The sequence below is a fragment of the Budorcas taxicolor genome, chromosome 3 (assembly GCF_023091745.1).
Source record: "Budorcas taxicolor isolate Tak-1 chromosome 3, Takin1.1, whole genome shotgun sequence".
Taxonomy (NCBI): Eukaryota; Metazoa; Chordata; class Mammalia; order Artiodactyla; family Bovidae; genus Budorcas; species Budorcas taxicolor.
In genome coordinates, this window is record NC_068912.1 from 3,098,826 (window position 1) to 3,243,004 (window position 144,179).

General features: G+C 46.0%; 1 protein-coding gene across 1 annotated transcript; it reads left to right on the forward strand.

The window, feature by feature from the left end:
• The first annotated feature begins 18,014 nt into the window (after positions 1 to 18,014).
• On the forward strand, positions 18,015 to 109,933 carry FAM78B (family with sequence similarity 78 member B). The gene is made up of 2 exons (XM_052637828.1): positions 18,015 to 18,277; positions 109,325 to 109,933. Exons 1-2 carry the CDS (start codon positions 18,015 to 18,017, stop codon positions 109,845 to 109,847), a joined length of 786 nt encoding a protein of 261 aa, XP_052493788.1. The 3' UTR covers positions 109,848 to 109,933.
• Positions 109,934 to 144,179: the final 34,246 nt, after the last annotated feature.

Consider the following 144,179-nt stretch of genomic DNA (forward strand, 5'->3'; position numbering starts at 1 on the left):
CTGACAAAGTGATAAACTTTCACATAGATACGCTATCCACCTGATGGCCCCCCCCTCAACCTTTAACAACCATATAAGGTAAGCAGGGCAGGGCAGTTTCCAGCAATAATTTAAAAAATTACTTATTCCAGTGGTATGTGCTCACAAAGGTTTCTGCTTTTTTGTTTTTGCCATTTTGAATGTGACCTGGTGTATCTGGGCCTGCCTTCTCCTTCAGAAAGAAGGATTCGCTTGGCTCAAATTCTTCTTACCTATGCCCTCAGAAAATTTGTTCACTTTTTCCAAGGTTTCTGTCAACTCCAGGAAGTTTATGTCTTCATAGCCTCTTTTGACTCTAACTTCATGTCATTTCTCAACTCTTGTTCTTATTCTAACTCATACAGTTGTTTGCCCTTTAATTGACCAAGACATGGGTGGAACTCAGCCCTATTCTTTAATTTACAAACACACACATATACCCAATGCCTTTGTAAATAAGGAAGGTTGTATTAAGGGTTTGGAAACAAAGAGGAGTGGGTTTTTTACACGAAAAAATAATACAGAACTTCTATACTGAACATTAGATCTCCCTGTTCTAATCTTCCCACCCAGAGAGCAGGCCACCTGCTTTCACCTCTTTCCTCTCTCTTCTCTGTGCTACATTCTCTTCCCATCCTCCAAGTTCTATGGGAGAATCAACTACCATGTTTTTACCAGGTCTCAAGTTCCTGTTGTCAAATTCTCATCTTTTGCCCCAAACAAAGCTTTTTCCAAAAACAAAAACAAGAGAAAATCTGGAGATAACCATGAAGATCATCTTTTTGAATTACAAATATAAACAAGAGGCTCAAAATCTTTCTGTGACTTCCTGGGACTAGAGAGTTGATATCAGTTTCAATCCTCTGTCAATGGAAAGACAAAAAGCCTCAGAGACATAACTTTCCAATAAAGCTCCCAGTGCCAGGCTTTGGGTCTATTTTAAGATGTAATCAATTGTGCTTCAAACATTTTGGGGAGAGAGCATGGCATTCTCCACCCAGCTCCATGAGGTGTTTATGAAATAAAATTGTGATGTGTGACCTACTTGATACTTGTCTCATGTTGGTACAGAATTGTGGGTGTTGCCTCAGGAAGTGTAAATACTAATGTTATTTTGCTTCCACTGTGTGTGATACTTACTGAGCAATACCAATATAATTAGTTTCTGTTTCAGTAAAAACCCAATTTAAAGATCTTCTCTGTTTTTCTCCTTCCCTTTTGTATTGTCTTCATATACTACTCATTCCTTTTATTATAATGTGATTTGGTCTTGTTTTCCATCAATCACTATTTCCCAACAGTAATAAAAATAAATAAATAAATACTTTTTTCAAGTGGTAAACCCTCACCAAGAGTTCTACCCCAGATTGTATTTCTTTAGCCTGGACCGAGCCCCAGGTTGAATTTTCTGAGTAAATACAATACACATTAAAGCACTCCACACAATCAGTACCTGGGGATCCACACACCATCTCATCACAACCCCTTGTGCTATCTCCAGATACATGTCCCCAACACAATCTGGATGAGGAAGTCCAGGAGGGGTAGGACTTGAAACTAAGGAGGAGATCCCAAAGCTGGCACTGAGAGAAATGTATCTAGTCCTGAAACCATGTAACTCAGATTGGGACTCGAACCCATGGTCTTTTAACTGAGATCACACCTGGTCCCAAGACTTAATGAAGCTTAGGCTCTTGACATCTCATCGCAGAAAGAATTCAGTGAGAGAAAAATTGACAGGTAAGTGGATTTATTTAAAAAGAAACACACTTCATGGATAGAGTGCGGATTATCTCAGAAGGCGAGAGAGGCACCAGGGTAGGGAGTTGTCAGTTTTTATTGTTGTTGCTGCTCAGTTCCTAAGTTTTGTCTAACTCTTTGTGACCCCATGGACTGCAGCACACAAGGCTTCCCTGTCCTACACTATATCCCAGAATTTGCTCAAATTCATGTCCATGGAGTCAGTGATGCTATCTAACCATCTCATCCTCTGCCGCCTTCTCCTTTTGCCTTCAATCTTTCCCAGCATGAGTCCTTTCCAGTGAGTTGGCTCTTAGCATCAGGTAATCAAACTATTGGAGCTTCGGCTTCAGCGTGAGTCCTTCCAAGGGATATTCAGGGTTGATTTCCTTTAGGATTGATTGGTTTGATCTCCTTGCAGTCCAAGGGACTCTCAAGATCTTCTCCAGCACCAAAATATGAAAGCATCAGTTCTTTAGTGCTCAGCCTTATTTATGGCCCAGTTCTCACACCCATACATGACTACTGGAAAAACCATAGCTTTGACTAGACAGACCTTTGTTGGCAAAGTGATATCTCTGCTTTTTAGTATGCTGTCTAGGTTTTTCATAGCTTTTCTTCCAAGGAGCAAGTGTCTCTTAAATTCATGGCTGCAGTAACCATCAGCACTTATTTTGGATCCCAAGTAAATAAAATCAGTCACCACTTCCACTTTTCCCCCTTCCTATTTGCCATGAAGTGATGAAACTGGATGCCATTTTCTTGGTTTTTTGAATCCTGAGTTTTAAACCAGCTTTTTCACTCTTCTCTTTCACCTTCATCAAGAGGTTCTTTAGTTTATCCTCACTTTCTGCCAAAAGGGTGGTGTCATCTGCATATATGAGGTTGTTGATATTTCTCCCAGAAATCTTGATTCCAGCTTGTGATTCATTCAGCCCACAATTTCGCATGAGGTACTCTGCATATAAGTTAAATAAGTAGATTGACAATGTACAGCCTTGTCATACTGCTTTCCCAATTTTGAAGCAGTCAATTGTTCCAAATAGGTTCTAACTTACTTGGACCACAGCCACTTGGACTCACACGGACCACAGCCTTGTCTAACTCAATGAAACCAAGCCATACCATGTGGGGCAACCCAAGATGGATGGGTCAGGGTGGAGAGGTCTGACAGAATGTGGTTCACTGGAGAAGGGAATGGCAAACCACTTCAGTATTCTTCCCTTGAGAACCACAGGAACAGTATGAAAAGGCAAAAAGATAGGATACTGAAAGGGGAACTCCCCAGGTCGGTAAGTGCCCAATATGCTACTGGAGATCAGTGGAGATATAACTCCAGAAAGAATGAAGGGATGGAGCCAAAGTAAAAACAATACCCAGCTGTGGATGTGACTGGTGATAGAAGCAAGGTCCAATGCTGTAAAGACCAATATTACATAGGAACCTAGAATGTTACGTCCATGAATCAAGGCAAATTGGAAGTGGTCAAACAAGAGATGGCAAGAGTGAACGTTGACATTCTAGGAATCAGCGAACTAAAATGGACTGGAATGGGTGAATTTAACTCAGATGACCATTATATCTACTACTGTGGGCAGGAATCCCTTAGAAGAAACAGAGTAGCCATCATGGTCAACAAAAGAGTCTGAAATGCAGTACTTGGATGCAATCTCAAAATTGACAGAATGATCTTTGTTTGTTTCCAAGGCAAATCATTCAATATCACGGTAATCCAAGTCTATGCCCTAACCAGTAATGCTGAAGAAGCTGAAGTTGAATGGTTCTATGAAGACCTACAAGACCTTTTTGAACTTAAATCCAAAAAAGATGTCCTTTTCATTATAGGGGACTGGAATGCAAAAGTAGGAGTCAAGAAACACCTGGAGTAACAGGCAAATTTGCCCTTGGAGTATGGAATGAAGCAGGGCAAAGGCTAACAGAGTTCTGCCAAGAGAATGCACTGGTCATAGCAAACACCCTCTTCCAACAACACCAGAGAAGACTCTACACATGGACATCACCAGATGGTCAACACCGAAACCAGACTGATTATATTCTTTGCAGCCAAAGATGAAGAAGCTCTATACAGTCAGCAAAACCAAGACCAGGAGCTGACTGTGGCTCAGATCATGAACTCCTTATTGCCAAATTCAGACTTAAATTGAAGAAAGTAGGGGAAACTACTAGACCATTCAGGTATGACCTAAATCAAATCCCTTATGATTATACAGTGGAAGTGAGAAATAGATTTAAGGGACTAGATCTGATAGACAGAGTACCTGATGAACTATGGACGGGGGTTCGTGACATTCTACAGGAGACAGGATTCAAGACCATCCCCAAGAAAAAGAAATGCAAAAAAGCAAAATGGCTGTCTGAGGATGGCTTACAAATAGCTGTGAAAAGAAGAGAAGTGAAAAGCAAAGGAGAAAAAAAAAGTTATACCCATTTGAATGCAGAGTTCCAAAGAATAGAAAGGAGAGATAAGAAAGCCTTCTTTAGCGATCAATGCAAAGAAATAGAGCAAAACAACAGAAGGGGAGAAACTAGACATTGCTTCAAGAAAATTAGAGATACTAAGGGAACATTTCATGCAAAGAAGTTTCAATAAAGGACAGAAATGATATGGACCTAACAGAAGCAGAAGATATTAAGAAGAGGTGTCAAGAATACACAGAAGAACTATACAAAAAAGATCTTCACGACCCAGATAATAACGATGGTGTGATCACTCATCTAGAGGCAGACATCTTGGAATATGAAGTCAAGTGGGCCTTAGAAAGCATCACTACAAAGCTAGTGGAGGTGATGGAATTCCAGTAGAGCTGTTTCAAATCCTGAAAGATGATGCTGTGAAAGTGCTGCACTCAATATGCCAGCAAATTTGGAAAAGTCAGCAGTGGCCACAGGACTGGAAAAGGTCCGTTTTCATTCCAATCCCAAAGAAAGGCAATGCCAAAGAATGCTCAAACTACCGCACAATTGCACTCATCTCACACGCTAGTAACGTAATGCTCAAAATTCTCCAAGCCAGGCTTCAGCAATACGTGAACCATGAACTTCCAGATGTTCAAGCTGCTTTTAGAAAAGGCAGAGGAACCAGAGATCAAATTGCCAACATCCGCTGGATCATGGAAAAAGCAAGAGAGTTCCAGAAAAACATCCATTTCTGCTTTATTGACTATGCCGTAGCCTTTGACTGTGTGGATCACAAGAAACTGTGGAAAATTCTGAAAGAGATGGGAATACCAGACCACCTGCCGTGCCTCTTGAGAAACCTGTATGCAGGTCAGGAAGCAACAGCTCGAACTGGACATGGAACAACAGACTGGTTCCAAATAGGAAAAGGAGTATGTCAAGGCTGTATATTGTCACCCTGCTTATTTAACTTATATGCAGAGTACATCATGAGAAACGCTGGGCTGGAAGAAGCACAAGCTGGAATCAAGATTGCCAGGAGAAATAGCAATAATCTCAGATATGCAGATGATACCACCCTTATGGCAGAAAGTGAAGAGGAACTAAAAAGCCTCTTGATGAAAGTGAAAAAGGAGAGTGTGAAATTTGGCTTAAAGCTCAGCATTCAGAAAACAAAGATCATGGCATCTGGTCCCATCACTTCATGAGAAATAGATGGGGAAACAGTGGAAACAATGTCAGACTTTATTTTTGTGGGCTCCAATATCACTGCAGATGGTGACTACAGCCATGAAATTAAAAGATGCTTACTCCTTGGAAGGAATGTTATGGCCAATCTAGACAGCATATTCAAAAGCAGAGACATCACTTTGCCAACAAAGGTCAGTCTAGTCAAGGCTATGATATTTCCAGTACTCATGTATGATTTGAGAGTTGGACTATAAGGAAAGCTGAGCGCCAAAGAATTGATGCTTTTAAACCGTGGTGTTGGAGAAGACTCTTGAGAGTCCCTTGGACTGCAAGGAGATCCAACCAGTCCATCCTAAAGGAGATCAGTCTTAGGTGTTCATTGGAAGGACTGATGTTGAAGCTGAAACTCCAATACTTTGGCCACCTCATGCGAGAGTTGACTCATTGGAAAAGACCCTGATGCTGGGAGGGATTCGGGGCAGGAGCAGAAGGGGACGACAGAGGATGAGATGCCTGGATGGCATCACCGACTCGATGGAAATTAGTTTGGGTAAAGTTCAGGAGTTGGTGATGGACAGGGAGGCCTGGCGTGCTGCAATTCATGGGGTCACAAAGAGTTGAACACAACTGAGCAACTGAACTGAACCGAACTGAAGGTTCTAACTGTTGCTTCTTGACCCACATACAGGTTTCTCAGGAGACAGGTAAGGTTGTCTTGTATTCCATTTTTTTTAAGAATTTTCCACAGTTTGTTGTGATCCATACAGTAAAATACTTTATTGTAATCAATGAATCAGAAGTAGATATTTTTATAGGCATGGGTAATTTCCTAGGCTAATGAGTGGCTGAAGTATTCCAGCTATTTGAGGGAAGTGATGGGGATTTCTAAGAATTGGGCCACTGACCACTTTTTTACCTTTATGGTCAAACTTTGAACTGTCATGGCATTGGTGGGTTTGTCATTTAGCCTGCTGACGTGTCAAAATGAGTGTATGCTGAGGCTCAGGGTCTAGTGGAAGTCAACTCATCAGCCATCTTGGACCTATTTTGTTCTAATCAGTTTGAGTCACGTCCTTGGCCTAGGTCACTCTTTTAAAGGTTGTGCCCTGTCCCTTTCCCTCCCATCAGAAGGACTGGGAAACTGAGCAGGTTACTAAGATAAAGTCAGCACCCTCATTTGACATTTTGTGAACAACCACTATGTATTGGGCGTTGTTTTGAAGGCCTGAGAAAACAGCAATGACAAAATTAAACATAGTCGCTACCCTTACGGAGTTTATAATCCAGCGATGAAGACAGGTCATAATTAAGTAATCCCAGAAATGATTATTAATAATATGATACATGCTGTGAGGAAGGTACAGAGGGATTTAAGGATGCACGATAGTGAGCCCTCACTGAGTCTGGGAAGTCAAAAGCGTTGCTGAAGGAGTGGCATTTAGGCTGAGATCTGAAGGATGACTTGGCTATGTGAAAGATATGCGACAGAGAGAAAAGATCTTAATGAGGAAGGGAATCAACACACACTAAGTAGTCCTGCAGTCAGTAAGTGTTTATTAAGCACCCACTATATACTGGCATTTGGAATACAAAGATCCCTGCCCTTATGGCGTTTACATTTTTGCAGAATGTAAAATGTAAAGCGGAGAGCACACAGGTGAAAATTAGGCAATGCTAATCACCTCGGTGTGACTAAATGTAAACAGGAGAGTTTGGAAATTAGGTTGCAGATTACAAAATCTTTCATCACATGGTGGAGCAGGAGATCACAAGGAGCCTACTTTCCTGGATCCTGTAAAGGCAGGGGTGGCATCTCAATCATCTTTGTAAGTCCAGAATATAATAGTGCCTGACTGGTGGCAGCTGCGTGGCAGCATATGAATGAATAAATGACTTTAGACAGGCCAGTGAACAATGAGAAATACATTTTAGAAAGAGAATCTTTGGTATAAGGCAGATAAATTAGGAGCTTAGTGTTAACGTATATATACTACCATAGTATACCCAATATAGATAAACATATACACACAACATAGACAAACAACAAGGACCTAATATATAGCACAGGGAACTATATGCAATGTTTTGTAATAACCTATAAAGGAAAAAAATTGAAAAGAATATATATATTCTTTTTCAGATCACTTTGCTGTACACTTGAAGCTAACCCACATTGCAAATTAACTAATTTCAACTTTTTCAAAGAGATTGGAAACAAAAGATAATCCTCAGTGTAATATACAAGATGGGATTGAGCCCAGACCAGACTAGAAGGAATTGCAACTAGACAATTGCAAAGATAAAAGATCAGCAGTTGCCATGTGGGTTTGCCTGTTTATTTATAAATTGTATCCATCAGTACCACAACACTGATACTGTATAGTCGTTAATAAAACACAAATAAAATAGGAATTTTATTATTTTCTTCCTCTCCTCCAGTGGAGACTGTTCTGGAGACTAGTGCTCTGGCTGATGAGGACTGAACACAAACAGAGACAAAGGAGCTGGAGAAGGGTGTGTTTGAGGACAAGTAGGGGTCTGCTTCCCACACAGCACAAGGGCTGGACAGCAACTAATGAGAAAGATCACGTGTGGATAGACAATGACACCGAACTGTTGCTCCAACAAATTCTACTATCTGACCCACATGAAAGAATTTGGTCAGACATATCTCTTCCAAGATTAGCTGGTGTTTGGCAGGATAACCTGAGTGAAGTAAGAAGACCAAAGGGAAGTTGTCTAAAAGAAATGTGGTTGACAGCAAAGCAAATCCAGGTGCCTGCCTTCTGCTGTGGGTGTTTACTGACCTGATCTACTGTGAGTGAAATCTCACCTGGGGCCTCATGCCATGAAATCAGTTTACAGTTTATCCCTTTGAGTCATGAACCCAAAATAGAGAAGCCTCTAAAGAAGCGAAGTCTCTCAGTCGTATCCGACTCATTGCGACCCCATGGACTGTAGCCTACCAAGCTCCTCCGTCCATGGGATTTTCCAGGCAAGAGTACTGGAGTGGGTTGCCATTTCCTTCTCCAGGGGATCTTCCTGACCCAGGGATTGAACCCCGGTCTCCCTCATTGTAGGCATACGCGTTTACCATCTGAGCCACCAGGGAAGTATGATCAAAATAGAGATGGGAGAGGCAATAGCCAGAAGGCTTATCACATTGATGATTCATCCACTCTAGAAATCCCTATAGGCAGAAATGATATTTTCTCTGTCTGCCCAGACTCACACTGTCCATCACCTACCCTGGTAATGATGATCACTACCATTTATTGAGCGCCCACCATGGGCCAGGCATTGATCTAGAAAATTTACATTGAGTTAATGCTCACAGCAGCCTTGTGAAGAAGACATTTTGCTTTCCCTGTTCTCATGTGTATACAAGGAAAGTGAGAATTAGGAGCAATGACATTGTACCACCAGTACTTGTCCAAACTGAGATTAGAACTCAAGTATGTCTGACTGTGATTCAGCTCATAAAGAATCTGCCTGCAATGTCGGAGACCTGGGTTCAGTCTCTGGGTTGGAAAGATTCCCTGGGGGAGGCCATGGCAACCACTCCAGTCCTCTTGCCTGGAGAATCCCCATGGACAAAGGAGCCTGGTGGGCTCCAGTCCATGGGGTTACAAAGAGTCAGACATGACTGGGCAACGAAGTACAGCATCCCTGACTCCAACAAAGTACAGCACGGCATGCCTGACTCCAACTGCATTAGCCTTCCACTATACCTGGGAGCCATGGGCTCTGGTCCTAACCTCCTTTCTGGGCTCGTCAATCCCCATGCCTGCCCTTTCAGGGGCTATTCTCTGCCACACTAAATTTCCTGCTTCTTCCTTACACACCATCCTCTCCATCACGCTTCTCAACTTGTATACCAATGCTATGAGTCCACAAACCACATTTTGAATAACAAGGACCTAGAAACTGACTACAAAGGCAGAATCTCATTTCTGGGCCCCCCATGCCCCCACCCCAGACCTATTGAATCAATCTTTTAAGAAGATCTCCAGGGGATTTATACATGCATTATAATTTAAGAAGCACTGATCTCAACCCAAAATATCCTTTCTTTTGTTCTGCACCATACGACTCTTTACTCAATATCATTTGAGCATTTACTACGTGCCAGGCACTGTGTTTAGAACTAAAGACACAAAATCAAATTAAATATGAGGCACAAACTTAAGATGATAATGTATTCATGAGAAAGATATATAATAAATAGTATTTTTTAAAGGGTGAGCACTATGAACAAGGTAAGAACAGGATGTAGTATCTTACATATACAACTGTAAGCACCATCCTAATATCAGATACTAAGAAAAGTCTCAATGACATTTCTGAAGGAAAATAAAGAAGGGAAGGCAAAAGACAAAAAAGGAAGGAAGGAAATATGATAGAAGGAACTGCACTAAGCTGGAATTTCCGGGGAGTTCTCTGGCAGTCCAGCGGTTAGGACTTTGCTCTTCCACTGCAGGGGGCACAGGTTCAATCTCTGGTCAGGGAACTAAGATCCCACAAGCTGCGCTGTGTGCTCTGAAATGCATAAATAAAATAAACCACAATTTCTAAAATGACAACTCAGACGAGACATACTCATCAATGACTTCCCCATGGGGTAGCTTCATTTGGATGCGCGGATATATCCCGATATCAAGATCACTGCAACCCCCAACCCACCAAACTCTCCTTCTCTCAAATTAGCCTAGAAATTTGGATTTATCCTTAATGCTTTCTTCTCCTTTAATCTTATAAAGCTATTAAAATTGCTATTATTCTATTCATTCATGTATGAGTTATTCAGTGTTCAGTGTATGCTCTGAGCAGGAGTTCAGGGGTTGAAAAGATCATAGCTAGCTGAAGTGCTTGCAGAAGTTCTCATGAGTCAGGGGGTCAGAGTGTGTGGTCAGACCCAGATCTGAATCTTGGCACAACCACTTGCTAGTTTTGATCCTGGGGCAGATTCCTACTCTCTTGGCACTACTGTCTGTAAAAGAGGATAATGATATTACCTCACAGACCTAGAGGAGGAATCAGTGAGACATATACCATTCTATTATTATGATTGTGTGGAGCAGGGTGGGATATGAACTTTCAGTCAACAACATAACTTACAAAGAGAGAAGAGGAAAGAATGGAGACCTCTTGAGGGACAGGTGAGCCATCTGCTTGGCCTGAAATCCAGGGTATAGTAGAAGCAGAGAAAAAAAGGCTAGAAGCACTACTTGGGGTTCCATCAATGGAGCACTTCAATACCAATTCAAAAGATCTGCAGTGAATTCAAATAATAACAAAAACTACCCGAAGTTTCTAGAATAGGTGGGATTAGGATCAAAATTTGCTCTGCCTTGATGTGTGGGAGGAGAATGGCAAAGATGGAGAGGGAAGAAGCTTCACCTAGAAACAAGGTCATCAAGAGGAGACCCTGGTTTGCAGGAAGAGAAGTGTCAACTCACTGAGATGAAGAAGTTGGCAGTATATCCACATGGAAACATCTAGAGGCAGATGGACAAGCTGGTGTTGAGCTCAGGAAATATTTGGGCTGGAGGGAAGAACTTGGAAGACATCACTGAATAATAAATAATTTTGAAAATAACAACCTAGATGTCCATCAGCAGATGAATGGATAAGAAAGCTGTGGTACATACACACAATGGAGTATTACTCAGCCATTAAAAAGAATACACTTGAATCAGTCCTAAGGAGGTGGATGAAATGGGAACCTATTATACAGAGTGAAGTAAGCCAGAAAAAAAAAAATACCAATACAGTATACTAACACATATATATGGAATTTAGAAAGATGGTAATGATAACCCTCTATGCGAGACAGCAAAAGAGACACAGATGTATAGAACAGTCTTTTGGACTCTGTGGGAGAGGGAGAGGGTGGGATGATTTGGGTGAATGGCATTGAAACATGTATAATATCATATAAGAAATGAATCACCAGTCTAAGTTTGATGCAGGACACAGCATGCTTGGGGCTGGTGCACTGGGATGACCCAGAGAGATGGTATGGGGAGGGAAGTGGGAGGGGGGGATTTAGGATTGGGAACACGTGTACACCCGTGGTGGATTCATGTTGATGTATGGCAAAACCAATACAGCATTGAAAGGAAAATAAAGTTAAAAAAAAATTTTTTTTCAAGAAAATAATAGTTAAAACCAGCAACATGGGTAAATGACTTGAGGGAGTTCAGGCTGGGGAGGAGGGCTCCTTAGGAAATATACCCTGGGGGAAGGCAGGAAGCAAAAGGAGTCAGAGAAGCCAAGAGAACTGGGATTTGCAGAATCCTGGAATTAAAAGAAAGGCTTCAAGGGATATCCTAAGTTGTCCAGTGGCTAAGACTCTGTATTCCCAATGCAGGGGGTCCAGGTTCAATCCCTTGTCAGGAAAGTAGATCCTACATGCTGCATCTAAGATCCAGCGCAGCCAAGTAAACAAATATTTTTTTTAAAAAAGCACATGCTGTATGTATTTTAAAAAGAAGAGCATCAAGCCCTGCATGTAAGGACTGAGAAAAGGATTTTGTGGCAAAGACAGGCACAAATGACATTCAACAAGATAGCTCACCAACTAAAGCATCCTTGGTAGTGTCTGCAGCCTATTGTAATGCAAGGCTGCTAGAAAAACTTGATGAATACTGGCCACTTGAAGAAGCTGCTGCACCTTGAGCTGAACGCATTCAGCAAAGCAGCCTGAGTCCATTGCCAGGGTCCACTTCCTGTAAGGCTTCTTAGCCGAGCTTGGAAAAGAAACTGGTTACTCTGACTTGAAGTGGTGGTAGGAGGGCTTTACCCCCGAAAGAGTCATTTCTTTAATCATATTCTCTAAGATCTTGAGAATTCAGTTAACCCCTTGCTTGCCTTCAGACCATCTAAGTCAAATAGAAATTATCTCCCTTTTAAGAAGTTCCAGGGGTAATTCCTCAACAATTTTTGGTGGTCTGTTACAGTCTCTGAAAACTCTTACCAAGATCAACTAGAAAATAGGACTTTGTGACCCAGAGTTTCCAAAAAGCTCACTTGACAAATTGAGTAATGAGTCAACTGACAGGAAAAAGAAAGTCAGAGACTGACCAGCTTCTGGAAACATGGAGTGTGGGGTCACTGGAGGCTGAGGGAGAGGGTTGTAAAGGGGATACAGAGGCCAACATCCTGGAGAGTGCACTCAAGGGCTCTCACTCGGAGAACTGAGAGGCTCTGTCATGCACAAGAACATCAGAAGCATGAAGTACAAAGGAAGAATTGTGTGTGTGCCCTGAGAATAAACTCGAACGAAGTTATTCACAAGGAATGATTGTCTCTGAGGTCCTGTCATTAAAGCTTTTCCATTTCTTGGTGTTTAGGACTGATAACCTTCGAGAGTAGATAATAGTGCTCAAGACAAAGGGCATTGATTTGACACCAAGCTCAACATTCAGAAAACGAAGATCATGGCATCTGGTCCCATCACTTCATGGGAAATAGATGGGGAAACAGTGGAAACAGTGTCAGACTTTATTTTGGGGGGCTCCAGAATCACTGCAGATGATGACTGCAGCCATGAAATTAAAAGACACTTACTCCTTGGAAGAAAAGTTATGACCAACCTAGAAAGCATATTGAAAAGCAGAGACATTACTTTGCCAACTAAGGTCCATCTAGTCAAGGCTATGGTTTTTCTTGTGGTCATGTATGGATGTGAGAGTTGGACTGTGAAGAAAGCTGAGTGCCGAAGAATTGATGCTTTTCAACTGTGGTGCTGGAGAAGACTCTTGAGAGTCCCTTGGACTGCAAGGAGATCCAACCAGTCCATTCTAAAGGAAATCAACCCTGGGATTTCTTTGGAAGGAACGATGCTAAAGCTGAGACTCCAGTACTTTGGCCACCTCATGCAAAGAGTTGACTCATTGGAAAAGACTCTGATGCTGGGAGGGATTGGGGGCAGGAAGAGAAGGGAACGACAGAGGATGAGATGGCTGGATGGCATCACTCACTCGACGGATGTGAGTCTGAGTAAACTCTGGCAGATGGTGATGGACAGGGAGGCCTGGCGTGCTGCAATTCATGGGGTCGCAAAGAGTCAGACACGACTGAGCGACTGAACTGAACTAAACTGAGGGATGCTAGAGAGAGAGACAAAGCGAGTGGAGGACAAAGAGGTGTCATGCAGAAAGAAGTAGATTAAAAAATATATGTTCATTGGGCTTCCCTGGTGGCTCAGTGGTAAAGAATCTGCGTGCCAATGCAGAAGGTACAGGTTCAATCCCTGGTCCGGGAAGATCCCACATGCCATGGAGCAACAAAGCTCATACACCAAAACTACCGAGCCTGCATGCACTGGAACCGTGCTCCACAAAAGAAGCCACCACAGTGAGAAGCCCACACACCACAACTAGTGAAAAGCCCTCATGCAGCAACGAAGATCTAGCATAGCCAAAGATAAATAAATAAAATTAATTAAAAATACATAAAAATATATGCTTAAAGTAAGTAAAGAGACAGTGCTCATAGTTAAGTTATGGGAAATAGTATTTTATCAGATTAAAAAAATAAATTTAGTCATTCAGACATTTACTGAGCAGCTCCTAGGTCCCAGCCACCAGGCTGGGCAACAGGGCAGATGACACATCCCCTTGAGAGGTGTACAGCCTGCTGAGGGAGACAAGAGCGAGCAAACAACCACGAAAGAGCAGGAAAGATGCTAATAGCGGCAGGTACATGATGCTCACAGAGGCAGGGGAGACTTTACCAAGAGAGGAAGAGAAACTTACAAGAGCAGCACAGAGGCATCGTCGCACTTCTGAGGACTCTGGTTTGAGCTACATGCAGCAGCCCATTGCTCTTTGCAGACTGAATGTTCATGAATGAAAATAGTCTTTATTGAGTGATCTGAAACATTCCTGTAGTTACTTTGCTGAGACACAAATCTGAATGGTCTGCTAGGAGGCCAGAGTGTACTTGCCACCCATTTACTAGTGAATGGATCACACCTCACACCTGGCATTTGTGCCCCAGCACAGCTTACCTCTTTTCTCATTGGCATCTATGTAGTAATTCTCACACTGTGATTAACTTTTTTTCCTTTGCAGAGTCAGAGAAATATGGAGTTAATAAGGTACATATGTAATGACGTAAAGAGTTTATTTTAATGGCAAAATTTATTTAAGAAGCTTTAGAAATTACCTTGGCCCCATATCTATAGAACCATTAAGAGTCTAAAAAAGATCCCTTGCATTTTTCAGTTACACTTTACTGCTTTTTATAGGGGAAATTATATGTCATAGTGATATTCATGATTCTGGAGACTCATGAAGGTCATGGATGAACACTTTGAGAATGTCAGGGGTCCACGTCTGTGAATAATGAATTATATTTTATTGGCACTCGACTGGATATAACATGTTCTCATTTTTAAGTTGGAAAAACAAGATATAATCTCTTTTATATGATTTTCTTATAATTTGGAGAAGAGTACTATTGCCCTTCCCTGTTTATGAAGGCTCAGTATGTATTACCAGAAGACAAAGAATAATATTTATCCACAAAATTGCAGCCTGACAAATCAACATAGACAACTAAATTCCCCCAACTGAATGCTTTTCCCTTAGTCTATTTCCTGTAACTTAATAACCACTGAGACTTCAATCTGGCCCCCTTCCCAAAATACCTCACACTTCACATGACAATACACGACCTCAATCTGCTTCCACTTGTCACCTTGTTTTGGCTATTAGGATCACACGTATTTAATTGCTGAAGCTGGAAAGCTTAGAACTGGCCAGACTCTTCTCTCAATATCTAATCAGTTACCAAGTAAATCGACGTTAACTCTTCAATGACTCTCAAAAGCAGTTGGGCCTCTCCAGTCCCCTGCCACTGCCCTAGCTGAGACCCAAATCATCTGGCATCACAGTATTCTGACACAGTGCCTCTAACCTGTCCTTCCTCTATCCCCCAAGTTGATAGAGGGTAATTTTTCTCAAAATGCAAATCTTGCATTCATTAGTTTCCACTGAAGATAAAAATATGGTTCCATCAATAACTGGCCAGTGAGTCTGATGCCCATGGGTCTACACATAACACTTTGAGAATTGCATTAGCTGTGAGCTGCTTATTTTCCTAATTATGCTGTGTTCTTTCATACCTCTATGCATTTTTGTATCGATCCAATTCTTGTGCTGCACGGCCTTTTCACTCCTGTACTCTTACCGAATTTCTACTAGACTTTCTAGATTCAATTCGAATGCCACTGCTTCAGGAGAGCCACGTGTGAACCTCTCAGTGGCTCCTCTATCTGGGCTCCTGTGGCCCTGAAAACATGCTATTAAAGCACATGTCACAGTTTACAGCAAGAACGTGGTAACGAAGCTATCTTCTTCCATGATCCACAAGCTCTTGTCTTTGAATCCTAGTATTTAGCGCGATGCTTGGCTCCTGTCACGCAGTGTTTGCTGAATGGAAGGACCAGCGACCTAGATTGGTGGTTACATGGTAAAATGAGAGAAGCATGTTATCAAAGGGCAAAAACTACATTTTTTTGTTAACTCTAACCTGAATCAAGATGCCAGGAAAGTTAAAATAAGGATAGGGTACTTTTAGATCTCAACTGACTTTTAAATTACTCATCACATCTGTCCTTAGCTAAAGACCAACTCTAACCAGCGTCCTGTGCAGCCTAAGTCAGAACATTTCACACCTGGACACTGGATCCAACAAATGCTCAATGACCATGGAAGAAATACTTTAAAAGAAGGTATTGGCTTTAAAAATACAAATGGGGGAAAATGCCTAGTAAAACCTTTTTTTCTTCCCTGTTTGGCATTTCAGAGGGCAATGTCAGACACAGGGCACCACACTGTACACAATGTTCAGCATCTGTGGTGGCAGTCTCCACAGAACAGTTACTGTGATGCCGTTTTTTGTTCACTCATTCATTCACTCACAGAAACTGCTGTGCAGCTACTGCGGGCCAGTCACATGGCACAAGCAAAGGAAAGAACAGGTCCCTGAGATCCAGGATTTTTACAGGACAGATGGATTAGTACAAATGGCCCTGGACTTGTACCATTAAGCAGTTACTATTTAAATCCAGCCTGGTTCCAAAAATGTTCTCAAGTTCTCCTTGTACTTAACAGGTCACAGGTTACCTTGGGCAACCTCAAGAAGGCTGCTAAGCATTCTAATGCAGCCAGTCTGTATCGCAAGCCTAACCCGTCTGGGGACACAGCTACATTCAAAATGCAGCGTTTAGGGTACGTTCACTACTGCTCTAATCTCCCAATGGGTAGGGGTTTGCTGAAAGACGGTTTTCTAAGAAGGAAAAGATTTGGATGAAGGCAGATGATGAGTGAAGCTGAGTTCGAGCTTCAACCAAAACTCTTGGCGTGTTAGGGCACGGAAGAATTCTCTGGATACCCTCACCGTGTAGAGTGGTGCAAAGAAAAGCTTCCAGGGCAAACCCAGTCAGGGAAAGACGTAAATTCACTGCATTTAGCACCATACTGGAGCCCAGACTTCGGCCTTCTTCAGGGTAAAATACTAGGGGAGCTCAAGCCTAATTCTTAACAAACTACATTATAAATGACGGGCCAATCTCAGATATAGCTGCTCCCTTAACCCTTAGGCTGCCCCAAAGGTTCACTGCCGCGTTCCCACCCAGACTCTGGACAGCGCCCCGCCCTTCTCGGTCCCACCCACCCAACCCAGGAGGGGTCCCCACAACCCCCAAGCCCACCCCTGGAGAGCCACCCACTGCAGCCCCGCCCCTCCCAAGACCCACGTGCCGGGCCCCACCCCGGCGCTGGCGGCCCTTTAAACACCCCCACCCTTACGCAGCACCCCCCCAGCCCGACCCGAACGGCAGCCGGAGAGGGACAAAACTCATGGCGTTCAGCCAGCTTCCTCCGCGGATCTCGTCCCGGACTGCCCTGCCCTTGGGGCCTTCCACCCTGGCTCACAGCCCCTGGCGGCCCTGAGCCCGCGGCGGCCCGGCAGAGGAGTGTCGCTACGGCCCAGCTGCGGGGCGGGGCCGGCGGGAGCGCAGGTCTCCGCCGCTGCCACGGCTGCCTCCGCCTGCCTCCGCCTGCTGCTCCGGCCGCCCGCTCGCCCGCCGCTGGGTGCGCTGCACGCGGGGGGCCGCCGCGGTGCAGAGGTTCATGCAGCGGCGGCGGCCGCGGCGGCGGCGGCGGCGGCGGCAGACAGACCCGGCGCTGCCGCCGCCGCCGCCGCCCTCCCCCGGCTCCATGCCGCCACCGCTGCCGCCTCCTCCTCTCCGGCGAGGGGCGGGGGGCTCCGGCCCGGGGTGGGCATCGCTCCTCGCAGCGCCGCTCCCCTCCCTGCCCTCCGCTCGGGCCCTGGAGCTGGCGGGGGCGCCCGCTGCCTTCTAGGAGCGCACGCTCTCCGCGCGCCCTGCGGGAGAGAGGGGGCGGGCGTGGGCGGGGGCGGGCGGGCGTCGGGGCAGCCGGGACCCCGCGAGGCGGCGAGAGGAGGGGGCTGCCTCGGAGGATGCCCGGCGGCGGCTCCCCGCTCTTAGGCGCGAGCTGAGCCGGACCCAGAGCGGGCGGCGCGTCGCCATGCCGGTGTGACGGGCGCCCCCGGCTGCCCGCGCGGTCCCCGGCGCTGCCCCACGCCGCGCCGCGCCGGCGCCGGGCGGCAGGATGGGCTGTATCCAAAGCATTACCTGCAAGGCACGGATCCGGCGCGAGAACATCGTCGTGTACGATGTGTGCGCCACCATCGACCAATGCCCCACGCGCATCGAGGAGACCTCGCCCATCGTCCTGCGCTACAAGACCCCCTACTTCAAAGCTTCGGCCCGCGTGGTCATGCCCCCCATCCCCCGCCACGAGACCTGGGTGGTGGGCTGGATCCAGGCGTGCAACCAGATGGAGTTCTTCAACACCTACAGCGACCTGGGCATGTAAGCGACCGGCCGCGCGGAGTAGGAGCGGGCTTCGTGGCGGGGTCTCTCCTCACCCCGACCCTCCTCCCCAGCTCCTTCTTACTGCTCTCCCCATCCCTTTTATAAACCTTCCTCCCGCCTCCTTTTCCATCTCCCTCCTCCCTACGCTTTTGTTTCAGTGACAGGGCTGATGTGTGTAGGGAGGCTCCTCGCGAAGGCATTTTCTCGCGGTTTGCTTCTGCTTCCCTACGAATGCTAGGAGCACGGTGCGGGGCGGGAAGAACGCTCTGAGGAGGGTTCAAGAGACAGAGGTGGGGGTGGCTGGCTAGTGCCCTGGGAGTTTCGGGGCGCCGTCTGTGGTTTGCAGGGCTTCTGGGGAAGAGTTTGGGGGAACCTGTAGAGAGTAGTGTAGTGCCTGGGGCGCGTGGGCTGTACCGCGCGTGCTTTGGAGAAACCCGAGCCGGTTTGGAGAGGAAGGTCCCAGGCGTCCAGCCTGGACTTGGTCTGCCCTTGTTCCTTCGACTGTTGACTTCGAGCTCTTGTCCCCCGAACCGGAAAGCCTGGAGGCGTTTCCATCCGGAACTGCACCGCCGACAGCCACCTCTCTGGCTCAGCGCCCTCCGGAAGAGTACTGGAGGTGGTGGGAGTGGGAAGGCTCCGGGCGCGTCCCAGCGGAGCGAGGCTGATGGCCTTGTGCGAGCAGCCTCTGATTGGCGTGGTGCGATACGTGTCTGTGCTCAGTGAAAGTATGGGTCTCATGTCGGTCTAGGGTCTTTACTTACTTCAAAACTTTATTCTCCGGCTCTGGGAGGGATTCCCCAGCGCCCACCGCCGAATTCTGTCGGAGAGCTGGGAGCTCTCCAACTTCTTTCAGCAGCGCCGCTCGGCGCGCGCCGGGCTCCGCAGCTGCGGTGGAGACCGGGGATCGCGGCGACTCCTCTGCCGCCAGGGGCCGACAGCCTGACCCGGAACCGCAGGCTGCTGACAGTCGCGTCCAGGACTTTTTTATTAACTAAATTTTCATAACTCCCTGCCAGACTCCTTTCAGAAGTACACTCTGGACAGTTGGCAACTACAATGGCTAAAAGGTTTGGGGCCTGCATTTTGCCTGCTGTTACAATGTAGGTCTAGAACACCCTAATTAGCTTGCAGCCCGTAGGGAAACCCTCTTCTGAAAAGTCAGCCTCATTTCATTAGTAATCTAAAACTCCAGAGTTCCCTAGGTTCATCTTTTGAATATGGATATAAGGTGGGAGAGTTTCCATTTTAAAAGGTCAAACTATCTTTTTAACAGCAGTTTGCAGGCTTTTTATTGCACTTTGGGAGCATGTAAGTTAACACTAGTCATAGGTGCTTAAAGGAATTCTGACAGGTTGCTTTGTCTCTCCTGGCTCCCACTCCCACCCTTTTCCCTACCCCAGAGAGTCTGAACTTTCCTCTCTAATCATAAAAATACAATGCTGGAGAAAGCTCCTTCCAAAGGAAGAAGTGTGACAGCCCGGTTTGCTCTGTCTCTGCACCCAGAGTGTTCTTGCCTTTCCGGAAGGCAGCTGGATGTGAGAAATAGAGGAAATCTTATTTGGGGTGAATTCTGATGGCTCAGACAGTAAAGAATCTGCTTGCAGTTCAAGAGACCCCAGTTCAGTCCCTGGGTTCGGAAGATCCCCTGGAGAAGGAAATGGCTACCCACTCCAGTATTCTTGCCTAAAGAATCACACGGACAGAGGAGCCTGGTGGGCTACAGTCTCAAAGAGTCGGACACGACTGAGCAACTAACACACGTGCCATTTAGAAACATACACCCCCTCAAAAGAATTATTATATCTGAACATGTGTGTCTCTTAAAGATTTTTTTTTTAAAGAAACTTATTATTTCCAGCTAAATCAGAGAAAGCCCCAGACAGGGCAAGGGCATCCTCATGTTTGTTCTCTTGGCCTGGCCCTGACGGCAGTGTGCAGCATTGGCTGAGGGCAGTAATTGCAGCCTGGGGCCACTCTGAGAGACACTAGGAGGGACTGAGCCGAAAGTCTTGCTTTTCCCAAGACTGCACAGCCAAGAGTCTCTGCTGCCTCACATCTCCTGTAAATTAGTAATCTGAAAGTAAATAAATCATTCTTTCATAAAAGAGAATATATTCTACCTCAGGAGAAGTATAAACAGACATGGTAGTTGAACTTTCTTGACTCTATGAGAAGATGTGTCTACATGGGAACCCACTTTAGGGTGTTACTTGGTGTCTGCTGAGAGGGACACAGTCTCCCTGACCCTTCCTTGCTGAGTTCTTGCCTTTGGGATTTAGAGGGGAAAAAAAAAAAAAAAAAAGTTCTGCCTTTAAACTACCACTTTCAGTATTTTAAGATTCTTGCTTTTCATGTTGTTGTTGGCGGGGGACAAAAATAGTCCCCAAGAAATCATAAAGCATATTATTTTAGATTTGTGTCCAGGGGCCTCCTGTCTTTGTGGCTACAATAATGGCTGTGTGTGTTTAAGGCCACTTTGGAGCCTGGATTTGATTGAACCAATTTCCACGAAATGTTTTGGCCCTGAAAACTTGGCCAATGTAAACTTTCTGATAGAAACCCATACTGTATGAAAGTCACTGCAGCCTAATAGTTATTATGTCCATTTTAGCCAGTACCTTGAGTGGAGAAAACACCGCAGGCTGAATTTTCACCCCTGTGTAATGGTCTTGTTACATGAAGCATGGTATGATGAGAGACTATAGGTTATAAAACTGCCTTTTTCAACATTTAAAAGGGCCTATGCCAGAGGAAACCTGCAACTTAAAATGCCAAGAAAACTTTATCTATAGGTTTAAAGAAAACATGAGCTTTCATGGTTTAAATTTCTCCACATTTCCAAGAAAGGGAAGTCTTCTACAGGAGCATTTGAAATAGCTGATGGTCAGGATGGCGAGAGCTTAATTTGAACTTGAACTCAAGTGACTTGAAACTCCCCCTACTGATTCTGTAGGAAGCAGGCTATTAATGCTTGTGGCCCCCATTTCTTTCTCATTTGGCCCTGATGAGCCTGCTCCTGCAGCCCTGCCAAGACTGCTGCAAGGCTTCATCCTTCAGGGGGGAAGAACCACGGGATTTTCTCAATCAACTCATCAATAAACAAGTGTTTATTTTACCAACAGTTGTACCAGTGCCAGCAAAGAAAACAAAGGAATAAGCAGGCAGCTTCAGTGTTCCTCAGTGCAGGAGGAAAGGAGGGGCACAGGCAGAAAAGGCCAGTGCTCCCAAGTAGTATAGGAGAAATGCCAGTGAAAGGGACCAGGCCAAGTGTTCTAGATCTGTAAAGACTCAAGCTGGATGCAAGGGATGGGTGAGATTCAGCCAGGCAAGGAGGAGGGACTAGTTCTAAAGGGCAAAAATAGCAACTACATGGAGGTAGGAAAATAGAAAGGGGCACAGAAAGGCAGGAGAGGAACTTTCAAGGTGAAGAACAGTGGGGGGTAAAGTCAGAAAGGGTCTGTTGGGAAGGCCTAGAAGAGTGGATCTGGAAAAGGGAAGGTTGAGATCAGATCTTCTAACCAAAAGAGTATGAGAAAGCGCTTCATACCCTTTCAGTGACTCTTGGGCATACAGGAGCTTTGCAGTAGAGACTTAAGACCCTTATGATGGAACAGGGCTTTCGTTTTGTTTTGTTTTTTCTAATTTATTGATATAGGTGACTTACAGTGTTGTGCCAATTCCTGCTGTACAGTGGAGTGATTAGCCTATATATATATTTGAGAGGGGCTCAGCCCATAAGGAATCCACAGCAATGTGGGAGACTGGGTTCTATCTCTGGGTTGGGAAGATCCCCTGGAGCTGGGCGTGGCAACTCACCCCCATATTCTTGTCTAGAGAATCCCATGGACAGAGGAGACTGGCAGGCTACAGTCCATGGGGTCACAAAGAGTCAGACATGACTTGGGTGACTAAGCACAAGCATATATGTGTGTACACACACAGACACAGATACACACACGCACACATTCTTTTCTGTTGCGGTTTATCACAGGATAGAGCACAGTTCCTGTAACAGCGCAGTAGGCCCTTGTTGTTTATCTGTTGTATGTGTGATAGTTTGCATCTGCTAATCTCAGGCTCCCAATCCATCCCTCCCTCCACCCCATGATGGAAGTTCTGAGTGCTAGAGTACAATGCCCAAGAATAAGGAGTGGGGTTCATGTGCCAAAGATGCAGGCAGAGCTGAGGGGGAGAGTCGGCAGTGGCTGAAGGCCCTTCCCGCTCCCTCCGCGCCTAGGCGTGCTGTCTTCTAGAGCTGTCAGGGTCAGCTGTGGTCAGCTTAGGGCTGATGGTGGAGGGCTTGGAGAGCCTTGGCCTGGGTGCAGCTTGAGGAAGTGGGGGCTCACACCTCACCTTCAGGAGACAGCTCCTGCCTGTCTCTCTCCTCCCGCAGAGCCAACATTACTGAGGGTTTGACTGTACCCACCCACCTCTGTTACCGTTTCAGTTTATTCCAAGCTGGTTTCTCTCAGTTCCAAATTTGCGCTTGCTCAGTTCGTCTGGGCTTTCCATATTTCCAGATCCAGCAGACACTTACCTTTTCATCAACATTCCGCATGGTTGACAGTTTCCTGTGTCTTGAATCACTTCCATCATTTAGCTCTCCTGCTGTTTTTCTGGCTGTTCCTCTATCTGACCTCAAAATGCAGTTCATTGGGACACTTCTCATTCTGTACTGGAGGGATAGTTATTTCACCCATCCCAAGGGCACCAGATGGCCTTTGGGATACAGAGTCACCTGCAGTACAGGCGTATGTGTCTACACAGTTTCCACTTGGCTGGCTGGAAGAAATCTCAAGCTCAATGTATCCAAACCTGCACTCTTGATCTCTGCTATAGCTCCCACCCGAAAGCTGCACCTCTGCCATTCTTTCCCATTTTAGTAATACCTTCAGTCCCTGGGTTGCCTTAGCTGAAAATCTGTTTATCACTGTAGATACTTCCCCATACATTCATTCCATTATCAAATCCTGCTGATCCCATCCCGCAGATAACTAATCCAGCCACCACTTTCTATGCCCACCTCTTCCAGTGTAGGACATGTCATCATCGCCTATCACTTGCTCCAACAGAGGATTTCTGACCAAACTTGCCTCCTCTGTTCTTGCCCTCCATCCAGCCTATCCCCCATATGATAGTCAAGTGACATTTTAAAAGTGTAAATGCTGTTGCTTTCTTGCTTAAACCCTTTAATGGCTTCCCATTACAATCCCAGGATAAAATTTGCAAATCTCTTCCCACTCTGAATTTCTGCTCTTAAGCCCCTTCAACCTTTTTTCATTTCTTCAGAGGAACTAGCTTTATCCTGATTCAGAACTTTTCTACGTGCTGCTCTCTGTCTGAAATGCTCTACACACCTACCCTTTTCTAGCAAATTCCTACTCCTCATTCAGGTCTCAGCCCTGAGTTCATAGTTTGTATTAGGGTTCTCCTGTTCTCTTGAGTAACACACTACTCTTTTCGTTGTTACTGTTAGTAAGCAAGTATTTATATGTTTATGTAACTCCTGATTTATCTACAAGACTGTAAGCCCCATTAAAGCAGGTATTATATACATTTTATTTCCCTGTGAATAGTGCTTGGCCCATGACAGGTGTTAAACATTTGATCAAAATAAAGTGAAGTCGCTCAGTTGTGTCCGGCTTTTTGCGACCCCGTGGACTGTGGCCCACCAGGCTCCTCCGTCCATGGGATTCTCCAGGCAAGAATACTGGAGTGGGTTGCCAGATCAAAATAAAGGAGTCCTTTTTCTAACCTCAAATAGTCTGTGTCCCTTTCAAAAAATCATGTCTTTCTGGAAAATTAGCCTTTCGTGTAAAACCTAGTGCTAATGCTACAAATCTCTCCAACTCCCGACTCTCCAGCAGTCGCTTAACACACGAGCGAGTGAACGCCGCCGTGCTTTTGTGTCATTTTGAGCTGCATTGTCCCACGAGATTCCCTGCTCCTCAAGCCAGGGGGCGTGTCTGTCACTTCCTCTGTTTCCCTGCGGTGTTCTGCACACCAGGAGTGCGGTTCAGTAAACACTGAGGCCCGACTGTCATGTCACCTGCTGCAGAGTGGCATTCAGCATCTGCCCAAGGAGCTGGGACATGGGAACCGTGTCGTAGCACAGTTCCACCTGCATCAGTAACTCATGGCCTGAACTCCAGGACTTCTGGAGGTGATGGTCCTAGCCAGCACTTAAGCACCTGGCCTAGTAGGGTGATTGCCCCTGAAGCAAACACTGCCCCTGTTCAGGGCAGCATGTGCAGCATAGCTTTGAGCGTGGCCCTCACTGGTCATCGAGATGCCTCCTTCACGCACTTTGCTCTTGCGGACCAGCTCGGCTCATGCGTCCCAGGAGCCGGATGAGTGTGCAGGTGCGTGTCCCACCAGGCCCAGTGTTCCTCAGCAGCTGGTGGCCCCGTCCTCAGTCTCCCTGTGGAGACCAGAACCAAAACCCCTCCCCGATAACCATGACACCCCCAGTCAGGGCCCCCATTATCTGGAAGTAGTGAAGGCTAGTCCTCACCAGAAACGATGGGGACCCTGTCCCAGAGCATCAGATGGGAAAGCAGGATCCAATTCCCTTATTAAAGTCCTGAGTGCCCTTGAAAGGGAGGCAGCCTAACCCTTTGCCTCTAATCTTCTCCATCTCGGCGAAAGAGGAGCAGCAGCAGATTAGCTGGTCTTATCAGGAAGCATTAATCTCACTGGAGATAAAGCACAACTCTGGAGTTGGAGGGGGTTGGAGGAACAGGCAAGGAAACATGATTCAGAAAAAGAAGGGGAGCAGTACGTGGGAGTTAAAATGTGGCTTGTGTAGCATGGGCTGCTGAAACACAGCTGCGCTGGGTGGAGAAAGCAGGACAGGCGAGCTGGGAGGTGTGGGCCTGCAGGGTGTCAGCGACCTTCCATGTGAGAGCAGCGGCGGGTACTGTTTGCGGCGTGAGATCTGCAGATGCTTCATGTTCCAGGTTCAAGAAGGCTGCAGGTTGAGTCAGGAAATGCAGAATCTAGTGTGAGACGCAAGATCCCCTTCCCTCCAATTTGTGGAGTGCTCTGATCTTGTCTCACCCTCCCTATTATGACCCTGGGAGCTAGATGCTCTGATTATATCTGTTGAGAAAACTAAGGCTCAGGGGGTCAGAGGACTTGCCTGAGATCATGCATCTAGTTGGTGGCTGAGCTGAATCTTTGTGAGAGGGTGGGGCCAGGAGGGTGGAGTACCAGGTCCATCCATCCCTGAGCTCATTCCCTGGGAGCAGGGGGACACCTCCTCACCTCTCAGGGACCCAAGCTGGCCAGGACTGCAGGTTTTAGTCCTGTGCTCTCTCCTCCAGGATCTTCCCTGAGGCTCACATGTCAGCCCGGATGGGCAGCCCTGGACCCCACAGAGTCACACAGACTCCTCAGTTATTGTACTTGTGAGCCCATTCATCCCTCAAACTCTCCACACAATTGCTGTTTGGACAGGTGATTAGGAGGAAAAAGAGGACCCTCTTCTGGTAGTGGGAAGGACCCCTGGCTCTACCCTCACTTCGCAGAAATTCCGCTGGCTCCTAGGAATTCTTATACTGTTATTGCAAGGTTCACCCAGGCCACTGGGTTAGCTGTGTGGACCCCACTCCCTCAGCAGCTCTGACACAAGCCAGTTGGAACTGTTCACTGTGCCGGTTGAGGGTATACCAGCTATCTTTCCAGCACAGGGATGTGAATCAGAAGACCTTGGATTCGATTCCGAGCCATCTGACCTTCGGCAGATCCTTTAACAATCTAGTGTCTAGTTTGCATTCATGTAAATAGACAGCAAAAAGTCCCATCCTGTCTGCTTGGCTGGGGGTCAGGAATCAAGTGAGATGAAAACTGAAAGTGCTCTCCAAACTAGTGTATTGTGCACATGTGTTTTTTTGTTTTGTTTTTTTTTATAGAGCATGACTGTTATTGAGCTTCCCAGGTGGCTCAGCAGTAAAAAATCCGCCTGCCAATGCAGGAGATGTGGGGTCAATCCCTGGGTTGGAAAGATCCTCTGGAGAAGGAAAGGGCAACCCACTCCAGTGTTCTTGCCTGGAGAATCCCATGGATGGAGGAGCCTGGTGGGCTACAGTCCATGGGGTCGCTAAGAGTCAGACATGACAGAGCGACTAAACAGCAACACGGCTGTTGTTACTAGAGGGTGACTCTGGATCAGCCTCAAGGAATAGGGACGTTGTGGCTTCCCGGGCAGAGAGAAGCATTCACACTCTGGGGAAGGGTCCCTTGTGCATGAGCCACCCTCCCCCAAGTCCCACTCAGAGTCAGAGGGGAGGAGAAAGGCTCACTGTATATTCAGAGCCAGGGCTCTTTTTCATTCATACTCAGAGGAAGTGGGTAGCTGCTACCTTTTGTCCCACCCAGAGGTTGCCCTTCCAGATCTGCTCTGAGCTGTGGACTCTGGGCAGCAGCCAGGACCCTGCCGCTCCCAGTCCTTGGCGCTATGCCTGCATCTCAGCCAGGTCCTCATGGGGACTGCCTGCCCTGCCCCAGACCCCCTGATGTCAGTATCAGTTAGGCCCCAGATGAGAAGTCGAGGACTTGGGGCTGGAGTGATACTGTGCTGTCCCTTTTCAGGAAGGTCTGGAGTTTCCAGCCTGGGTGGACAGTGAGACCCACACCTGAAATAATTTGTGTCCAGAACTATTTTTAATACATTCTTCCTGATACATCTTTAGTAGATCTTTAACTTATACGTTCATGAATGTGTCTCTGTAGAAGGGAACCTCACATAATCCTGAAATCATGAGACCTGTGTAGGACAGCCATTTTTCCTATTTTAGATAAGCAAGCTGATTAAATAACTCATGTATGTGCTCAAGGCCACTGTGGTGGGCACTGGTAGAATCAGGGCTGCCTCATGCCCTCCTGTGCCAAGTGCATGGTCTGTGCCAGCCCTGTACAGGAGGTGGGGATGAGAGAGGCCATCCCCAGGGTTGTGTACATGGAGCACCAGGGTCAGTCGGTGCACAGGCATTTTGGAGGGCACCATTTATGGTCTCTGAAGATAAGAGTGGGCAGATAGGAACATCCAAATGTGTTCCAAAAAAGCAAACAGAAATTTTCAGGCTGTCCAATTAAGCAAAATAAATAAGGCTGTGTGTCACCTGACGGCACCTCAGTGGGGTTACTGTGACAAGCCTGTCTCAAAAAGCCTCTGGCTGACTGACTCTCTTGAGACCTGACCTTTCCAAGCTGGTGTGTGGGCTGTGTCAGGCCAGGGTGCTTAAAGGCTGTCAGAAGTCTGGCTAATGGGAAGCAGTAAATGGGCATCCTCAGTCAGCAAGCTCAGCAGCATCCTGAAGGGACAGGCAGGCCAGGGAGGTCACGGTTTGTGGGCATAAGTGGTGACAGGGACAGCCTTTGGCAAGGCTGGAAACTGCCAGAAACAGGCAAAGGAAATGTTCCTTTGCCCTGGGCATTGAGTAAGGGGAGTGAGTCAGGATCTGGCATGTGTCAGGAGGGAAGGATGAAGGAGAATGAGAGGTGGCTTTCTCCCCCGCCCCCCTCCTCCCAAGAGCCACCAGCTGAGCCTCCATTCCAAAATGGCACATGACCGCCTTCACACCAAAGCCTGGGCAACTCGCTTCAAGACCAGGTTTTAACTGGCTCAATATCTGAGACTCTTTCAAATTTCCATAAATAAACTTCACTTTTTTTTTTTTTTTTTTGAGGAAGGATAAGAGATTTGTGCTAAAGAACTAAACCCATATTCCTGTTGAAGATGTCTTCTTGGCCCTTGGAGCCAGGGAGCTTGTCTTCCTGGGACACATGTACACTTTAAGAAATGGGCAGGCGTTAGGCTAGTGTCTGTCTCCCCACGAGGCTGTAAACAATGTATTCAACCTAATGATGATCACAGCCACCATTTGTTGAAGACTTCGCCAGTGCTAGATGCTTTGTATGCACTGAGAGATGGGTACCATACTATCCCCACACTAGAGATGACAAAACCAAGGCCCAGAGACAGTGGGTAACTTCCCCAGCATTACCCAACTCACAAGCAACAGAGCTAGGATCAGAACCCAGAATTGCCGTGACTCCTTACGATATTTCACCGCCGCATTAAGGCCAACTGGTCGAGTGAATGGATGAACCCATGGATGAGCAGAGAGCGTTCAGGATCATGCCTTGAGTGCTTGCTTTTGTCCTTGCTGTGGAGACTTAGGGAACAGAGGGTTTAAATCACTTCGGAAGCAGCCAGTCTCGTCGCCTCCCAGCTGGTTTGCTCAGCTGGTCCAGGCATGTTAATGAGATCAGGTCTTGGGGTCAGACCCAGGGGACCCTCGCAGCACCCAGGTCAGCACTCCCTCCCCTTCCAGCTGCCTCGCACAAGGCTGCTTCTAGCTACCAGTCCTAGCAGACTCTAGGTTACAGGGCAGAGGCACAGCCAGGAAAATGTGAGTGGCGGGCAACAGAGTCACCCTTGACCTGGGGGTGTTAGGGCCGTGTGAGAAATCACGTAGCCCAGCTGCTCACGTTACAGACGCGGACAGTGAGCTCCAGAGAGGCTCACTGACAGCGAGTGAGTGCTGGAGCCGGGAAGAGAGCCGGGTCTCTCTGACTCCACCGCCCACGTTCCTCACCACCAGGCTCCACCGGGCCTGAAGGGGAGCAGGTAGCTCACTCCGTGAGTCAAGGCTGGGACACCTCGGTCTGTAATGCAGTCGTCAGGGGTCCGTGCCACCTATTTTCCTGTCCCCCCGTTTGTTGAGGGTCCGAGTCTGTGGGCCGCCCAAGGGAGGCCAGAGCACAGCCCTTCCACACAGAGAGGAACTCAGAGGGGCCCCGGGGAACGGCTACCCAGGTGCCAGGAGCACAGAGACCAGCCTCTTCCCTGTGTCCATAGGCAGTGATTAGCAAACCAGAAAGGAGAGGGGCTCCCCGGAGACGCCCAGAACAGATGGCAGGAAACGGGAGGGCTTGGCAGCCAGGGGAGGAGGCATGCATGGAAAAATTGACAATTGAGATTCGGCCTGGATGCCCAACAACCCAGAATCCATTTCCTCTGCCCCTCAATGCTCCCCATCCCCAGCCCAAGTGCCGAGGCCATCCTCGGACCCCTGGTCCCCTGCCCACAGGCAGCAGGGTAGCTCCAGGGCCCCTGGCAGCTCCAGAAGAAATGAGATCCAAGTGATGTCAGAGATGACAGATTGTGAGGGGGCCAGGGCCCTCCCCTGACAGCAGGGCTCAGCTGGGTGGCCCCTGTGGAGCGGAGCAGATGGGGAGTCTGAAAGGGAGATCCTGGAAGCCTGGAGACTGTTTCTATTGTGGCTTTTAGTTGGGTTTTCTCCATTTTTTTTCCTTTTATGTTTTGTGAACTCGATACAGTTTAACGTTGGGTTCTGATCCAGTTGGGCTGTGTCTACTTACTCTAAAGGTTCTGATCCAGTTGGGCTGTGTCTACTTACTCTAAAGGAGGTAAGGGCGGGGAGGAGCGGGAGCAAGCAGGCTGGGCTACAGCACAGTTTGCTTTGCCCTTGTTGGGATCTGAGGGATGGGTTAGAGGAAGAGGGAGCTGACTTTGTGCATCCATCCAGCCTGTCACCTCTGCCTATCTGACTAAATCCAAGATCTTTGCACCACTCCAGGCTGCCTCTCCTGAGGAAGATTCTAGAAGTTCAGCATCATGTCAGGGAGTCTGCTTTCTCCAACATGGTCCCATTCTAGCCTTGGCCTTCCCTTTCAAAACTTGTTCTAGTGTGGTCCCATTCCAGCCTTAGCCCTTCCTTTCAAAACCTGTACTAGTGACCTACCTCTGGCATTCTCTAGAGGCCTTCATGGAGGAGGAGGCCTCTTTAGGTGTCCTGTCTGATCAGCCTATATTTGGGAAGGCTTTGCCTGCCTTCATCCCTGTCCCACACTTGTGCTGTCTCCGTGTCCATCTCAGTATCTCCCTGCTTGCCCTCTGACCCTGTCTCTGGTCAGGCGCTCTTTCAAGCTGTTGAGCTTTAGCCAGATGCCTGCTCCCAGGCCCCCTGTCTCCTGGCCCTCCTTGTCAGGCTTACTCTCTCCCTCTGAGGGGGGAACACACGTGCAGAGGGGGCTGCTGCCAGAGAAGCTCACACACGCCTCTGTCCTCCTTGGACCCTCCAAGCCTGTCCTGGACTTCCACCTTCATCTCATGAGTGTGCATGATCTCTGTAAAGAAAACTGCTTGTGCCTTAAATGGGCAACTAAACTAGTTCTGGAGGTCTGATGAGGCAGCTGGAACAGCTAGAACCAGAGCACCAGAGACAGCCTCAGAGCAGGTGGGGGCAGGGGTGAGGGGATCAGTGTGACCAGCATTCAGACCTAGTCAGCACACAGTCTGCAGCAGAGAGAGGGGGCATGAAAGGAGGTTCAGAACCTGCTTTACAGCCCTTGGCTTCCCAGCAACCATCAGAAAGGCCTGGGTGTCCAGAGCAGACCCTCAGACAGAGAGGACAAGTGGCAGGGGTAGACGCAGTCCAGGGGAACCATAGGCAGCCTCATTCCTGCCCAGCATGCTGAGACAAGCTCTGGATGCTTTGTCCTCCCAGGTGTGAACGTGGCGGGAGGCGGGGGTGGGGGGGCTGGCCCATCCTTGTTTGGACCCCACCCCACACGACCGATACCAGAGAACAACCTCCCACAGAGGCTTCCCTGCAGAAAGCCCCCCCAGGAAACTTTCTCCACATGGGTAGTCGAACTGAGAGGCTTCTGAGATGGAAGGGAGCCAGGAACTCCAAAGTGGTCTCTCTGCAGCCAAGGCAAACATCCTCCTGCCCAAGCCACTGCCGGCTCCTCTCAGATGTCCCTGGAAGAGTTCATCTTTTCAGGACCTAAATCCCACTGGGAACCTAGACCATCTGGCTACTAGTGGGGTTGCTAAATCACTGTTGAAAAGACTTTCAGAAATGGACCTGATACATAATTAGATGGAGAGTTGGACCCAGAGCAAGGCTGACAGAGGGGGGTCTTGGTGCAGATGCTCTCTCGCAGAAACCCCCAGGCCTCACCGCCGAATGGAAGGGGAGAATTGGTCCACATGAGAAAGTAACATTTGTCGACATGAGAAAGTTTTCATGGAAACTGTCAACCTTAGGGTCTGTGCACTTTCCGCCAAGTGGCCAGTGGGCTTTCACCGAATGGTTGAATAGTGGTGTCGATCCCACACTAAAGCTGAGACATGGCTACAGTCCTCATGAAGGATTGTTTGTGTCCAAACAAACAATGGTTTCCTCTCCACTCACAGAGGCCATAGTTTCTGCAGTTTGTATCAATGCCTTCAGACTTGAGTTTGAGGAGTCAGAGGCCAGGTACCCCTACAATTGGACAAACAACCACTGTTTAATCAGACAAACAACCACTGTTGAGCCAAGAAGAGTGGGGATGCTTCTAGATCAGAACACAAGCATGTTTATGTGGTTATTCTGAGAAAGAAATCCCCTACTTGGATACCAAGAGGTTTTTTTCAAGATTTACCCTCAGCATCTGGTGCCTCCTGAAATGTCTGGTTGTCAGAATTGGTATCTAGAGTTACGTGCCAGTGTCTGTGTCCATGAGAAGGAAAAGCACCTTGGAGTGTTGCCATGCCATCTTGAAAGAACAAAGACATTGAAAAAGTATTCTCCTAGAAATATCTCCAGTTAAATGGAAGCAGAGTAGCCAGAGAGAAAGAAGTGGGTGGGATGGTCAGGCTGTCTTCACTGGGACAGGTCAAGGGCTAAGTATATATCTACAGTTCAAGAGCGCAGACCAGTTTACAAGGTCACAACGAAACTCCTGAACTGTTACAAGCTTCATGCGGTTGTTTCCAGTCTTAAGCATTCATTTTCTTCAGATGCATCCCTGTTTGTCAACAGTGGGATATTTACATGACCCAGGATAGAACTGAGGTGGGTCTCCCTGGCAGAAATCACTTTTCATAGGAGCTCAAAATCCCAGTACCAGGCCACTCCATTTAACTTCTGAACATTCCCGATGGGCTTCTATGTATGCTTTAAACGAATGTATTTTTACTGTCTCTTATGTCCATGAGCTCAAGCTTGTTAGCTGTGTTATGGAAATAGTGTATATTCTTGCCAAGTTCTATCTGCTCGGTCTATCAGTGACAGAGAAAGTCTGTTGGAATTTCTTTCTTGCTTGGGTATTGAAGACTCCTCCTGCAGGGCTGTCTACTGTCATTTTATGCATTTTGAGCCTGAGCGTGTTACCTGTTTGATTTCCAGTGTCCTCTTCATTTCTGACTCCTGGGGATTTGTTTTGCAACCCCAACTGTGGATCCAGTAAGAAATTTGTAACGGAGGGTTTTTCAAGATATTTAGTCTACCACGATTATGATTTGTGTACGAGATTCTTCTGTTCCTCAACTACAGACAGAGCTTTTAGTGGCTACTTTTTCCAATGTGAAGGGATGCCTTTCAAAGCAAGCTGCCTGTCTAGGCAAGGTGTTAAGGTGCTTTGATAAAAAGAGCTGAAGTTTCTTAGCACTGACATTGAGGGTGAAGAGGGGAGACAAGGCACTGTGAGGATCTTGGGCCCACAGCTAAGGACAAGAGTGTCCAACAAGACCCCTGCTCTGTACTGGGCATGAATGACAGGTGCAAACCACTACCTCAGTGGCCCAGTGCCTCTGCAGTGTGGTAAGCGACTGCTGAATGATGATTGCATTTGCCAACCATTTGTACACAATTCAGGGCCCAAGATGGCCTTGGCAGGACAGAGTGTTCTGCTGGAGAAGAAGCTGCTTTCCTAAGAAACCTCAAGGCCCCACTCAAGCACAGGCATCCTCAGTGACTCTCTATAGTGGCAGAGACATGAGTTGGCTCAAGATTCCCCACTCTCCTTCCCTGGGCCTTCCCCCTGAGGCTCGCTTTGCACTGGCATTTGGCTTCTGGCAAATGGTGAGCTTGTTTAACCTCCTTCTGTTCCAGATGGCTCTGAGAAGGACCAACAGGAGGAAGGAGGGTGGGAGGGCAGCTGGGAGGCAAAGCTGTCTACTATTTGGAAGGCATACCCAGGAACCCCTGAGAAGGCATACATGCCTGGCATAGCCCTGGCACTCAGCAGGCTGACTCTCTCCAGAGGTAGGGGCTGGGGGTGGAGATTCCCTGTATCGAGCTATTTAGGGCTGTGGAGATCTCAAGGTGGTTGGGGCCATATAAAGCTCGACTTTGATAACGAAAGACAAAGCTAGCACATCAGTGTTTACAAAAACGCTTTCAAGTATGTTACCTCTGTTGAACTTCATGCTCACTCTTAGAGATGATATTATTGTCCATATAACAAGGGGAAAACCAAGGCTATGTAAGTTGTAAGTGATTTGGCAGGTTAAGTGAGGAAGTGGTCACACTTGCTATCTGATTCCAAGTTGATTGTTCCCTTTAGGCCGCTGATATTGGAATAAAAAACACTGATAGACCTTTGGAAGCTGAAATGATGTTGAAATTCCCTGCTCTGACTCCTTTAAATTTTTTGCAGGTTAAAAGAAGAGAGAGAAAAAAAAACCCAAACATAAAAAGAGGTAAAAGGAATTGTCCAAGGTCATACAAAAAGTAAAGTGGCAGACCACTTAGCAGTCCTCAAAGGATTGCGTTTATTTTAAAACTGTGTGTTTCTGATAGCATTTCAATTCAGTGAATTTCATTTTTTATGAAAGCTTATCATTTCTTTGGGAAACAAACTCCATACTGTAATGATAGTCTACAGGAATGGCTAGCCTAATAGACAACTATATTGGTAAGAAAGGTCCTGAACCACAATTGTCAGCCGGGCCTCCTGAGTTCCAACTGGTCGAATGAATTGTTTCCTCCCTCAAGTCCATTTAGTACCCATCAGATATCTGAGCTGTGTAACCCACTTGGCTGTCAGTGTAGGTCCTTTCCTAACCCAGAGATCTATTATTGATTCATCACCTAATAAGCACAAGATGAACAGGAGATGTTAGGTGTTTTACACAAATTGTTGTTCAGTAGCTCAGTCATGTCTGACTCTGTGACCCCGTGGACTGCAGCACGCCAGGCTTCCCTGTCCCTTACCATCTTGTGAAGCTTGCTCAAACTCCTATCCTTTGAGTTGGTGATGCCATCCAAGCATCTCATCCCCTGTTGTTCCCTTCTCCTCCTTGGTTCAATCTTTCCCAGCAGCAGGGTCTTTTCCAATTAGTCATTTCTTTGCATCAGGTGGCCAAAGTATTGGAGCTTCAGCTTCAGCATCAGTCCTTCCAGTGAATATTCACAGTTTGATTTTCTTTAGGATCTGGTTCAATCTCCTTGCAGTCCAAGGGGCTTTCAAGAGTTTTCTCCAACACCACAGTTCAAAATCATCAGTTCTTCAGCGCTCAATCTTTTTGTGGTCCAACTCTCACATCCGTACATGACTACTGGAAAAACCATAGTTTTGACTATATGAACCCTTGCCAGCAGGGTAATGTCTCTGCTTTATGATATGCTGCCTAGGTTTGTCATAGCTTTTCTTCTGAGGAGCAAGCGTCTTTTAATTTCATGGCTGCAGTCACCATTTGTGGTGATTTTGGAGTGCAAGAAAATAAAGTCTGTCACTGTTTCCATTGTATTCCCACCTATATACCATGACATGATGGGACCAGATGCCATGATCTTAGTTTTCTGAATGTTGAGTTTTAAGCCAGCTTTTTCACTCTCCTCTTTCATCTTTCTCAAGAGGCTCTTTAGTTCTTCACTTTCTGCCGTAAGGCTCCTGTCATCTGCATATCTGAGGTTATTGATGTTTCTCCCGGCAATCTTGATTCCAGCTTGTGCTTCATCCAGTGCGGCATTTCATGTGATGTACTCTGCATATAAGTTAAATAAGCAGGGTGACAATATATGGTCTTGACATCTCCTTTCCCAATTTTGAACCAGTCCATTGTTCCATGTTCAATTCTAACTGTTGCTTCTTGATCTGTGAAACCTATATAGGTTTCTCAGGAGGCAGGTACACAAATTACATCTCATTTAAAGTTCATTTATATTCATCTTATCTCTGTTTCACACATAAAGAAACTGAGGTTTTTGAAAGATCATGTAACTTGCCCAAACTCACAGTGCTAAAACCAGAATTTAACACCAGGTTCAAAGGACTCCAAACATACACTCTGACCACCAATATTAGTATATTATTGCTTCACCTGAAAGAAAACTTCAAACTCCAGGCAGTGGTTGAGAATGCTGGGAACAGCAAATAATTTGAACATCTGATAACAAAACTATTGCAAACAATCTTACCAAACTGCATGCGTATGAAAGATATTTCAAGATTTATCTGTAAGCCAAAAAATCTCCCTTAACAGAATAGTGTCAAAGATTTCAGTTCTTTTTGTGTTACCAGCTTTCTAGACCCCTTACATCTTACCTTGCATTCATCTGGGGTTTCTGTGTAGGGGGACCATAGCGTTGGAGACTCGTTGTTGTAGTTATTATTGTTAAAGGTAAAGCCATAGGTGAACAGGAAGTGGGCCACTGGGGAGAAGAGCATGGCGTTCATAGCCACGGGTCACTGAAAATGCATCGTCCTTTGCTCCTCTCTGACTGGAAGCACTGTAGTATTAAGAAGCGTTGACCTTGCAGCCTCTGTACACAGGTTCAAATCCTGCTTCCACCACTTGTGTGTGTGTGTTAGTTGCTCAGTCATGTCTGACTCTTTGCGACCCCATGGCCATCTTCTCTGTCCAGGGAATTCTTCAGACAAGAATATTGGAGTGGCTTGCCATTCCCTTCTCCAGGTGATCTTCCCGACCCAGGATCAAACCTGGGTCTCCCACATTGCCGGCAGATTCTTTACCATCTGAGCTACTCGGGAGCCCGTCCCTGCCTCCACCACTTACTAGCTGTGTAACTTCAGGCAGCATAACGAACCTCTCTACACCTCTGCTTCTCCGTCCATAATGAGAGGTAATGATATTTCCTACATCATAAAGTTATTAGGAAGATGTAATGAATTCACAGTTATAAAGTGCTTAGTATGGTGCCTGATGAGTCACAGGCATTATATGTTTTTGTTGCATTTTTAAAAATGGAAACCACAATTACAGAAAACTAAACAAACTGATCACATGGACCACAGCCTTGTCTAACTCAATGAAACTATGAGCCATGCCATATAGGGTCAACAAAGACGGATGGGTCATGGTGGAGAGTTCTGACAAAATGTGATCCACTGGAGAAGGAAATGGCAACCACTTCAGTATTCTTGCCTTGAGAGCCCAATGAGCAGTATGAAAAGGCAAAAATATATGTCACTGAAAGATGAACTCCCCAGGTCAGTAGATGCTCAATATGCTACTGGAGAAGAATGGAGAAATAGCTCCAGAAAGAATGAAGAGGCTGAGGCAAAGTGAAACCAGTTGTGGATGTGACTGGTGATGGAAGTAATAGCTGAGAAAAGAAGAGAAGCAAAAGGCAAAGGAGAAAAGGAAAGATATACCCATCTGAATGCAGAGTTCCAAAGAATAGCAAGGAGAGATAAGAAAGCCTTCCTACGTGATCAGTGCAAAGAAATAGAAGAAAACAATAGAATGGCAAAGACTAGAGATCTCTTCAAGAAAATCAGAGATACCAAGAGAATATTTCATGCAGAAATGGGCACAATAAAGGACAGAAACTGTGTGGACCTAACAGAGGCAGAAGATATTAAGAAGAGGTGGCAAGAATACACAGAAGAATGATAGAAAATCTAAGGTCACTCACCTAGAGCCAGACATCCTGGAGTGCGCAGTCAAGTGGATCTTAGGAAGCATCATTACAAACAAAGCTATTGGAGGTGATGGAATTCCATCTTTGTATCCTCAAAGATGATGCTGTGAAAGTGCTGCAATCAGTATGCCAGCAAATCTGGAAAACTCAGCAGTGGCCACAGGCCAGGAAAAGGTCAATTTTCATTCCAATCCCAAAGAAAGGCAATGCCAAAGAATGTTCAAACTACAGCACAATTGCCCTCATCTCACATGCTAGCAAAATAATGCTCAAAAATCTCCAAGCTAGGCTTCAACAGTATGTGAACCAAGAATTCCAGATGTTTAAGCTGGTTTTAGAAAAGGCAGAGGAACCAGAAATCAAATTGCCAGTATCCATTGGATCATAGATAAAGCAAGAGAATTCCAGAAAAACATCTACTTCTGCCAAAGCCTGACTGTGTGGATCACAGCAAACTGTGGTAAATTCTTCAAGAGATGGGAATACCAGACCACCTTACCTACCTCCTGAGAAATCTGTATGCAGGTCAAAAAGCAACAGTTAGAACCGGACATGAAACAACAGACTGGTGCCAAATCTGGAAAGCAGTACGTCAAGGCTGTATATTGTCACCCTGCTTATTTAACCTATATGCAGAGTTTATCATGTAAAATGCTGGACTGGATGAAGCACAAGCTGAAATCAAGATTGCCAGGAGAAATATCAATAACCTCGGATATGCAGATGATACCACCCTTATGGCAGAAAGCAAAGAGGAACTAAAGAGCCTCCGAGGAGGGTGAAAGCAGAGTGAAAAACCTGGCTTAAAACTCAACATTCAAAAACCTAAGATCATGGCATCCGGTCCCATCAGTTCATGGCAAATAGATGGGGAAACAATGGAAACAGTGACAGACTTTATTTTCTTGGGCTCCAAAATCACTGCAGATGGTGACTGCAGTCATGAAATTAAAAGATGCTTGCTCCTTGGAAGAAAAGTAACGACAAACCTAGGCAGTGTATTAAAAAGCAGAGACATTACTTTGCCAACAAAGGACCATCTAGTCAAAGCTATGGTTTTTCCAGTAGTCATGTATGGATGTGAGAGTTGGACCATAAAGAAGGCTGAGCACCAAAGAACTGACACTTTTGAGCTGTGGTGCTGGAGAAGACTCTTAAGAGTCCCTTGGTGAGCAAGGAGCTCAATCCAGTCAATCCTAAAGGAAACTGGTCCTGAATATTCATTGAAAGAACTGATGCTAAAGCTGAAGCTCCAATACTTTGGCTAGGTGATGCAAAGAACTGACTCATTGGAAAAGACCCTGATGCTGGGAAAGATTGAAGGCTGGAGGAGAAGAGGATGACAGAGAATGAGATGGTTGGATGGTATCAGACTCGATGGACATGAGTTTGAGCAAGCTCAGGGAGCTGATGATGGACAGGGAAGCTTCATGTTCTCCAGTCCCTGGGGTTGCAAAGAGTCAGACGTGACTGAGTGACTGAACTGAAACTGAACTGAACAGAATGAACAGTGCCTGATGAGTCACAGGCATTATATGTTTCTGTTACATTTTTTTTTAAATGGGTGAACAAATAATTAAATGGACAAATATTTATTGAATACTTGGTATGTGGCAGAAACTGTGCTGGGAAATATTTCATACTGTGAAGAAAAGCTTGCCATGGTTGTGTAAGAACCCTTTATCCTGCCGGATCAGCCTGTTGGTACTGTGCAGCGCCTTGGTACTTGGCACTGTGCTGGGTCCAGGAGGCCCACTCAGAGGAGGGAAAACCCTGTAGATGTGTAAAGACCAGTTGACATCCACCATTAGTTCACCTTTTCATCCAACTTTAGGCAGAATTTCTAGCCATTCAGTTTCCTAGAGCATCCTTGTGGGGTCTAACTTGTTCATCCCTGGACTCTGTTCTCAGAGAAGATCTAGCCTGAGCAGGCAGCAGGCATGAGAGACTTCCCCAGGTCTCCTGTTGACTGATTTCCATCTGGGTGTTATTTTTCCCAGTATCGCACCTGCTTCCTATCTCTGGAACCATAGCATTCCAGTAAGAGATACCAGCTGTTACCTTCAACAGCCCCTAGGACTTTGCCGACTGTCCTCACTTCACATACAGCCAGTCTTTCCTGTCTTGGGTTTGAACAACTTTCCTTTGCTTGTGTCAGTTGCTGGCTTGCAAAGCTGTACTTTGTTCTTTCCTAACATCTCTGTGCTCATCTCCTCCTAGATATGGTCTGACTTAAACACCAAGCAGGTGAGATCCAGACCCAGAGCTCAAAGCCCTGGAATTAGGTTATGAACTCAGAATTTTTAGGAACCCTGATGGCAGGGGGTGAGACCAGCAAAGAGAGACCCTAAGTCATCATCACAAAGTCATAAACTGAGCTTGAGCACGGACTACTGGGGAAGGCTAAGGAACTAATGCTTCCACAGAAGGAAGCCCAGGAAAATCCCAGGTCCTGCAAGCCCAAATGAAATGAATACTAGTGCTCAGGAGGTTCTTTGCCTCTGCTAAGAGGTTGGAGGAAATCCCCCAAGACGTGTTCCCTGCTCTCAGTCCACTTTGACATCCTGTTGGCTTTATAATGTGCCACGCCTGGCCCAATAATCAAAAAGGTTAATTCAGAGATAGAAAAGGTGACTCAGACAGGACCCTCAATAAACCCAATGTTTTATGGTCCCAGATGCCATAAAACCCTGAATGGAGAAGTTAGAAATTGGCCATTGAGGTCAAAAGCCTTTTCGACAAAATGGTGGTGGCAGTAACTCTGAGATATTAGTCTGTTGGACTAAAGGCCTAAAGCACACCTCTGAACTGTCCTCAGGGAAGATTCTGGCCCTTACAAGCCATGTTACTACTAACCATCCTTCATCCTGGTAATAAAAGCTTACAAAGTGCTTTTGCTTATAGCATTTCTTTTGCTTCTCACAGGAGCTATGAAAGTAAAAGTAGAGAAAGTATCATTTCTCTTCCAAATGAAGAAACAAAGACTCAGAAGTTACGTGACTTGTCCAAGGCCAGAAGGTGCAGATGGACGAAAGTATCTTTACCATCCTACTAGCCTTTCAGGCCTGAATTTGAGAAACAGTTTAATGTGCCACCAACCAAGAGAAAGAGTCAGTCCCCTTTCATTTGGAAACCTTGCCTAGGTGGGCCTCCTTGGGTGCCACAACTGTGTCACACTGGAGATTGTTTTTGATCATATACAGACCCAAGACCGGACAGTCTGCTGACTTTTTCTAAGATAATGTTTTATGGCGTCTCTCAAACTTGTGAAGCAACTGGAAGGGAATTGGAGGAAACATCTGACTCTTCCTCCCCCTCCTCCACACCACCCAGAACTGGTGGATGTCCTGTACCATGCAGGCCCTTCCACACATTCCCTCTGCCCATTAGGAAGCCCTCTTTTCCTTTTAAAGCACAGGCCAAGTGCTGATGCTATGATGGCACCTGGTGCCAACCAGCAGGATGCCCTGGAGGCAGGATGCCAGATGTGCTCCAGGATGATATTTTTTGCCAAACAGGTTGGGCAGGGGAGTGAGGCAGGTGGGAAATCATGCAAAATGTAAAATCTTGCCTCCGTTCCTTGTCTGGAAGGCACCTCTGACTTGGATAGACAAATGTGACAGAGACATTGATGGAGCAGAGAAGAGTCTGAGGCAAGGATGGCTGTGCCTGCAGTCCTTGGCCTCCTGAGGATGTCAGACAAGGGTTCAGTTTTTTGGTCCTCAGGCACATCCTTCACTTTAACTATAATGGACTCAAGCCAACCTGAGGACATCCTGCCTCCTGTCTTCTTTGACCAAGTTTGAGATCTAGGAAACTGGAAGCAGATGTGTGCCTTTCAAATGATAGTCATGTCTGGCAGGTATTGAGTCCCCACAATACCCACCCCATCTTTTGCTTTTTCAAAGAAACCCCAAAGTTCTCCCTTTCCCAGGCAGGAGGTTGGAAGAGTTGCTTTTCTTATGGAAAGATGAATGAATTCCTAAGGAAGCCTAGGTGAGGTACCTCCATAGAGAACAGAGAGGGGGCTTCCCTGGAAGGTCTGTCCTTCACCCATAGGCTCTGTACCTTTGGTGTGCTTTTTGCCTTTGCAGCAGAAGATCTTGCCCTGAGCAACGTTAGTTTACACCTTGTTACTGAAGAAAATAGCTGAGTTTTGAGAGATAAACAGCCACCCACTCCCTGTCTGTCAAGAGCCAGTACAGCTGAAGATGAATGAGAGACCTCCCTCTGCTCCCGTCTCTGCCCGCCCCATTACTCTCTAATTCTTCCTGCTCCATCATGGGGACAGCCAGCCGCCTCTTCCCGGTCCTTGCCTCCCACCTTCCAGAACTGAGCTTATCCCTCAGGAAATATTTAATGTTCGTATGCCTCCCTTGCATAGAAGCAGTTTAAGGGTTCCTGTGATCCTGGATTTAAATCTGTCTCTTTCATTTTCTACAAATTTATTGCCATCTGTTGATTTCATTCCAGTGACACCCACATCACCATCATTCATAAGGAGAATCAGACTCATTCCTAGACCCCTCCCTTACTCACAGCTCTTTCTTCCCATCCAAATGCTGGAGCGTGCATGAATTTGTAAAAATATAGTCTCTCTCTCTGTCTCTCTCTCGCACACACACACATACACGCACACACACATGCATTTGACAGACTGCAGACTATCAGGCAGTTTTACATGTTGATATTTATTTCCTGAATAATTAGCAGTAGAGACCCACCAATTCCTTTATGCCTTGGGACCTCTGGTTACTGTGCCCACTAATCTGTGTTCAGGATTTCTTTGGTGCCTTTTGTCAGCTGTTTTGGCTGCCTCATGATTACTTACTCCTTGATAAAATTTCCTTTTTGATTTCTATCAAAGGTAAGTTAGTAGGTAGTGTCTTATCTGTCCTCCAGTCCCTAAGTGCATCTGTCCTTCCCTCGTCCCTCCACCGCCCCCTATGAAGTTTGCAGGGTATGAGTAAGGACTAAATGAGATGATCCATGCCGGCTATTAAGCCCAGGGCCTGACACGTTGTTGAGGGCTCCATATGTATTATTATTGTTGGTAGTTTAGTATCTGCCAGTCTTGTTGTTTAACATGACTTATTTAACTAATCTTTCTGGGATCTGTCTGTCCTTTTCTCTCCGTCCCCACTTCTTTAGTGCCAGCCTCCGCTTCTCATCTGCCTTACTGCCATGGCCTCCTAACTGGCCTCCCTGCCTCCCTTCTCCACACTCTTCACCTCTACCACCCATCCTCTGCATCACAGTCAGAATGAGCATCTCACAGTATAAATATGATCAAGTCCCCCCCTCCTGAGGTTCTGCATGCCCTTCAAGATAAACTTCAAACTCCTTAGCAACTAATGCCAGACCTTCCCCACTTAGAAAATCTGAGGCATCTCTTAACCATCTCATCTGTGGTCCCTCCGCCAGGTCCCATGGACACAGTCAGTTGTGTCCAACTCTTTGCAGCCTCATGGGCTATAGCCTGCCAAGCTCCTCTGTCCATGGAATTTTTCAGGCAAGGATACTGGAGTGGTTTGCCATTTTCTTCTCCAGGGGATCTTCCTGACCCAGGGATCAAACCCACATCCCTTGTGTCTCCTACATTGGCAGGTGAATTCTTTACCATTAGCACCACCAGGGGCAGTTCCCAGCCCAGGATATGTCATCTCCCCAGAGAGTCCCCCTGGCACCTTCCCCCAGCCTGGATTCAGTGTCCCTTCCACCAGCCCAGCTTCTTCTATGTGTTAATAACTAGCACTTACGTGTTTCCAGATACTTCATATATCTTAACACATTTAAACTGGGATCAAGATTGCCGGGAGAAATATCAACAACCTCAGATATGCAGATGACACCACACTAATGGCAGAAAGCAAAGAGGAACTAAAGAGCCTCTTGATGAGGGTGAAAAGGGAGTTAAAAAGCTTGCCTCGACATTCAAAAAACAAAACAAAACACAGCATTCAAAATATTAAGATCATGACTCCAGTCACATCACTTAATCGAAAATAGATGGGTAAAAAGTGGAAACAGTGAAAGATTTTATTTTCTTGGGCTCCCAAATCACTGCAGATGGTGACTGCAGTCCTGAAATTAAAAGACGCTTGCTCCTTGGAAGGAAAGTTATGACCAACCTAGACAGCATATTAAAAAGCAGAGACATTACTTTGCTGACAAAGGTCAGTCTAGTCAAAGTTATGGTTTTTCCAGTAGTCATGTACAGATGTGAGAGTTGGACCATAAAGAAGGCTGAGCACCAAAGAATTGATGCTTTCAAATTTTGGTGCTGGAGAATACTCTTGAGAGTCCTTTGGACTGTAAGGAGATCAAACCAGTCAATCCTAAAAAAAATCAACACTGAATATTCATTGGAAGGACTGATGGTCAAACCAAAGCTCCAATATTTTGACCACCTGATGTGAAAAGCTGACTCATTGGGAAAGACCCTGATGCTGGGAAAGATTGAGGGCAGGAGGAGAAGGGGACGACAGAAAACGAGATGGTTGGATAGCATCACTGACTCAATGGACATGAATTTGAGCAAACTCCAGGAGATGGCGAAGGACAGGGAAGCCTGGGATACTCATTTCATGGGGTCACAAAGAGTCAGACATGAGTTAGCAACTGAACCACAGCAACAAAGCATTTAATCCTCACAGCAACCCTATGAACTAGGCACTGTTACTGTGGCCACTCACAGATGAGGAAATTGAGACAGAGAGAAATTAACTGATTTGTCCAAGATCTCACAGCTTGGAACTGGGATTTGAACCCAAATGAACTTGGCTCACGAGTCTACACTTGTAACCACTGGGCTCTGTCGCCTCTAGTGCTGACGGCCAAACCACAGTCCTCTCTGGTCCGAGCCCCTTGACCTGAGAAGCCCTGTGCATGTTTGATCCTGGAGCCTGTCCCGCTGTCTCACTCAGGGTGTAAGCACAGTTCCTTTTCAGGTAACCTTTCCACCAAACCATCATCCTAAGTCTGTGGGACTCAGTAGATTTAAGATTAACCCAGTTTGCCACCAGTTGCCCCTGCATCATTCCATAAAAAAAGGTCTAGAAGGCCTTCATGTGCTAAAACTTTGGAGTCAGAGACATAGATACAGCTGCGCCCTTGGGAGACTCATAATTTGGTTGAGATAGAGAACATTATGTGCAAGCCTAAAGTAATGATATTGATTCCTTAAATCACAAACAAGATCAGTTTCTTTGTTTTATAATCAGTGCTTGTGTAAAAATAGTCTCCCATTTGTCCCCACTAGATCCCGAGTCCCTTGAAAAGAGAGCGAGTGAACTGCAGCTCCGTGCCCAATGCTCAGCAAGTGCTTCTCTGTGAACCTAAGGCTTCTGCAGCTGCACTGTGTCCTAGCTTCAGTTATGCAGGCTTCCCAGGCCTGAGTAACAAAGGGCATCTGAGAGATTCCAGGTTGGAAGTGGATTTCTGGGCACAAGAGTCCCAAGCGGCAACAGACCCAAGTTGTTCAGGACACTGGAGCCTCAATAAGTACAGTCTGACCCCTCCACTCGTTACCAGTTGTTTTCCATTGCACAATAGACTCTACCAGGCAGCTGCCTCCATCCATGCAGACACGCCCTAGGGCAGAGCAGGGCTGCCTGCCACTGTGTCAGTCACCCCCGTAGCCAGTCTGACCACAGGGAAACTATTCTCAGAACAAGGAAACCCAGGACCTCTCACAGTTGGCACATCTTGCCAGGATTGCAAAAAAGAGCACCACATTTTTGCGAGAGCAGCTCACTACCTATCAGCCTGCCTCCTCCCCTTCTCTACCTCACCCAGCCCAGAACAGTTTCCCTCTAACAGAGTCAGGGGCACTTGCAGTCTATCCCTGGCTTGTACAGCTTTGCATCCTTCAATGTGGATGAGAAGACAATGCACGCTGTCAGGGACTGCCTCTAGAAGCACCTTGGGCAGCCAGAATGTTGCCCACTCTTCTATAGGTCACTCTTTACCAGGTCCCACGTGGATATCCAAGTCCTGTCACCTTCTAGTAGGAACACACTTTTCTCTTCTGTAAAATGGGAATAAGCATACCTACTTTGCAGAGTGTTTGTGGAGATTCTACAGCTGTTTGTTTAACAAATATTTAAGTACCTATTGGGGACACAGCTTCCAGTACATAGTAAACACTCAAATGTAATAGCTTTAAGAAATTCTGTCTTAGACAAAGTGGTTTCAAAACAACATGGAAAAACACACAGGTAGCAATATTCCAACTCTTTCCCTTCACTTGTTTGATGCTCTTAGAATATGCAGGGAAATAGGGTCTCAGTAACTAGAGTCAAACCCCCAGAGATTTTCATGTCTCTGAACCTCTGCTTGTGGTGGGGTGTTTGCCCCTTTAGTCATCTGTCTGACTATAATGTAACTGTGTGTTGGCTTATCTCTTTGTTGCACTAGGGACCATGAGGGCAGAGGCTGTCTCTGCACGTTACATGTTGTTGTCCCAGTGGGCACATAGTACAGATCTGTTGGCCCATGGCGGGTGAACCATTTATGAGCATTTTGCCTGCTCACTGACCCAGCCTTCAATATCAAGGGAGCATCGCAAGCACATAAAGGTGTCCACTTTTTGGACACTTCAGTTCAGTTCAGTCGCTCAGTCGTGTCCGACTCTTTGCAACCCCATCATGCCAGGCCTCCCTGTCCATCACCAACTCCCGGAGTTCACTCAGACTCATGTCCATCAAGTCAGTGATGCCATCCAGCCATCTCATCCTCTGTCGTCCCCTTCTCCCCCTGCCCCCAATCCCTCCCAGCATCAGAGTCTTTTCCAATGAGTCAACTCTTCTCATGAGGTGGCCAAAGTACTGGAGTTTCAGCTTTACCATCATTCCTTCCAAAGAAATCCCAGGGCTGATCTCCTTCAGAATGGACTGGTTGGATCTCCTTGCAGTCCAAGGGACTGTCAAGAGTCTTCTCCAACACCACAGTACAAAAACATCAATTCTTCAACACTCAGCTTTCTTCACAGTCCAACTCTCACATCCATACATGACCACAGGAAAAACCATAGCCTTGACTAGACGGACCTTTGTTGGCAAAGTAATGTCTCTGCTTTTGAATATGCTATCTAGGTTGGTCATAACTTTTCTTCCAAGGAGTAAGCGTCTTTTAATTTCATGGCTGCAGTCACCATCTGCAGTGATTTTGGAGCCCCAAAATATAAAGTCTGACACTGTTTCCACTGTTTCCCCATCCATTTGCCATGAAGTGATGGGACCAGAAGCCATGATCTTAGTTTTCTGAATGTTGAGCTTTAAGCCAACTTTTTCACTCTCTACTTTCACTTTCATCAAGAGGCTTTTTAGTTTGGACACTTAGTGCCCCTCTAATTCAGCTACTTTCACTTACAGAGGCAGCCTGGGCTTTAGTGTCCGAAGGTCAGATTGTAGTCACACCTCTACTGTTGGTTGCCTGAGCAAGTTGCCTGATTTTTCTCAGCCATCATTGTCTCTTCATCTAGAAAACAGATAGTAAGATCCCAGCCTCGTGGGGATGTTCTGAGAGTGAATAGGATGATGGGAATAGGAAGATTTTTAAATTTAGGGCACTGTCCCTCCTCTCTTGCTATAAACCAGTGGTCAAAACTGATACAAACCATGGCAAAAAAAAAAGAAAAATTAAGTCTTCTTTGTAGTTTTCTTATCAAGCATTTTCTTAGAACCATCCACTGTTTCCTTATATTCACCAACTTTGCCCACTGTTTGCAATAAGGGAAAATGAGGCACATCATATGACTTAGCATTGGCAATCTAGAAAAGGACAGAAGCCTTCTGCAGTTCAGTTCCCTCATTCCACCCTAGAGCAGAGATGAGGGTGCCTCTTTCTCTCCTCTGGCTCAGATTCATTAGTTGCCCTAACGATCATTTTCTGAAGGCCCAATGCTCTGTAATGCTGCTGTCTGACTTCCCAGATTTATAATCAGTCTCTCGCCCCTAACAATGTCTGGATTCTAATTTGCATATTCACTTTCACTGTCCAATCCAGATCCCCCAGGCTGCAGTCTGGCTGGGGCTGATTCTGTCACCTAATTGTGGTTTCTGCTCTTCTCTCCTCTCTCCAGGATGGCGGCAACTCTTAGGAGTCGTATGTTGGTGGTGGATTGTGAGGTGGATGAAAGAATGAATAAGGAATCTGCACATTTGAAGGCTTGATGGGGAGGGGGATGTGACGGGTAGATAGCAGTTCTGCTCCTGGAATAGAAAGGCTATCTTCTAGCTAAGAAGAGTCCAGCCCTGCTGGATGGTGTCAGAAACACATGTGCTCTGCAGCTCTCTTTCCTGGTCATTTAAAGCAGTCCTCCAAAAAGGTTTGGAGAAATCTCCCTCCACCCTGCCCCACATCCTGTATGGCCTTCATTACGTCCTGCCTTTGAGGGACCCTGGCAATGGTGGTAGGGAGGCTGCCACCCTGGCTCCACATCGTGGTAGAGTTCAGCCTCTAACCTTCATCCCCAAAGTAGGACAGCCCAACTTGGACTCGCATGATAAAGCAACAGCAACAGGCTGTTCAGCTCTTTGGCCGAAAGAATGTATTTCTGGGGCAACACAAGCCTGGCTGATGGTGTCCACAGGAAGAGTAGCCCATGGGATTTGCTAGTATGGTTAAGACCATCCCTGCACCACCTCTGCCAGCTACACATCTTGTATATATCAGGGTTCAACCTGAAACCAGTGGCAAACCCAGACCAGGCATGTCTTGGTGGTGCTTATTGGGGCTCAAATGCTCCTTCCTCCTCCAAGAAGCCTACCCCACCTCCCTGACACTGACTTAGTGGCTCCTCTCTCTCTGTTCCCTGTTAACTCTGCCCCTATATCACTGTGGCCATTTTGTCTGCCTGGGTTTCTCCACTAGACTCTAAGTGGCAAGTGTATAGAAGTGCGTCAAGTGTTTCTTCCTCAGCTTTGTAGCCTCAAAGCCCAGCACAGTTCATAACATACACTGACTTGTCAACAATGCTCTTTGAAGAAATAAAAAATCTGACTAAATAAAGAGCCATAGTCATTAGTTTCCTTTTAGAGACACCTATTTATGCTACTCACAGGGATAGCATCAAAAAGTTGGGAAATACATTGGGATTTATTTTACCTACAAAGTTTCTGCATCATAGAGCTTATCAGTTGTTTCTGATGTTGGCCTGCGTGCCTGCATGCCAAATCACTTCAGTCGTGTCCGATTCTTTGCATCCCTGTGGACTGTAGCCTGCCAAGCTCCTCTGTCTATGGGATTCTCCAGGCAAGAATACTGGAGTGGTTGCCATGCCCTCCTCCAGGGGATCTTCCTGACCCAGGGGGTGAACCTGGGTCTCCTGCATCTCCTGCACTCCAGGTGGGTTCTTTACCACTAGTGCCACCTGGGAAGCCCTTATGTTGGCCGACCTGCTACTTAATAAAGATTTGAGCCCAGGCCTCTCCTCCTAGCACAGTTGCTGTGCCTTTATGTGTCTCCAAGTTTGTGTCTAAAGTGAGAACATGGATTAGCTCGGAAAACATCAGACATCCCCCTTGCTGTCTTGTGATTCTGGAGCATGTTCAGAGAACACCCCAAGATGGTAAAAGGTCTGGATATACTTCAGATAATATTTAAGGGATTGTCAGTATTTAGGGATGGAGGAAGAAGACTCAGGGATATACCAGTTGTTTTTAATAATATGAGGTGCTATAATATATAAGATAAAAAGGATCAGACTCTCTCAAAAGGCCCTGCGGGCTAGAAAGAAGACCAGTTGTTGTTCAGCAAATAATTATTAAGCATCTTCCATATGCAGGCACTATTCTAAGCAAGGTTGTTTAGTCCCTAAGTCATGTCCTACTCTTTTGAGACCCCATGGACTGTAGCCCACCAAGCTCCTCTGTCTGTGGGATTCCCCGGGCAAGCATACTAGAGTGGGTTCCCATTTCCTTCCCCAGGTGATCTTCCTGACACAGGGATTGAACATGCATCTCCCATGTTGCAGGAGGATTCTTCACTGCTGAGCGACCAAGGAAGCCCTATTCTAGCCAATAGGGATGCAGAAATGAATAAAAGAGACAAAAACCCTTACCTTATGGAGGTTACTATCTAGTGAGCAGTGACACGCAAAAATAAAATAAATGTATTGGGTAGAGTTTCTTGGACTCCCAAAATGGGCTGCCTGGGAGCTAGTGTTTGCTGTGTTCAGGGATACTTTTATAAATGAGTCACAAAGGACTCATATATCCGTATTTATAGAGCTGGAACTGAGTGTTAGTTCAGTCGCTCAGTCATGTCCAGCTCTCTGCAACCCCATGGACTGCAGCACAGGGGAACTAGTGCTGGGACCAGAATATCTGACATGATGAAAACGCACTGGACTAGTCGTCAAGAGTCCTGGCTTCAGATTTCACTTCTGCTACAGTCCAGCTGTGTGACTTCAGATACATTAATTTTAATATTTATGATTTGTCTCCAGTGGCTGGTTAGACTAGAGCTTCTTAATGCCTTTCAGCCCTGCAATGTTATGAATCTAAGGCTAGTTAAGATGAGTGATCTCTCTGTATTCTAACACCTCTAGGTTTAATCATGGCCTCTACTCTGGTGACTTTCATTCTGGGAGAAAAGGTAGATGCCGTGGCTGTTTTTATGAAAGGAATGCAAACCCAGTACTTCACAAACGTGCATGGCAAGGGGTGGGTGCTTTTTCTTGATATCACTGTGATTCTGAGGCTGAAGAAGGAGGACTTCAGAGGCTATGCAAGTCGGTTGAAGAACCAATAAGAGTGAGTCAGAAGGAGGAGGAATTAGCAAGCTGGAGAGATGGAGCCTTTGATGAGCAGAGTGAGGTGGGAGCAGAAGTAAGAGACAGAGAGAAAACCCCTCAATGCAAAACCAGAAATCCCAGCTCACTCCCCTGTAAGCCCTAATACTCACAAGCAGGGAGGCTGCCTGCAGCCCGGAATTCCAGTCACACAACTCATGTTCATTGACTAGGTCTGGGACATGTACTCTGGAAAGTAGGCTAGAAGGATGAGTGGGATATAAGAGGACAAAGTTTCTACCTCCAGTCCCATGCTCTCCTCTACAACATACACAAGACCGACTGCCTCCCAGGGGTCTGAGGACTGCTTCCCTGTTAGCCTTGCTTCTCTCCCACCCTGACTGTTCCTGAGCTGAGCCCGTTTGGCTATAGAGAGAAAGCCTGCAGGTGTGGAACAGATGCAGCTGAAGAGAATCTAGGGCTCCAGACTCTTCCAGTAATACTGCTTTGCATTTTTAGGGCTGCTTTTGCCTTTCAGTGTTTTCATGTCTATTGATAGCATCGTGGTGCAGTAGCAAGAATGTGGGCCTGCAAGCTTCAAGTTCTGGGATTCTAGCATTTCATTTGGTTTTGAGTAATTCTGAGACTGATAAAACAGGGTTTTATCTCCTCTAATCTGCACATGAGGAAACAAGAGTCACAGGGGACTCATTTATCTTATTTGTAGAGCTAGAACTAAGTATTGGGGCCAGGATATTATTATGAAACAGTGAAAATATACTGGACTAGTAGTCAAGAGTCCTGGCTTCAGATTTCACCTCCCTTCCATCTGTGTGGCTTTGAATATATTAATTTTCTAATAGAATTTATTATCTATAATACAAATAGGTAGACTAGAAAAAGAAAATATGACGATAGATAACATCTTTGGTTCTGTTCGCCCTTTCCAGACCTGTGGCAGACATGGCTAATCGATCACAGCATACTTCTCCCCTCCGCAGCCCCAGAGTCCTCAGTGCCATGCTCCCAGCAGGTCGGTGGCCACCACTGGGAATCAGAGTTCACACATAGAAGGAAACTGCTTGTCATCCCCCAGCTAATTCGCCAAGTTCTTTTCTATCCTAACATTCTGGGGTGTAGAAACCTGGCCTCCTCCCTTCCAACTCATGCTGTTTCTGCGAAGTCAGCCTGGGACATTCCTTTTCTACAGACATTTAGAAGAAGTAATGGAATGAGACGATCTGTGTTCAGGCGCTTTCTCTCTCCTTTAGAGACGTAGTGTTCTTGTCTTTAATTTGAGGGTCAATAGCACCATAGTAATGAGAAGTGAGGGGATGAGGTGAGCAAGCACTTTACTAAACTATAGAATGCAGTACATGGACAGACACTTAACAGACAAACACTCAGCGAGCACCTGCTCTATGCCAAGCACTGAACTGACACATGGGGTAGAGCCTTATTTGTACTGGGCCAGGCCAGGACCTTGAACACCCCACCAGGCATCTAGATCTTCTTCCTGCCCAGGGGCAGAGAGCCTAGACTCCCTGCAGCGGATACATTCCCAGCTATGGGCAGGGTGGCCCGGGACCTGAGGCAGGAGGTAGATTTGTCCACCCCATACTTTCCATGTACTCATTGCTTTTCTCTTTTGGCACGTCTTTCTGTTACCCGCTTGACTCACTTATCTGCTCTTTGGCCCTCTTACTTTTGGTTATTACTTAATAAAGTTCTGCTGCCATAAAGAAAGTGAGAAGTAAGGAGTCACAGTTTGGAGTAACGCTGGCAGTGAGAGCTGGCAGCACCGGCAGCAGCAGTCAGGGCAGAAGGATGAGGCGTCTGGATATGGCTGTCTTGCTACCCACGTCACTGATCCGCTCTGGGGGGCCAGCACACAGCTACAAGTCTTCTTCCCCAACCTTACACCCTGTCCGTGAAGGCTCAGGCTTTCCATTACCTAGGCTCTGGGAAGATTAACGTGTCATCTTTAAAGCACTTGGCACTTCTTGGAATAAGCCATGCTGTGAATTCAGACATTGGTATAGATTGAACTCATTAAATCTCTGACACCCTCCATGCATTAGAATTCTTAGAGCCTTGTTCTGTTACATCTCCTGTGTCCTTTGCTAGTTCCCAGCTGGTCTCATAGACAAGCAGATTACTGGCAGGGTTTGGTTAAGGCACTGTACTTAGCTCATCTTGAAATACTGGTGATTGACAAGTTCCCCTCAAAGGGGCTATTTGAAAAGGCTTAGTGTTGAGGCTTGCTATGTTTCTACATTCTTTCTGCTCCATCTTACAAATGCAGGAACCCCTGGGGATTTCCTGGGTCTTGGGAGACTAGATCTCTTCTTAGCACATCGAAAACTGGCTTTTGGAAAGTGGGTTTGGTCTGTACTGATTCTAAAATACCTCAGATTATTAACCTTTGCACTATCTCTGTGGAATGCATACAGATTGTAAATCTATTTAGAGGAGAGAGAAGCACATTTGGGCACTAGCCTCTACTCTCCTCTGGACAGACGCCATGGTGCTGAACTAGAAGCGCTCTGTGCCTATGTCGGTTGGGGCTGCTAACCCAGAACCCTGCACCTTAGTGGAAACTGCTCCATCTGGAATTCTCTCTGGCCCGATTGTCTCTCCATCCCTTTCCTGTCCTGACCACAAAAGGAGACTCGGAGGGTGCCATCTAGCTGTTCTTTCTTTGAGTCTTTAAGGAAAATGTCTTCACCCAACACGTCTCATGCTATGGGCTGAATAGAAAACAACAGATACTTATTCTTTATTGTTAGTGAAACAGGGTCGGGGGGGTGGGGAGCAATGCATACTTTCATTTAATCATGATCTGGAAGGGTTCAAGTGATGAAATCTGAATCTTCATCAAAATGGTGTTTCCTGCTATCCCATCTCCCAGCTTTAGCTATGGGAGTCAGTTAACTATTCCCAACATACCTTTGTTCAGAAAGGAGTTATTTTTGGTTTTGGGCTTTGAAAACAAAGAATGCACTTTCACGATGTCATTGCTATAAGACTCTAGTTATAGGTTATATATCCCTGCCCCTCAGACTCCCTGTTTTCATTTTTGTTCTGGGGAAGGCACAAACCATGCCCACACAGGCATGTAAAGAAAATTCCTACTGAAGTAGATTCTACCCGGAAGACATCTGGAGAAGATAAAGTCCTGTAGGTGGACTGAACTCTTTCAGGAAACTTGTAGGAACCTCAAAATTGGCCTAATTAATGTTTTTGCATAGTAAATATACCTGTTTTCATTGTAGACTTAATTAGCTGCTTTAAAAATAATTCTTCAGGTGAAAGATGTTAATGGCTTCTCGTCCTGACCTGCTGAGCACAGCTAGAGAGCTTGATAGTTTTAGGCCAATAAAAGGAAGTAGTGCTTTACACTGTAGGCAGTGAATGTGTGAAAATCGTTGCTCCTAGGAACAGTATGGGCTGGAATTATAAATCAATTCCAGGAATGAACTTTTAGAGTCATAGATGACAAATATAAATTGGGTTAAGGAGCCCAGTAAGTTAGGGAACATTTTCCAAATGCTTAAGTTAGCATTAGAGATGAGTCTCCCATAGTTTCCCATGACCCTTGGTGACACCACCATTAGGGGCTCTGAATAAGGTGGAGTGAATGTTGGTCTGACTCACTGAGGTGTTTTAAACTCTCATATTCCATTCTTTTTAAGCCATTTTAACCAATCGAACCTCTTGTTTTTTCTTTCTTTTTCATTCTTTTCTTTCTTTCTGCTGTTGATGATTACGATGTTCTGATCGTTTCACCCAGCCACTTTTTCAGAATTCTCTGAAATGGTCTGAAAAACCTACAGGGGATTAGTGGAGAAAACATAAAAATTCTAAGTAGGAATAAAGAAAAAAAGCTTACAGGGTACTACAGTCCAACTGTAAGACAGGGCCGCTGAGCTCCAGCCCTGCCTCTGCCACTAACTAGGCGCTTGACCCTCCAGGGTCACTGCATTTGTCCTGCCTGGTTTTCTTCTCAAAGAGAGGGAGTTCCATCAAATGCCCTCTGAGGTCCCATTCGTGGTGAAATTCTCTGAATCTATGAATAAGTATGTTATGCACATTCATTCAAGTAATTCGTAGAGTAAAAGAATAGTGGGGTGGAAGGGTTGTTTTGTCTTGTTTTACAATAGGGATAAAGTAGAGAACTTCCGTCTTCTGATAGGAAATGGACATTGTAAGGGCAGTGCAAGGAAGCCGGTGTCAGCACCAGGAAGCGCATAACTTCCTTTTCTTTGAATTTGGTAGATGATGTGAGACAGAGATGGGGGAGGAACTCACAGTGTATGTAAGAGTGAGGCAAAATCTGAATTCAGATGTGGCCCAGTCACCAGCAGACTCCAGTCTTTTGATGGTAAAATGGAAATAATAATGGGACTTGTGGCATTGTGATGAGGCTGAAATGAGATTAGTGGCATGAAGTGTTTCTGGTATAGAGTCAGTACTCAGTAAATCATAATGTTTAGGGAAAGGAGAGAGGTGTTCCAAAACAGAACAGTTATAATGGCAAGCTCCTCGTTAACAGCCTGCAATGAAGGAGAAGCTGGTGCAGCTGAAGGAAGCAGTCTGGGAAAAGTTGCAGCCTGCAGTCCACAGCTGTGCAAAGTCTTCTGCAATTAATGAGGCATGAAATTAGCAGCAGAAAACATTCCTAACCAGTAAAAGTCAGATTCAGTGTTCCACATTATATCCATGTTTTTCTTGAAGATTGCTCAGCTTTGCATATAATATTGTTCAAAAGTTGTACATGTTTTAATAAATCAGTGGACATAACAGTTATACACTTGTGGAGTTTGGGGAGAGATCTCCACAGAAGCTGATGTCTTGTGTGGTTCACATCATTGTCCTCTACTGGCAGAGTATGTAAATTGCAGGTTCTTTCAAGAAATCGTACCTTTGGGGTACATCTTTAGGAAAGATAAACCTAAAGTTATACAAGAACAACAATCATCTTTTCCTGAGATGTAACCTGCTCTTCAGAAAGGAAAGAAGAGGGCCTTATTAGGAGTTTCAGGCACTGCATTCAGCTCCTAGATCAGGACATTCAGCTCTGCAAAACTCAGCCCTTGTTCACCATAAAAAATGCCAAGAGAAGAACACTGGGGTCCAGACCCTAGCAGAAATACTGTTCTCAAAGATGAGAAGGAAGCCACTTTGTCCTTCTTAGAGTCAGCAATACCCCTTTCCTGCCAACATCCTGCCAATCTAATAAAAAACCCATACCTTCCCCCAGTATTGGAAGCACAGTTGCCCAGCAAATACCCAGTACTGCTGATGACATTGGACTGGCCCCAGAGAGGGTCCCCATATCCCTGAAGAGACACATAGGACAGTGGACACCCTTACAAACTGCTCTTCCTGCTTTCATCAGGCTTCATCTTCAGAAGCCAGCAGATAGTATGAAATATTGTTTCATCACACTGATAAGCCAGTGTTATAACTCAGGTCACTGTTTATCTGATAATACTTAGGGGCCATTAGCAACAAAACTGACCTTCCTGGTTCACATAGTTGATGAACTATACTATACGTTATAGTTGTTCCTTCCCAGCAAACAACTGGAAGTGAGTGACTTTTTAACTTTGTGCCTTCATCTTAACATGAGAATCTCTGTCTAGTTGGGCAGAATAATTCAGTGAGAAGAACAACTGTTGGGCGGAGAATTGTGCAGTGGAGGGAGGCAGAGGAGACTCTTCCTCTGCTGCCACCTACAGAGGTGCAAGGAGAGGGCGATGCCTTGGGAAAGCCCTTTGTAATGATGGCTGACATTCAGCAGCCACGTGACCACATTTCCTGTGTCCTGTATGAACATCTCGTTTAATCGTCAGCAGTCACCCTATAAAGGTAAGTAGTCGTGGTATCCAGATTTTACAGAAGAGGGAACCACAACGTGAATATTACATGACTTGCCTAAGGTCACGCTGTTAAATTGGCAGTGTCAGATTTTGAATTCAGGAAGTGGCAGTCAACGTCAGTGTGTCATTCTCTTCATACTGCGAGTGTTGAGGGGGAAGAGAATTGGCTCCACCCCTCTCAGTAACAAAGTGAGAAAAGAAAAACCACTTTTCAGTTGTTTACTGAGCCACTTAGTCCCCATGTTACACAAAAGTAATAAGATATCACTGCAAAATTTCAGACCTAGGTCTTCGGAGTTCAGCTGAACGTCTCCTGCTGTGTGGGGGCAGGGCTTTTTCAAGTCACATCTCCATCCCAGGCAGATCATAAGCTTAGACCCCTCAATTGTCACATTGTCACATAACCTTGCTTTTTCTTTCATAAAGCACACAGGATTTTGGAGATATCTAATTGGGAACTTCTTCAACATCTCTTACTCCCAGTGATATGGAACCGCATGCAGTTGTATACGTTGTCTCTATTCTCTCTCATGCTGGGCCCACATCTGCCAAATTTTATCCTGTCCGTGAATCCCAGTTCTACCTACAAGAGCCCCCAAGATAATTCCTTCTCAGAGATCCACATGGCTGTTGAGGAAGTGGTCATACCCACCAAGCCTCTGCTCTCCCCATCAGTCTTCCTCACCCCCTTTCCAACCTATTGCTCTCCTGTTGATGATAGGTTTCAGGACATGGGCTCAGATGCTAAGAGAAAGTGGTATCTGTGTCTGTCAAGCCCTCCATGCCAGCATGCTGCCTCTCTTGAATCAAGGAATTCAGTAAGCAAGCCTTGGTGTAGGGTTTCCCAGCATGGCTTTTTCATCTCTGGGTATTGACTCTCATTGGGCCTCTTCCCAGACTTCATACAACACTTGGAGAAAGGAAAACTGACCTTGATGCTGTTTGGTCTCCACAAAGCCACTGTCTGCTAGAGGGTTCAGTAATCTACTGATGGGAAGGGCTGGTGTTTTCCTCTCTGACACCCTTCCCAACGTGGCACAGTGGAGTTGCTTCAATCCCAGAGCAATCTGGCCCTACCTACTGGGATGGGGGTCCACTGCCCTCTGGCATTGCCTTCTACTATCTTGTTCAATTTGGAGGATCTATAGAAGAGCATCCTGGAGCAGGAGTGGGTGGCAGACCAAGTTATCCAACCTGGGCCTACCCGTGTGGTTGTTTTGGCATCAACCAGGCTTAATAATAGCATCTTGGTCAGGTCTGGTGCCTCTGACTTCCTGCCATGGTGTCTGCTCTGCAGATGGATGCATAATCTAAGAGAAAGAATGTAGGGCTGGGAACCTGGAGTTTAGACAGAGGAAAATTACTGTCACTTGAACTGCTGTGTTATCGTGGGGAAATCATCTGTCTTGTCAGTTTTTCATCTGGATTATAGGGTTAATATGCCTGTTTTACATTAATCCAGGGTTTGTCAACAATAGCACTATTTATATTTTGGCCCAAATAATTCTTTGGTGGGGGCCGGAGTAGAGGACTGTACTGAGAATCGCAGCGTGTATAGCAGAAGGCCAAGCCCCTGCTCCCCAGATGCCGGTATCATTTCCCCCTTGTGACAACCTGAAGTGTCTCTAGACATTGCCAAGTGTCCTCAGGGGGGCAAAACTGCCCCCTGTTAAGAAGCACTGCATTAAGTCAGAAGATTATCTGGATGCATGAAGTAACAATATGTGCAAATACAGGACATCATAGTTGACATCATCATTCTTTTTAGATTTTGGTGTTCTCTGATTTGACTATAATTCTGTAGAAGCAGAAACACCCTCTTCCAATGACACAAGAGAAGGCTCTACGCATGGACATCACCAGATGGTCAACACCGAAATCAGATTGATTGTATTCTTTGCAGCCAAAGATGGAGAAGCTCTATACAGTCAGCAAAAACAAGACCGGGAGCTGACTGTGGCTCAGATCACGAACTCCTTATTGCCAAATTCACACTTAATTTGAAGAAAGTAGGGAAAACCACTAGACCATTCAGGTATGACCTAAATCAAATCCCTTATGATTATACAGTAGAAGTGAGACATAGATTTAAGGGACTAGATCTGATAGACAGAGTAACTGATGAACTATGAACGGAGGTTCGTGACATTGTACAAGAGACAGGAATCAAGACCATCCCCATGGAAAAGAAATGCAAAAAAGCAAAATGGCTGTCTGAGGAGGCCTTACAAATAGCTGTGAAAAGAAGAGAAGTGAAAAGCAAAGGAGAAAAGGAAAGATATACCCATTTGAATGCAGAGTTCCAAAGAATAGCAGAGAGATAAGAAAGCCTTACTCAGCAATCAATGCAAAAAAATAGAGGAAAACAACAGAATGGGAAAGACTAGAAATGTCTTCAAGAATATTAGAGATACCAAGGGAACATTTCATGCAAAGATGGGCTCAATAAAGGACAGAAATGGACCTAACAGAAGCAGAAGATATTAAGAAGAGGTGGCAAGAATACACAGAAGAACTGTACAAAAAAAGATCCTCATGACCCAGATAATTGTGATGGTGTGATCACTCACACTCACCTAGAGCCAGACATCCTGGAATGTGAAGTCAAGTGGGCCTTTATCACTGTGAACAAAGCTAGTTCATCACTATGAACAAAGCTAGTGGAGGTGTTGGAAATCCAGTTGAGCTGTTTCAAATCCTAAAAGATGATGCTGTGAAAGTGCTGCATTCAGTATGCCAGCAAATTTGGAAAACTCAGCAGTGGCCACAGGACTGGAAAAGGTCAGTTTTCATTCCAATCCCAAAGAAAGGCAATGCAAAGAATGCTCAAACTACCGCACAATTGCACTCATCTCACACACTAGTAAAGTTATGCTCAAAATTCTCCAAGCCAGGCTTCAGCAGTACATGAACCATAAACTTCCAGATGTTCAAGCTGATTTTAGAAAAGGCAGAGGAACCAGAGATCAAATTGCCAACATCCGCTGGATTATTGAAAAGGCAAGAGAGTTCCAGAAAACATCTATTTCTGCTTTACTGATTATGCCAAAGCCTTTGACTGTGTGGATCACAGTAAACTATGGAAAATTCTGAAAGAGATGGGAATACCAGACCACCTGATGTGCCTCTTGAGAAACCTGTATGCAGGTCAGGAAGCAACAGTTAGAACTAGACATGGAACAACAGACTGGTTCCAAATAGGAAAGGGAGTACGTCAAGGCTGTATATTGTCACCCTGCTTATTTAACTTCTCTGCAGAGTACATCATGAGAAACGCTGGGCTGGAAGAAGCACAAGCTGGAATCAAGATTGCAGGGAGAAATACAATAACCTCAGATATGCAGCTGACACCACCCTTATGGCAGAAAGTGAAGAACTAAAGAGCCTCTTGATGAAAGTGAAAGAGGAGAGTGAAAAAGTTGGCTTAAAGCTCAACATTCAGAAAACTAAGATCATAGCATCCGATCCCATCACTTCATGGCAAATTGATGGGGAAACAGTGGCCAACTTTATTTTGAGGGGCTCCAAAATTACTGTCAGAGACGGCAACGGCAACCCACTCCGGTACTCTTACCTGGAAAATCCCGTGGACAGAGGAGCCTGGTTGGCTGCAGTCCATGGGGTCGCTAAGAGTCGGATACGACTGAGCGTCTTCACTTTCACTTTTCACGTTCATACATTGGAGAAGGAAATGGCAACCCACTCCAGTGCTCTTGCCTGGAGAATCCCAGGGATGGGGGAGCCTTGTGGGCTGCCGTCTATGGGGTCACACAGAGTTGGACAAAACTGAAGCGACTTAGCAGCAGCAGCAGCAGCAGCAAAATCACTGCAGATGGTGATTGCAGCATGAAATTAGAAGACACTTACTCCTTAGAAGGAAAGTTATGACCAACCTAGACAGCATATTAAAAAGCAGAGACATTACTTTGTCAGAAAAGGTCCATCTAGTCAAGGCTATGGTTTTTCCAGTTGTCATGTGTAGATGTGAGAGTTGGACTATAAAGAAAGCTGAGCACCATAGAATTGATGCTTTTGAACTGTGGTGTTGGAGAAGACTCTTGAGAGTCCCTTGGACTGCAAGGAGATCCAACCAGTCCATCCTAAAGGAGATCAGTCCTGGGTGTTCATTGGAAGCACTGATGTTGAAGTTGAAACTCCAATACTTTGGCCACCTGATGTGAAGAGCTGACTTGAGGGCAGGAGGAGAAGGGGACGACAGAGGATGAGATGGTTGAATGGCATCACCGACTCAATGGACATTTGTTTGGGTAGACTCTAGGGGTTGGTGATGGACAGGGAGGCCTGGTGTGCTGCAGTTCATGGGGTCGCAAAGAGTCAGATATGACTGAGTGACTGAACTGAACTGTAGAAGCAGAAAGTTGTTTTTTAATCACTAAGTCATGTCCGACTCTTTTGCAAACCCATGGGGACTGTAACCTGCCAGGTTCCTGTGTCCATGGAATTTCCTAGTCAGGAATACTGGAGTGGGTTGCTATTTTCTTCTCTAGAGAATCTTCCTGACCCAAGGATCGCATCTATGTTCCCTGCATTGGTAGGCATATTCTTTACCACTGAGCCACCAGGGAAGCCAGAAGCAGAAAGTAGAAACCACATATTCTATACCATATCCCTGCATGGTTCTGCAAGTAACTTGATAAGTCCATTCTTTACTTCATGCAATTCAGCTGTTTCCTTTTTTAAACATATTTGGTATCAACTGTGTGTTAGGTGAAGAGCCAGAAAGATGAGTGAAAGTGAAAGTGAAGTCGCTCAATCTGTCCCACTCTTTGAGACCCCATGTAGCCTCCCAGGCTCCTCTGTCCAAGGGATTTTCTAGGCAAGAATACTGGAGTGGGTTGCCATTTCCTCCTCCAGGAGATCTTCCTGACCCAAGGATTGAACCCAGGTATCCCGCATTGTAGGCAGACGCTTTACCATCTGAGCCACCAGGGAAGTCCTTTTCCCAACATATTTAGTATCAACTGTGTGTTAGGTGAAGAGCCAGAAAGATGAGTAGCCGTGCCTATTTTCATGGATGATAAATTCCAGTGGGAGGAATATTTAAACACAGCAATGACCGGAAATACAGAGTATACATACCTAAGACAGAGAGAGGCACTCAGGTAGCAGAGAGAAAATACTCATCTGAGAGGTTCTTTGGGGGACAGGCCCTGAGGGTCGAATGGGATTTCAGTAGGGAGCAGTGTGATTGAGCAAAGAGAAGCACATAGGATTAGATGACAGGGTGGCAGGAGAGAAGACCCTGTGGCCTGTTCATGAAGGCTCCAAATGCCATGTTTGCACCATGTCTTTAGCTTGATGGGGGAACCGTGGAAATTTTCTGAGCAGTGGGATGGCAGGGTCAGAGCCATATTGAAGGGGTTTGGCAGTAGTGTCAGGGATGAATCTGAGTGAGGAAGGGCCAAGTACAAGATGCCTGAGGGGTCGGACTAGAGTGATAGTGGTTGGAATGGGGGGTGAGGAAGTGGAGAAGAAGGTACAGGGGGAGAAATAACCGAACTTGTAGGAGGTGAAGGAGGAAGGGAAGGAGGCAGAGAGGACATTGAATCTGATCCCTGAGAAAGAGGTTTCCATTAATAGAACAGGAGGAGATGGAGGAAGAACCAGGAACCAGGAACTTTGGGCATTGGAGAGGAGCCAGGGAAAAGCATTAAATGCATGTGTTTCCCGAATCCTTCCACATCCATGCATGACGCAGTCTAGCACACTTCCTGTGGGAAAGGGCACACTGTCGCTTGCTCAGTGCTTTGTTTTTTTCAATGGAGGTGGGCTTCTCAAATCCATTTATCATTTTTGAGGGACTACTTATGTCCCTAACATTCAGTGACAAGAGGAGGGAAAAAAACCTCAGCTTAGGGCCTGAGTGCCTGTGCAAAGCACCTTTTATAAGCAAAAAGAATCAGAGTTTGGAATTAACTAAGTTAACAGTAGGAGCAGAATTGCATGCAGAGTATATGCCATATGCTGTTTTTTCCTAACATTCTAACAGTACACCAGGACGCTCTAAATCCATATACACAAGTGTGTGCCCACAGCAGGGGCTCTGAGCTCGAATTGGTCCAGCTGGGTGGGCTTCCTTCCACTGCTCACACACCCAGTCAGGAAAACAGCCTGGACCCTTGAGTACTGGAGCAGGTATCCCCATGCTTATGTTGCCACAAAAGCTTCACCTTTCCCAGGGACTCCTCTGTCACATTCCCATCTTGTCCTGTCAGTAGGTGGTAATGGTTTTGGTTTATCTTTTCTTTATCCTGACCCCCATCCCACCCTCACCCTTTATATTATTTTATTCCAATAAACTCTGCAATTATGATGTGTCTAAGAAGGGACAATCAAAGGGATGGCTCCCAGGACACCCATCTGTCTTCCACCCTACATACATGTTTAGTCATTAATTTTTATCTGTTAATCAGCTAAAGAGATCCTTCATGCATATGTGGGGCTGTCACAGGAAAGATGGCCATCCTGCCTCAGCCACTCTCATTGACAGCCCCATGCTGCGTTCACTCTCGGGGGGTAGTGGGAGGAGAGGTCCAAGGACCAGGTGGTCTGGCTCTGGTTTATAGAAGTTGGCAGTGGGAGCCAGCTGTGAACCTTCTTCCCTCTGTTCTCCAGCAATGATCGAAAAACCACGCCTTACCTGTGGATACCTGTTCAAATTGATCAAGAATTTTCATCCACATTAATCCAGCCAGCTGGCATGATGGAAACTAGCATAGGTATTAAGTTGCCCCTGCTTTGTAGGGGACTGAGGTGCGGAGAGGTGCATGGCTCACCCAGGGCCACACAACTGCTTTGTGCCAGAGCAAGGACTGGAAGCCCAGTCCTCTGTCCAGGCTCCTGCCCCCTGGTGACTTCTGTCAAGTCCGTCACCTTTGCTCTCCTTTCTGCTGCTGCAGGCTTCCCCTGGTCCATTCCATTGCTGATCAGGGCCGCCATGGAATGAGGAACAAATAAGGGAGGAAAAAAATAAATGCATAAAATAAGTGACTTGGGGATGAATAAATAATGAGTAAATAAATGAATGAGGAATGAATTAACTAGAGGAATAAATAAAGAAAGGATATGATGTACAAAGAAGCAAAGTTTAGCTCCTGGGAATAGATCTAATTATAGTGTCAAAGTGATATTTGTTGGCTGAGCTCTCCTATTTCTCTGTTTACCCATTTTCTTTAGCTCCTGTGTCCTGGGCTTTTGTTTTATACATGTTTCCTGAGATTCCTGCAATAAAGTTAATAGGAGTGAGGCTAGCTTCACACGTGCTTTTTATCTCATAGAGAAATGCCTTGTCTGATATGATGGCTCTACGTTTTAGATTGGTCACTCTGAAGCTAATCACAGGTGCACACTCAGTAGTTCTGTGCAGAACATCCATTTGCCGCCTGACTGACCAGGACTGCCGCAGGCGAGGTGTGGTCTTGGTACCGGCCCGAGGGCTAACCCTCGCAGGCAGTCTGTGCTCTCGCATCTTGGTGCAGCTCTGTCACTGACTTGCCTACACATGTAATGGCTGTTCAGACAGATTTGTGAACTAAATTTATCTTTCTCTTTCCATCATTAAGTTTTCCTTCTCCAGTGTCTGTTCAAATTGGCAAGACAGTTTTGGTAGCGGTGAGTTCCATTTCTACTAGTAATAGCAACAACCGTTTATTAAGTACCTACTACATGTCTCTCACTCTAAACAGAGCTGCAAGTGCATACAGTAGGGCCCCAGCTGATAGGAGAGGAACTGCAGAGACTCACATTTGGGGACCTCCGGAGATGAGAGTGGAGGACAGTGGACTCGCCATGCACAGGGACAGATAAGGGGGACGGTGCCCCACAGTCCCAGGGAAACTCCAAGCTCCCCACTGTATTGGCAGTGATTGCAGGGAGGCTATCAATACATATCCTTTCTCTCCTTGTTGTTGCAAATGTCATTATTTCATTCTTGTTTATGGCTGAGTAATAATCCATTGTGTATATATAGCACATCTTCTGTCAATAATAAGGACAGGACCTACTATATGACAGGGGCTCTACCCAATATCCTGTAATAACCTATGTGAGAAAAGAATCTGAAAAATAATGGATACATATATATGTATAGTTGAATCACTTTGCTGTATATCTGAAACTAACACAATATTATAAATCAACTATACTTCAATTAATAATTTTTAAACATATATCCTGTCTCTGTTTGAGACAGTGTTGAACTTTGAGATTGGATTGTCACTGATTGCAGCTCCAAGAAGCTGGGGGAGGAGATAGAAAAAAAAAAAAAGATGAACTGCAAGCGTTTTTCAGAGCCCTGGTACATACATCATTTCATTTAATCTGCACAACTACATGAGGCAGGAGTGATTGTTTCCATTTTACAGGTAAGGATACCTGTCAAATGTCATATGACCTGTCACCCAGCAAGAGGGAACACCCAGGCTTCAGCCACAAAGTCTATTGTTCCTCCCACAATACCAGAATTGGACAAGAGGATTTCTAGCATTCCTTGCAAGTTCAGAAACTTCTGAATCTTGGGTCCCACTCAGCCTAACTTGGTTGACATGGGAGGCTATCAAGAAACTTCCTGGTTTGCCATGTGTGGAGAGGGGGGTGTATAGTACTAGGATATGCACAAGGGTTGTGATTGTGGTTAAAGCTGGTTAATTCCCGGCTCTAATACAAATCGTAGCACGTTGGGCATAAACTTTCTCTGCCTTGGTTTGCTCATCTGTAAAATGGAGACGATAGCAATATTCATCTTGTGGCCTACAAAGCCCCACCCCACATGGCCCCTCGTAGCCTCTCATCCTCACCTTTCCCACCTCACTTCTTCCCAGCCTCACTGGCCTTCTCACCACTCCCTGAACACTGCCATCACATTTCCACCTTCAAGCCTTCACATTGGCCATTCTCTCTGTCTAGAATGATCTTCCTCTGTCCTGCTGCTGCTAAGTCGCTTCAGTCGTGTCCGACTCTGTGCGGCCTCATAGACGGCAGCCCACCAGGCTCCCCCGTTCCTGGGATTCTCCAGGCAAGAACACTGGAGTGGGTTTCCATTTCCTTCTCCAATGCATGAAAGTGAAAAGTGAAAGTGAAGTGGCTCAGTTGTGTCTGACTCTTAGCGACCCCATGGACTGCAGCCCACCAGGCTCCTCCGTCCATGGCATTTTCTAGGCAAGAGCACTGGAGTGGGGTGCCATTGCCTTCTCCACTTCCTCTATCCACACAGCCTATTCCTTTACTTACAACAAATTTTCGCTCAGATATCATCTTCTCAATGAGGACCATACCCCAGCACTCCCAGTCCCTCTTATCTGTATTTCTGTTTTATCTATAGTATTTTTCCCTAACCACTACATATTGACTTTGTAGTTTGCTACTTGTTTATTATCTGTATTGCTTGCTGTCTGTATGCAAGTTAAAAGTCATTGTCTGTTTTGTTCACTACTGTGTCCCAGGTGCCCAATACAGAGCCTGGCATATACAGATGCTCAAGTCATAGCATTGAAAGGATTTACTGGGAAATCCTTTGTGAGATTGGTGAGAACTAGAGAGTGCTTCTTAATCACTTAGCTCAAAGCCTGACCCATAGCAAAGACTCAGTAAAAGGCTGCTCTTGTATCTCACCTTCACGTTGATTAATTTGTTGGGTTGAGGTCCCACTGGAGGGAAACTCAGGGTATGTTCCACAGGCTCATCCATTGTAGGCAAGTTCCCTGTTGCTACCCACCTTCCTAGCGGACACAGATAGAGCATTTTGTGAAGGTCTGTGACCCGCTGGGGCTGGAGAAGCCAAGTCAGGGAGCATTTGGTAGCTGGTTTAAGGAAAGACGGTGAGTCAGATACCTGCCTGTGTGGCCATCCAGCAATGGTAGGAAGGTGCAGCTACACTGAGGAATGCCTCATCCCTGGGAGAGAATCCCCTCGGCATGGTGCATCCCAGTGCTGGCCTTACCAAGTTATGGGTGGAAAAGAACTGCAGTCTTCAGAGCTCAATGCAGAACCTTCCTTTTTTGTGCCACTAGGCAAGTCTCAGAAAACCGTAGAAGCCAAATTTGCCTAAAGAATATGGAGACAAATTGGAGAAAAAGAAAGTGTGGCCCAGTCAACCAGAGATACTCCACAGAAATGGCCTGGTGGGCAGCAGGGCCCGGCCAGCCTGTGTAGTGTCTGTGCCCATGCCCCACTCACCACCCCCCCGTCCCGTGACCGCCAGGGCACAGGCGATGTGAGACTGGACTCCTCTGATCCCGTTCCTTCCTTGGCCCTGCACACCCAGGGGCCCAAGTAGCCTTTTCCTCTTCCTTCTTCCTCCTTTTGTCTCCCAACAGAGAAGGTTCTGTTGAGTCCTGACTGGCAGTGTTTTGTGAAGGCCCGCTCAGCCATCACTAACCATGTGAGGATGGTTGTCACTGTCCCTGAATCAGGGCTTCCAGCCCAACACTGCCAACTGAGGCTCCTCAAGCCATTTCTAGAGACAGTAGTTAGGAATACAGACCCAGATCCATCCTGGGTTTGAACCTGGCTCCTATAGACAGAGGATCCTGGTGGGCTGCAGTCCACAGGGTCACACAGAGTCAGATACAACTGAAGCTACTTAGCACACACTACTACTAATTAACTCTGTGATCTTGGGGAATGAGGACTAATAATAGTGCCTATATCATCAAGTTATTGTAAGCTACAAATGAATCTCAAGTGCCCAGAACAGTGCCTGGCATATAGTAAATGCTTGTTTTTCTTGTCATTATTATTGTTTAGTGTTATTCTGTAATAAGTGCTATAAGGATTCACAGGGGTTCTAGAAGTCCAAAAAGAGACTTTAATCTGGGAAAGATTCCTGAAAGAGGTAACAATGACCTGAATCTGGAATGATAAGTAGGCATTACCCCAGTTGAGAAGGTGGAAGATGGTGCAGGGAAGGGATGTTGATAAACCACGAGTGTGATGTACCCGAGTGTGTTAGGAACTTCACGGAGGCTAGTGTTGCTTCTGTTTTGAGGTTCGAGGCAGGATACTAAGGGTTGAGGCTGAAGCAAGGTCAGATCATGGGGGATTTTATTAGCTCAGCACCTTCTTCTGAATTCTGTTAGCCCAGATCCCACTCTTCTTCTCACTTCCTCCAGGTCCAGGTAGCAGTCACCTTCCCTGTACTACTGGCCACAAGAGTTTTGGAGAGATCGGTATGTGCCCCAAGCTGGCCATTCATAATGGTCCCCAGGAATTTCTGCTGGGGCCTGGGAGGACCAGCCCACGGCTCCTCGTGGCATATCGCTGGAGGAGTGTGGTTCTGCGGAACTAAAGGCCTCTTTCCCGCCGTGACATGGTCCCCAGTCCCGGCCTCTCAGGTCCTGAGACAGCCCAGGTGCCTGCAGGCCTTCCTTCTGTGCTGTGAACTTTCCCATTGTCCTGCCAGCAAACCTGTTGGTAGAATCTCAGCTTCTTCTAGGGAGTTTCTGACATTTGCAAATGAAAAAGGCCTGACTAATAGACCACGCCAAAGAGCTGGGATTTCATCTGCTGAGAGTGAGGAGCTATTGAAGGGTGTTAAATTGGGGTCGGTTGGGCCTCTCAGAGACATCGCCCTGCCAGCACTGTGGAGGATGAATTAGAGAGAAAGATTGCAGATGGGGACACCAGGTACCGGCTGTCATCCTCAACTAGGAGAGAAGTGGCGAGGGCCTGACCTGAGAGAATTGAAGTAGGAATGGGGATGACAGGCGGATCCTAGAAACGGAGGCAGGTGCCTGAGGCGGCCCAGAGCAGGAGGGACCAGGAGCTGACCGGCGTCAGCCACATCCCCGCCCGTGAACCCCAGGGCCTGAGGCCTCTCGACCCGCTGCAGGTGGCCTGGCTTGGAAGGTCAAGGCCAGGTGGTGGCAGAGACGGAGAAATTCTGTTCTCCCCTTGCAGCAAAGCCTTTCTGCTCAACACACTGTCACCTGGCTGTGGAGGGTCTGCCCCCACCCCAGTGGTCTGTTATCTGTCACTGCCGAGGGGTTTCTTTTAAATGTGTTTGTCCATTTTCCCATCTTTCTTAGAGTGATTCTTCATCAAAAGTTGGCCCTGCTCTCTGCTGCCTTTGTGCCTTCCCGGGGCTCCCAGCCTGACCATGTTTCCGCCACATGGAAGAGGCCTCCTGGAGCTGTGAAGAGCCTGCCCCATAAGGGCCTAAAGGCGGCATGAGAGAAGCTTGCCAGGGGGAGGAGTGGAAGGGGAGACGGCTTACGTGTAGAGGAGAGCACGTTTTAAAAGTACATTCTACGGGAGGAGCTTAAGTGCCCAACAGACAAGTGAATACAGAAAAGGTGGTATATGTATATATTTATAAATGGCATACTGTTTAGTCAATAAGATTGAAGTTTTTTTCACTTACAGCAACATGGATAGACTTGGAGGACATTAGGCTGTGAAAGAAGTTGGACAGAGAAAGACAAATACTGTATTATGTTGTCACTTATATGTGGAACCAAAAAGTACAACTAACTAGTGACTATAATGAGAAAGTAGAAGGCTCACAGAAATAGAAAACAAACTAGTGGTTTCCCGTAGAGAGAGGGTATGGAGTAGGGAAAAAAGAAAAAATGGTTACTGTGAGATTATATAAAACCATGTATGTGAATGCTTACAAAATCGTAAAGCACTATAGCATTTGAAGAACCTTTCATTCAAGTTTTTAAAATTTTAAAATTAAAAAAAATTTAAGAAAAAAGTTCATTATATAGACGAGAGACTTTACAAATATCATTTGATTTAATTCTCACAATACCTTGGTAGATACTTTCTACTCCATTTTACAGGTGAGAAAGCCAAGCTGTTAAGGGAAAAAGAAGTTTTGAGCCCAGCTCCTTGATCATTCTCACCTTTAGACAGTTTTTTTTTTTTTTTCCCTTGCCATTTTAGAGTGGGTTGCTATTATCTAAGTCCAGCAACTATAATTATCTAAGATGTGAGTTGTTGGATATCCAACATAGCGTTGGATAATAAACTTTACAAACATAATATGAAACTGATGGTGTTTTTCTTCACTTTAATTATCTGATTTGAGTAGAGATGGGTTGCACTTTTTAAAGAACCAGGTTGAGGTACAGAAGTTTTCTTTTTGTTGGTTTGTACTCTCCCCCAGTTTCAGAGCAGGTACCATCCCTGGCTTCTAGACACTGGATCTTGGCCAAAAGGCCAAGAAGCAATGCACTGGCTTCTACAAATCTCCTTCATCTCGGGTGTTTTCCACCTCTCACATTTTAGGCAGATCTGTGTCCTGAGCAGAGCAACTGTTTTCTGGTTATCAGCTATGGCATCAAACCACACGTGCCCTCAAACCATGCTTACCCCTTCCTTAGGGAAGATTCAATTCCTTATCTCAGCTGAGTCAAGGAAAAAATTCATCTTCTAAGTTACTTCCAACTCTTCAAAATGATTCTTCAGCAAGTCCACCACACAGACCTGGGAATTAATCTGTGATTCATCAAAGGCATCAGAGATGCAGGGATGTGACAAAGTTATTCCAAACATTCAGGCATATGGGCAACAGGTATACTGTAGGTGCTCCATAGTGCCTGATTGGAAGTTATCTTGAGGGCCATGCATCCCTCTGGGAGGGAGGAGCCTAGGCATGTCTTCTCAGCCCTTCAGAACTCCATACACTGTGGGGTGCAGGACTCTCTAAGGCATGGGGTCTAAGGACAAGGGTCTAAGAGTGGTAAGAGCCTTATGTGCCCTGAAGGTGGGCTCTACCATGTGAGGAGGGACATGGAGTGACGGATAAGAGTGAAGACCTATAGCCAGACAGCCCACTCCATCAGATATAACCCGGGGCAAGTAGCTTGTCAGTTCTGTGTCTCAGGTTCCTCCTCTGAGAAATGGCGATAATGGTTCCTAGCTCATGGAGTTGTGAGAATTACCTAAGTTAAGCCCCATAGAGTGCTTAGGGCAATGATTATTACATGATGCTCAGTGGGTATCAGAGAAGATCATTATCACTCTTAGACCCTCATCCTTAGACCCCATGCCTTAGAGAGCCCTGCACCCCACATTGTATCGTGTTCTAAAGGGCCAAGAAGACACGTCCAGACTCCTCTTTCTAGACCATAAGCTTCAGGTACCACGACTTCAGAATCTCCATGAAACAACCTCATATCTGCTTCTAGAACTCCTATAGACCTTTTCCTCACGTCTGCCTCTTGGGGGTGGACTCCACTGCCTTGGGAAACCCCAGAGGCCCCATGTAACTGAAGATGATGGTGTGGATGGAACCTGGCTGTGGACTTCGGTGTCCCCACCTGGGTGTGATCAGCTCTCCGTGGACCGTAGGGCCTGCACCTGTGTGTCTGTGGCCCCTCATGCCTGCTGGGGATGTGGGTGTGCTCCTCATGGACTGCAGTGTCCACACCCATGTGACTGGTGTGTCCCGCCACCATGGTCCTGCAGAAATCGGTGGAGTCTGATAATTCTAAATTTGGATCCAGTCTTCCAGACATGAAGCTTTAGAGTTGTCAGGGTCAGAGAAGAGCACATATTTTGTTTAGCAATTTGTAAGATTGACCTATAACTTTAAAATACTTACTCATACTGTATGTGGGCTCTTCTTAAAAAAAAAAAAAATTCTTGTCCCAGACCCTGAAAATTTTAGGGGAGTTGAGGGACTGTGCTGCTGATACTGGTGGTGAAGGGGGACATGGAGAATGATTGCCAAGCTGATGTTCTGGGCCCAGCACCTGGAAGTGACAGCAGGACGTATTGATTTGCTTTCTCACTTCCTCCCTCTGCTGACTGGCCAAGTAGAGAGAAGGCAGAGATGTTAGAAACTTAGGAGTAACAAACAAAACAAACAGCGTGTGCAGGTGCAGCAGGGTTCCTCAAGTCAGGCCGAGCCCTCCCACCTCAAACATCTATCTGTTTGTGCTGGTTAACTGGGAGCTCTTGGTGGGGATCCCACTCTCCCTTCTCTTGGAAGCAGCTTTCGACTCCTCCTGTTCTCTCCACCCACCTCACTCCAGCTGCAATCTTGTGTTTCTGTTATCTTCAGCATCCCTGCAGAGGCCTTCGGGGACCCCTCTTCAGGAGCCCTAGGGTCTGACTTAGCACGATTGTCTGTACATCTGGCACTCTGACCAGCCAAGATAATTCACATAATTCAGGCCAACATAAACAATTGTATTTCCACATAGATTGGGTTTGTTCTTCCCTGTCTCACTCTCTGCCTTCCCTCTCCAAATGACCTTTGAAAGTTCCAGAAGTTCTGGTTTCAGTATGACATAGAGCAACTCAGTGCCCTTGGTTCCTCAACCTGAGCAGCCCACTAAGTATGTGAGGCACAGTCAGCCAGCACCTGCAGTTAAAGAAAGTCCCCAGATGTTAGAGGTGGCACTGAGTGATTGGAAGCACCCACACACAACCATGAGTTCAAAGCCCAGCTCCAACACTTAATTCCTGTGCATCTTTGGGCCAGTCACTTAACTTCTCTGAGCTGCAAGTGCTACATGTATAAAATGAGGATAATAAGGCTGACCTTAGGGCTGTGCAAGGATTTAAAGAACGGCACATGTAAAACCCCTAGCATAAGACCTGGCACAAATAAATTCTCAATAAATGTGAAGACAGTGACCTTATTAATTTTTGATTCCCAGCACCCCATCCAATGGCTGACATGTTCTCTTCTTTAAGCTGTTAGGAGCTGACTCTGCTGAGAGGAGCAAACTGGTACAAGTAACAGCAGATCCCACTGGCTAAACCCCAAGCACAGCTGCCTTTGTTGATCCATCTTCTCTCTCAGTTATTAACTTTCCTCCTTTGGCTAGAAAATGTCACCCTTGAAATTTGAACTTGAGTTGGAATTGGGCAGGAGTACTGTGGGCCCAGGGAACCACACTCATGTCAAATGTATCGCCTTGGCAAGGCTTGCGGGGTCTCCTGTGGCCACTTACAAACCTCATCATTTATTCTCTTGACCACTTATGTCAGGGTTGCTGATGCACTTTAATCTCCTGCATGAATATTCTTTCTTATCTAAGAGAGATGTGTAATAGAAGTGGAAATGCAGAAAATGTAAAGGTTTGTAAATGGCAAGGAAGAGGAAAATAGCCCTCTTAGGGAGGCAAAGTAGGGGCTGGCTTTCAGCTTATACTCTCCGGGACAAATGTAGATTGTTCTGTTGGTCTGATTGATCCTCGTCGCTCTGGGAAATCTCCCACAGGGAAAGTGGAGGCCTGACTTGGGCCTCAGATTGCCTGTTTGTTCCTTTAAATATGATTGTGGGTACATAGGGCTTGGGGTTTTTTCCCCCTCCTTTTGCACTGTCTCTTTTGGAATCTGTTATTTCAAAAGAAAGTAAATATCAGGTACTCATATGTTTTGCTGTTTGTAGCAGACGCCACCAAAGAAATTGAAGGCAACTGAGTGTGTTAAAATCATTTCAACCCATCAGGGCTGCTTGAAGTAATTTCCCTGGAAACCTGTGAAAAGGATTTTCAGGCTGAACTCAAGACAGTTGTAAATGTGTCCTTTGTTGAATAACAGAAGGTGAATGTTAATGCTGAGAGGGGCTCGGGGAGCCAGGTGAGTGCTTGTCTTAGAAGCTCTCAGAAGCTTGCACTGCCTCCCAAGGCCTCAGCCTTCCTGGAGGAGCAGTTTGGAGCTAGCTTTTTCGGGTTAGAACTTGCAAGGGTGAGACCCATCACGTGGTCAGCAGGTGTGCGGAGTGACCATGGGCCAGTCAGTCCACCTCCGCCCTGGGGCCCTGGGTCTGTGAAATATGAACGTGGCAGGCCGTGAAGAGGTGCTTGTACAGAGAATAGCCAGGGTTGGGAAATATGGACTGAGGTAGGGAAACAGCAGCTTGAGTGTCAGATGCTGTGATTCTTAAACCAATTCAGTCACCAACTTACTCAGCCTAAAGGAAGTCACTGAACGATGTCAGTCTCTGTTTTCTTTTTTGTAAGTTTTGGCTGCGCTGGGTCTCGGTTGCTGTGCACAGGCTTTCTCTAGTTGCGGCAAGCGGGGACTACTCTCCACTTCTGATGCGCATTCTTCTCATTGCGGTGGCTTCTCTTGTTGCGGAGCCCAGGCTCTAGGGCACGTGGGCTTCAGTACTTTTGGTGCATGGGCTTAATTGCCCTATGGCATGTGGGTCCTTCCCGCACCAGGGCTCAAACTGGTGTCCCCTGCATTGCAAGGCAGATTCTTAACCACTGGCCCACCAGGGAGGCCCAGCCTCCATTCTCTTACCTATAAAATGGGGGCTTCGATTAGACTGAGGCCTGTACACCACCAGGCTCCTCTGTCCATGAAATTCTCTAGGCAAGAATACTGGGGTGGGTAGCCATTCCCTTCTCCAGAGGATAGAACCCTAGTCCCCTGTACTGTAGGCAGATTCTTTACTGTCTGGGCCATCAGGGAAGTCCCGGATTAGATTGAAGGGTGGCAAACCTTTTCTCTAAAGGGCCAGAAAATAAGCATTTTAGGCTTCACAGTCCATTTGGTCACTGTTGCAACTACTCAACTTTGCCATTATAACATGAAAACCGCCAAAGAAAATGTATAAGTGAATTAGCATGACTGTTCTAATAAACCTTTATTTGTAAAAACAGCCAGCAGGCCATAGTTGGCCAACCATGGATTAGATGACCAGCAAGGTCCTGGTTTTTTTTAATTTACAGGTTTTTAATTGACAGCTTTATTGACGTATAACTGATATACAAAAAACTGCACATATTTAATATTTAATTTGATGAGTTTGGACATATGTATCCACCCATGAAGCCATCACCTCAGTCAAGGTAATAAACATTACCAGTAAGTTTCTCCCTAATAATAAAGTTACAGGTTTTAGCTTGTGAAAGCACAAACCCATTAGAATGTGAAATTGTTTGTGATTTTATTCGCTATGTGGTTAGCTAGGTTACACATTAGATGACTATCTTGGTATGCACTTTTAAAAATCTCATAGAATGGTGGACTCATAATTTAAAGGGTCTTAGGGATCACCACCTGCTTCATCCTGGAAGCCCCTCATAAGTTCCTGATTTGTGCTTACCAGTACTTTGCACTGAACTCCCCATCTCAGGAGACAGCCCAGCCCATCCAGGCCCTTCCTGCTGTCAGTAAGTTCTCAGCAAAGGCAGACTCGCTTCCTTGTGACTTACCCCATTGGTCCCACTTGTGTGTGTTCTTGCTTCTACCTTCTCTTTCTGCCCTCAACCCCCACAGATGAGTAGCACTTCCTCTTTTGAGTCCAATAGGTTTGCCTCAAAGGACCATTTCAGTGCTGTCTCCTTCCTTCCAGTAGAAAGCTGGCCCACTGTCCCTGACTCCTCACACCTTCCCAGCTGCCACATGTCAGGCTGGCTCACCCAGGTCCAGACTTTTGGGGGAAACACTCCCACTCCAGGAGGACTGCATGTTAACTTTCCATCCCAGCTACACTCCCAACTCTACTTCTCAGACTGCACTTGGTTCAGCCCCTATGCCCTTCCCAGATATCCAGAAGCTCTTCCTGGATAGCCCTTGGGCCCCAGTATCCAGAAACATTTAGAATACATGATAACTCTTCAGATATTTAAAGTCCGCTCTTTTTTCAGACCAAGCAGACTCCCTAGTGTCTTTCAGTTCAGTTCAATTCAGTCACTCAGTCGTGTCTGACTCTTTGTGACCCCATGAATTGCAGCACGCCAGGCCTCCCTGTCCATCACTAACTCCTGAAGTTTACCCAAACTCACGTCCATCGAGTCGTTGATGCCATCGAGCCATCTCATTCTCTGTCATCCTCTTCTCCTCCTGCCCCCAATCCCTCCCAGCATCAGGGTCTTTTCCAATGAGTCAACTCTTCACATGAGGTGGCCAAAGGATTGGAGTTTCAGCTTCAGCATCAGTCCTTCCAATGAACACCCAGGACTGATCTCCTTTAGGATGGACTGGTTGGATCTCCTTGCAGTCCAAGGGACTCTCAAGAGTCTTCTCCAACACCACAGTTCAAAAGCATCAATTCTTCGGGACTCAGCTTTCTTCACAGTCCAACTCTCACATCCATACATGACCACAGGAAAAACCATAGCCTTGACTAGATGGACCTTTGTTGGCAAAGTAGTGTCTCTGCTTTTTAATATGGTATCTAGGTTGGTCATAACTTTCCTTCCAAGGAGTAAGCATCTTTTAATTTCATGGCTGCAGTCACCATCTGCAGTGATTTTGGAGCCCCCAAAAATAAAGCCTGCCACCGTTTCCACTGTTTGCCCATCTATTTGCCATGAAGTGATGGGACCAGATGCCATGATATTAGTTTTCTGAATGTTGAGCTTTAAGGCAACTTTTTCACTCTCCTCTTTCACTTTCATCAAGAGGCTTTTTAGTTCCTCTTCACTTTCTGCCATAAGGGTGATGTCATCTGCATATATGAGGTTATTGATATTTCTCCTGGCTATCTTGATTCCAGCTTGTGCTTCTTCCAGCTAGTGTCTTTAGCTTACCTATAAACCCACAGTTCAGCCATTCCTGCTTTGAAAAAAAAAAAATAGTTAACTGCCTTTTCAACAGAAATCTATGCTAATGAAAGCATATATCCATTGAAAATAAGTGCCATTAAAACTGGGAATGAAGCAGCAGCCCGAGGAACTTTGACTCTCAGGTGGGAGTAAATGGACTCTTATGTTATTAGCCTGTCAGAGAAGTAGAAGCTTGTGCTGATGAGGAGACACAGCTCCGGGAGTACCGAGATGGCAATGGCTGCACGTCTAAATGAGCAAAGAAAAACTTGCTATTTGGGGGTCTGTTATTTTGCTGTTGTGTTTATTGACCACTAACGGTTAACTACATGTTCCACACAATATCATATTAGGCAGGAATCCTCTCCAGGGACTTGTGTTTTTCCCTAAACTGGGGGGAGATGCCGAAAGAGACCATAGAAAGGGAAACATCAAGGTAAAATCAAGGGACGTGGTGACTTCTCAGACAGGACAAGATGGCAGGGAGGTGTCATTGGAAAGGAAGAGTCCTGAGACCTTGGAGTCATGTGGTCTCATCCCCTCATTTCACAGACAGTCACTGAAGCCCAGGTGCTCAGAGTCATAGAGCCAGTACTGAAACCCAGCCAGTATTCCCCTATGAAGCAAGACTGGGTATTTCAGATGAGGAGGGTGAGGCTTCCATAGGACAACTCTGAAGAAAATACCCTGGAACATCAGGTGGATGTGCATAAAGCCCATGATAATTGAAAGGAAATTCTCTGCTTCCTAAAGGGACCTAGGAAAAAGAGCTTTTCAATCATGGAATAAGATTTGTGGAAAGCACTTCATTCTAAGTTCGTTGGAGATTATTAGTGTTAAACTATGACCTTGCCAATCTGCTGATGAAAATTTACTCCCAAGATGGACCTTTTTGATAAAAAGAACAGGCTCTGCTCTTTCCCTGGCTGAGGGCCTCTTACTGCAGAGAACTGCCTCTCTGGACAGAGCCAAGTCTGGTGTGCATTAGTCGCTCAGTTGTGTCCGACTCTTTGCGATCACATGGACTGTAGCCCAGCAGGGCCCTCTGTTCGTGGGATTTCCCAGACAAGCATACTGGAGTGGGTTGCCATTTCCAGCCGCACTGGTGTCCACAGTACGTGAGGAGTCTACAGGTTGCAACCAGGCCTCTGGTTGAGAAGCTTGGCTTAGATCTTCAAAGACTGAGCCACCAGCTCTGGTTGGTCTCCAGAGGAGGGAGAGAGGCCAGGAGTCTTTGCACTAACAAACACAGAGTCTTAATACATAGGAAAAGAAACCCATGCAACGAGAGAATAGCAGTGTTTCACATCTGTTTGGGGCTTTACAGTTTTCAAAGCATTTTGACATCTATGACCCTGTTTTTGTTGTTGTTGTTGTTGTTCAGTCGCTTAGTCACGACCAACTCTTTGTGATCCCACGGACGGCAGCACCCCAGGCTTCCCTGTCCTTCTCTGCCTCCTGAAGTCTGCTCAAATTCATGTCCATCGAGTCGGTGATGCTCTCCAACCATCTCATCCTCTGCCATTTTTTTCTTTAAAGAACAGATATTATTATTATTCCCATTCTATACACAAGAAAGTAGAGGCTCAGAGAGGAACTGGACTGAAATAGCAAATGAGCAAAACTGGGTCTAGAACACAGAACACAGGATTCCTCCGGCTTTAGCGACATCTCTGGAAGGTCTTTCCTGAGCCCTTGGCCCCTCCAAGTGCCCCCTCAGCACTGACAATGGGGTCCTGGACTCCCTCTCTTTGTCTGTCACCCTTTCCTAGACCATAAGCTGCACGAAAGTGGGGGCTACGACTGTTCACCGGAGTATCGCCAGGTCTTAGGACATGCCCGCCCCGGAGAAGATGCTCAGCAGACCCTGAATCAGATGCACTCAGGTGCACCAAAGTTCATTCAAACTGGCTTCCAGGGCCCATGATGTCTGCCTCACCCTTGGATCCACAGCCCCCATGACCTCACCTCTACCCACCTTCCCCAAGATGACCTCAAATGCATGGGATACTACCACTGTGGGGCCTTTGCCTTGGAACCCACCCCCCTTTGCCTTCACATATACAAGCAGCTGTCTTCCTCACTTCATTCTGTTATTTGCTTAAGAATGACAATGGAACAACATTCCCAAAGAGGCCTTCCTTGCACTTCTGTCTTAAAAATCAGCCCCATTCCTCATTATCTCTATCCTGTTTATTTATTATCTATTTCTCCTACCGCATAAGCTCCCTGAGGGGCAGGAGCTTTGTTTTGTTTGCTACTGTGACCCCAGAACTTAGAACAGCAGACATCTTTCAAATGAATGAACAAGTCGTGCTGTTCCATGTTAAGGCACCAAAATTTGCTTTCTTGTTACATCTGGAGAGCATAGTGGTACCACATGCCCCTCCTCATCCCTCATTTACATCCTCCACCCTTCCACCCAACCGCCCCTAAATTGGAGAATCTCCATCTCCATGCTAGCAATTAGAGAATGCTGAGGGTAACCTCTTGTACAAGACCAGACTGTCTTCCTAGAGCTTCCCTGGTAAAGAATCCGCCTGCAATGCAGGAGATTCCTGGTCAGGAAGATCCACTGAAGAAGGGATAAGCTACCCACTCCAGTATTCCTGGACTTCCCTGGTGGCTCAACTGGTAAAGAATCCACCTGAAATGAGGGAGACCTGGGTTTGACCCCTAGGTTGGGAAGATCCCCTGGAGAAAGGAACGGCTACCCACTCCAGTATTCTAGCCTGGAGAATTCCACGGATTGTACAGTCTATGGGGTCATAAAGAGTTGGACGAGACTGAGCGACTTTCACTTAGACTGTCTCCCTGGGAGTCAGGAGCCCTGAAGTTGACATTGCTAAGACGTTGGCCGCCGCAGTTACAGTTTCTGAGCTTTGAGGGGAAAAACCCCACAAAGAACCTAAGCTGCATTGTTGCCTCTTTTAAAATAAGGAATCCACATTGTTATACTCTCCTGAGCTGGCAACACGCCTTTCTCTTCTGTGTCCTCCGAGGTGATGACCACAGGGCTGGGGAAAGGTGCGCGGGCTGGGGTGGGGGTGGGGGCAGGGAATGGGGGGGTGGGGATGCGGTAAAGGCCACCGCCCCACCCCCACTCTATTATAATGCGGGATGGACTACATTTTTTTCAAGTCCTGCTGGAAATCTCCTGCCTGGAAACCTTCCCAGATGTCCAATTTTCTTGCTTGAAGTGCATTTCTTTTCTCCTTGAAAATTAGTACAGGAGAATTTGTCTCCATTATAAACCTCATCCTGGTGACAAGAGTGTTCAGTATTCACACAGAACTTCCTAAACACTTGGTGTGTGCAGAGCACTGAGCAGGGGCCTGGGGCTCCTAGGGATAGGATGCCAAGGACGTGGGGAAGGGACAGGTCACTCAAAGGAATTTCCGTGGACTCTGGTCTGACTCAGGGATATGTAAACTGACCCAGGATTCCTCTGTGTCAAGACTAGGAAGAACTCTCTGTAAGGCTGAGGTCAGGAAATTGGGGTGCAGATCTACACCCCAGAGGAGCCACATGCCCCATTCCTTTTTAAACTTCTTTTCTTCCCTCAGGGACCAAAATTGCAGGGGGCTCAGGCCATTCCCATCTGGAGACCCAGAGGAAAGCAGAATTGGCCTTTTCTTTGGGAACAATGGGCTTCCCTGGTGGCTCAGATGGTAAAGATTCTTACTGCGGACAGTAACTCAGACCTCAGGAATATCTTCATTATTTGAATAAGTCCTTCACACACCTAAATAAATGGGTGTTCTGGGTACAAAGAACAACTGGACATAGACCCTGCCTCCAGGATGTTTCCACTCTGAAAGAGACAGACGTGTAGGTACATCGGGACACAGTGGGAGATGAGGTCAGAACATGGAGAACTTTGGGAGCCTCATTAAGGAGCCTGTTCTTCATTCTGTAGCTGACAGGGAGCCACTGAAGTGTTTTGAAAAGAGGAGTGCTTTGCTTGGTTTTTCAGTTTCAAAAGGACTCTCAAAGGGGATTGACTCTCAAAGGGGAAGATGGCTGACTTGGACTCATCTTGGAGGTCCCCAGCCACCCGTGACCATGAGCACCACCTCCCCTTGCCTCCATCAGCTGGACCAGGTGCATCTGCCAGGCTCTCATGCTACACTTGGACTTGTCCCTGTGACCGCGCTCATCCTCACGTAGGGCTGCCTGTTCTCCTGTCATGCCCCTCACTAGAACAGCAGGCACTAACTTACATGTCTTGTTCTATCGCAGTGTCCAGCACAGAGCCTGGGACACTGCTGGTACTCACTAACTGTACACATTTTTTTTTTAACAAATGTCAGATGGAATGATTGCAGTAGCACAAGAGAGACAAAATCAGGGTCTGGGTGAACTAGAGTCATGACAGCAGGAAGATGGAAGGAAGGAGAGGACTTGCAAGGTGGTAGGCAGCCCTGTAGTGGTCAGTGCTCCTGGCAACCTGCAGAGCAGTGGGAGGATACAACAGCTCTCTGCCTTCTGTCCCTGTCCTGCTTTTCCCTTTTGTAAAGTGAGGTTTTCGCACCTTCTCCCACAGATGTTATAGAGATGGAAAGAGTGTGGAACATGGCAGCTGACCGCCAGCCAGTGTGATTTGTGATGCCGGGCTTCCTGTGTCCTCTGTGTCATGGTCTCTGGACCCATAAGAGCTGAGCAAAAGAGAGGCACAGTTTGAAGTCAGTAAAAGTTCAGTTTTCTACCTGTTACTCCTCCCTCTGTGTTCAAGAGAGCAGCCACTGTCCCAGCAAGACCACATCAACCAAACAGACATCTCTGTCCCTCATAGGCCACTGGATGCTCTGGCCTCAACAGTCAGTCTGTTCTAAAAGATGACAGATCTACACCAAAATCAATTAAGAAAAACCCCAGCCACTTTGTGACTGATGAATGAATAAACAAATGGCCTTTAGCCTGAGCTCTGTTATTTACTTTGATTCAGGGTACCCTCTCTGAACCTCAGTGTCCCAACCTCTAAATGGGCATTAGACTATTTTCTGCAGTTTGTTTCAAGGACTTAGTTAGATAACACATGTGTGAGCACCTCAAAAATTCTAATGTGCATTAGAAATGCCTTTTTATATCATATATCATATTCCCCAATGGTCCCCAACATAGAGTGAGCACAGAGTGGGCCTTTGCCTGAATATTAAGAGCATAAACGATGTTGCTTTGATTTACTTACTGCCCTGCATCTTGCTACATAAAGAGTCTGCCTGCCGACAAGCATCCTCAGGGTGGTGAATCTTGGGATGGTAGCAGGTGTTACAGGTTACGATGGGCTGCCTCCTTTTGGCCTGTGTTTGACCCGCTTTGGATTATACATTTGGATCCTGACACTGCTCCCGTCAGAGCTGGCATCTTCCCCTACCTTCCCCATCTCGCATGACAGAGCTGAGGTTTCACAGCTGCTCTCATCTGCGTGCAGGCCCCACTCCCCACTGCCCACCGCCGGCAGCCCCTCTGTACCAGGAAACATCAGCGCATTTCTGTGGTGGGCTGTTCACGGAAACACACTTGAGTGTGGGTGCACCAGGCTGTTCAAGGAAACACACTTGAGTATGAATGCACAGAGGCCACCTAGAACAACACAGCAGGGCCAGAGCCTTTCTGAAGCAAGGACAGAGGCCTGCCTGCTGGAGGAAATAAATGGGGTTCTTGGATTCCTGGTGTCACGTCAACAACCCAGGGCTTCAGCCTCATTTGCTTTGTCAGATTCCTCTTTTAAAATGCAAGTACGCTTTAAAATGCAAAACTCCCAATGGTCATTCACACCCTGATGAAAATGCATCTTGTTATATATTTAACTGCTAACATTTACAAAGCTCTCCTTGTGTTCTCTCACCACACATTTAATGTATCATCACAACTGTGATGGACCGATTAGCTCTGCTTCACAGCTGAGGAAACCCAAACTGGAGTGGTAAAGGCATCTGAACATATAGGTAGAAGTAAGAGAGATGGAATTTAAAATCCAGCTCCCCCCTCCCCCCTCCCCGACCCCTACTTGTCTCTTGTCTCCAAGGAAACCTGTTGGGGGGCAGGACCCTAATAGGGAAGGGCTGTGAGTCCAGAGCCCGCAGAAGGGGAATCCTGTCTGAGTACAGCAAAGCGGCCCGGAGGCTTATCATGAGAGTCAGCTTGCTCATCTGCTGCCCACCCACCCACACCCAGCCCCGCACCTGGACCAGGACAGGGCATGCAGGGTCTGCGGGCCAGTGACTGTCTTCAGGCTCAATAGCCATCAGGCAGGGCACAGCCAAGCCTGATTAATGATAGTAAGTTTCTGTAGTTTTATTTTTTAATTAGGAAGCATATTTGTTTTTAATCTCTCATCTCTCTAATTTAGCCATGTACATTTAACGATGTACTTTGAGTGGACTTCCCAAGAATATAGTCTAATGGTTTCATGTCTCAGCTCTGGCACATATTAGTGACTGTGGTTAAATTATATAACCTCTCTGGGCCTCACTTTGCACATCTATAACATAGGGGTAACCTAGTCTGTGCTTTTTAGTATTGTTGCGAAGATGAAATGAGGTGACTGTATAGAATTCTTAGCATGGGGTCTGGCATATAGGAAGTACTCCCAGAATTGTAGGTGATCCAGAGCCTTGTTGTCAAATCCCAAGCCCAAGCCCAAAGCAGGGTTCTAGGAGTCCAGCCTATTGAGTCCAAGGATCTCAAATCCTTCTTGATTTGAGGACAGGAGCTCAAACAATACCTGCCTCTTGGAGTGATGGAGCACTTACTGTATTTTAGCTGCTCCTTGAATGGTGAGCCATCTGCAGAAGAGTGGGACATTAGTGTGTGCTCTGCTCTTCAGGGAAATTGATGAATTAACATCTCCTTCAAGACCTTTCCTCAGGTACATTACTGAGGCAGTGCCATGTGCGCTGAGGGCCGGGAGCTTGGTCTGACAACATTTAAAGGAGGATTATGAGGGAAAGTACCCTTTTGGGTTCCAGAGGTTTCTGTCCAAGGTAATTCAGATTGTTGACCTAAGCAAGAACTCTGGTTAGTGCCTAACAGACATAGAGAACAGATTCGTGGTTGCCAAGTTGGAGGGATACGAAGAGGAAATGGATTGGGGAGTTTGGATTAGTAGATGCAAACAATTGTATATAGGATGGATAAATAACAAGGTCCTACTGTACGGCACAGGGAACTATATTCAGTATCTTGTAATAAACCATAATGGAAAAGAAAAAAAATAAACTGGGTGAAGTGAGGTGAAGACTGGGCTTCAGTGGTAAGGTGGCTCAGTGGTAAGAGAATCCACCTGCTGATGCAGGAGACACAGGTTCAATCCCTAGGTCAAGAAGATCCCCTGGAGGAGGAAATGACAACCCACTCTAGTGTTCTTGACCAGAGAGTCCCATGGAGAGAGGAGCCTGGCGGGTCCCAGGCCATAGCCACAAAGAGTCGGACATGAGCACACACAAATGAGGTGGAGAACAAAAGAGAAGAAATAGGCTGGATTCCATAGAACCCTGCTTTGGGCTTGGGCCTGTATTTTCCCTTAACCTTTCTCTCTGTTTTGTGTCTGTCCAGGGACTGGGGTTGTGAGTATGATTGTAATAGAAATGTGATAAATAAGAAAGTTAATCTCTAGTAAGTCTATTCTGGAGAAGCAAAGACTAAGCGGAAAGAGGATTGTAGACAGAACCAGTGGGGAGATACACCCCAAGAATTTAGACAGAAGCAGCAATGCCAGAGACCTGGCTGCTTCTGGAAACAAGATTACAGAATATAACCAGGGAAGTTCATAGCACTGAGTAATGATTCCTGATGTTAATCAAGTCTCTGAGAACCTGGATCATGCAACTTACTGAATTCAATTTATCTCTTAGGCAAAACCACTATGACCTGGATAGAAATTTAGCCAGAGAGCATTAAAAACTGGAAAGCCATAGGCAATGAATTAGCCTCTGGGAAACCAGGAGCCCTACTTTCTGGCTGGTTATATTTTAAATATTATAGGAAATTAGATAATTGAACATTTCGCAAGTACTTATTATGTATTAAGAACTGTACTTCGAATAACCTGCATTCACTGGATCCCCTCTAAAAGCCCTGTGCAGGAGCCATCCTGGTTTAGTAAGCACTTGACAGTTTTCTGTTATAAAGACATATTCTGGGACCTTGTGGTTTGACTTTTCTCCCACTTTTCTTTTTTGCCAAAAAGAAATGGCAGTCCCCAGTTATTTGTACCTAAAGGAAGAGACTGATTACATTTCCAGAAAAAAACGGTAGGTACATCAGAGACTGTACATGGACCACAGTCAATGTGTCCTTGTTGGATGACAGCTATTCTAGCCTCTGTTACAGGTTGTCCTGGACTTGTCTGAGACTTCCAGTTTTCTGTCTGCATTGATGAGATCATCATATCAGGCATCTTGACTTGACAATTGAGCTCTGAATGCAGAGGCCCGTTTCCTGGGGTGCAGAGTACAGACATAACACCCAGTATAATCTTATCCTTCCTATTTCTGCCCATAAGTGCTGGAGAGAGTACCTACTTTTAACAAACCGTGCTTTCAGGGTCTCCTAATACGGAAGGAGCAGATGCGCTGAAAGGTGCGTTCTTTGAACTGATCTCAGCTGCTTAAATCCCATGGTTGCTTGATCCAGGGGACATATGAAAGAGAAGGGTCAGGTCCAGACCAGCATTTTCAAGGCGGTCAGGAGACCCTTATCGACAGTGGTCCCATCAGTTGTCTTCACAAAGAGGCTTAATTTTTTCCGCTCTCCAGCTGTGGTCATCAAAGACAGCTCATCCTGGTCACTGGGTTTTCCACAGCTATGGTGTCCTTCTTCATACTTGCTCAGCAGGGACCTTTCAGGTTTCTTGGTCATTCCTGTCGACACTTGTAGGGCACAGGACCTCTCAAAGCTTGATGGTATAGTGCCAGCCCAAGCTCACAACTGTAACTTTTTAATTCTCAGTATTGTAAGCAAAGAAGCTGGAGGCTCAGAGCTGGTGCCTGTCCCGGGCCATGCCATCCCATACCTTCTGCCTTGCTCCTCACAAGTCCAGGCGTGCTGAGTTTCCTGGAGCTCTGCCCAACAAGATAGCAGAAGCTGAATCTTTCATAGTTAACGGCCACAGGCTCTACTTTCCCAAAGCAGAGGAGTGCCCAACTTTGTGGAATCTGAAGTGCCTGATGCCCACCTAGCCAGCAGCCAGTGTGTGCAGGGTGGGCTCAGAGCATCAGTGAGCAGCACGCAAGAAAGGAGCAGGGAAGGTCACTGTTCACTGGGATTTGGGTAGCCGCTCATGGGAGGAAAAGCCAGCCGTTGCTCACCGCTTACCTTGGCCTCAGCCACAGGAAGAAAAGATAATGAATAACGTCCAAAACAGCAGAAGTAAGACAGCAGTTACAGTCTCTCACTGCCTGACTCTTCAAAGGTGCCCAGCGGTGCCGAGGAAGGATGTGAAGTCAGGATTTCATGATACCCAGGGTCAGGGCCAGAGATAAATCCTGCTCTTTTCCTTTTGAAGACAGCTCTTCATTGTCTCTTGATCCGAGGACTCCAGCCTGGTTTCCCTGGTGACTAGACTGGCTTCCAGAGGCAGAGGTTAGGGTGCAGTAAGATGCAGAAAGACCTGCCGTGATGGGTGTTCAGGACAGGAAGGCCAACTGGGTGAAAGGAGGATGAGAACACTGAAGCAGTCCTCTCTGATAACTTCAGGGCAGCATCTTGGATGATGAAACTGAACCAGCTAAGCAGCTAAGTAACCTGCCCTAGGTCACATGGGAAGCACAGTGTAGAACCAGGAATTAGATCTATCATGGAGTGACTTTTCCTTGTTTCCAAAGAAAATGCTGCCACTGAGCAGCCATCAGGAAGCTGAGCGCTTGAAGTTGCTTCTCTTGGAGAAGAGACAGGTGTACAATGAGGTGCATGGGGGGCTGTTAAGACTGGCCAGTGGTTGAGCTTCTGGCCCACAGGTGGGAGTAGACCCACCTCACTGCCCCTGCTCGCCAGTGGCCAGTCATCCCCAGCAGTCTCTCCTGGGTAACAAGCAACAGGGACCCAAAGGAAAGCTGGAGATCCAAACTTGTGTTCTTCTCACCGGTCAGAACAAGTCAGGACGAAAACTAGCTGAGAGCAGCAGAGGGCCTCCCGGGATGACTGGCAGTTTGAGTTTCTTAGAGACAGACACTCAGCTGTACCAGACGTCATTTTCAGCTAAAAGCCTATGGTTATGTTGCATAGCTGATCTTCTGTATTTACTCTAACCCGTAATCCAGAAGCTGCTCTAGATTGAATGTGGGCCGTTAAGCATTCCTGTGAGAACCACAGCTCAGTATTTTTAGGTGTTATCATTGCCAGCTGGGGAATTACCTTTCTGTCTGCAGCTTATGCGTGTAGGATCTGATTAACTCTGTGCTTCTTCTAACCATCACCAGTCCTCGGGAGTCAGCGCCTTGCTCCTCTCTGCCGGTGGAGTGTCTCCACCCACAATGGTTCCCGATTCCCTCCCCTGCTCCAGCCCCAGAGGCCTCTCTGGAGAGGGTCTGTGCCTCACTAACTGTATCTATCACTTGGGCAGTGCGCTGCCTGTTTCCCCCAGCCTCCGTCTGGGCTGGGGTGACGAGAGGGATGACTAGGGGTGCCCAGGGTCCCTGCGGGCTCAAGAGTTGTGGGGCAGAGGCAGGGAGTGAGGATTCTCTGCCAGGGCCTTGCCCAGCAGTCTGTGCTAGAGGCCCCGGCTGTACCTCTCCTACTGAAAATGCTCGTGCTGGCCTTCCTTCCCCTGAAGTCCCTACCTCCGAGCTCCTGAGAGCTCCTGACGGCCCCTGCTGCCCCATCAGCAAGCTGTAAAGTGCACTCATGCCCCCGATGTGCCTGAACCTCGGGCCAGCATGGGGCCAGCCTCTGTGTGTTCTGACTGCTCCCTCTCCGTGAGCTCGCCTGCCTGCCTGGCCTGGCTCCGGGCCCACTGGCCACTTGCACTGCCGCCTCTGCCTGCCTCTCTGGCTTTTATTTAAACTGTCCAGATGCCTCCCCATTACCCTGGTCTCACTTCTGCACTCCTCCACCCAAGTCCCTCCGGGCCTGGCCTGCCACCGCAGAGGGGCTGAGACAGAGGGAGAAGCCTGTGCACTGAGCTTGCCATGCTCAAAGGAAAGGAAACTGCCACCACAGGGCCTGGCAAGCCCTTGGAGAATGAGGAAACATAGCCACGTGAGGCCCGGCCGCCCGAGCCCCCAGGTGGGTGGCAGCCTTGCTTCTGCAGGGTCCTAAGGGCAGGTGCAGATGGACAGAGGTCTCCTGCCTCATGAGGAGGGCAAGTATCTTACCTACCAGCTTGGCCACCTCTGACTCACCAGCTTCTCGAGCTTGCGTTCTTATATACTGAAAGGCTCTAACAATACCCACTGTGCAGAAGCATGGTTCTCAGTACTAAGGGAAGAAACGTCTCTAAAAGGCTCTTCAGCCTCTGGCATGCCACAGGTGCATAAACCACAGTAACGAGAACCACTGGTATTGCTGTCTCTGCAGCAGAAGCCTTGCCTTGCCCCTCCCCTGCGCTTCTCAGCTTCAGGTGGCCCCAACCATCCTCCTCTCCTCAGGGCTGCTCCCAGAATACGTGACCGTTTCAATTCATTGCCCCATCCATATGGGGCCAGAATGTTCACTTCAGAAGAATTAAGGCACGTTCTGTCCCCGGATCTACAGGACACTCCTGCCCCGTCAGCCTTCTAGCTAAAGTACAGACTGTTTGAAGCAGAGGGAAGTTTTTGCTGGCAGAACATGACAGCAGGAATCCGCAGACTCATTGCAGCCCCAGTGCAGCCTGGCCAAGGGCAGAGAACGCTGGGTCCACCTTGACTGGAAAATGCCTGCCACAGCGTTCTCATGGAGGACAGATGTCAGCATGGCGCACACCTCCGGGAGAGAAGCTGGCAGGCCGATCCCACAGGAGCACAGGACATTTCCTGCCTCTGTAGTCGGGTGGTGGCCTTCCACTTCCATCCCCTCCTCCTGGCTGCAACCTCACACTCCACCAGGACCACATCAACTTTCATTCCCACCACTCCTGCTTGCTCTTCATTTGCCACATGTTTCTCTTGGGTGTGGGCACTTCCCTAGGCACAGGCCCCCTCAAATGGCTTCTGCTGTGGGGCTGCATTCAGCGTTTGCTGTTTGAGATCAGCCCTGCATCCCGGCCTCCTGCTTCCCCTCTCTCTGCCGGCCCTCTGGCTCTGTAGAACGTGGACTCCAGAACACACACACATACACACAGATTGACACTCCTCACGTGCCCCCCTCTCCTGTACCCCACATCCACATCTGCCTCTCCCCTCTACAGGCATTGTTCCCAAGATAACGCAGTCTCTTCCTTGTGGCCCTATTCTATCATCCCAGCCAATCAGGAGGCATCAAATCTTCCCTAGAAATCAATGCCTGCCTTACTTCTAGTGCCTAATCTACATTTGCTCATCCTCTCCCTTTCTTTAAAAAAAAAAAATTAATAAATAATAAAGCGCTCTTTTCACATGACCCGCTTGCCTGCCACTGCCAGGGCCCTGAAAAGCTTCTGCTGATCAGAAATCTTTTATTCTGCAAAGAATTGCTCTGATACACTTTTCTCTCATGAGTTTGTCCTCTGTTCATGTGGCACAGGTTTTTAGAGGCTGTACGTGTGGGAAGGGCCAGGAAGAAATTTGATAGCATAGAGGGCTCTTAAAAGGGTTCTCTGAGCTCTGGGTCCCATACGACCTGGCAGGGAGTGACATATCAACCTCTTTCCTTCTGCTTTTGGCCCAGGGGAAAAGGAAATAAAAAGCAACAGATGCCTCTCCCCCCACCACAAGCCCATGTCAAGAATTATTATTATTTTTTTAAATCATTGTGTTGAAGTATAGTGGATCTTCCCAACGCAGGGATAGAACCCTGGTCTCCCTCATTGCAGGCAGGTTCTTTACCAGTTGAGCCACCAGAGAAACCCATAGTTGTTTTACAATGTTGTGTTAATTTCTACTATATAGCAAAGTGATTCAGTCATACATATATATACATTGCTTCCCTGGTGGCTCAGATGGTAAAGAATCTGCTGGCAGTGCAGGAGATCCTGTTCAGTCCCTGAGTCAAGAAGATCCCCTGGAGAAAGGAATGGCAACCCACTCCAATATCCTTGCCTGGAGAATTCCATGAACAGAGGAGCCTGGCGGGCTACAATCCATGGGGTCGCGAAGAGTCAGACACAACTTAGTGAATAACACACATAAATTCTTTTTCATATTATTTTTCATTACAGTTTATATTATAGGATATTGAATATAGTTCCCTGTGCTATACAATAGGACCTTGTTTATCCATTCTATAAATACCAGTTTGCATCTGCTAATCCCAAACTTCCAATCCATCTCTTCCCCAACTCTCTCCCCCTTGACAACCACAAGTCTCTGTAGGACCCCTTTTTTTCTTGGTAAGAGTCGTAGGAAGGGCAGGAACTTAGAACAGCTGCTTGAAAATTAGAACTCATGATCAGCTGTGTATTCTCCCTGCTGCTCACAACCACCATTCATCACTAGACTTGAGACATGATTTGGCCATGTCTTCCCACCACCCCTTTCTGCCCAATACTTTTTTGGGGGTCATTTCTCACAAACTGACATGCCCACTTTAAGGAACTGGACATACAGATTTAGAGAAACTAATAAAACCAGAAAACTGACGGATGCTTATTTATAAAGATTTTTCTGTTCCACAGGGCTTCCCTGAGAGGCTCGTTTAAGGAGCAGCTGCCCAGTGTATTTGTCTCCTTACATATCCTTGACTACTGCTGAAGTTCCAAGTGGATCTAAGAGTATAGGCTTGGGGCTCAGAGAGGCGGAGGTTTAATTCTAGCCTCGCCACTTACTGGCAAGTTACAAGACCTCAAGACCCTACATGCTTCTCTGCAGAGTGGACATTGCTGAGAGGATTAAACAATTTCCTTATCACTTCACTCATCAAAAATGTGGTTTAGAATGGCATGTCTGAGAGACCGCTTTACTGCTTCACACAAAAAGAACCTGGCAGATGTGAGCCAATTTAAGAGACTATGTTTGGGAGGGTTGGACCTAAGATGAAAACTCTGCTGTGCACACAAAATTCACTTTGGGGAGCCCATGCCCATGGCTCCCCAGTGTCAGGACTGGAGCTCTGGGTGGGCAAGGCTGGCGTGTAACTAAGGGTCATGGAGTAAAGGAGAAGCCAGGTCTGCATCCTGATTGACAAGAACAGGCTCAGGAAGCCTGAAGTGTGAAGGCAGAGAATAGGTAGAGAACCAGAATGGAATCCAAGGTGAAATGTCTGCAGAAGAGAAGACGAGCAGGACTAACTGGAGGCAGGAGGGGGGTTGCGACCACTGACCGCCTGGAGGGGTCCTTTAAACAAAGCCCCCAGAGAGAGTAGGGTCAGGACCATCGGGCAGGCTTCGGGGGCAGGCCATCCCAGGACCCCCAGCTGGGGAGCAGGGCCATAGCCCCACCATCTAAGAGACAGTTTCCTGTGACTTTTTACCTCCTTCCTCAGTGCCTGTCTCTCTTGGCACAGATAATTAGCACTGATGGTAGCTCATTAGCTAATTATTTCTGGTTCATGTTTACCAAGTGCATTATGGACAATTTGGACACGTCTTTCTGAGAGTCAAGTACTGGAAAATTCTTCAGAAAAAATAGATGCTTGATACATAAGGCTCCCATCCCCATGTCTTTCAGAAAAATGATAGCTCAACTGTCTACTACAGCATTTCTACGTTCTCCTCCATCTTGCCTCAGTGACGGCATGTGGGGAGTGTGGCCGGAGACAGAACTGCCAGGCTCCCCTGTCCATGGGATCACACAGAGTCAGACACAACTGAAGCGACTTAGTACAGCACAAGCCGATATTCGGCTGTTGTTTTCTCGTTCAGTCACCAAACATTGTGGAGCATTTCCATGGCAGCAGGAGGCAACAGGACCACAAGGAATCGTTCTTGAGACCCTACCTGCCTGTACCAACCTGAGCAGACAGCCCTGGGGCAATTGTCAAGGCCACTACCTCCTCTCCAGCCTCGTCCTCCCTTGTTTTTAGCCCAGCGTCTGTTCAGGTGATACAGAAATTACTTCTACCTTTTTCTGCCCACCCCACGCATCAAGGCCCTTGCTCACACCGCTTTCTCTTCTGCATTCTTTGTCCTGATTCCGCTCAGGAGGCAGCTGGCCTGCATTCAAATCCTGTATTACCCTAAGACTAGTTTCTTCACCTCCCCAAACCTCATTTTTTCCCATTTAAAATGGAGACAAGGCTGGGACTTCCCTAGTGGTCCAGTGGCTAAGACTTCACACTGCCAATGCAGGGGTCCCAGGTTTGATTCCTGGTGAGGGAACTAGATCCCGCATGCTATAACTGCAGATCCTGCATGAGACAACTAATATGCAGAGCAACCAAACAAATAAGTAAATGTAAGTGTTAGAAAATAAGTAAAATGGGGACAAGACTGCTGCTGCTGCTGCTAAGTCGCTGCAGTCGTGTCCGGCTCTGTGTGACCCCATAGACGGCAGCCCACCAGGCTCCTCTGTGCCTGGGATTCTCCAGGCGAGAACACTGGAGTGGGTTGCCATTTCCTTCTCCCAAGGGACAAGGCTGGTTCCAGCCTTACTGGATTAAGATTAATCAGATAATACATGTGAAGGGCCATGAACAGTGGCCACACAGAGCAGGTACTGCATCAGCGTTGGCTGTTGTTATTGCCACCACCATCCTCTCTCCAGAAAAGCACTCCTTCTCCCATGATGATGTGTCTCTGTCCCCAAATAGACCACATTGTGTTGAAGTGGTCTGCCTCTAAGTCCTCCCCAAATAATGTTGACATTCTCTGAGGACAGGGACCCTGTCTTATGAGTCTTGATGGTCTCTGTACCCAGACAGAGCCAGGCACATGGTACAAGTTCAAGAAATCATGGAACTGACTTCAAATATCCCTGTGGTGGTTTTTCTTTTTTCTTTAATATCATTTTTTATTATACAAGCAATTCATACGTAAGCATATAAGGCAGAAAACAAAATCACCCTCAGCACCACTCTCAGAAATAACATGGCATTTCAGTGTGCGCTCTAGATGGCTTCTGTCCTGTCTAATGGCATCTGAGCTTTGGGTCTGGAATGAAGACGCTACAGTTGGGTGGGACTTCAGTGTAACTGCTTTCCACAATTTATCTAATTAGGTGTGCAAGCAGGATGCTGCTAAAAGGAATTTGGCAAACTTCCCTGCCTTCATATCTATTTGATCATGATTGTTTTTTTAACTGAAGTATAATTTGACCTACCACACTGTGTCAATTCCTGGTGTACAACATAGTGATTCAATATTTCTATACATTACAAAATGACCACCACGATGTCTAGTTACCATCTGTCACCGTGGGGTGGTTTTTCTTTACTGTCAATTTTGACTGGAGCAACAATCCTTTCAGTGGAGCTAGTCATAGCCATGGGAGGATGGACTTAACCTATGATTTTGTATGGCTCTGACTCCACTGTCATCATCAAAGTGGTCAGCTTCTAGCGCCTGCTTCTCCTGATGACCTTTACTTTTTCAGCCTGTCTTCCTGTTGCATGAGGGTCAGTTTCAGCAGCTCTGGAATGTGGTCTGTCTGTCTAGGGGCAGGGCTTGTGAATGAGCAGATGGTTATCATGGTCCTGGCTTGGAACATGAAGATTTACCCCCACAGCTGTATGCTCAAGAGCCCTGAAAAGTGACACACACGGGACAGGGCTTCCTGTTTCCCAGTTTCCATGTTGACATCTTTCAATCCACATGAGAGCATCTGGTCAGAAAGTGGACACTGAGAAGAACTGTAGGCCTGGGCAGGACAGGGCGAGTGTTGTATAACTGCCCTTGGTATCAACCTTTGTATTACAGAAGAGCTGCTTCTGCAAGAGGCTATTACCAGCTTCCTACCTGGCCTTCCCTACCTCCTCTGCTGTTCAGCTTTATCATTGCTGCCAAGAGGACGAAGAGCCCCAGTGGGGCCCAGGGGCAGTGACAGCTGAGACTCACAGAATCCATGCAGCATTTTTGGCCACACAGTTCCAGACCATGAGGGAAAGCTGCTACTTAACCCCCACTGCAGTTATGTTCACAGAACCCCTGCCTCCCAGAGAGAGCTCCCTCCTGCTGAGTCCAAGGAATATACGTGAAATCCCAACTCCCGCAGATACCTGGAGGCAGGGCTGCCCCATCCCACAGTGTCATGACAACACAGGAGCTCGCTCCTACTTCCTGGTCTGTTTCCCAGCCCCCGGGGCCTCTGGATGCCCCAACTGCACAAGACCCAATCAGGAGGCAGCACGTACCCCTTCTGAGAGCATCAAAACAGACCATCCTTCAAGACTGCTCCTATGACATCTTAAATTCAAATACTCACTCTCAGGTCTTCCACTGGACTCATCTTCCATCTCATGGAGCCCTCTGCTTTCTCCCTGCCTCCTCACCTCTCAGGCGCATTATCATCATCCCTCATTTTGCAGCACTCTCCATCCTGTTGCCTCTTCTGCAGACATTCACCCTTCCACAAATTCACAAAACAGCACCATGAGCCAGGCTCTGGCAGGTGCTAAGTCTGTAACAGTCATCAGAGTCTACATGTCCAGTCAAGCATGAAGAGACAGAGATTAAGCCATAAATGCATTCACACATATGTAATTGCAAACAGTGATATGTTCTATGAATCTGGGCTCAATAAGAGACCTAGTTTAGCTCAGTGATCATGTGCAGACCAGAGAAGATCCCAGAGGAAGTAATACTTGCTCTGACAGCTGAGATTACTCAGTTATCCACATTGACAGTGGGAGAAGTGCTTTCTCACCAGCGTGCGCCAAGGCCCTGAGTCAGGAAAGAGAAGGCACGTTTCAGAACTATCATGGAAGCTGGTGGGGATGGAGAGCTGAGAGCCTAGGGAGTATAGTGTGAGGTGAAGCTGGGGAGAGAGTCAGAGACCAGAGTAGGTAAGGCCATGTGGAGCAAGTTAGGGCTCTGCGTTTTATTCTACCTGTGATAGAAAGCCTTTGAAGTGTCATAAACTGGGGAGGCCACCAGCCCAGCAAAACCCAAACCCCAGATTAGTCCAGCATCTGCTTCCTGTGCCCGTACATCTGGGAAGAAGTCACACAGCCCTCTGGAAGTCAGGTGGGCTAGACTAATCAAGAAGCCCTTCACAGAGATTCAGAGGGTGGAAATGACTTGGCTGTAGCTGAAAGTTCCTCGGTGAAGCCTAGAAATTGTAATGGACAGAAAACCTAGCATTTCACTTACTTCCCATGTAACTCACATGGTGGATCCCCAGGAGGGTGTTATTATCTCCATTCTGCAGCTCAGACAACTAAGGCCTAGAAGAATCTGACTCCTGAGAGTCGAGCCACTGAGAGACAGCTAGGAATGAGGGCCTGGAGCTTCTGCCTCCCAGTGTTTTTTCTGCCTCACCCAGCAGGGTCTGCAGGAGAAAGAAAATTCCCTTGGAAAGAGAGTGAAGTGGAACATGGTGGGGCCACAGGCCATGCAGCTGTGATGCTGGTGTTCTTTCTGAATCCACGGTAGCTCCCACATGGCTTTGATGGGCTCTCAAATAAAGGAAAAGTCATAAAGCTCCTGCTTTCAACTGACCCTCTAAAAAGAACAAGGTTTCAGAAGCCTCTGTTGAAAGCTAGCTCCCCTCCTGGCTCTCAGGCTGACACCAGAATCATCAGAGCAGAGATGATCCATCCAAGGGAAAGAGCCAGTCCCCTGAGTGTTTGATGGAGGTGATCAACAGCTTGAAGGGAACTGGCTCAAAGTGTGTAAGCCTGGACTTCACACTGGGGAAGGCTGACTCCTGAGCCACCTTCCTCAGGGTGCAGAAGGAAACAGTGGCAGACGTAGGTGCGCCCTGAATCAGCTGCATCTCCATACACTAATAATGAATTATCAGAACAGGAAATCAGGAAACAATCCCTTTTACAGAAGCATCAAGAATAAAGTACCAAGAACAAGTGCCCTCTGCCATCCCCGACACCCCAAAATGTTCTCTGGTTGAGCAGCACTCCTCACCTTCCTCCTTCCTGCTCGCATCCTGGTCACCATACCCACTGGGAACCAGACTACAGCCAGCCTTGGTTCCCTCCCCCATATTGCCTTGGACACAGAAGGACTTCAAAAATTACATGTTAAAGGAATTAAACAATCAACAAGCAAAGTGCTGTCAATAAATACAGTTGTCCCTCAGTATTCACAGGATATTGGTTCCAGGACCCCCGGAATATACCAGAATCTGGGAATGTCCAAGTCCATTATATAAAATGGCATAGTATTTTCATATAGCCTATACACATTCTCCCATATACTTTATTTATTTATTTTTATTTTTTTGGCCACACTCCATGGGATATGGAATCTTAGTTCCCCGACTAGGGATCAAACCTGTACCCCCTACATTGGAAGCATGGAGTCTTAACCACTGGACTACCAGGGAAGTCTTCCCATATACTTTAAATCATCTCTAGGTTACTTATACCTAGGTATAATACCTAACACAATATGAGTGTGTAAATAGTTGTAAATACAATGTAGAAGTGAAGTGAAGTCGCTCAGTCATGTCCAACTCTTTGTGACCCCATGGACTGTAGCCTACCAGGCTCCTCTGTCCATGGAATTTTCCAGGCAAGAATACTGGAGTGGGCTGCCATTTCCTTCTCCAGGTGCTATGTAGATAGTTGGCAGGAGGAGATGGGAATGACTGAGGATGAGATGGTTGGATGGCATCACCGACTCAATGGATATGAGTTTGAGCAAACTCCAGAAGATGGTTAAGGACAGGGAAGCCTGGCATGCTGCAGTCCATGGGGATGCAAAGAATCAGACAATACTGATGAACAACAACAATGGCAAATTTAAGTTTGCTTCTTGGAACTTTCTGAAATATTTTTCCCAATATTTTCAATGCACTGTTGGTTGAATCTGTGGATGCAGAACCTTTGGATGCTGAGGGCCTGTTGTAGTGTAACTTCTTAAAATTGGAAACATTATATGGCCATGTAGGAGGCACACCACACTCTGTCCCATGTTAGGGGAAAGAGCACAGCATCAAGGCATCGCTCTTGGGCTAAATCTCAGCTCCGTAGTTACTAGCCAGGAGAATGTAGATAGGTTACCAACTTCTGTCAATCTAAGTTGCTGCATTTCCAAGTCAGGGCTTTGCCTCCCTCACAAGGACAGTTATGAAACCTGGACTAGTTGACCAAGGACCTAGTATGCTGCCTGAAGCATAGGAGGTGCTCAAGAAAAGGTATTTCTCCCTGTCTCGGAAGAGCCAAGTGCCTGAATCTGGGCCATGGAGAGAACTGCTTGGGTGTGAATCCTGGCCCCGTGGTTACTAGTCATGTGATCCTGGGCACCTCTTAATCTTTCTGCATCTGTTTCCCCCTTTGCAAGATACGATGGCAATAATATTGGGTTGGCCAGAAAGTTTGTTTGGGTTTTTCTGTCACATTTAACAGAAAAGCCCAAACGAACTTTTTGGTCAGCCCAACAGAAAGCACCTGGTAGTGATTCAGATACAGTGAGGACAAGCATGTGAGGACAAGCGTGTGAAGCACTTACCTCCATTGGAACCGAGAGGGGCATCCCACCCAGACATGCCACAATGGGAAACACCGAGATGCCCCGCATAGAGCCCAGAGGGGCGTCCCACCCGGACATGCCGCACTGGGAAACACCGAGATGCCCCGCACAGTGCCCAGAGGGGCGTCCTACCCGGACATGCCACACTGGGAAACACCGAGATGCCCCACACGGAGCCCAGAGGGGCGTCCCACCCTGACATGCCACACTGGGAAACACCGAGATGCCCCGCACGGAGCCCTCTGTGCCTGCGCATGTGCGGATCTCAACTCCCTGCACACGGCTGCTCCTTCCGTGTGCTAAGCAGGCACCTGTCTAATGAGTCCTCTTCATGGCTCTGTCACCAGAACACACACGGAGCTGCCAGCACCCTCATGGTCTGCCCCCAGCTTAGCTGCTGCTAGTAACTCCCCATGTCTGCTGCCCTGCTCAGCGTGCGGTGAAATGTGGCCTGGGATGAATACACAGTGGAAAGCTAATGAAAACAGTCAACTGTGATTTTCAAAGCCTGTGCAGCTACATGCCTCCACCTCCATCCTCAGCCTGGTCCGTTCTGCGTCTGTGTCTGCCTCTCTCCTCAGCTTAGCCTGGTGAACCTGACCCTTCCCTCTGCCTCCTTTGCCACTGAAAGTGAAAGGAAGTCACACAGTCATGTCCAACTCTTTGTGATCCCATGGACTGCAGCCTGCCAGACTCCTCTGTGCATGGAGTTCTCCAGACAAGAGTACTGGAGTGGGTTGCCATTGCCTTCTCCAGGGGCTCTTCCCGACCCAGGGATTGAACCTAGGTCTCCTGCATTGCAGGCAGATTCTTTACCAACTCAGCTACTAATAACACCTTGGCCATTATTTGGCAGAATATAGGAGCTCCCTGAAGAAGCAGTGGAAGGATTTGGCAGCTGGAGAAGGGGAACAGGCATATCCATGTTCTGCCAATGTGGCTCGCAGCTGCACCTGGCCCAGTACTGGGGAGAGAGGACTGGTCCCAGCAGCCAGCGGCAGCAGCCAGCAGTCCTGTCCTTCTGCCATCAGGCCTCCCCTGGGGACCTGCAGTGTCACTATAGTGCCACCTGTACAGGGAACCAGTGTGTGGGGACTACTCAAGCAATCAAGCTAGGGAACGGTGGTCAATACCTTTGGTTCCAGGCAAAAGGTGGGCACAAGTGCCAGAGAGATAGATTCACACCAGCTCGGCCGCCTACTTGCTTTGTGACTTTGCCAAGTGATTTAACTTCAGTTCCCTTAAGTGGGGAGAAAAAAAGGTGGAGGGAGTAGCAGTGCCTCCTTTGAAGCTGATGTGTCAGGCATTTAGTAGATTTGCTTGGCACACAGTAAGCCTCCAGCTCTTGTGAGTAATAGTGGTATTAATAATACCTGACTTCTGAGAGTCTCCCCTCTGTCTGCCTTGATCTTCTCAACATTGTCAGCATGGCTGTTTTGCTCAGTCTGATTCTTCTGGTCCAATTAATGTATTTTTAACTTTGACTTTGTTTCCCAGCTTCCAGACTTTAACCACCTCTAGACCACTGAGGCCAAGGAGCCCACCCCCCAAAACCCTGCATAGGCCCCCCACCCCTCGGGCCACTCTTGAGCCCCAGCCTTGGCTCAGTGGCACAGACCAGAGTCTGTTAGCCTCTCCACCTGCCTCCCTAACTCTAGTCCCCCAAAGCATCCAGAGCTCTGTGGGATGTTCCTCGGGGCCAGCTGATGGGGTGGGCAAGAGAGGAAGAGGGCAACGATTCCCCTTCCCCAGGCTGGAATCAATGAACCTTGAGCAGCTCTGGTCCAAGGAGAAGGGTAAGGATGCTCCCTGACACCAGAGGGTGGGTGGCGCCCCTGCAAGCCTGCAGAGACTTGTGCCCAGGAGTCCTGCTCTGGTTCATTCATTCACTCAGATGGTAAATATCTAGGGACTTCCTGTTCATCTCGGGGAAGATTTGGCAATTGTGTCATTACCCATATCTCCTTGATCTTGAAGAATTTTTCCCCTTTAATAGTCCTCAAATTAGATGGAAATCTAGAAATCACAATAACTGCTGTCCAGGCCAACAGACAGGAAGACTTCTGAGTTCTGGCCTCAGCCCCCATCCGTGTTAGGTGCAGATGACAGACTGGGGTGGCGGAGTGTCTGTCTCCTCCTCCGGGCTGCCCAGGGCTCCCAGCCAATCTTCCTCTTATTGCCTTCATCATACATATGTGCCACCATCAGATTCAGCCCCCAGAAAACTAGCCGTATCTGTATAAATAACAGTTAAAGCTGCATATATTCTGGGGTAAAAGAGTCAATGAGACTGCCGAGCACGCAGGGCCAGATGGTGTCAGCTCACTGAGATGAAGTAAATGGGAGGACCTCAATATGTCCACCCCCAGGATCAACAGAAGATTCCATACTAGGAATCCTACTTGAATAACAAAAAAAAAGAAGCAAACCACACCTCCTCCCAGTCAGGAACAAGAAAGAAGAGGGAAAATGCAAAGAAAGAAAGAGATTGGATATTCACACTCTGAAAGGCCTTTCGTCATCACAAAGCTCCCAGATTCTGGGCTCCACTGGGAACTGTAGGGGAGGCCTGGCTTGGGGCTGAGATCCAGGCCATGTGAAGGCAGTTATGATGTCTCCTTCCACCACCAAGGCTCAGGTTAGAAGCCTGACAACTGGCAAGTCAGAGACACCCATCGGGGCTCAAGAACTGCAGTGGCTCCCCAGCTGCAGGCGGTGCGGGAACCTCAGTCAGGATGATGTCAGACCCTGGAGTGGAGTGTGAATGAAGGGAAGCTACCGTAAGTCCCCAGTGTTCCTGGACCTCGGGGAGAACAATTTGTGTGGGATCTTGTGTTCTGGAACAGTGCTGTTCCCTGTCCTTGGGGAGTACCCATGACATTTCTCTTCTGAAACCAGAGCTTCTTCCTCCGTGGCCCTGCAAACCCTACTGGCCATCAGCACAAGGACTGAGGTCTTTGGTCAGAGAGCATAGGAGCTTATTCATGAGGCTGTTTGTTTCATTCTGTCAGTTTTATAGATGAAGAAATTGAGGATGAAAGGGCTGGTATTGGAGAAGGAGCCCCACAAGTCATCCCAGAAGAGCATGAGAGGGTAGTCTCTCACCAGGCTAGTAGCTTCCAAAGGAGGTATTTTAAAAATTGAAAACCCTTCTCCCATGAAATTGTATGCAAAATTTGACAGTGTTGGTGTCCTTGGTCCTCTGTGTTAACCACAAAGTCTGACTCAATGTTGAGAAGAAAGTTCAATTCAGTTCAGTTGCTCAGTCATGTCCAACACTTTGCAACCCCATGGACTGCAGCACATCAGGCTTCCCTGTCCATCACCAGCTCCTGGAGCTGTCTCAAACTCATGTGCATCGAGTTGGTGATGCCATCCAACCATCTCATCCTCTGTTGGCCCCTTCTCATCCTCTGTTGGCCCCTTCTCCTCCTGCCTTCAATCCTTTACAGCATCAGGGTCTTTTCCAATGAGTCAGTTCTTCTCATCAAGTGGCCAAAGTCTTGGAGCTTCAGCATCAGCATCAGTCCTTCCAATGAATATTCAAGGTTGATTTCCTTTAGGATTGACTGGTTTGATCTCCTGCTGTCAAAGAGACTCTCAAGAGTCTTTTTATTTTTTTTTTAATTTAAATTGATTTATTTTAATTGGAGGCTAATTACTTTACAATATTGTATTGGTTTTGCAATGCATCAACATGAATCAAGAGTCTTTTTCAACACCACAGTTCAAAAGCATCAATTCTGCAGCACTCAGCTTTCCTTGATAGCTCAGTTGGTAAAGAACCCACCTGCAACGCAGGAGACCCCAGTTTGATTTCCTGTGTTGGGAAGATCCTCTGGAGAAGGGATAGGCTACCCACTCCAGTATTCTTGGGCTTCCCTTGTAGCTCAGCTGGTAAAGCATCTTCCTGCAATGCGGGAGACCTGGGTTCAATCCTTGGGTTGGGAAGATCCCCTGGAGAAGGGAAAGGCTATCCACTCCAGTATTCTGGCCTGGAGAATTCCAAGAGGGGTCGCAAAGAGTTGGACATGACTGATTGACTTTCACAGCTTTCTTTATGATCCAACTCTCACATCCATACATGACTACTGGAAAAACCATAGCTGGGATGGAGGGTACTCAGGTACCCACATCACCTGCATAAAAGGAGGAAATACCTCTTACCCTTTGAGGATGCTTGGGTCCCAGCCAGTCAACATTCTCCCTAAATGAGCTGTGTCTGTAATTACAGTTTTCATTCATGAAGCACCTACTCTGTGCCAGGCACTAAAGAGATTGCTTTGCAAAGCTTTCTCATTTATTTCTAAAAGCAACATGTAAGATAGGTTTTATTATTATTCCCATCCTTGTTGGAAACTGAAAACCTGAGAAGCCTAGCTGTTTGCCCAAGGCTGTGTGGTGCGTCAGGAAGCGCTCTCCAGAGCTACACACAGGTCAGTGTCAGCCGCACCCGCTGCCTCCCCATGTCGCCTCCAGTCGCCACTTGCCTGCCCAGCTCAATTCATCTTACATTATGTTGCCACTCCTCTTCCTCTTTTTTCTCCCCAAATGCATCATGCTCATGATATGCAACCCTGTGAAGCATCTCATCACTTCTGATTGCAGAATAGATACACATTAATTATTTTTTATATAAGCCCAGTGACCCAGTGTTAGTCACTCAGTCATGCCGAACTCTTTGCAACCCATGGACTGCAGCCTGCCAGACTCCTCTGTCCATGGGATTTTCCAGGTAAGGATACTAGAGTGGGTTGCCATTTCCTTCTCCAGGGGCTGTTGCTGACCCAGGGATCAAACCCAGGTCTCCTGCACTACAGGCAGATTCTTTACCAACTGAGCTACCAGGGAAGCTCCCTTTTATATGAGAAAACATACAAAATAAAAATAAAAGGGAATACCCATAACCTTATCATCATACTTTTAACATTTTGATGGTCTCCACCCAACAATATCTTTTTTAAATTTTAACTAAGATTCTACCTGTAGTAGCAGAATTCCAAAATAAGAAGAAAAAAAAAAACACATGTCCACTTTCCCTCTTCCTCTGTCCACTATCTGTCTGCTTCATGGGATGCCATGCCCGAATTGTGCACCCACCACCACCCATCTCCTATGGCCTCTCCCACTGCCTGGGGAGCCGGGCCCATGGGCAGTGCTGACTGTCAGAAGGAGGGCACTCAGCACCAAGCCAGAAGCCCCAGGACACTTGTCCCAATGCTTCTTCATCCAATCCCTTTGCATTCCTTTGGCTATCATATCAGGCCTGTCTCCCTGGTCTCTTGAAGAGCCTTCCCCATCTCATCCCCTCTGCTGCAGATGCAGCACATGGAAGTTCACACTCTGTTGTTCACTCCCTCTCAGGAGGTGAATTGTAACTGCAAATTGAGGATGAAGAGGAGTCAAGCATTGAAAGAACTGGGAGAAGGGAGCTCTGGGCAAAGAGAACAGCAAGTCTCAAGGCCCAGAGGTGGGAAGGTGTTTTCTTCCAGGGTGAAGACAGCCAGTGTTGGTGGAGTGTAAGGAGCCGGGGAGGCAGTGGAGATGAGGCTGGAGAACTGAGAGGGGGAAAATAATGCACTGTGGATGTTAAGTGCAAGGGATACCATCGTAGGAGTTTTCAGAGAAGTGAGGCATGACCTGACTTACATTTCTTAAAAACCACGTCTGTGGCTTGTGGGGGTAGGGCAAGTTTAGAGCTGGGGCCCAGCATTGCAGCATCCCAGTGAGAGGAGAAATGATGAGGAACAGGATGGGGGCCACGCACATAGAGAGAAAAGGTGAATTCTGGTCTCCAACTCATCAGGAGGTATGGTCTGTCACCTCAGGCTGGCTGTGAGCCCTTTGAGGGTAGATACAGACCCTCATGTGCCAGGGCCTGGTCAGCTCTGTAGCGGCCATAGCTCATCATTCCCACCCCACAGGCGTATGTGAGGATGCTCCATGGGTAAAGCTACCCCGGCCTGTAGCTCACTCTCGCTCTGTGGGGGAAGGACTTTGCTCCAAGAAACTCAGAATGAGAGTCAGAGACAAACCATCCCCAGACATGACCCAGAAAACTGTCCACTGATCCAAGACCGCAGGGCTATCAAATAAGACAGCCCAGCAGAGGCCTCTGAGACAGGGGCTTTGAGATGGTAACTGACCTCCCAGTGGTGAAGGATAAGTACATACTAAAAGGTGTCTCCAGTGGTAGAGACACCCAGTCTAAACAGAACATGAGGGTGACTTATCAAAGAAGCCTTTCACTCAGACGTGGAGTCTTGCCCAACACTGATGACTCTAAAAACACTGGAAATTGTCCTTTCTGCTGTGGGGGGAAAAATGCCTCCCTGTGTGCCAGAAAGAAAAGGATGTGGTCAGGAAGGAAGGGGGAGGTGGGAGGGTGGTATTTACAGGCTTCTCAAGAGTCTGACATAAACAGAGCAGAATGAGGAAAAACCTAATTTTAAAACTTACTCTGTAATCATGGTGCAGACCATCTGAGAAGCAGTATATGTGCCAGCACCCGGGCTGGGACTGGTGCCTGAGTGAGCCGCGGGCCCATGGACTTCATGATTCCCTGGGTGACACAGGGTGCTGGCTTCACCCCACCCCCACCTCAGCCCTCTCCCAGTGCGGAGCCCTGTCCCCACCAACTCTTTCCAAAGAGGCGTGTCTCCGTCCTCTCCCTCTCAGCCTCCCCACCTGCCTTGGATTGCTGTTTCAGAGCCTTTTCTGCAGTGGGCCGTGGGGAGGAAAGATTCTGGGCGCTGCGCGTGCCAGAAGTGATACAGAGCAGGCTTCCTGGGACGTGGGCACAGGGCTCTTAGCACAGTCAGGAGAAAAGAAGCTGAGTTCTCAGAAACCCTGGTGTGCTCTTTAAACTTCCCACATTCCTGACTGGTAACTCCATAGGTTCAGACCATGACATAAAGAGACAAGGTAGGGGCCTCTTTTCCACCTTCTAAATGCAGTAAAGTTTACACAGCGGTCAGACTTCCTTTAAGAGCAGGCTTGTGATGGTGGTTAGGCCAGAGACTCTCAGAACAGGGCCTGTGACATGACCACGACTGAGGCTCAGCGGCGGAACTTGTCCTCTGCCATGCCTACACTAACCCTTTAGTTGCTGGACAGAACCAAAGCCCAAGGAAGAACCTGGGTAGCCTGGGAGGGTGCTCTTCGGGAGAGGGGAGTCAGTTTAGAACCATCCAGGATCTCAGAGCCTTCCCTGGCAGCTATACAGGCATGAAACCATCATCTCGTGTGTGGTTCTCTGATTCCCATTCCAGTCTCCATCAGAGGATGTTAGTATCAACCGTGCCCTGCACACCTGCCCACTCCCTGCCTTGAAGAATGCTGCTGCCCCTGCCCACATCCACTTGGTGACCACAGGGCTTCCATGAGAGCAAAGCAAGGGTCCTTCAGAGGGGTTGCTCTGGCCCTCATGGACACTGGGAAAACTAGCTGGGTCTGGGTAGAGGCCTGTACTTAAACCCAGGGACTGGTTATTTAAATGAAATGCTTCACATAAGCTTGTCTGATTGAGATTTGCGTCTTTATTCTAGAAATGGGATTCAGAAAGCGTGAAGGTTGCAGTAATCGATGTGTTCATTATCAGCTCCATTGGCGAGTCCATTAGCTGTGAGCTTCAGGTCAATGGCTGATTGTCTAAAACAAAAACACTGTGTTTATCACAATGAGGAGAAGGGTTGTTGGAGAAGGAGGGGAATGAGATGATAAGGATTAATATTGACCTAGTGTGTTACAGTTTACAAAGCAGTTGTTCACACATCACGTCACTTCATCTGATCCTTGGAATAGCCCTGAGATTAAGGAGGTGGGCTTATTTTTCTTCCCATTTTACACATGAGCAGCCTGAGGCTGACTTGCTAAGGTCAGCCAGCAGCCACCTTGGGACTGACATCCAAGACTCCTGAGGGCAGTCTTGGTGCTTCCTCCATCCATCACACCAAAGACTTCAAGGAAGGAAAGGTGAGATATAAAACTCAGAGGAGCTGTTCCCACAAGTGTGATGCAGTAGAAAAGGCAAGAGTTTGAGGTCAAGGAGATTCGGCTTTAAATCCTGGCACCGCCCCTTTCCCATCTGTATGACTTTGCGTAGTTCTCTTTTCCTTATCCATGCTCAGTCGCTAAGTCATGCCCAGCACTTTTGTGGCCACGTGGACTGTAACCCACCACGCTCCTCTGTCCAGGGGATTTTCCAGGCAAGACTACTGGAGTGGGTTGCTATTTCCTCCCCCTTTCCTCATGTAAGAACACCACATAATAGTCCCTGCCTCTTACAGTTGCTGCCAAGTGCTTGCGCATGCAAGGGTCCTGTGGTTGTTTGTTTCCTTTCTCTCTAACCCTGTCCCATCTCTGTTCCTTGCGCTGTGCTCAGTCACTTCAGTCATGTCTGACTCTGCGACCCTATGGACTGTAGCCCACCAGGTTCCTCTGTCCGTGGGATTCTCTAGGCAAGAACACTGGAGTGGGTTGCCATTCCCTTCTCCAAGGGATAAGTAAGTTATATAATATGTTGTTGTGGTTGTTCAGTTGCTAAGTCATGTCCGGCTCTTTGAAATCCCATTGACTGCACCATGCCAAGCTTCCCTGTCCTTTCCTATCTCCTGGAGTTTACTCAAACTCATGTCCATTGAGTCAGTGATGCCATCCAGCCATCTCATCCTCTTTTGCCCCCTTCTTCTCTTGCTTTCAGTCTTTCCCAGCATCAGGGTCTTTTCCAATGAGTCAGCTCTTCACATCAGGTAGCCCAAGTATTGGAGCTTCACCTTCAGCATCAGTCCTTCCGGTGAATACTCTGGGTTGGTTTCCTTTAGGGTTAACTGGTTTGATATCCTTGCAGTCCAAGGGATTCTTAAGAGTCTTCTCCAGCACTACCCTTTGAGAGCATCAATTCCTCAGCGCTCAGTCTTCTTTCTAACTCTCACATCCATACATGACTACTGGAAAAACCATAGCTTTGACTACATGGACCTTTATCAGAAAAGTGATGTCTCTCCTTCTTAATGTCTAGGTTTGTCATAGCTTTTCTTCCAAGGTGCAAGCATCTTTTAATTTCATGGTTGCAGTCACCATCCAGTGATTTTGGAGCCCAAGAAAATAAAGTCTGTCACTGTCCATCTTTTCCCCATCTACTTGCCATGAAGCAATGCAACTGGATGCCATGATATTAGTTTTTTTAATGTTGAGTTTTAAACCAGCCTTTTTACTCTCTTTTACCTTCATCAGGAGTCTCTTTAGTTCCTCTTTGCTTTCTGCCATTAGGGCAGTGTCATCTACATATGTGAGGTTATTGGTTATCTTGATTCCAGCTTCTGATTCATCGAGACTGGCATTTTGCATGATGTACCCTGTGTATAAGTTAAATAAACATATAAGTTAAATACATGTACTCTGCATATGTCTAATATTGTATATTAGACTGCTGTAGAGAAAAATGAAGCAAAGATGGGGGATGCGGAGGGCTGGGGCAAGAAGTTTTGATTTTAAATATGGTGATCAGGAAAGATTGCACTGAGATTCAGGAAATCAGGAAAGATTGCCAGGAATGATGGGGGCAAAGGGGAAAGCCTTCAAGATAATTAAAATCCAGGCCTTATAAAGACCTGGAGATATCCATGGAAATGCAGAAGAAAGCTTCCTGGAGGAGACAGTACATGCAATGATCCTCAAATATCAGGTAGTTACACACAGTAAACTTTAGGAGAGGAAAGAGCAGTACAGGCAGAGGGCACAGCATGAGCCAAGGGCCAGAGGCGAGAAACAGCATGGTTTATGGGGACAGGAAGGCCAGGCCACAGAGGCCCACAAATGTCCTATTAAGGAACTTAAATTTTTCCTGTAGGTTGTGCCAGTGATGTCCATGTAAAGGAGACTATGAAGGGTTTTAGGCAGAGAAAAGACATAATCATATCTGCATATTTGAACATCAGTGCAGCCTGGAAGATGACTTTAAGAGGAATCAGAGTTGGATGCAGAGAGACCAGTTGTGGACCATTATAGTAGACCAGGTAAGAGATGCTGAGGGCTTGGTTTAAACGAGGGCAGTGAGAGTTTGATGGAGAAAGGGAGATAAAGTCAAGCATCACCTATGGGAAAAAATTCACAATATGCAGTAACACAGTGGCTGTGGCAGTCTAGGGCAGGGCAGAGGAAGAGCCAAAAATGATCACACTTCTGGCCTGGGAGATGGGATGAGCAGTGGGCCAATGCCTGCAGCAGAGACAGGGTGAAAGGACCAAGTTTATGCTGAAGGTCGCTCAGTCATGTCCAACTCTTTGTGACCCCCATCGACTTTACTGTCCGTGGAATTCTCCAGGCTGGAATACTGGAGTGGGTAGCCATTCCCTTCTCCAGGCAATCTTCCCAACCCAGGCATTGAACCCAGGTCCCCCACATTGCAGGTGGATTCTTTGCCAGCTGAGCCACAAGGGAAGCCCAAGAATCCTGGAGTGGGTAGCCTAGCCCTTCTCCAACAGATCTTCCCAACCCAAGAATTGAACAGCGGTCTCCTGCATTGCAGGCAGATATTTTACCAACTGAGCTATCAGGGAAGCCCAAGTTTATGGTGGATGTGGTGATTTAGTTTAGGTCATGTGGAATTTGAAGTGATTCTGGCATCTCATTTGAAGTAGTTGTAATAGTTATAGAATGATTCCAGTGGTGCTATTCTTGGAACTTATCAGGGATCTCTTTGCAAACTATTACAAAAGCTGCATTAACCAGTTGTGCATTTTATAGGCATAACTCTTTTTGTAAAAATCCACTACCTTGGAATCCACATTAATAACTATTTTTCATAAAAGAAAGATGATATGATACTTTTCAAAAAGAAACCTACTCTCAATCACCAGGCTTAAGTCAATGAGTTTTGGCTGCTTCCAAAATCAAACACTTCCTTAACCATTGTAGTAGTCCTGGGGCACCTGGGGCTGTGAAAGAGACCGTACCTCAGACCTGAGGGATTTCCAATAGACCAGTGGACAGTCACAGCAATGGGTGGAATGAACAAATGTGTAGCCTCCCAAGGTCACCACATTCACTGGCTACACTTTCCAGATGCATTTGTTTTGATGTGATGATTGTTGTTCAGTTGCTAAGTCATGTCTCTTTGTGACCTCATGGACTGCAGCACCCCGGACTTCCCTGTCTTTCACTGTCTCCTGGAATTTGCTCAAGTTCATGACCATTGTGATGATTAAGAAGCCTGTTTCATTTCTCTGTTCCAGAGAATCTTCTAAGACAAGCGTATCATCTTTCTCTTTCAAGATAGGCACAAGAGTGCAACTTTATTTTATTATCTCTGTTTTCAGAAAATCTGGGACCAAACTAAGCTTTGGGCCCAAGTCTCTGCTCACATAATTTTGTGTAGGAAAATAGAGGCAAAGTATGAACTGTAAATACTTTATAGAAAAAAATAATTAAATGGCAAGATATTCAGCCCAGAAAAGGACAGCATTATAACAAGCCAAATTCCCTAAACAACATTCTACAGCTGGCCCAGTGTTTAGGACAGGAGAGCAAGTACGGTTTTACACTATTGAGAATACTTGTCCTCCAGTCCCACAGAGGAAACCACAGGCCAGCGGAGCCTGGTCACTGTAACCAGTGAAGAAGTAGGTTGGAGCAACACAGAAAATGAGTGCCTTGTGACTGAATAATTGTAGCAATCCTTTGACTTGGGACACAAAGCTACCTCCAGTGTGGTGGTTTCATCAACCCAGCAAGCAGTTCGGTCTCACTTGACCTGACCCTTGTATGATTATATCCCACTCAAACAACACTTATTCCCCTTTGTACAGTAATAAGCAGCTATAGAATTATCTGGCAGCTACTCCTTGGTCCAGCTACAACTAGCACAGGTAACAAAATTGTAACAAAATCTCCCAACTTTCTGCATCAAGTCAATTCCTCTTACTTAGTTTCTGCTAACCATTATACACTGCAGTTATTGCCAGCAGTTATTAAGGGCATGGAGGCAAGATAAAGGGTTCTTGAAGCTGTGAGCTCACCTCCTCTCCAGGCAATCCAGCCTTCCCTTCCCTTCAGGCTGGGTCTGACTAGCATAGGGAACGCTGGGGTGGGGGGTGGGGTGGGGGCAGTGGCAGCAGGAGGCAGCAGTTAGTGTCCTTGTGTGAAGGATTCTGAGACAGTTCAGTATTAACCTGGCAACGTAGCTCCCTTTCAGGTGATTGGTATAAAGTCCTGCAGGATCTCTGTCACTCGTAAGAGGAAGAACATTGTATAGAACAAGACTACTTCTTTGCTGATGAGTGGCGCAGTCTCCTTTCTTTCCTTAATTATTAAATTCTTACACAATATTACTGAGTTATTCTTGGTCCCAGGAAAGGACATATGGAGGTTGCATAGCCAGACTCTGCTGACTCAATATCTGCCCCCAGTAGGGTCCAGTCCAGCTTGCCATGGCTGCTCTGGGAGCTGCTAGATCATTGGACAGCCTGAATCCCCTCCACTCTGGCTTCTTCCAGCATCGTGTAAGGCCACTTCAGAAGGCATTGTTGCTTTGTGGTCAAAAGCATAGACTTTGGAGTCAGACGACTCCCAGCCCCACGCCTTACAGCTTGTAGAACTCTTGCATGCGCCTTAATATTTTTAAGTGTCCATCCTCTCAAGTATAAATGGAAATAAAAATATGTTTATCTTGTGGGATATTTTGAGCATTAACTGAGATAACATAAAAAAACTCAGCACAGTGGTTGGAATAGAGTAAGCACTCAATAAGTATCAGCTATGATGATGATGAAGAATATTCCATAGCATTGGAGGAGAAACATGGGCTAAGAATATGGGCATATCTTCTCCTCCTTCCTTCTGTTCAAAGTTAGAAGCAGCCAGGAGGAGTAACAAAGTGCCCAGAATGGCGTGTTTGCTAAACTAAGCAATTAAACTTCCAGGCTGGACTTAAAGGTGATGGGAGAACAGCACAATAGACTATGTATGCCAATCTGTGGCACAACTTGCACACTGAGGTGGTTTCCCAAAGGTGACCCTTATCTCCTATTACAAGTTTCTATGTGCAGGTTTTCTAAATACTGGATTGGCCAATGACTAGAATTTAAACATTTTTCTTTGTTGAGTAGAAATTCTACTCTTGTGATTTCATATGAAATCAGTATAACCTTTAACCTTAGCTCTCTTTGCCCTCCTTTCCACCTGCAACTTCCTTACAAGTATGTCAAATTCCAACCACCATCTTTTCTTAACAAACAAACCTTACATAAGCTCACACTTCCTGAGAAAGTATTTTTATTCAGTTGAATACCTCTAGATAGTTCATTACAATTATACGGTTGCAGATAGTTGATGCCTTTGTGGATCTCACAAATGCTTCTTTGAGATTTTTGCTCTCTGTTGAACTACTTATGGCTTAACTTGATTTGTATTGGTGTTGCATTTTTGTTCTGTTTTGATTTGTTCTCATTTAATCCTGAAGCACCACAGCATAGACATTTTTTACCTGAATTCCCCCTCTAAACTTCCCATTTTGCCCAAGTTGACTGTTAGTAAGTGGTGGGCACCTCTCCAGCTTTTAAAAAATTCATTCAGCCTCTTCTTTTCTTGTGCATCTCTTCTGCTTTGCCAGGTCAAGCTGGGAACTGCCTGACTTGAGGGAAGGGAGAGTGAAAGCCATCAGTGACTCAGATGGGGTGAGCTACCCTTGGTACGGGAACACCACAGAAACTGTGACCCTGGTTGGCCCCACCAACAAGATCTCCAGGTTCTCCGTCAGCATGAATGACAATTTCTACCCCAGTGTGACATGGGCGGTGCCAGTGAGTGACAGCAATGTGCCACTGCTCACACGGATCAAGAGGGACCAAAGTTTCACTACCTGGCTGGTGGCCATGAACACGACCACGAAAGAGAAGATCATTCTGCAGACCATCAAGTGGAGGATGAGGGTGGACATTGAGGTGGACCCTCTTCAACTTTTGGGGCAACGGGCCCGCCTGGTGGGCAGGACTCAGCAGGAGCAGCCCCGGATCCTGAGCCGGATGGAGCCCATACCTCCCAACGCACTAGTGAAGCCCAATGCCAACGATGCCCAGGTCCTCATGTGGAGGCCTAAGCGGGGGCCACCTCTAGTTGTGATCCCTCCTAAGTAGAAGCAGACTGGCCTGACTGTGTGTGGAGCATATGCCACTGAGACACGCAGTGAGGTTGCCAGGGGTGGCAGGAGCCAAACTGAGTTTCTGAGCCAAAGCAGACCTCGTGGTTTGCCAGCCTTTGCAGCCACTTGTGAAGAGTAGAGCTGCTCCTTGGTTGGTAGAACCATAGTCCTTAGGAAAAATCCCTTCCTTTTAGGAATAAAGAAAATCGCTGCTCTGAAAGACTTGCTGTGATTACCATGCAAGTAGCCATATTTTGGAGCTGACCAGGATGATTCTTTTATCTGAACTATTGACCATTTCTTTCCTGTGAAAGCAGGGGATGGAAACAAAATTAAACAGTGCCTGTGGCAAATGCTGCTTCCCAACCAATTAGAAGTGAGAGTGAAAACATCCACATCAGGTGTTTGTAAGACATATGTCCCATTGTCTAACTGGAGCGTGCTGGGGAATGGGGCGGAATGAAAGTGAATGGGCAATGGAAGGAGGAGGGGATAACTTTGTTACTGCAAAGTAATACCTATGCATGTATTAGTTAATCATCAGATCATCAACACACTCACTGAAATGAAAGAAACGCTAAGAAAACAATATGTTGCTTCTGTTCCGAGGGAGAGCCTCCTAGGAACTGTCCAGGGTGCTGACGGTGGTTCTAGTTGACGATGATGACAGCATTTCCATCTACCCACATCTTTCCAAAAACTGTTTATTCAAAGTATCCTCAATCACAGTATTTGGATAGATAGTTTCTGAGTTCTGCAATAGCTGTGATATTTGGGGCCTTCACCATGTTTTTACTGAAACCCAAATTGTGATTTTGTTTACAGCTGCTGCTTCTCTTCCTATTACCGGCCCTAATTTACAAAAAGATAATTGTTTATAAGGCTTGAACCCATGTAGAGTTTCGAGACCATTCCAACGAGTAAGAATAGTATTTTGCTGTTACACATTCACACATGCAAACACACATGCCAGCATGATTGCTGGCAGGACCTGCTAGCTGTATCTGCTTGTGTGCTTATAGCCTTTCTGCATACACAGTACATATGCTGTGTATCTGTATATGTTTATTTTAGCTCAGTTTCACAGAAGCTCAACTTTAACTGCTTGAGCATTTGTGAGAAAGTGCTTCATAATGCTTAACTTTAGACTCTTAATGAAAATCTGAGCTACTCACAGCAAACAAACCTGTATTGATGAGATCCAACCAATAAGGATGAAAGGCCATATTTCCTCTAGTCAGGACAATATAAGTTTTTAAAGGTATCCAATCTTTGCCATAAGGATCACCACAAAAAGAACTTTTAAATCATTACAAAAGAGCTTTTCCTTTTATTCTTGATAGTGCTAATTTTGATAGATAGATAGATAGATCCTTGTTCAAAACCCTCCATGCAAAATAATTCTGAAACTCCCACAATACCGTTGTGGATTTTATGAGTGGATATTGCCAGCCTAATTTCAGAGCCGAGAGAGTTAATGTTCATGCAATTATTATAATCCCATGGTTGGCTCCACTGATCTATCTTTTATCTGAGTTTGAAGATGGAGAATAAAAAGCAGGAAGACTTGTTTATTACTTTTATCAAAAATGGAGTTTGGTCTTATTTACTTCAGGTTATTTCAGGTTACTTCAGGTCACAGGAGTAGGTGCTTATTTACATGAGAAGTCTAGCAGATCCACTCCAAATTTTAACCTCATATCCTAACCACCAACTACTCTCTTATAGATTAGTTATTGATGGCAGGCTGAGCTATTTATAACACCACATTCATGACACAGCAGTGACTCACAGAAGACCTGGAGACATTCCATTTAGAAACAGTTCAACTGTTACATTTGGATTTCCCTGTCCTTTCCTATCTCTCCTTATTTTATGGGAGATGTAGTCTCAGAGAGCTCCATGGTTGAAATACAAAGCTGCTTAATTTTCCATGTTGACATCAGAAATAGGAATCTCTCCCTGTGATTGAATTAGATGTTACCCTTATGGAATTCTGGAGTGTGGATACTGATCCTGAAATCTAATCCTTATGGCCCTACTTTAAGAAAACCTGATATTTAAAAATCTAAAATTGTAACAAACAGAAGGTTAAAGAGGAAAGGTTTTTTTACATTACAAAATGCTACACATGATTTCTGCCCATGAAAATATGATATGACTTACACAATTATGTTTACATATAGCATAACTTTTTCAAGGGCATATCTGTATTTATAAATGCTACATACTTGGTTAGACATTTTTTCCCACTGAAAACTCACATTTTCTAGAGTTTTAAAAGAAATTGCCCTGGGCAAGTTTTCTGGAAAATTAGGTAATAACAAAAATGAGAGAAATAGGAAGGTACTTATAAAAGTTAAAGGTACTGTGCAAATATACATTATGACTACTGTCAGTGATAGTGCTGTGAACTCTTAGTTGGGTGTCTCAGTTCTGAAGTCAGCCTGGCAGAATGTTCTGTTGCTCTGCAGCCTATTATTTTGAAGTTAGAGTTGCTTTACAAGGAAATAGTGTCTTTTCTGTCATCCATAGGTCATTACCTTTCAGCTTCGTCAGATATTGCCAAATGAAAGGCTCTCCAACAAGAGTGAATTCATCTTGAAATCTCTGTTTGGGTCACCTCCATCCTCCCACCAGGCCTTTCTTTCCCTGACAGTCCTTGTGTCTGACACCAGATGCCATCAGTTTAAAGGGGTTCGTGTGGTGCCTCGATTAGGTTTTAGTTGGGTAGTCTTAGTACTATATTTGAATTCTAAACACACATACATGCCACAACAGTCTCTTAGTGGCACAGGAGTTTTTAATTGCTGTGTGGAAAAGAGCATTTTATTAAATGATAAATTCCTCATAGATTCCTTTGAGATTTTTTTTTCCATAATCTCAAGGAAATTGAGGTCTCATCTATTCAGGGTCACATCATTCTCAGGGTCATAATCAGCAGCAGAGCCGAGAGAAGACCTGGGTTCCCATATCTCGTATCAGCATTGTCACACTTACCTGAGACCCGTAGTTCTCCTCTTGGCTCCAGGCAAAACATTGTCACAGTCCTTGAGCCATTCACCTTCTTAGCACTAGAGACAATGAAATCCATCCTTTAAAAAACAGTTATGTGCAAGAAATGAATGTTCCTGATTCTCTTTTACCTATACCAACTGTTTTGAACTCTTAGTCTGGGTCTTTGCAGCATCTTACATTCCCAGCTTGTTGCTTTGGTCCACAGCACCCAAGAAGGTTGGAAGCTAGTTCTTTCTCTGTCTTCTTTTCCATGGGCCTTTTGGCAGCTCTTTTCTGGAGCTAGGAATATCTCATAGATCAAAATCATGTTCTCAGCAGTCATTCTGAGCAGTAAAATAAAACAACTGTGATTTATGGAGTAGTTTACAAAAGGCTTCCACGTGCATTTTTCCATCCCCAGACAGTCTTAGGAGTGTAACAGTAAATTGAGATCCACAGAGGTTAAGTGGATAGGCACACAAATGGAAAATATGGGGAGTTGGGATTCAAACTGAGCCACTTGGCTCCACATCTCTTGCCATGATGCTACACTGTGGCGCCTCCTGAGTTGTTCCCTGCCTGGAGAGCACAGAAGAGAAGGAAGGAGAAAGCAGGTCACTTTCACCTACACAGTCATGTAGTCCCTACCCGTCAACTAAGTGGGCATATTAAACTAAGAGAAGTAACACTGCTTTCTTATGCAGAAAACTGTGTAATCTACAAGGAGACTTGCCCAGAAAACATTCCTGCCAGGGGCTGCAGTGTGGGTGAGCTGGCTGTCACTCACCAGCTTGTAGCACAGTACTGGTGATCGGTGGAGTAGGAAACCTACTCTCCTGGTCTCAGAATCCCTGAAACACCAAGAGCACAAAAGGGGGAGGAAAGCAGGCATCCCACAGCTGAGGTCCCAGCTGAGCAAGGCCTTGCCACCCTCCACCCCTCAATGCAGCAGGAGCAGCCCATGGGGCGGAGGCATTGGAAACAATGGCTTTCCAAGCTCCAGTTGGCACATTGACTATTCTTGTTAGAACTGAGGGCACAATTAAACATTGCCAGAGCCAGCTCCCAACTGAGTTGCAAAAAAAGATGTAAACACACACACACAGAGACCTGCTACACTCACACATGCTTCAAGCTGAAAAGAAAATTAATCAAAACCCCAACGAATGCCTGAACTCTATAATTAAGCCTAAATGATCCTTAGATAGAAAGGGAGTGGAGTGAGCTAGCTCAGTGCCCAGAGATATTTTTACCCCAGAGTCTTATTGCCATAAATTTCTTTTGAGATCTTGAGTACGTCTGGTTCCAGTTTCTTAGTTAGGACATCTGCCTTTGGAAGGCCTTCAGAAGAGTTGCCAGCTCAGTGAGTAGAGGACAGCCAAGGTTGTTTGGCCATTTTTAAACACTCATAAGAATGCTTTTGGAGAAATGGAGTCCTTCTGCTTACCTTGGTTAGCCATGCTCCCTCCCATGATGGATCCCATTACTAATTAACCTCATTCCTCCTAACAATTCCTTTGAGGTCTACAGCACTTTACAGCTTAAAAAGGGTGCTTTCTTCCCTTTACATAGAGTATAAAACGTCTCTATTCAAGATAGAAATTCTTAGTATTGGTCTAATCCTTCTAACAACAATAATTCCCATTTGATTAGTTTGTTGCAGTTTGCATAGCACAGACACAAATGCTTTTTGACTTGATTCTCAATAACCTTGTAAGGTCTAATTTATATCCCCATTTTACAGATGAGAGACTTGAAGGTCAAGTGACCTGTCCAAGGTCACACTACTACCAATGGTGCTCTTAAGATTTGAATTTCAGTCTTCTGGCTCCTCTCCTTTCCTCCACTCTCATGGAGCATTTTCTCCACTGCTGTTCCTCAGGCAGGGTGACTCCCTTGCAGGGGAAGTCTGTGCACAGCCGCCCTAATTGATCTCTGGATGCACTTTGACCAGGCAGAGTAAGCTCTCCTGAGGGATCTGGGTTCAGTGGTCTTAGGATCTGTGTCTTCAGTGACTTCTCTCTTCTTCCATGTTGGAAAGAGGCCTACTTGGGTGCTCTGAAGTCAGAGGCCAGAGCCCAGGACCTCCGAACGATCTGAATCTTCTAAACCCAGATGATGAAGTAGACCGTCAACAAATCACGTCATTCATCTCAGCCTGTTTCGTCCTTTGTTAACTGAGCCACTAGCACAGCACAGCCAACATTGTAGTCAGGAAGACACAGCGATGTGATGTCTGGAAACACTCAAAAATGTCTGAAGTGCTGCCTGATGTAAGGTCTTGTCGTGTCAGTAGAATCATGGGGCCCAGGAAGAGTTGCAGGCCTTCAAGCCCCATCAGATTGGAAGCCCAAGACCATCTCAGGGAAGCCCACTGTCCCTGCCAGGGGAGGCCCGGCTTTGTGGGGAATAGTGGGGATCAGACACCTTGTTGGTGAGGCCTGGACCCTGGCAGTCAAGGAAAGAAAGCAGATCTCTACATAGCCCTGTAGAAAGCAGCTCTGGGAAGAATTTATAGCTGGAATTCCAAGAGATCTTTCAGAAAGGAAAAGAGGCTGATCAGATCTGGGCCAGACTTGAAATCCCAAAATGATTTGCCCATTTAAACCTCCTGGAGAAGCCAGCCAGGGACAGCTACATTTTTCCTATCATGGGCTCAGGCAAGAAATACAGAGGGGGAAATTATTCTTATTATTATATGTATACATATCTTTATGTGGGTCTCCACTGGCCTGTCTGTCTCTACACAGTTCCCATCTCTGCAAGATGCACCAGATTTGGCTGGGACTTCAAGTTTGTAGGTAACGTTACAGATTTGGTCACATGGGTGCACATAAAAGGAGGAAATACTTCTTCCTACACTGCCCCCCACCCCCAAGCTGTCTCACCACACTGGAAATATAATTGGCTATGGCCCCTCTCTCTGCCTGCCCTGCCTGCTAAGGCCCTATTTCACATGCCCCACCCTGGACCAGCCACAGAGCTTGCTGCAGGGCTGCTTCCCAAGGCCCCCTGCTCCCACATCCCAATCTGTGCCTCACTCCCAGGTTGGCCACACCACAGAATTTCTGGGAAGAAAGGCAATTTTGCCCAGCTGGAGAGTGATCCCAAAGAGAACCTACTATCTTTTCTCACCAAAACAAACATGAAGTCAGGCCTTTGGGCAGCAGGTCACATGGTCATGCAAAGGAGGCTCTTCTCTGCCTCTGGCTCCTATCTGTCCTTCACTAACCCAGAAAATGTGGCCTGACCCTTAAAACAGCTGAATACTGGGTCAGAAATGCCCAAGAGAATGGAAAATAGACGTTCAAGTTAGAGGAGAAAGGAGAAAGCCAAGACGCAGAGCAGCAGCCTAGCTGCATGCAGACCTCCCTGGGGATTGTGAGGGGCTCTGAGATTGCACGTGAAGCATCTGAAAAGAGAGATGGCTAGGCATGGGGCTGGGCTCAGACGGCTGAGACCCCACATCACAGGGAGCCAGGAGGAGACAGGAGAGAGGACGGAATGCTTTGCTTCAGGCCAGACACAAACCAGCCAAGGTGCCTGCCCTGGAAAATCAAAGGCACTCACTCCTGTTTGCAAACACTAATTCTGCATCTGCTGAGAGGGAGGCCCCTTCAGTGTCTGCCCTGGGCATCCGGATTGCCTCACCCCAGGCCCAGCCCTGTTTCCATGCCATCTTCTATGCATTGTTCTCTTCACAAGAAGAGCAGATATGGGGAGGTATTGTGAGGTCCCTCTGGAGACTCACTCTTAAAACAAGTGTTTATAAGAGGTGTTCACTCTTGTAGGCTAAACAGAGTCTGCAGGTAGGCAATGCTCACAGGAAACAGGAGCTACTCATTTTGCCTTTGGAGTCACACATCTCAGTGAACCCAGGGACCTTGGCAGGAGGTCCCTTGGTCTGTCTGGCCCAAGAGATCAGTGAGGATGGTTAAGGTGGCAAGGCAGCACTCTGTCAAGCTCTTTGAGCTCCTCTAAGGAAAGGCATTGGGGAAAACCTACAGCTGCATCAGTGCATACGTGGCTCTGGTGATGAGAGGAGCAGCTGGTCATCTCTCCATCTGCTCTCATCCCCTCACCCCCCACCCCTTCAAACCAATTAGAATATTCCTCATAGATGTGATCCAATGAAATATTAATTGGAAAAATAACAGGAAAGATAATACATGCATTTCAGGCTGAGAACAATTTCATTAAACTGGACTTTGAAAGCAAAACAGCCAATTAGATTATTTCCCACTTCATTCCCTTATATACCAGAAACTATACAAAGCTATTAATTAGGAAAGAAAGAAGGACTCTGTGTGTGCATATCCAATGAACAGGGACCAAGGCACTATCCCACCCACCTCTCCATGCACAGCGCTTATGCATACACAGTGTACGTACACACACACACACACACACACACACACACCAGGGACTAAAGACTCACTATCTCACCTGAAGAAACAACAAGAAAATACCACCTCTGAAAAGCCATTCGCAATAGCAAGGAGAAATGCTATCTTTGGGCGTGTCTATCATAAAGGAAATGGGCCATTTCTTATGAGAGGATAAGCAACACTAAACTCAGCTGGATTCCAAACTTTCTGCAGCCAGAAAATCTTGTCTTTTCCTCTTCAGTAGAGAAAGAGTCATTTCCCAAGCCTATTTCAAGTGCTCAGGAGGTCTTGTGGATGCGGAAACCTGAGAACCCCTAAGGCCTGATATTGAATTGACTTTATTAGGCAAAACTTCTCATACAGATCACCTGCACTTTTCCATCTGTAAAATGGGAAGAAAAGCTGTCCTCAGTGCCACAGTCACTCCCTTAAAGTTTTTAGGTTTGTGGGAGCACATTGACAGAGAACTCTAAGCTTCTTGTGCCTTGCCTTGGGGAAAATTGATAGATGGAACTCAACTATGTAGTTGAAAAAAAATTTTGTGCAAAAATTATGCTACTCTAAAGGCATCCTTATTGTATAACTACTATAATAGGAATATGATAATAAATATAATAGTCATATAAAGTGGTCATCACGATGATGTGACTTTTGCACACAGGTATCTCTCCACTGTGGTCCATGAGCAGTAGACAGATTCCAAGGTTGTCTCCAAGCCTCTGCACACCTGTATCCATGCAGTACCCCCACTCTTCCCCATCACACACCGTATGTGTCTCTCTGTGGCATGCATAACATCAAACGCTGGCAGAGCCCAGCACAAGCAGTCTCTCACTGCAGGAAGGGGAACTGGCATTCACTGACGCTAGAGCATGGCAGTTATTCCAGAGCACAAGATGAAGGGAGGGACAGTTTCTAGAATGGCTTCTAGGCTATTAAGTCCCCATTTGTATATATAGTGGGGTTGTCTGCAAACTTCAAACAGTTGGAACAAGTTTATTTCACCATCTCTATAAGAATTTGAGTTTTTTTTCTTTCTGAAACTGAAACCATGCCTAAAATCTGAATGCAACTGTGTCCATTTGGAATCACAAAAACTCATTGTGCCATTATAGTAGTACATTGCTATAACCCACCCCACATAATAACAATCCAATGATACGAAGCATAAACAAATGATCAGGAAAGCAAGAGGAAGATGTCCAAAGCTTGGATTTATCTCAAAACAACTCCGTTCATGCATTCAAAAATACCCTTTTTATTTAAAAATTCGGTTCACTTCTTTAGGACCACAATTTACCATATATGCAAGTACTCCCCAAAAACAGTCTTTTTGAAAGAAGAAAAATTGATCAACAACTCTAAGTTGAGTAATACAGATTCACATTCAAAATGTTTTAGCAGAGCTCGAATATATGCCCATTCGCAGGTATACTGGGAGAGCCATAGACAGAGTTCTGGTGAATCAGCAGTTCTTACAAATTCCCTTGTGCCTTTGGATGCTGAGAACCAAAGCCACAGAGGGTCTGGAATTCCCACCCATTTCTGTAGACCCTTTTGTGCCTTGCTAGTGGGTTACACTTATAGCCGATCTAGAATCTAATATTGTTTGTGCTTAACAGCCACATAAATACTATAGACTGTCTTGACAGAGCAATGCATATGTAAATAAGTACTCATAATTTTGCATAAAAGTCTCAGGGTCATTGTCCCCTTGCAATCTACTTATGAAGCCCAGATTATAAACATCTGCTTTTAAGGAATAACATTCTTTGGCCACTGTCTTAATGCCCATTTTATTTACATGTCTCCATGTCCACATACAGGTCACCTAGTAGAACAAGGCACGCCCGGGAGCAGAACCACATGGCAGAGACTAAAGAGGAGGAAGTGAGCAATGGCTGCTGGCTCCAGAAGCGGAAGCCCTGGATAGCTGCCTTCCCACTAAAACGGGCGCCACCCTACCTGTCTCCTCACCATCCTCCCATTCCCTCATCCCATGGCCTGTCCTTCCTCCCACCCCACCACATGCTGTGCAGCACTCTCCACAGCCTGGCTGGTTGGCTCCTGGGGAGCTGTGTTGAAGCGGGAGTTGTGCCTGCTGTATCTTTTTGTGTGGAAAGATTGGGTCCATCCAGATCTCAAGTCCATCCCCACACCTCTAAGTGAAGCTGGGATGAAGTGCCGGTCAGTTCGGACTTCAGATACCTAAAATGTCCCAGCATTGGTTCCCAAGCCCTAACTTCCCTCCCTATACTTTTGGATGAAAAACAGAGGGAATATATATCTCCTCTCTTTCTCCCTCCGCCACACGGGTGGCCAGTGTTAATACTCTCTCTAGATTCCTCTGATCCTTGCAGTGCCGGGGCCAAAGCAGTCCTACTTCCTCCATACGACTGGGCTGGTCACCTTCAGGTGACCAAGGGCCACGTGTGTGTCACCAGGATCAATGGGGTGAGGAGAGAACCACTTTAAGAGAGCAAAAACTGTGTGCATTGTTTTGTTTATTGCCTTGCTTACCGGTTTGTTTATTTATTTATGAAACATGTGTTTATTATATAACAGAAAAATCTACTCCCATCTCACCCCAGAGTTTGTCTTTTTGGCCCCATACAGCACAGTGAATTATTCCTCTTTGAAGTGACAGGAAATGGGGCGGGGGAGGGGGGGGGGGGGGAATTCTCTCCCTGTGCCCAAACACCTCCACCTCAGACAGATTTTAAACCAGAAGTGGGTTAGAGACCTAGTGAGGCTGTAAAGCCAAACTAGTAGACGCTTGACTGTCCAAATAGAAATTCTCAGAATCGTCCCCCACTGTCCCCCCTCATATCGACCCATCTCTTCTCCTTCTTCATACGATGGTGGGGACTGATCAGTCAGCTCCAGCCTAGCCCTCTCAGAACTAGACTTCTGGATTGCTCTGGTGCTGTCTTCTCAACTAACGCCACATGTACTTTTGAGACACCAAGGAGCTTACAGAAAACTCATGTCTGATCCCCTCCCCAACCGCATTCCAGCAGAATCTTTGGGGGTGGGGCCTGGGACGGGTGTTTTTAGAAAGTCACGATGATCCTAATGTGAGACTAGGATTGAGAAGCACTTCTAGTGTCTTCCCACCTTTGCCCCTCCCCCCGCCCACATTCTTCATCCGTGATTTCCCAAGTTTTCTTCTGTGCCAAGAATAGGAAAAGGCCATTGAGGAGTGACGAGTTCTCCTCCCACTCCTCCAGCCCTGAACCTTCCTCATTTCTGACTCTTCCCCATTAGGTCAGTCAACCAGAGCAAACCCCTGGAGAGCTGGCAGATCCCGCCTGCTGTACCCGCGTGGTTCCTGCACGCGGCCTGGGGCTGATCTCAGACCTACCCTTTGCCAGATTCTCTCTCCACTTGCCCCTCCCCCAGGCTCCCCAAGTCCACATGAATGCCTCCAAACCCCAGTCCAGATGGAAAGGCCCACGCCCAGTGTTTATAACCCAAGCCTTGGCCATTTCTGCAGAGCCACCCGAACTGAACGAAAATCTGCTGATAAGGAAGAAAGGAGCCATGTTGCCTGCCCCAAGCCAGTCCTTTCCCCAGGAACTGGACCCATCCAAATCCCCGATGGCTTACAAGATCTCTTACTGTGGAGTATGAGGAAAGGTGTGTGTGTACACATGTGCACAGACTGTATACACACCATAGGGACATACAGAGATGTACTCTGTTCTTAAAAGGCCCGAGTGAATTCTGTTGGGTTGGCCAAAAAGCTCATTTGGGTTTTTCCATAATATGTTATGGAAAAACCTGAATGAACTTTTTGGACCAACCCAATATATTGGGCATATACCCAGAATGTTGTAATATTTACAAACTGTTAGATATACCACACACACACACACACACACACACACACACACACACACGCTAAGGAAACCTGTGATGTGGGAGGAGTTGTTTTTGCTACCCCATCCCTCCCAGGGTTACTCTTTTGCCCCTGAGTAACCTCCTGGAGCAACTATTAATACGATGTCACACACCCTCAGCTGCCCAACCTGTCCCCCTCCTGCATCCCACGTTACCAAGCCTTCTTCCCCCAACTGTCAGAATGTGCCCACCCCTCCATCCCATCTCTCAGGGTCCTACTCTGGATAGGAAACAGACAGTTCAGTCAGTGGGTGCTAAAGAGTTGAGTGTTACCCTCTCCGGTGACATTTATATTTTAATAGGGGCTATAGATTTTGCCTTAATCTGAAAGTGTGGCTCTCATGGTGGGAATTTCAGGCACAGTTGTGGGCCAGTAAGGGATATTATTTTTTATCAAAAGGGGGCTTTTTAGAGCTCCTAAATCACACCTGTGTCTAAAATCAAACCCTCTTCAGTGCATGAGCACAAGCAGGCACATTTACTGTGTACACACTTGCCATAATTTTGAGACACCTCCCTTATATCGGCTCCATCTTAACAAAAAACAAAAAAGGAACCAGCTAAATTAATTGAAACATCACTGGGAAATGTAGCCTATTTTTCACTGGCTGCCAGCCATCTGGCCCACCCCACCCTGTCCCATTTCCCTTCTGCCTCTTCACTTTTCTGCTCCCACTGTGTCAGTTCATCAAATTGGACATCTTCTCCATGTTCTTCTGCCCCACCTCCCCACATGTATTTCCTTCCTGTCCTGTTTCCCAATTGGAATTGTGCTGTTTTCTGTGTTGTCAGGACAAAGAGCAGGTTCAAAGCATGAGCATGTGTGTATCACTTTGAAGAAAGAGAACCCCGGTATTCTGCTACAGTTTGGAGAAAAACCCAATGAAGGAAGAGAATGAAAGCTGGCTCTGCAGAGTGCCTTAAAAATGACTTTAATTAGGAAATTCTGAATTGTCAGTCTTTGGACATTACATAAACTCAAACAGATGTTGCATTTCACTTCTCTGGGATTAAAAAACGTTAAATACAGTATGTACTCAACAACAACGTATCTTTTCTCTTTAATTTGGTCCTTAAAGATGCAGTGCTGGGTTTTCCAAAAAGCCCAGGGAAGGCTCCAGGAATAAGCAAGCCTGGGACATACAGAGGCAGATGCAGGAGCCCTGCTCAGCGAGGAGATCTGGCAGACTAAAGCAGAGTGCTGCGATCATCATTGGTCCAGAAGGCAAGTCTCTGTTGACAAAGAAGCTGGATGACATTGAGTAAGGAACAGAAAAGGGTCCTCATCCTTCTCCCTGATGATATTCTATCCTAGTCTGTGACTCAGTGCTTTGAAATTAGAGGAAGGAGAACATTCTAGAAACACAGAGGGCAAACTTTGCTCTTCCATCCTCTCTCCACTTTCACTTCCCTGGAGCACTCTTTGACCAGTTTCTGCTTTGCTTTTGCTAAATGATTTTCCTCTAGCTTAACACTTGCTACTCAAGTTCTGACTACACCAAGATAGTTGGAAGAGTCTGGGCTCCTGAAGGCAGTTAAACCTTCTGGGATATTGCCTTCTCTCCCTCAGAGTTACATTTTCAGATGATCAGATGGCAGCTAGGCAAGAGTGGGAGGTGTAGTGAGGATGGACCTCTTAGATTCTGAAACCCAATGGAGATAAGAGGAATTGATGACCCAACCCATCAGAATCCCAGCCCCACCCCGCCTCTCCCTACTAGGGCCCTGAACCTGCTTTTCTGCTTTGGAAGTTGGTGCCTGGCTGGTAAGAGCTTGGAGTCCTCCAAGTAACAGTTCTTCTCTCTACTGCAACTTTTATTTAAATCTGCTGTTGCTATTTTAAATAAGAGTTGTGACCATTCTGTGGGATCAGCAGTTTTCAGAGGGCTAACAGTCACTAGTTCATATTCTCTCTCTCATCTCTCTTTAATTCTCTCTCTCTCTCTCTCTCTCTCTCTCTCTCTCTCTCTCTGTCTCTCTGTCACACACATGCACACATCAGTTCAATTCAGTCGCTCAGTCATGTCCGACTCTTTGCGACCCCATGAATCACAGCACTCCAGGCCTCCCTGTCCATCACCAACTCCCGGAGTTCACTCAGAGTCGCGTCCATAGAGTCGGTGATGCCATCCAGCCATCTCATCCTGCCCCCAATCCCTCCCAGCATCAAAGTCTTCTCCAATGAGTCAACTCTTCGCATAAGGTGGCCAAAGTACTGGAGTTTCAGCTTTAGCATCATTTCTTCCAAAGAAATCCCAGGGCTGATCTCCTTCAGAATGGACTGGTTGGATCTCCTTGCAGTCCAAGGGATCTCAAGAGTCTCCTCCAACACCACAGTTGAAAAGCATCAATTCTTCGGTGCTCAGCTTTCTTCACAGTCCAACTCTCACGTCCATACATGACCACAGGAAAAACCATAGCCTCGACTAGATGGACCTTAGTCGGCAAAGTAATGTCTCTGCTTTTGAATATACTATCTAGGTTGGTCATCACTTTTCTTCCAAGGAGTAAGCGTCTTTTAATTTCATGGTTTGCAATCACCATCTGCAGTGATTTTGGAGCCCCCAAAAATAAAGTCTGACAATGTTTCCACTGTTTCCCCATCTATTTCCCATGGAGTGATGGGACCAGATGCCATGATCTTCATTTTCTGAATGTTGAGCTTTAAGCCAACTTTTTCACTCTCTTCTTTTACTTTCATCAAGAGGCTTTTTAGCTCCTCTTCACTTTCTGCCATAAGGGTGGTGTCATCTGCATATCTGAGGTTATTGATATCTCCCCCGGCAATCTTGATTCCAGCTTGTGTTTCTTCCAGTATGGTGTTTCTCATGATGTACTCTGCATATAAGTTAAATAAGCAGGGTGACAATATACAGCCTTGACACACTCCTTTTCCTATTTGGAACCAGTCTGTTGTTCCATGTCCAGTTCTAACTGTTGCTTCCTGGCCTGCATACAGATTTCTCAAGAGGCAGGTTAGGTGGTCTGGTATTCCCATCAATTTCAGAATTTTCCACAGTTTATTGTGATCCACACAGTCAAAGGCTTTGGCATAGTCAATAAAGCAGAAATAGATGTTTTTCTGGAACTCTCTTGCTTTTTCCATGATCCAGCAGATGTTGGCAATTTGATCTCTGGTTCCTCTGCCCTTTCTAAAACCAGCTTGAACATCAGGAAGTTCACGTTTCACGTATTGCTGAAGCCTGGCTTGGAGAATTTTGAGCATTACTTTATTAGTGTGTGAGATGAGTGCAATTGTGCAGTAGTTTAGCATTCTTTGGCATTGCCTTTCTTTGGAATTGGAATGAAAACTGACCTTTTCCAGTCCTGTGGCCACTGCTGAGTTTTCCAAATTTGCTGGCATATTGAGTGCAGCACTTTCACAGCATCATCTTTCAGGATTTGAAGCAGCTCCACTGGAATTCCATCACCTCCACTAGCTTTGTTTGTAGTGATGCTTTCTAAGGCCCACTTGACTTCACATTCCAGGATGTCTGGCTCTAGATGAGTGATCACACCATCGTGATTATCCGGGTCGTGAAGATCCTTTTTCTACAGTTCTTCCATGTATTCTTGCCACCTCTTCTTAATATCTTCTGCTTCTGTTAGGTCCATACCATTTCTGTCCTTTATCAAGCCCATCTTTGCATGAAATATTCCCCTGGTATCTCTAATTTTCTTGAAGAGATCTCTAGTCTTTCCCATTCTGTTCTTTTCCTCTATTTCTTTGCATTGATCACTGAGGAAGGCTTTCTTATCTCTTCTTGCTATTCTTTGAAACTCTGCATTCAGATGCTTATATCTTTCCTTTTCTCCTTGGCTTTTTGCTTCTCTTCTTTTCACAGCTATTTGTAAGACCTCCCCAGACAGCCATTTTGCTTTTTTGCATTTCTTTTCCATGGGGATGGTCTTGATCCCTGTCTCCTGTACAATGTTATGAACCTCATTCCATAGCTCATCAGGCACTCTGTCTATCAGATCTAGGCCCTTAAATCTATTTCTCACTTCCACTGTATAATCATAAGGGATTTGATTTAGGTCATACCTGAATGGTCTAGCGGTTTTCCCTATTTTCTTTGATTAAAGTCTGAATTTGGTAATAAGGAGTTCATGATCTGAGCCACAGTCAGCTCCTGGTCTTGTTTTTGTTGACTGTATAGAGCTTCTCCATCTTTGGCTGCAAAGAATATAATCAATCTGATTTCGGTGTTGAACATCTGGTGATATCCATGTGTAGAGTCTTCTCTTGTGTTGTTGGAAGAGGGTGTCTGCTATGACCAGTTCATTTTCTTGGCAAAACTCTATTAGTCTTTGCCCTGCTTCATTCCGCATTCCAAGGCCAAATTTTCCTGTTACTCCAGGTGTTTCTTGACTTCCTACTTTTGCATTCCAGTCCCCTATAATGAAAAGGACATTTTTGGGGGGTGTTAGTTCTAAAAGGTCTTGTAGGTCTTCACGGAACCGTTCAACTTCAGCTTCTTCAGCGTTACTGGTTGGGGCATAGACTTGGATTACTGTGATATTGAATGGTTTGCCTTGGAAATGAACAGAGATCATTCTGTCACTTTTGAGATTGCATCCAAGTACTGCATTTCGGACTCTTCTGTTGACCATGATGGCTACTCCAGTTCTTCTAAGGGATTCTTGCTCACAGTAGTAGATATAATGGTCATCTGAGCTAAATTCACCCATTCCAGTCCATTTTAGTTCACTCATTCCTAGAATGTCGACGTTCACTCTTGCCATCTCCTGTTTGACCACTTCCAATTTGCCTTGATTCATGGACCTGACATTCCAGGTTCCTATGCAATATTGCTCTTTACAGCATCAGACCTTGCTTCTATCACCAGTCACATCCACATCTGGGTGTGTTTGAGCTTTGGCTCCAACCCTTCATTCTTTCTGGAGTTATTTCTCCACTGACCTCCAGTAGAATATTGGGCACCTAATGACCTGGGGATTACCTCTTTCAGTATCCTATCACTTTGCCTTTTCATACTGTTCATGGGGTTCTCAAGGGAAGAATACTGAAGTGGTTTGCCTTTCCCTTCTTCAGTGGACCACAATCTGTCAGACCTCTCCACCATGACCCACCCATCTTGGGTTGCCGCACGGGCATGGCTTAGTTTCATTGAGTTAGACAAGGCTGTGGTCCTAGTGTGATTAGATTGACTAGATTTCTGTGAGTATGGTTTCAGTGTGTCTGCCCTCTGATTCACTCTTGCAACGCCTACCAACTTACCTGAATTTCTCTTACCTTGGGCGTGGGGTATCTCTTCACGGCTGCTCCAGCAAAGCACAGCCACTGCTCCTCACCTTGGATGAGGGGTATCTCCTCCCACCACCCTTCCTGACCTTCAGCATGGGACAGCTCCTCTAGGCCCTCCTGTGCCCACACACCCACCTCTCCTTGGACATGGGATTGCTCCTCCTGGCCGCTGCCCCTAGCCTCGGGCATGGGGTTGCTCCTTCCTGCTGCTGTCCTTTGCCTCAGGCGCCTCCCCTGGCCTTGGACATGAGGTGGCTCCTCTCAGCCGCCGCCCCCAGACTCAGACGCGGGGTATCTCCTCCCAGCCATCGCCCCCGACCTTGGACGCGGGGTAGTTCCTCTCGGCTGCCGCCCCTGACCTCGGACTCAGGGTAGCTCCTCTTTGCCGTTCCTGCGCCATCACAGCCTGGCACTCTAGGCCGCTGCCCCGACCTTGGACGGGGGGTAGCTCACCTGCAGACATACCACCACTCAAAAGAGGGAGAGCAAGAAAGGAAGCCCAGATATAAAAATAGTGGTAAATAGTGGTTTCCATTCCTGGAAAAAAAATATTTCTCTATCATACATGTCATAAGATGAGGGGAATACATTTTTAAGCACGTGTATTTTTAATCAAAGATACACCCCCCTGCAACCTTAACAAGTCAGCCAAGCAGCACATCCTAAATTCCATGGGAAGCAACTTTGTGGACACATTTTAGGAAAGAATTTCTGCATATTCTCCACTAGAAAGCATATTCTGAGGTACCGTCTCTGAGAAAGGGCAATTTGCACTTTTTTTTCTATATCATGCGTTTTAAGAAACGAACAATGCACTGGCAAAGGCTGAACGCACCAAGTATGAATGTATGTATATAGAAGTGTCTCTCCCACTATCCAAAAGCGGAGCATCCAATGAAACTTTTCATTAATCAAAATGGCATAAAGCAAAGAAGTGATTACCTTAGGACATATCTTGCTAACCAAATAAATTTAGATGCACCAAATAAATTTAGATAAAGCACAGATGCTCACAGACACAATTCAAAGCCAGGGAGGCTTGATGCTGAGAACGTAGTTCCTAGGGATGGAGCTTGGCAGCACCGCTCTCACTGCTCTAGGTGACCTTCCAGAATCAGTCCTACCTTATGCCAAAGTCACCTTCATCACAAATCTCTATGCCTCTGCTTTATGCCCAAGTCAAGGAGCTGAGCTCTGTCCTCCCTAGGTCAGCAGTCTCATAACTCATCCTGCTCTGAACAGGGGTGGGGGCCCCTTGGAGGTCCAAGCTTCTAGCCTGTAGAGGCGGAGTTGGCTCTCAGTCCTTGTAAATGCCCAGGTTCTCTTTGCAAGTTGATGTGTTTATTCCATGCCCCTTTCCTGAAAGCCTGCTCTTGCATAAGTGAAGGAGATCACTGGATTGATCCCCAGAGAAAAAAAGATTTTTTATTTCATCAAATACTTATTAAAGACCAATATGTGCCAGATGCGCTGTTCTAGATGCTGAACATTCCTCAGTGAAACAAACAGATGAAAATCTGTCCCTCCTGGTACTTCCATTCTAGCAGGAGGAAAGACAGATAATAGATACAATAAATAAGGACATTGTACAGTAGTTAGATGGAAAGAAGTACTATGGAAGGGGAAATAGAATAGATAAGATGGATCAAGAGTGTTAGAAGATCTGCTTCTAGGTGATTTTCTGTGTAGGCTAGGCTATATACCAAGAAACAGTGTCAAAAGCATTTAATAATAACAACAACAAATAATTATGGCCTCTCCAGATACCCCATTTAATCTCTGCATTAACAGTCATCCTTTTCCATGTAAAGCTTGAGATCTACAGTTTATACATTCCAAAGCAGTCTTAGGTTTATTGCCTCCTATCTTAACCCATGAGGATTAAATTTATTGCAGCTGAGAGAGTTTAAGTGACCTTCCCAAGGTCACATAGCTACTAAGTGTCACAGTGAGAATTCCAATAAGTCTCTCTTGACTCGACTGTGTGATTTTCTCAATGCATTTGTAAAGAGCACAAGATATGAAACAAGAAAATCCAAAACTGAGACCCAGCATTGTGCCTTACTAGGTGTATGAAACCTTGAAAAGTTCCCTGCAAATACAAGATAAGACTGGATTTTAAATTACATTATAAATCATAAGGCACAGTACAAATGTGACACCTTGGGGCAACTCTACAGGCTGCCTCAATACTTCACACACCTACTATCTGTGTGATTCATTAAGTAAATAAATATAATTAAAAGGAGTTATTTTTATAGCATGCTGCACACAACTCCCAAAGCAGTTCTTACTAAAGTTGGACAAATTAAAACAGTAAATATTTTCTGTTTTTAAATTAATTATCTGATTCAAAGAGATTCAAAGTAAGCCTGCTTTGAAGGTGTTCTGTAACTGCACATGCATAATCAAACTAAATGTATTGAAGAAGCAGTGGTACATGAGCCTTGTTAGGAGCTCCTGAGCATCAGTGCAGACAAAGACATTTCTGTGGTGCATCCCAGGGTACAGTTGTGGCTGTGAGCAACTAGTCGTGTTTCTTATTGTCTTCTAGGCCTCTTCATCATTTTTGTTATCTTTGTTATCTCAGCAAAGGTAGTTTGTACTGGGCTTAGTCTGGTACTATTTCCTAGTCTAAGCTAAGAAATAAGTCTGAATTTTGTTTCTGGGAAAGCTTAGAAGATACATACTATAGGATGAGAAGTGTTATGGGCTGAATGTTTGTACATTTCTCAAATTCATATGTTGAAGCCTTAATCCTCAAAGTGATAGTATTTGGACATGGAGTCTTTGGGAGGTAATTAGGTTTGAAGGAGGTTGTCCTGAACCCAGGAATCAAACCAGTGTCTCTTGCATTGTGGGCAGACTTTTTACCCTCTGAGCCACTAGCGAAGCCTGTGTGGGAGGAGCCTCAATAATGGGTTTGGTGCCTTTAATGAAAAGATCCCAGGCATCTCCCCTGCCCCATGTGAAGAAACCAAGAAGAGAGCCCTCACTAAAATGCAATCATGCTAGTACCCTGATCTTGGGCTTCCAGCTTCCAGAATTGTGAGAAACAAATCTTCATTGTTATCTAAGCGATCAGTTTATGGTGTTCTTGTTACAGCAGCCCAAACTAATGCATGAGGCACACTCTATTTTCTGAAATGGTTCTTAAATCTAATAGTCCAATCCCTGTGCTTCTCTAAAGGGACATACATACTTGCCTTCAGGGAAAAAATTTAAAAGTTCTCCAGTTTATAGAACTGCCAAATGTTGCCTGCTCCCTTCTCCCCATGGTCAGGGTAGGAGACTTTCAAGCAACCAGGAAAGACTGTAATCTCTTCATCCACCCTGCCAGCTTGGAGGATGCATGAAAACTGTTCTCTCCCTACTTCTGCTGCTCCTCCCATAAAGAGTCCAAGAGAAGCTGGGGGGGGCAGTCTTAAGATGGTGGAGGAATAGGACAGGGAGACCACTTTCTCCCCCCAAAATTCATCAAAAGATCATTTGAATGCTGAGCAAATACCACAAAACAACTTCTGAATGCTGGCAGAGGACACCAGGCACCCAGAAAGGCAGCCCATTGTCTTTGAAAGGAAGTAGGACAAAATATAAAAGATAAAAAGAGAGACAAAAGAGGTAGGGACAGATACTCATCCTGAGAAGGGAGTCTTAAAAGAGGAGAAGTTTCCAAACACCAGGAAACCCTCTCACCGGCGGGTCTGTGGGGAGTTTTGGAATCTCAGAGGGCAACACAACCAGGAGGGAAAAATAAATAAATAAAACCCACAGATTATGTGCCTAACAACAACTCCCAGCAGAGAAGTAACCCAGATGCTCACATCTGCCACCAGCAAGCAGGGGCTGAACAGGGAGGTGCGGGCTGCATTGCTTAGGGTAAGGACGGGCCTGAATGCCCTGAGGGCAATCTGAGGGAGCCAACATAAGATACTAACACAGACTGTGGGACAGCCAGAGGGGAAAAAACAAAAGAGGAAAGAGAGAAAGAGAGAGAGAACTTTCCCACAAAAAGCTCTAACCTAAGGTACTGCTGGGCCTGCTCACAGAACAAAGGACTGAGCAAATACCAGAGGAGAGCTAGCCAGCTGTGGACGGGCCCATCCCCTCCCAGAGGCAGGAAGGCAGGTGGGCGCCAGCCAGAGCCGGAAGGCAAGGGGCAAACTCGGCCCCAGAGACAGCATCCTCTACCAAACTGCAAGCAGTCTTCCAGTTGCTAACCAAGTCTTCCTGGGATCCTGGACAGTTGACATCCACCGTGAGGGTCGCAGCCAGAGATCAGCTCTCCAGAGGAAACACACAGCACACCTGAGAAGGTGCTCCCACTGCACACCCAGGAAACCCAGCGGCTGGGACCTGGGAGGTGATAAGACGCACCACCTACCTGGGGAGAGTGCGCTTGCCAAGCACCTGGCTGCTTGAGCTGCTTGGGCCTGGGAAGGGCACATACTGCAAGGCCAACCAATTCTGTGCCTTTGTGGAGTACCTGAGAACCTGAACCTGAGCAGTGTAGATCTGGGAAGCGCAGGCAACCCAGGGCCCGACTCAGACAGTTCCCAGCAGAGCAACCTGGAGCCTGAGCACTGTAGACTGGGAAAGCACACACACCGTGAGTGGGGGCAAACACAGTGTGGCCCAGACACTGAGAGCACTCCCCACACACGCCAGTGATATTTGTTTGCAGTGTTCCTCCCTCGCCACAGTACAATTGGACAAGTGAGCCTAAATAAATGACCACCTTCGCCCTCTCGTGTCAGGGCAGAAGTTAGATACTGAAAAGACTTGCAAACAGAGGAAGCCAAAATAAACAAAGAAGAGAGAATGGCTCTGGAAGTGACAGGTGCAACAGATTAAAACGTAGCACTGGCTACATTGGAAGAAACCTATAGACCTTGAGAAGAAGTATAAGATGGAACAAGGAACTATCTGAAACTGAACTGACCACACACTGCCCTCAACAGCTCCAGAGAAATTCTTAGATATATTTTACTATTATCATTTTTTTATTTTTTTATTTTTAAGTTCTTTATTACTCTAATTTTCATTTTAAAAATGTATTAACTTGAGGGGAAAAGACCCTATTATTAAAGCAAATTTCATATTTTTTATAACTTTTGCAACTTTGTTTTGTTTTTTTAATATTGTATTTTTGATAGTTAACCTCTACTCTAGATTTTTAATCTTTTCTTTTTGGTATTTGTTATTAATTCTGTACCTTTAAGAATCCAATCTTCAGTACCCATTTTTAGGTAGGAGTGTGATTACTGGCTTAATTGCTCTCTCCCCTTTTGACTCTCCTTTTTCTCCCTCAGATCACCTCTATCTCCTCCCTCCCCCTTCTCTTCTCTACTTAACTCTGTGAATCTCTTTGGGTGTTCTAGGTTGTGGAGAACACTTAGGGAACTGATCACAAGCTAGACTGGTCTCTCTCCTTTTGACTCCCCTTCCTCTCCTCCTGATCACCTCTATCTCCTTCCTCCCCTTTTCTCTTCTCTGTGTAACTCTGTGTACCTCTCTGAGTGTTCCAGACTGTGGAAAGCAAATAGGGAATTGATTGCTGGCTAGACTGCTTTCTCCCCTTTTGATTCCCCCTCTTCTCCTCCTGGTCACCTCTATCTCTTTCCTCCTTCTTTTCTTCTTCATGTAACTCTGTGAACCTCTCTGGGTGTCCCTCACTGTGGAGAATCTTTTCACCATTAACCTAGATGTTTTATCATCAGTGCTGTATGGATGGAGAAGTCTTGAGGCTACCATAAGCATAAGACTGAAAGCCAGAGGCAGGAGGCCTAAATCCAAAACTTGAGAACACCAGAAAACTGACTCCAGGGATGATTAATCGACAAAAGCTCATCCAAAAGCCTCCATACCTACACTGAAACCAAGCTCCACCCTAGAGTCAACAAGTTCCAGAGCAAGACATACCAAGCTAATTCTCCAACAAAGCAGGAACATAACCCTGAACATTAAAACACAGGTGGCAAAAAGTCACATCAAACCCATAGACACCTCAAAATGCACTATTGAACACTTCATTGCACTCCAGAGAGAAGAGATCCAGCTCCACCCACCAGAACACCAATGCAAGCTTCCCTAACCAGGAAACCTTGACAAGCCACTTGTCCAACCCCCGCCACAGGGAGGAACCTCCACAATAAAGAGGAAACACAAACTTCCAGCATACAGAAAGGCACCTGAAACACAGCAATCTAAACAAGATGAAAAGACAGAGAAATATTCAGGAGGTAAAGGAACATGATAAGAGCCCACAAAAATGAACAAAGAGGAGGAGATAGGGAGTCTAACGGAAAAACAATTCAGAATAATGATAGTAAAAATGATCCAAAATTTACAAAATGGAGTTACAGATAAATAGTCCGAGACAAGGATTGAGAAGATGCAAGAAAAGTTTAACAAGGACCTAGAAGAAATAAAAAAGAGTCAATCAATGATGAATAATTCAATAAATAAGATTAAAAGCATTCTGGAAGGAACCAACAGTAGAACAACTGAGGCAAAAGATACGATAAGTGAGGTGGAAGATAGAATGGTGGAAATAAATGAAGCAGAGAGGAAAAAAGAAAAAAGAATGAAAAGAAATGAGGACAACCTCAGAGACCTCTGGGACAATGTTAAATGCCCCAACATTCAAATCATAGGAGTCCTAGAAGAAGGAAACAAAGAGAAAGGCCATGGGAAAATATTTGAGGAGATAATAGTTGAAAACTTCCCTAAAATGGGGAAGGAAATAATCACCCAAGTCCAAGAAACCCAGAGAGTCCCAAACAGGATAAACCCAAGGCAAAACACCCTAAGACACATATTAATCAAATTAACGAAGATCAAATATTATAACAAAGAACAAATATAAAAAGCAGCAAGGGAAAAACAACAAATAACCCACAGAGGATCCCCATAAGGATAACATCTGATCTTTCAATAGAAACTCTTCAAGCCAAAAGGGAATGGCAAGACATACTTAAAGTGATGAAAGAGAAAAACCCAGATTACTGTACCCAGTAAGGATCTCATTCAAATATGAAGGAGAAATCAAAAGCTTTACAGACAAGCAAAAGCTCAGAGAATTCCACACCACCCAACCAGCTCTTCAACAAATGCTAAAGGATCTTTTCTAGACAGGAAAGACAGAAAAGGCTTATAAACTCAAACACCAAACAACAAAGTAAATGGCAACGGGATCATACTTATCAATAATCACCTTAAATGTAAGTGGGTTGGGTGCCCCAACCAAAGACAAACACTGGCTGAATGGATATAGAAACAAGACCCCTATATATGTTGTCTACAAGAGACCCACTGCAAAACAAAGGACACATACAGACTGAAAGTGAAGGGCTGGAAAAAGATATTCCATGCAAATAGAGACCAAAAGAAAGCAGGAGTAGCAATACTTATATCAGATAAAGTAGACTTTAAAACAAAGGCTGTGAAAAGAGACAAAGACACTACATAATGATCAAAGGATCAATCCAAGAAGAAGATATAACAATTAAAATATATATGCACCCAACATAGGAGCACTGCAATATGTAAGGCAAATGCTAACAAATATGAAAGGGGAAATTAACAGTAACACAATAATAGTGGGAGACTTTAATACCCCACTCACACCTATGGACAGATCAACTAAACAGAAAATTAGCAATGAAACACAAACTTTAAATGATACAATAGACCAATTAGACCTAATTGATATCTATAGGATATTTCACCCTAAAACAATGAATTTCACCTTTTTCTCAAGTGCACACAGAACCTTCTCCAGGATAGATCACATTCTGGGCTGTAAATCTAAAAAAATTGAAATAATTTTAAAAAATTGAAATAATCTCAAGCATCTTTTCTGATCACAATGTGGTAAGAGTAGATGTCAACTACAGGAAAGAAAAAAAAACATTAAAAACACAAACACATGAGGGCTAAACAACACACTTCTGAATAACCAACAAATCACAGAAGAAATCAAAATATGCATAAAAATTAATGAAAATGAAAACAACAACCCAAAACCTATGGGATTCAGTAAAAGCAGTGTTAAGGGGAAGATTCATAGCAATACAAGCCTACATCAAGAAACAGGAGAGAAACAAAATAAATAATCTAACTCTACACCTAAACCAACTAGAAAAGGAAGAAATGAAGAATCCCAGGGTTAGTAGAAGGAAAGAAATAACAAAAATTAGGGCAGAAATAAATGCAAAAGAAACAAAAGAGACCATAGCAAAAATCAACAAAGCTAAAAGCTGGTTCCTTGAAAAGATAAATAAAATTGACAAACCATTAGCCAGACTCATCAAGAAGCAAAGGGAGAAAAATCAAATCAACAAAACTAGAAATGAAAATGGAGAGATCACAACAGACAACATAGAAATACAAAGGATCATAAGAGACTACTACCAGCAACTATATGCCAATAAAATGGACAACATGGAAGAAATGGACAAATTCTTAGAAAAGTATAACTTTCCAAAACTGAACCAGGAATAAATAGAAAATCTTAACAGACCCATCACAAGCACGGAAATCAAAACCGTAATCAGAAATCTTCCAACAAACAAAAGTCCAGGACCAGACGGCTTCACAGCTGAATTCTACCAAAAATTTAGAGAAGAGCTAATACCTATCCTACTCAAACTCTTCCAGAAAATTGCAGAGGAAGGTAAACTTCCAAACTCATTCTATGAGGCCACCATCACCCTAATACAAAAATCAGACAAAGATGCCACAAAAAAAACAAAACTGCAGGCAAATATCACTGATGAACATAGATGCAAAAATCTTTAACAAAATTCTAGCAAACAGAATCCAACAACATATTTAAAAGATCATACATCATGACCAAGTGGGCTTTTTCCCAGGGATGCAAGGATTCTTCAATATTTGCAAATCAATCAATGTGATATACCACATTAACAAACTAAAAGATAAAAACCACATGATTATCTCAATAGATGCAGAGAAGGCATTTGACAAAATTCAACATCCATTTATGATAAAAACTCTCCAGAAAGCAGGCATAGAAGGAAAATACCTCAACATAATAAAAGCCATATATGATAAACCCACAGCAAACATTATCCTCAATGGTGAAAAATTGAAAGCATTTCCCCTAAAGTCAGGAACAAGACAAGGGTGCCCACTCTCACCACTGCTATTCAACAGCATTTTGGAAGTTTGGGCCACTGAAATCAGAGCAGGAAAAGAAATAAAAGGAATCCAGATTGGAAAAGAAGAAGTAAAACTCTCACTGTTTGCAGATGACATGATCCTCTACATAGAAAACCCTAAAGACTCCACCAGAAAATTACTAGAGCAAATCAATGAATATAGTAAATTTGCAGGATATAAAATCAACACACAGAAATCCCTTGCATTCCTATACACTAATAATGAGAAAATAGAAAGAGAAATTAAGGAAACAATTCCTTTCACCATTGCAACGAAAAGAATAAAATACTTAGGAATATATCTACCTAAAGAAACAAAAGACTACAGAAAACTATAAAACACTGATGAAAGAAATCAAAGATGACACAAATAGATGGAGAAATATACTGTGTTCATGGATTGGAAGAATCAATAGAGTGAAAATGAGAATACTATCCAAAGCAATCTATATATTCAATGCACTCCCTATCAAGCTACCAATGGCATTTTTCACAGAACTAGAACAAATAATTTCACAATTTGTATGGAAATACAAAAAGCCTCCCATAGCCAAAGCAATCTTGAGAAAGAAGAATGGAACTGGAGGAATCAACCTGCCTGACTTCAGGCTCTACTACAAAGCCACAGTCATCAAGACAGTATGGTACTGGCACAAAGACAGAAATATAGATCAATGGAACAAAGTAGAAAGCCCGGAGATAAATCCACACACACATGGATGCCTTATCTTTAACAAAGGAGGCAAGAATATACAATGGAGAAAAGACAATCTCTTTTACAAGTGGTGCTGGGAAAATTGGTCAACCACTTGGAAAAGAATGAAACTAGAACCCTTTCTAACACCATACACAAAAATAAACTCAAAATTGATTAAAGATCTAAATGTAAGACCAGAAACTATAAACCTCCTAGAGGAAAACATAGGCAAAACACTCTCTGACATAAATCACAGCAGGATCCTCTATGACCCACTTCCCAGAGTAATGGAAATAAAAGAAAAAAAATAAACAAACGGGGCCTAATTAAACTTAAAAGCTTTTGCACAACAAAGGAAACTATAAGCAAGGTGAAAAGACAGCCTTCAGAATGGGAGAAAATAATAGCAAATGAAGCAACTGACAAACAACTAATCTCAAAAATATACAAGCAACTCCTGCAGCTCAATTCCAGAAAAATAAACGACCCAATGAAGAAATGGGCCAAAGAATTAAACAGACATTTCTCCAAAGAAGACATACAAATGGCTAACAAACACATGAAAAAATGTTCATCACTCATTATCAGAGAAATGCAAATCAAAACCACAGTGACGTACCATCTCATGCCGGTCAGAATGGCTGCTATCAAAAAGTCTACAAACAATAAATGCTAGAGAGGGTGCAGAGAAAAAGAAACCCTTTTACACTATTGGTGGGAATGCAAACTAGTACAGCCACTATGGAGAATAGTGTGGAGATTCCTTTAAAAACTAGAAATAGAACTGCCATATGACCCAGCAATCCCACTGCTGGGCATACACACCGAGGAAACCAGAATTGAAAGAGACACATGTACCCACAGCACTGTTTACATGGAAGCAACCTAGATGTCCATCAGCAGATGAAGGGATAAGAAAGCTGTGGTACATATACACAATGGAATATTACTCAGCTTTAAAAATAATGCATTTGAATCAGTTCTAATGAGGTGAATGAAACTGGAGCCTATGATACAGAGCAAAGTAAGTCAGAAAGAAAAGCACCAATACAGTATATTAACACATATATGGAATTTGGAAAGATGGTAATGATGACCCTATATGTGAGACAGCAAAAGAGACACAGATGTAAAGAACAGACTGTTGGACTCTGTGGGAGAAGGCGAGGGTGGGATGATTTGAAAGAATAGCATTGAAACATGTATATTATCATATGTGAAATAGATCACCAGTCCAGGTTCGATGCATGAGACAGGATACTCAGGGCTGGTGCACTGGGATGACCCTGAGGGATGGGATGGGGAGGGAGGTAGGTGGGAGGGTCATGATGGGGAACACATGTACACCCATGGCTGATTCATGTGAATGTATGGCAAAAACCACCACAATATTGTAAAGTAATTAGCCTCCAATTAAAATTAAAAATAAAAATAAATAACTAAATAACAGTGGGGGAGAAAAAGATTCCAAGAGAAGTTGGATAAAATCACCTGAAAGACACAAATATCTTGATGAGCCCGGGTCCAAAATTAAGGAAGTAGGCAAATCTCATTTTCATGGGAAAGAAAAGAGAATGAACCAAGATAGAAAATTAAAAAAAAAAAAAAACCTTCAGAAATAAACAAAAAGGATGTAAGAAATGCTAAAATCATGATGATCATAGTTTTCAAACCAAAAATTTGTGTCACAAATGAGACAAAGGCACGAAATCATTTGAATTAAATCTATCTGCAAAATTCTGAACCTACCTTTGCCTCAGCCCCACAGCCCTATCCATGGTGTGACAACAGTTCACTCTAGTGGGGTTATCTACACTGAAGATGATGGGAATCGTTTCCTATCACTGAGGAAAGAGAAAGAGAAATGGGCTCTAACTGAAGCTTGTTAAGATTCTGAGCGAGTAAAAAGTGGTATCTGGTGGAGAATTCTTCTTCTCTTCCTAACATCCCTCTCCCATCCCAAACAGAGGAGTCCACACAGCGTCAGCAAATGCAGCAGACTGGAGGGTTTGTTCTGGGCAAGTCTGAGTTGACTCTGACTCTTTCTTCCGAATACCACAGTGGTAAACAGATGGCTTGAAGGACACCCCAAATGCCAGCTCTCTAAAAGAGCCTGCCTCCAGAGGGAGAACCACCTCTCAGGGGAAAGCCGAGCACTCTGGGGCGCCCATGACCAGGCTGTATTTAAGGTTGTCAAGAGGCCTCAGGTCATCTGACTCTCTTGACTGTTTCAGTTCAGTTCAGTCGCTCAGTCGTGTCTGACTCTTTGTGACCCCATGAATCGCAGCACACCAGGCCTCCCTGTTCATCACCAACTCCTGGAGTTCACTCAAACTCATGTCCATCGAGGCAGTGATGCCACACAGCCATCTCATCCTCTGTCATCCCCTTCTGCTCCTGCCCCCAATCCCTCCCAGCATCAAAGTCTTTTCCAATGAGTCAACTCTTTGCATGAGGTGGCCAAAGTATTGGAGTTTCAGCTTCAGCATCAGTCCTTCCAAAGGACGCCCAGGACTGATCTTCAGAATGGACTGGTTGGATCTCCTTGCAGTCCATGGGACTCTCAAGAGTCTTCTCCAACACCACAGTTCAAAAGCATCAACTCTTCGGCGCTCAGCCTTCTTCACAGTCCAACTCTCACATCCATACATGACCACTGGAAAAACCATAGCCTTGACTAGACGGACCTTTGTTGGCAAAGTAATGTCTCTGCTTTTGAATATGCCATCTAGGTTGGTCCTAACGTTCCTTTGAGTGTTTAATGGTGTTCAAATGTCTCCTCAGTGTCAAATAAGGAGTGACCTCAGGACTGCCTTCCATTTGTAGTTATCATTTATTCTGAGAGAGAAGTGAGCTAGTTCCTAGAAGGTTAAGGTCTCATATACTCCCTGACTTGCAGTTTCCTCTCATTCCCAGATTCAGAGATTTCTAAGCATGTTCCACTGTATAAAACCTTGAGGTTGATAAAAGTTTGTTTCACACAGTAATTCAACTTATCCTACCAGTAATCCTGTAGGATGATAATTGTTGTGCAGTCTCTCAGTCATGTCTGACTCTTTGCGACTCCATGGTCTACAACACACCGGACTTCCCTGTCCTTCACTATCTCCCAGAGCTTGCTCCAACTCATGTCCAAGAAGCCAGTGATGCCATCCAACCATCTCATCCTTTGTTTTCCCCTTCTTCATGATACTAGCCTGGATTTACATAGGAAGAAAACAGAGATTCAGACAGATTGAAAGTAAACATTGGCCTGAACTTTCACTGAAGTGTCCCATCTCTACTCTAGGCACAGCATTTTGCATGGCTCCAGCTTGGAAGTTTAGAACTGAAGAAATAAGCCCACCTATCATGCAGTCAGGCCGTTTTAGCAATGAGTACCTGAGGTTCAAGAAGTCATTGTATTTTACACTTCGGCACAGGACTTGCCCAAAGTGCAGAAAAGAGGTAACTGGATCCCCAACACACATCTGGTCAGGGTCTAGCCCCAGGTTCAGGGATGGAGAGGCGGCCAACCAGGGAAAGGGCCCTCACTCTCAGCTCTGGCTTCTCCCTCCCTAGTCAGTTGGGGACAGGCAGAGAAAACCACAACTTATTTCCTGTGGATTTGTGCTCTTCCAGAAAGTTTATGATGTATCTCTTCCACCTGAGGTCAATCCTCTGGGAACCATCTACCTCCATAACAAGAACAAGCTGCAGAACTAGAATTCTCCCTCTGAACTCCAGGGCAGGGTTAGGATTAGCTGGGGGCCCTCTTGGGCATAACAGCAAGACACTTATTTCACAAGTAGCATCAGTTCTGTGCCTAAAGATGCAGAAGCAATGGGAAGAGAAAATCAGCTGCCTTTGGATGAGAACTCAAAATACCACTGACACCCACAGGCCAGCCCATCTACCAACACACATGCCTGCTTGGTCTGGCACTGGGTCCCAACTCCATTCAAGCTCCCTCTAGCTGAAGGCCCCTGAGGACCAAGGTTCCCTCTGCTGTGGGAAGAGTGAGATGGGCTGAGGCAGCTGTGTCTTGGGGTCCTGCTAAGACCCCACAAAGGCTGAGGACAACCTCCCATTCCAGCCCTGAAGAAATCCCCCTGACCCAGGAAGGGTGATTCCCAGGGAATTCTGGCTAACCCAGCTCCGGGAGGGAATGATGGGATTTCTCCCCTCATGATTCACTCCTGTTTCACTTTTCTGTCTCATAGCTCCTACCTCCCCTAAAGACAGGGGAGGGGTACTGGGAAGTCTCAAGGTGGATGAAACGAAGACGAGCATCACTGCACTGATGGTATGTGTATGGCTAGTCTAGGGAACTGAGTGACTCAGTAATCGCACAGCCTGGGATCCCAGGGACAGGGAGGCCACTGCAGGAGCAGGAGGAAACACAGCAACAAAGCTAATCAGGGACCCTGGCTCTGTACTGCCTGCTTCCCCCCAGTGAAAGATCTCCCTGCTGGTGAGTTCAGGTAGGCAGAAATCAGAGCCTATACAAGGACATTCTTATATCTCTGTTTCACACCTTTGTTGCCAAGCTACACTAAGAAAATACCGCCTGTGATGGGAGAGGCAGAGGGGATAAACAAACATCCGAGCAGCATCTACTGTGCAGGGGATGGGAAGAGGAGCCCTACTGCCTTCCTAATCCTAATCTCTCAAGGCTGAGGAGATCTCAAGGATGCTGTGACCAGGTCTGCCTAAAGGGCACGAGGCCTCTCTGAAACAGGGCTGTGGGCCCCAGAGCCAGGGAAACAGGGGCTTGGAGGAGCCAAGCAGCAAATTTCTCTTGTAACCCACAGCCACCATCCAGCGCCTTTCAGCAGATGTACAAGATAGGCCCAGCTACCTCCCTTCAGTCTCATTGTTCAGCCCTCAGAAACAACCATGTCTTTACTGTTTATTCAACATACACATAGGGCATGCCTGAGACACTCTAGCACCCACTCTAGGAGTGAGGAACCCAGGAGTGAGCAAGGCAGGCAAGGCTCTGCCTTCAGGAGTTTACAATATAATTGGGGACTGGGGAGTGATAGATGACACAGACAATTTGTAAGCAAAGTATAATTTATGTGAATAAGTGCTCTGGAGGAAAATCAAGCAAGAGACGAAGGGTAGATTAATGAGGGGTTGAAGATATGATGGTCAGTGAGGTTTCACTGAAAAGGGAGCATTTAAAAAGATACTTAGAATTGACATGTATACACTACCATGTGTAAAATAGACAGTTAGTGGGAACCTGCAGTATAACACAGGGAGCTCAACTCAGTGTTCCGCAGTAACCTAGAAGGGTGGGGAGAGGGCTGGGAGGGAGACCCAAGAAGGAAGACCTATACTTATACATGTAGCTGATTTTTTGGGCTCCAAAATCACTGCAGATGGTGACTGCAGCCATGAAATTAAAAGACGCTTACTCCTTGCAAGAAAAGTTTTGACCAACCTAGATGATATATTCAAAAGCAGAGACATTACTTTGCCGACTAAGGTCCATCTAGTCAAGGCTATGGTTTTTCCTGTGGTCATGTATGGATGTGAGAGTTGGACTGTGAAGAAGGCTGAGGGCCGAAGAATTGATGCTTTTGAATGTGGTGTTGGAGAAGACTCTTGACAGTCCCTTGGACTGCAAGGAGGTCCAACCAGTCCATTCTAAAGGAGATCAACCCTGGGATTTCTTTGGAAGGAATGATGCTAAAGCTGAAGCTCCAGTACTTTGGACACCTCATGCAAAGAGTTGACTCATTGGAAAAGACTCTGATGCTGGGAGGGATTGGGGGCAGGAGGAGAAGGGGACGACCGAGGATGAGATGGCTGGATGGCATTACGGACTCAATGGACATGAGTCTGAGTGAACTCCAGGAGATGGTGATAGACAGGGAGGCCTGGCGTGCTGCAATTCATGGGGTCGCAAAGAGTCGGACACGACTGAGCAACTGAACTATGAACAGCAGAAATGAATGCAGCATTGTAAATCAACTGTACTCCAATAAAGATAGACTGTGAAATACAGGTGGGAAAAAACAGAAACAGAGCACAGATACTGAAACCAGATAAAGCTAGACACATCGAGAGCCCTTTATTTTCTAGGAGAGTGGATGTGAGCAAGTCACTCAGTCTCTAACGCCTCTAGTTCTTAAAAGGTGAAGAATGATATACCTACTTCATGGGCTGACTGTGAGGATTAAGTGGGATAATGCAAAAAATGCTAGCTCAGCCCCTGTCATGCAGTAGGCAGTTAATATATGGCAACTACATTTTTTTTTTTAATGTGAATGAGTCATGCAGTTACCTAGGGAAGGACCTTACTAGGAAGAGAAAACAAACAGTGCATAGGCCCTGAGACTAGAGTAAGCTGGACATGGATGAGATTGAGGAACAGCAGGAGTCCAGTGGGGTGAAAGTGGAATGAATCTTGTCTTTAGGACCCAGCATGCCAGGAGCTCATTCAAGAGCCCTCCTCAGTCTGAACTGACACTGCCCACTGGTCTTCATTAGAGGTGAGGATGTTCTGGCTGGGTGGGCAAGTTCCCCATGAAGATATTTCAGTGGTTCCTAGATTTATGACAGCTGATGGAGATGATTTCAGAACTCTGAATAAAGGAAAGGAGGAAAGAAAATAAGAAGAAATAAATATAGGACACTTGGGGTGGTGGCAAGACCATGGATGTCTGGACAGAACTTTGTGAACATGTCATGCTGATTTCTTGCTGCCTCTGCACAAGCTGTTCCATCTGCAGATGTCCCTTGCTCCCTGACCAACTCATGCTGCAGGGCCCAGTCATTCCAACCTGCCCACACATACCTCTAAACTCACATCAGCTGTTCTGCAGTTTATTGTGAGTTTCTCTAGATCAAGACCAATACCATATTCCCAGGACCTCAAAATAGATATTCATTTAGTGAATGAGTATGGAATTCTAGGATCACAGAGCTTTCTTGAGAACCTAATTCTCTGAGGGCAGTTATTGCTGCTAGTGGAGGGAGCATATACATGTGTGTGTGCTAAGTTACTTGAGTCGTGTCCAACTCTGTGTGACCCCCATGGGCTGCAGCCCACCAGGCTCCTCTGTCCATGGGATACTCCAGGCAAGAATACTGGAGTGGATTGTCATGCCCTCCTCCAGGGGATCTTTCCCACCCAGGGATCGAAACTAGGTCTGCTTGGCAGGCAGATTCTTCATCATTGAGCCACAAAGGAAGCCCAGGGAGCATCCATATTGGAGCAAACCAGTTCCTTTTTTGAGTTATTCTACTCTCCCCCTGCATCTGTGGGGAGACACAATACGTCCTTGAAACAGGCCTTCTGTTCCATTCTCTGTAGGCTTGAGACAACATCCTTGGTGTGGGGCAGGGCCTCCCAGAGCTGGAATCAACTGAGCACAGCCCTATCTTCATGAAGACTTGGAAAGGTGAGGGATGTGAAGGGGCAGGGGACAGCTAAGGATCTCATTATTGGTACTAACTGCCTATACAGGAAACCTGAGCAGGAACTCACATCAATGCCATTTTTAGGAGCCCAGAGGGATAAGGAAAACTTCATTGGCTTCAGTTGTTTATCTTTTGCCATGAGTGTGAGATTTTAGCCATGGTATTTGCTGCTTCATGAGCCCGGGGTTTTTTGTTTTTTAGTCCCTAAGTCACATTGGACTCTTTTGCGACCCCATGGATTGTAGCCCACCAGGCTCCTCTATCCTTGGGAATTCCCAGGCAAGAATTGGGTTGGAGTGGGTTGCCATTTTCTTCTCCAGGGGATCTTCCTGATCCAGGGATCAAACCTGTGTCTCCTGCATTGGCAGACAGTTTCTTTACCATTGAGCCACCACGGAGTCCAGGGCTTACTCTCAAATGCCCCTGTTAGAAAAGGCTGCTTGGCAGGAGCCAGTTACCAATGGAGATTACA

Coding starts and splice junctions, on each gene's coding strand:
- FAM78B (XM_052637828.1), top strand. CDS start 18,015: ATGGGCTGTATCCAAAGCATTACCTGCAAGGCACGGATCCGGCGCGAG. Junction 18,278..109,324: donor ACCTACAGCGACCTGGGCAT/GTAAGCGACCGG, acceptor CTGCTTTGCCAG/GTCAAGCTGGGAACTGCCTG.